The sequence below is a fragment of the Mus musculus genome, chromosome 15 (assembly GCF_000001635.26).
Source record: "Mus musculus strain C57BL/6J chromosome 15, GRCm38.p6 C57BL/6J".
Classification (NCBI taxonomy): Eukaryota; Metazoa; Chordata; class Mammalia; order Rodentia; family Muridae; genus Mus; species Mus musculus.
Genome location: NC_000081.6, coordinates 92,995,324 through 93,139,502, shown reverse-complemented (window position 1 = coordinate 93,139,502; position 144,179 = coordinate 92,995,324). Strand labels below are relative to the sequence as shown.

At 43.2% G+C, this 144,179-nt stretch overlaps 1 long non-coding RNA gene and 1 pseudogene across 1 annotated transcript; both read right to left on the bottom strand.

Annotated features, from left to right (window-relative positions):
* Gm18685 (predicted gene, 18685) lies at window positions 49,581-50,273 on the bottom strand (annotated as a pseudogene).
* Window positions 61,996-137,993, bottom strand: Gm30085. The gene is made up of 6 exons (XR_384349.4): window positions 137,552-137,993; window positions 137,039-137,331; window positions 132,403-132,550; window positions 72,595-72,666; window positions 67,771-67,827; window positions 61,996-62,636 (listed from the first exon to the last, which is right to left on the bottom strand). It is a non-coding gene; the product is annotated as a predicted gene, 30085 (long non-coding RNA).
* Window positions 137,994-144,179: the final 6,186 nt, after the last annotated feature.

Genomic DNA, 144,179 nt, shown 5'->3' with positions numbered 1-144,179 from the left:
ATATATATGACCATACAAGTAGATTTGTAGATATTTAACCAATATTATTTGGGAAATATATATTTGGTTGCATAAAACAGTGCTTACAAATTTAAAGGTATTTCAAAGGTTTCCCCTTCCGCAAGCTTGCAGAGCGGATCCACCAGGAAGCGGCGTCGGACTCATGCCAATCCCTCCCTGCTCCCTGGAGGTACAAGCGTCCTTGGAGAGGAAACAAGATGAGAGAGGACTCATGACTGCGTTTTCTAAAGGATATTTTATTCAACAAATTCATCATGTTTTATTAGCAGAGCACGGTGCTAACGATGCACTAATGATAGAGTCATGAATGTTTTATTGTGTGTCTAGTTCATCCCCTACAAGAAGCCCATTCCATGCCCCGTCTCATCCTGTCCTTCTTCAGGTCTGACTATGCATGGCTTCTTCTTAGGCATTATGTTGTTGTTGTTGTTATTATTAATAATAATAGCCATCATTATTACTATGTTACTTGCCATGCAAATTATGAAAGAGGGATAATGGAGTTTTGTGGCCACTCATTTTGGGAGCTGGAGAAGGGGATTCCACCAGAGGCGGCCTGACTCCAAGCCTAAATAAATCCTTGGTTATTCAGGCACATGCCAGTTGCTTCATGTCACCACACCAAGCGCTTGGTGACTGTGACGCTTTGGAAGGAAGTGGAGGAAGGCTTGGGGGCACGTGGGATGTTAGACAAATGCTGGCAGCTGTGAGTGCTGTTGCATCTTTTAAATAGCTTCCTTGGGGTTGGGGCCTGAGTCAAGCTGGCTGTCCTTTGGGTTGGAAGGTGGTGTGATCTGGTGCTCAGAAGAGCATTGATTGCCACAGTGCCCCATCTCCCAGCTTACCACTGTCAGGAAGTTCCAAAGGCACAAGTTTTACGACTTATGGTTTTAGAGGGTGTAGCAGGACTCTTAAAAAACCAAACCAAATCAAACCAAACCAAACCAAACAAACAAACAAACAAAAAAAAAAACCCTTACTGGCTGTATTGCAAAGTCTTCCATTTAGGGCTTCCATGAGAAATATCCCCAGGGTAACACAGTGTTTGTTTAAATCATTTATAGCTACACTTTAGAAGGCGTTGCCAAGTAGAGACTGTATCTACTTCAGCCACCATCAAGATTTATTCTTCTGTGAAATTGCAAATACGTATCGATTAGGATGAGGCCGAGATGCGCAATTCCTCTTAACATTTTAAGGGCTGTGCTTGCAAACCTATAGCAATCCCCTATTGAATACCGCATCGGATTGTTGCGTCTCTGTCTGACTTTCTAGACTGGCAATGCTTCCTGATGTTCACCCTTTCCTGTCTTCACTCACCCAGATACGCAGCACATTCTCCATCAGCGATCTCCTTGCCATCCCAACCTACCCACCCTTTTGGCTCGACGTGGCTCATTCTGAGTCTGCCCTCCCCAGGACAGCCAATTCCAGCTTAGTACCACTATTCTTGGGTCCTCTTGCTGGTGCTCTCTGGTTAAGAAGGCAGACCCCACATTTAGATACACCTGTGCTCACATCCTGTCTTAGCTATTGTCTGGCAATTTGTTCTTACCTTTTGTCGCGCCCGCTCTCGACCAGCAAGAACGACGCGACCACCAGTCCTTCTAACAGCAGTTTATTCAGTCCTGATTCTTCTTGTTTATATCTCCCCCAACCCTGGGCCTCTCACTCCTTTTATACTCTCTCTCATCCACGCACCGCAGGCCACGCCCCCTCGCCAGTCACGAGGCTTCAGCTAATCAGGGCAGCAGGGGCAAATCTCCACCAAATTGGATTCACCTGTATCCTGGTACACCTGCGCAGCACTCAAGATGTTTGTGTCTTATATGAGGAAGTCAGGTGCAAGTCATATGACTTAGCTGCAGTCCCTGGCGTCTTTGGGACTGCCGCCACACCTGCTCCCCACAACCTTTCATAGTTACTTTTGGCCTGTGAAGAGAGAGCAGCGAGGTAGGTGCCTGATTATGGTGTCCGTGTTTTAATGTCCCGGCAGAGTGCTTTAAAGGATATAGAACACACAGGATCTTGTATACATAGTGATGCCATGCACTCCTGTAGAATCTGATCTCCTAGAAAGCCATCTTCTTTGCTGGCTTGAAAAAACAAGCTGCCGTGTTGAGGACAAGCTGTCGTATGCAGAGGGCTATGTGACAAAACCATGAGAGTGACCAACAGCCAACGGAGTACCCCTAGGGACTCAGTGCTGCTAGCAGCTGTGAGATCTTGGAAGCTGAGCGCTCTAAACAGAGACTCCTAAACTCAGTCCTCACCCATACCTTGATTATAGCTCAGCAGAGGACCACGTCTCTCCTAGGCTCTGGCTATAGGATAGTATGTGTGCATTGTCTTAAACTTCAAGTTTCTGGAAATATCCTGCAGCCATAGATAACTAATATAGATAGCAGCTCCCTCATGATTATGGCATAGAGGTAAATAAAATAACGTATGCGAAGGCTGAGTACCAGCCTCAGAGCACAAGACACTCAGAAGCTAAGGCTTCGCCTTCCTTCTTGGTTTCTGCTTTTTATTGATTGAATCTCTGGGACACGTGCCCGTGTTAGAAGAGGATGGCTGAGTTCAACTTACCCAACAGTTGGTATTTTTTCCCTCACATTGCAGAGGGAATTGACTGGCAATTTGTTCTTACCTTTCATAGTTACTTTTTGCCAGTGAAGAGAGAGTAGTGAGGCCCTTCATGTTATTCAACTTCTATCCTGGTCAGCTGAGACCCTAGCCCCACCCAGAGTATGTCTGATAAAAGTCTGCTTTTACAGGAAGCCCAGTGAACATATCAACAGGGCCTAATGTCGCTGGCAATTAGGAAACTACAAATTGAGGAAACCTGCAAATTCTTTTCAGGTATGTTCAGGTGGTTCAGAAACCAACATAGCTACAATTAAAAGGCTATTATTACCAGTTACTGGCAAGTATTTATTGAGCACATCTCTTGTGGGGTACATAGTTTGGTAAAGCCACTTGAAGAACTGATAGTATCTGCTGAAACTATATATATAACACACACACACACACACACACACACACACACATGCTCCACAGAAATAGTCCTCCCATCCACAAAGAGACACACGTGTTCACATCAGCTTGCTCATGTTTGTTCAGACGGCAGATGATGTCACAGAGTAAAATAGAGGCTGGGGAGATGGCTCAGCAGTTAGAAACACTTGTCCTATTGTAGAGGCTTCAGATTTGATTCCCAGCACCCATAAGGGGCAGCTCTAGTTTTAGGAGATCTGATACCCTCTTCTGGAATATACACATACCTGCACACATGTGGTTCACACACACACATTCAAGCAGACACATACACATAAGCTTCAAAAAACTCTTTTAGGAGTGAAATACTGTTTGGTGTCATTTCAATGGAGTTAGTTAAGCTACAGCCAAAGATAACGTGTTATAGGAGACAGTAGAGAGGTGGCGGTGTGTGGGATAGTACTGAATGCGAGAACATTCTAGCGTTCTGGGACTGTTTTGACTGTATAGTGATTTCATGGGTATATATGGCCTGGATAAAAAATTTACTGGGCAGCATGATTAAAATTTGTTCGTGTTATAGTGTACATATGTTATATGTCAGTAAAAATATTAAGAAACAGAGCATCAGAAAATTTCTATTCACCAAACCTATGGAATAACAGATTGTTACCAACGGGAAAACCAGGTAGGTAGGATTTGCAAAATAAATGACTTAGTTTTAGATGCATAACATCAGTTTTTATTCATTTCTATTTTGGACACGACATCTGTCATAGTTAGCTTCAGATGTCAACTTGACACACCTGGGAAGAGGATCCTCAAATAAGGAATTCCACAGATCAAGTTGGCTAGTGGCGATGCCTGCGGGATGTTTTTCTTGCTAATTGCTAATTGTAGGGGTGGGGGCGCAGCCCACTGTGATGTGCTGTTTCCAGGCTAGTGAGTGTGAACTATATAAGAAAGTCTGATGAACAAGCCAGAGGAAGCCTGATCCTCTGTGGTCTCTGCTTCAGTTCCTACATCTGAGTTCCTGCCTTAACATCTCTTGGTGACAAACAGATCTATAACCTGCAAGCAGAGTGAGCCCTTTCTCCACCCAGGCTCTTTTTGATCATAGTGTTTATCACAACAATGAAATCCAGGCTAGGACAACATCAGTGGTATGTATGTATGTATGTATGTATGTATATATGTATGTATTTACATCCCAAATGCTGCCCCCTACTCATACCCCCTCCCAGAGACCCTTCCCTTTCTCTTCTGAGAGGGTGGTGTCCCCAGGTTTCCCCCACCCTAGCACATCAGGTCTCTGACAGAATAGGTGCATCCTCTCTCACTGAGGCCAGACAAGGCAGCCCTGTTGGGGAAAGGATACCACAGTCAAGAGGGACAGAGAGACTCTGGAACACTCCGTTCTAAAAGGGATGTCTCCATCATCTCCCTCCCCTCAGATCGCAGGAGGAGGAAAAAAAAGCCTAAGAGTCAGAGAAGATGGAGGACACCCAGGAAATAAGGCCTTCTCAACACAGAAGGAATGGCACGCAGACGCTCGCGGGGCCTGGGGCAGCACGCACAAGGCCTGCACGGGTCTGCACCTCATGGTCTCCTAGAGCTAAAGGGAGAAGTCATGTCCTGTTCCCTAACCCAGAAGCTATCTCCGACTGATACTCACTTGCAAATGGAAAATTAATTTTTCCCAAGGAAGTCTCACTGGAGAAAGAAACTGCTCTTAAAGGCAGGCTTCATGTCCAGCATTAGAGGGCCAACATAAAACAATCTCAAAGGTGTCTTTGGCTTGTAACATTGAGTCACAGAATATTTAAAACAAAACAAAACAAAACCAAACAAAACCAAACAAAACCAAAAAAAAAAAAAAAAAAAAAACAGTATAGATCCTTCATGTATGTTTTATGGCTTTCAGATTTGTGTTTTTAACGGAATTCTCGTGTGTGACTGTATGTCTCTGCATCTGTATTTCTTTGTGGTTTTTTTTCCCCTTTTGACTGTTTTTCTTCCATTTGCTTGTTTTGTCCTATTCTGATTTGTTGGTTTTAATTTATCTTCTTGTATTTTATTATCATCCCTTAGATGCATGTTTGTTTTTCTAATCAGAGACAGGAAGGGTGTAGATCCAGATGGGAGGGGAGGTGTCGGGGGATTGGGAGGAGTAAGAAAGAGGAAACCATAATCAGAATATATTGTAAGGGGAAAAATATCTATTTCCAATAAAAGAGAAAAAAATGACATACTTTGGAACCAGGTTCTATTTATTTAATCTCCAGACACCTTCCCCGAGCATCCGTCTGCTCATTTACATGAGCTGGAGACCAGGGACAAGCTCGGATTCCTTCGCAGCCATCTTGGACCGGGTTATTTTGGAAGCCCGTTCAAAAAACCACAGGTAGGACAAACTCCTGAACTAAATGCCAGGAAAAGCTGTGCTTAGATCTGTTCATTCCGCTTTAGTCCAGGATGCTCAAGCTTGTTGGTTCCTGAGTACTGGAGGTGTATGCATGAATATTAATAGCACCCAAAGCGTCCACGCGGTGGGGGACTGTGACAGCAGGAGCCCATCCCCACTCACTCCTTTAACAAGGGGAATTTTCACGTCTAGTCGCACTGAGAATATTTTAACAGAGAGACGAAAACACAACTGTTTCTCGGAGGCACAAGTCAGTTCACCAGGGACTGCTTTGGGAGAATCAGAGCCTCCGCGCATCTGCAACAGGACTGTCTAACGGGTAAAGCGGGCTTTCCTTTCAACTGAGAACTAAGTAAGGAGGCAGAGCTTTCTTTGCGCTCCTGAGGGATTGGAATCGCTTTGCCTGGCACTTCTGTGGGCTTTCTAATGCCCTGATTTACTGCAGCGTGGAAGCAGCCTTCTCGGGGCCCGGAGCCACTGTTCCATTAGCGTGTTCTGAGCATTATTGCTAAGCAACAATTAGCAGTGTGAATCCTGCCTTCTGTGATTTCAGTTCGGGTTCCGCACACAGGCTTTGCTTTCATCCCCGCCACTCCACAGCCTTCACTGCAGTTCAGTTCGAGCTGCCGTGGGTGGGAGAACCCGGGAGAAGAGACAGACGAGGCAGCAGCGGGTATTCCAGCTTTCAGGGGATGGTTTTGAAATGTTACTTAGGAAAGAACTGCCTCTAATTAGATCCCAACAATATGAAAGAAGTGCTAAAGGTTGGTGATAAGCTCAAAGTAATTCGATTTGGCCTTGAGGAGCGGCTGATAACTGTGGGATAATTGCAAAAATCCTGATAGAGAGAAAACCCAAGATCCACCCGAAGAGCGGGAAAAGAAAATCTTTTGCCGGAAAAATTTCTCATGATAATATTGAAAGGAAATGCTTTTCGGTTAATCTCATACGATGCAAAAAAATTCTTTCCTTTGAGTTATAGGCTATTGTGAAGACTTAATGGGACCAGTAGATCTGGAAGAAATAAGTAAACAAGCAGAGGAAAGCAAGAAAAATGGCAGGCAGAGACCACTAAAGGAGCATTGAGCAACCTGGGATGATCAGAGATGACGAATGACCACAGGCTAGTTTAATGCTGCTTTTCTGAAGATCATTTTCTTGAAATTTTCTGATTAGTGAAGTAAAGTCGTTAACGTTTAAGAACCTGGTAAACACAAAAGCAGAGTTAGTCTTTCATGTTTATAAGGACATGTCTTCAAACTTGACTGTGCCCTGTTGAAGAAGGAAGGAACAAATGAAGAAAGGATTCTATGTTCCAATACCACAAAGGAACTAGGACCTGGTTTCTAGCCTCTGCTTAGAATCTTGAAGGATGATCCGGGAGGCCCTCACTGAGAGGAGCCATAAGGAAGGGGGACAGTAGGTCTCTTTGGATTCCTTGTTACAGTTCTTAGAAGAACACACAGACGCGGGGCTGGAGTCCCGGCTCAGCAGTGTCAGTGCTTACAGCTTTTACAAAAGACCCAAGTCTGGTTCCAAGCATTCCCAAGCCACTCACAACCATCTGTAATTCTAGTTACAGAGGATGCGATAACTCTTCTAATCTCTAGGGGCTTCTGCATGCTCTGGTGCACATACATACATGCAGGCACATGCATATACACATAAGATCACAAACAAACAGACAAACGAGAAAAAAAACACACTCAGTAAAAAAAAAAAAAAAGTAGAACCAGAATTAAATTTTGGTATTAAATTTTAGCGTCAAGGGTTATCACTCATGGACAAACCAAATTTTCCTACAATGTAAGAAACTCTTTGGATGAAAACCGTTGGCCGAAACTTACCTTTAGCCATGGTTAATTCACTAGTACTTAGTTCTACTTTAAACAGCACTTTGTAAAGTTTTGACTTTAGTACCATTGAAGCAAACCTGATGCCCTATAACTTCCTTCCCCATACTTAGGCAAATGTGTTGAATTGTTGTGAGGTTTCTGCATGTATTTAGGTGACTAAAAGGCTTCTTGGCCTCACAGACCACTCAGTCTAATAAGCAGGACAAATAGTTAAACAGGTGAAGTTCTGGGTCATGTTTTAGGATGGAACAGAATGGTTCTGGAGAAGCTTATTGAGAGAGAGAGAGAGAGAGAGAGAGAGAGAGAGAGAGAGAGAGAGAGAGAGAACACTTGTGTAGACGTCAGATGACAGTATTTTGGAGTTGTTTTTTCCCTATGACCACTTGAGTTCTGGAATCAAACCCAAGTTGCCAGACTGGCACAGCAATTACCTTCATCTACAGACCCATCTTTCTGGTTTTAGGTAACTCATTTGAAACTTGATTATTATTTCTTCCTCCTCCTCCTCCTCCTCCTCCTCCTCCTCCTCCTCCTCCTCCTCCTCCTCCTCCTCTTCTTCTTCTTCTTCTTCTTCTTCTTCTTCTTCTTTCTTCTTCTTCTTTTTCTTCTTCTTCTTCCTCCTCCTCCTCCTCCTCTTCTTCTCCTCCTCTTCCTCCTCCTCCCCCTCCTCTTCTCCCCCTCCCTTCCTCCTCCTCCTCTCACCCCTCCTCTTCTCCCCCTCCCTTCCTCCTCCTCCTCTCCCCCCCTCTCCCCCTTCCCTCCTCCTTCTCTCCCCATTCCCTCCTCCTCTTCTCCCCCTCCCCCTCCTCCCTCTCTTCCTCCCCATCCTCCTCCCCCTCCTCCTTCATATATGTGTATGAACTGCTGCCCTTGGCACAGAATCTTTTGTAGAGTAAGTTATCATCTCAAAAGACTACCACACAGCAAGCAGAGTTGCCTGCTGAGCCACCCCCTCCCCAAGGTCATTCTCAGGTTAGAAAGTCTTGGAGGGATTTTAGGAGGTCATTGTGTAACAGGCACACCTTCCAGGTTATCTAGTCCTTGTGTCCAAGGAAACAGGATCTGAATTAGAAATAGAGACTCTCATTAAGAAAGGGAAAGTAATCTACAGGGTGGTGATGGGCTAGTGAGCTGAAGGAAAAAACCCCAAAGTACAGGGTCATATGTCACATGACCATTCATAGGACATTTACACTGTACTGACCTCTCCTACATTTGTATCTAAAGAGAATTTCTGGAGCCTTCTCCATTTGTTGAATGAATCTCGAGCTGGGGAAGGCTCTGTTTTTCTCTGCCAACTGGCCTTTTTCTTTTTTAATATGTTAGTCTTTCATTTACCTTTCTTCCGGTCTCTATTCTCCCACCGCAACTGTAAGTGAATTGCTTGCTGTTTACAGGAGGCTTTGAATACTGAGTCTATGGAAGGTGGCACCTGGGATTGTTAACGTGCATTCCTCTGAGGGGAAAGAAGAGATCTGAACAAAGACTGCCCTATGTTCTCAGAGTATGTTACAGTGAAAATATAGTTGTTCACAGTAACCCTATGTTCTCAGAGTATGTTACAGTGACAATATATTCATTCACTGTAGGATGTATGAGAGGAAGAAGAGAGTTCCTTCTCCCTTAGAATGACCTTTCAAAGGTTTGAAAGTGTTACCTCCTCTTAGGATTGAGCAGTGTTAGATACATGCAATACCCTACCAGGTGCTTCTCATAGGACCTAAACCATTTCTCTATCACCTTCTGTGATAGAAGAGGAATATGTGATCAGGGTTTCTGGGGCCTAAGCCTGGCCTAAGAAGTTCTAACAAGTTAAACTCAACCACCCACTCTGAACTAAAGAGAAGGCTGATAGTGAAAATCAAAGAGAGGAGAGTTATTTAACCACACAGTGCAGAGGAACAAATAAAGAGTTCCAGTGGTCTTCAAGTTCCATGGGCTCAGTAGCTAAGAGTGTTGGCTGCTCTTTCAGAAGACCTGAGTTTGGTTCGAAGCAACGTTATGGTGGCTTATAACTGTCTATAACTCGGGGACATGATACTCTTCTGACTTCTGTGTGTACCAGCTATGCAAGTGGTACACAGACATACATGCAAGTAAAACATCCAATTATATAAAATAATAAGTAGATAGATGATAGATAGATAGATAGGTAGATGGATAGATAGATAGATAGATAGACAGATAGACAGATAGATAGAGGCCAAGAGGCATATATAATAAATGTTCTTGGTCAAGGACTGGACCTGATCATTAGCACACTGGTCTGTCCTTCAAGCTGTCACAGTTGTAGCAAATCTCTTCTTGGGAGCCAAGTTCCTCTGGCTGGCACCAGCTTCAGCCTTTTCCTTCTCCCAACAGAAAATCCCTAGAGCAGCTCTTGTTCCCAGAGATCATTATTTCAACAGTCTGCTAACTCAAGGGAAGGCACACAGTGTCTTCTTTTCCTGCCAAGACCATTATAAGACCAACTGAGTTTCCTTCTTTGGTCAGAGTCACTTTAAAAATGGAACCTATTTCCTCTGGATGCCAACAAAACAGTTCAGATCACTGAGGAAGCCCAGTGATAGGGTTGGCCAAATTGAACAAAATAGAAGGCCTCTGTTGATGCACATTGCCCTTAGTGGGGTAGGCTACAACTGTTGAGAACCGAAAGACCATCCACCAGAATATCAATGAGTGCTCACTTCTCTTTCCTGTCACAGAGATGAGCATCTGGGTTGGTGGGTATTCTGTGCGGTGCTCAGTGGTCTAGTGGGCCTTTATGCCATTCTCTAGGATTTTGTAGTACTCATGGTCTGAGCTATGTAGCAGTAGCATTTGTATGTGGGAGTTTAGTTAGAGAGACAGGCAAGGACAGCAGCAATAAGGTGGAGCCATTGGGCCCTTGGAAGGGGTACCCCTCACTTCCATTAGTTTCACTGTCACGAGTGTAAGCATTTGTCTACATTGGCTACCGAGAAGGATGAGGTCACAGTGCACTTAGGAAGCTGTTTTGGTCAGGGTTCTCCAAAGGAACCAAAGTGATAAAATGAACACACACACACACACACACACACACACACACACACACTAAAAGGGAGTCTATTAGACTGGCTATAGTCTGGGTAATTCAACAGTGACTCTCTGAGGTAAAGGCAGAGAATCTTGAGGCTGTTGACTCCACAAGGCTGGATGTCTCAGAAGACCCACAGTCTGGCACTGGAGTCTGAGAGGATTCCTGGATCACTGCTGATCTTTGGTCTGTGTTGGAGTCCTGAGGAAGTAGATTCTCATACAGATGGAGGAGAACCTCAACAACAGGAAAGACAAACTTACTGCCAAGAGTGAGTGCCCAACAAACAAAAGCCCAAAGCTTCCTTCTTCCATGGCCTTTTATGTGGGCTGATATTAGAAGGTGTGGCCCAGATGTAGAGTGGACCTTTTGACTTCTTATCATCTGATTAGGGAAATCCTCCACATGGCATGTGCAGTAGTTGGGTTTTAGTTGATTTCAGATGTTGTCTAGCCAGCAACCAAGATTAGCTGTCACAGAAGCCTTGGAACTTGGTACAATTCAGTTGCAATAGAGGGAGGGAAGAATATATCTTATTAGACAGCTAGGAGCTCCTGCCATATTCCTCAACACAGTGTGAATATGGTTTACTCAAGACAGCGTCTCACAACCTCCCTAATGCTGTGACCCTTTAATACCCTTCATGTTGTGGTGACCCCAACCACAAAATTTCTTTCATTGCTACTTTGTAACTGTAATTTTGCTACTGTTACGAATCATAAGTATCTGTGTTGTCTTAGGCAACTCCCATGAAAGGGTCATTTGACCCCTCTACCCCAAAGGGGCCACGACCCACAGCTTGAGAACCGCTGATGTGAACATTTTTGACTCTGTCCAGGTTCCTTTCGTAAGCTAGAGAGGCTCACTCATAGATTGTTTACTGAGCTTTGGGTCTTCAACTCTTATGGAGTCCAAATACATCGGGTCTTGATGATTTTCACTCACCGTTTCCCTCGGTCTGAATGATGTGATCTGATTTTACCCCCTGAACCATTACCTGCCTCAGTGTCGTTAAGGATCGTTAATGTTACTGTGGTCATTGAAACAGTGTCTAGCAATGCTGAGCAGGTGGCTCGCCCCTCTGCCCTCCTCATCTTTAACACATTCCAATGATTTGCTCCTTTGTTTTGCTTCTTAGTTCATTTGAGTTTGCACACGTGAAGGCTTGTTCAGCCTATCATTTTTCTTCATTACGGATATTGTGACTGATGCTGCTTATATATTGATGACACACAGGTTTATCCATCATCCGCTAACACTGTGTCATGTGAATGTTTGTGTTGATGGCAGAAGAGGTGCTGTGATTGAGGGATGTACCAATGTAGCAGCAATGTCCAGAGGGCAAAATTTCCTCTCTTTGTGAGGTCCCCATAGTTCATGCGACCAGACATATACCTATTGTACGCTGTGGTTCAGCCCAGTGAAATCCGGCTTTGGTGGCGTTCTGATTGGGAAACACTTTGTCTATGGCATATTTTCCAAAATGTTCCAGCTTTGTGTTTATTTCTGCATCCACTCATTCAGTCTTTCTAAAATAGAAAGGTTACACATGGTAGATGGTCAGCGGACAGTAATGACTAAGGCACACAATGGACCATTTTCCCCACAGTCCTTGGTGTGTAGCGGCCAGACAGCATTGATATAGAGGAAAAACAGTACTCCTCAGAGCCCTGGGGGCTTTCTCACCGAGGTCAGAAATAGCTGGGGGAGAGTTCTGGAAATTCAGCAGCCTCCAAAAACAGGTCAGCGCCTTCCTGGTCCCTTGAACCAAAAACTCTGAGAATGAACTTCAGGGACCATGGGGAGGGTGAGTGAGTTTTGGCAAGTTCCTAGGCGAGAGCCAATGATTGGAAGTAGGAGAATGCGCAGGTCCCACAAGCAGGGTTACAACCGAGGGTCTCCGTACAATGAATTGGTTTTTCTAGGCTGGCCAGTCCAGGTGGCCCACCCACAGAGTGTCCCATATGCTTTAGTTTTGTTCACATCCTCATGTGTGGCTTCCAGGCATCTATGTAAAAGCAGAAGGAAGACAATAAGAAACCAGACCAGAAAGCAGAGCCCTCAAAAAAAAACTTCTGACACTTCTGTGTCCAGCTAATATAGAAACACAGACATTTTTGGCCCTTGACTGTAATAACAAGACCATTTTGATGCCCGAGTTCCTTAAAGTGCCCCAGTTTCTGTGTTCTCATGTGTATAGGCCAGGGGCACACATAAGGAATTGGCCTGCCACTCATCAGTTAGCAATCTTGGTCACGTTGTAGCCTTTGTACTCCTCAGTCAAAAAAGTCATTTATTGTGTGTGTATGGGCATTTTGCCTCCATGTATGTTTGTGTACCACTTACACACCTGGTGCCCATGGAAGCCAGAAGACAGCATTTCATTCCCTGGAACTGGCGTTACAGAGGCTGTGAGCTGCTCTGTGGGTTTTCAGAATTAAACTCAGGTCCTCTGGAAGGGAGCGGTCAGTACACTCTCTAGCCCTACTACTCAGTCTTTTAACCAAGTTATTACAGCAGGGGTAGTAAATGTGTGACACAGCACATGGAATGTGAAACTCATCGTGTTGTAGTGTTGTGGACAGAGACATAGCAAATCACACACACACACACACACACACATACACACACACACACACACACACAGTGTGTGTGGTGCAGTCACGGTGAGAGATATGATGCTGAGCAAAATATCAAAAGGTTATCAGAGATCCTAGATATGAGCCTGTCAGGAAAACATCCTTGAAGACCTGATGGATGAGTGCACGTGGGGCTTAGTTGTCAGAAAAACAACAACAACAACAGCAGCAACAACAACAACCACCCAAGAACATGATCAAGATCTCTTCTAAGAAGTTCTCTGTAGAAGACATGTAACTGACTAGGTCTGATTAATGGATAATTGGATTGAATACGCTTTGCTGATATTGGCTGCTTGTCCGGTGTTTATGCACAATAATTTCTGGTGGATAAGATGAAAGTTATGAAGAGGAGAACAGTAGTTGGTGGGGAGGGTAAGGGCAGAGTGAGAGCACCGGTCCCCTCTGCTGGTCACATGTGGTGTCCTTCCGGAAGGCCAGATAAAGCAGAGGTTGCAACATGATGCTCTCTGGTTTCTCAGAGTTCAAATCCCCACATCAGCATATTTAGCTGATGCCTCTGCATGTCAAGCTGGTTCTAGGCCATACTTATTTTGGGGTAGAGAGCTGCCTTACACTGCCTTACACTGTGTAGTCCAACAGTAAGAAAGCAAATGTAGTATTCTTTCATTGAGTACAACAGGATATTTGAAAAGTGCTTATGAAAGAAATCTGTTAAATTTGTAAACAGACTTATATACTGTTGGCATCTCCAACCCTTTTAATCTGTTGAAGGAGGGTTCATAATTTTAGACCATCTGTGCTCTAGGTCGTGTGATGTCCTGTGCTGAGGAAAGCCTGGTTAAGAGGACAGTGCACGGGGGAAATGTCTTATGGTGATCGGCGCTGAGTCTCAATTGCCTAAAGATGAATCAAGCTGTGGGACGGGAGATTGGAGGAGCTGGAAGGGCAGGGGATGTGTCTGACAGGAATGGTGAGGGGACAGGAAGGGGGCAGCAAAGGGAGAGATGGGAGAAGTGGACAGAGCAGGTGGGCACAGGGAGAAGGGAGGGAACCAAGGTCCCAGTTCTCAGATGCCATCTTTACAAAAGCGGATTGCTATGGAAGCAGGGGACTGCAATGCCACGGTCCATGAGGCCCCTGCATCCTGTTTCCAAGCAGGCTTTTGTAATAGAGTAAAACAAAGCTGGCATTTAGGGGAATGATGGACAGCCTAAACGTAAGCTTGCTTCCTTTTTCGTCCATTTGTCCAGGTTTGAAAAGCTAGCCAATCAAGATTTTTTCCCCCTGAGATTTTGAGCCTGCAGGTTTCAGACCCCCATTATTTGAAAACCAGGGCTTCCTGGCTTCTGACTTAGTGTTTATGAGCCCTTGGCAGTTCCTGGTACTGTTATCCCTTCATCACAATTCCCAGGCCTGGACTCTTGACCTAAATACCAGGTCTAAGCGATATACAATAGCCACGCATATCTCAGGTTCCTATTTTCTGATGTTTAAAGCAACAAACATTTGTTGGCAGAAATTTCATAGAAGCAGACCATTCAGGAAAAATACGAACCACCTCACCAATCGGTGGGAAACAGCAGCATTTGTCTCACGACCATCTGATATTTCTGCACCAACGCTATCTTTTCATAAGTCAAGATTGTTTGTGATTCAATTTTACATTCTGCTCCCCCCACTTAATCATACGTCATGAGTTTTTCATGCCATTAATGTGCTTCATACATATGACTCTCAGCGACCGCTGAATACGCTGAATATGGGAACTCGGTGGGCGATGGGCTTAGCGGTTCCCTTTTCTCTGTACAGCATTTATTCTCTTTGAGATCTCTCTGTCTTTCTTTTTGGTAGAGGCAGAAGCTGCCGAGGGTCCGTGGTCTCTCTTCTTCATAGATTACTATTCCGAGGTCTTTCTGGAGACATTTACGCCGTCTGTTTTCCTTGATTTCTTGGAGGAGGTTAACCTTTGTGTTGTCTTAGCATTTCCTCCTAAGCTTCTGCTCACCGTGCTATTTAACTTTCCCGTGCTAATCTTAAACATGCTACTCGGTTGCCCTTTTTCCTTTCGGTGGAATATGCCCTTTCAAAGCGTCAGCCTCTCAGGGGATTCCCTCTCTAGATGCTTTGGCTGGCTCCGGGTGGTCGTAAGAGACACACAGCCTTGGGAAGTGCTGCCTCACTGGCTGAAGCTGTTATCCTCTAGCTGGGTAAAACTCTTGCTTCCACCAAAAGTCTGAGCTGCAGGGTTTCAGGAATGAGTCGGTGTGTTCCTCTGGGTGAGGGAGGGGGTGGGAATGCACATGCTTGTCAGCAAAGATGGTTGCATCAGTCTGCATGGGCTGGTGCGACAAAATCCCATAGACTACATGACAGCTTAAATAAAAAAATATTTATTTTTCATATTTTGGGGAGCCAGAAGTCCAAAATCAAGGCTAGGAAAACCCAGTTTGGTGAGGTCTTTCCAGGTTGCAAATATTGACCTTTCATTGTGTCTTTATCTGGCATTGCACATACAGACACACACACACACACACACACACACACACACACAGGGGAGGGAAGAAGAGTAAAGACGTTATGTGTCCTCATTGACATGAGTCTTGCTGAATCAGGTCCCCATTTAATGGTTTCACCCCATTACTTCGGCACAGCAGGTTTGGGGACATGACTCAGTCCACAGCCACAGGCTGTATCATGCTGGGTGCTGTCTAGTTCTTGATTTTAGCTCTACGTAACAGGGAGTTTGGCTTGCTTGGTACTTGGAATACTAGCTCCCAAATGAAGAATGTTGTTGTAGTTGCCTGTTTGTACTGCCATTTATCAAATAAATAAACACATCAACAGATAAATAAACAAATGCCAAGACCTTAAGACGTCTAGAGAGCTTGACCATAGGCAAACCCCATATTCTCCACTCATTAACTGGGTCTCAGGATTTGGAAGTTTAGAGTTTGAATTTGTGAATTATTTCATAGATAAACATCATTAGTAGAAATCTGACGTGCCTGGAGAGATGGCTCAGAGGTTCACAGGAAGTGCTATTCAGTGATGAGGACCAGAATTCTGATCCCAGCACTCACATTTCCAGCTCCAAAGTTCTGATACCCTCTTGGTCCTCCATGGTCACTCAAAACCAAGTGCATGCATGCATGCATGCATGCATGCATGCACGTGCATGTGCTCAGATGTGTGTGCACACATAAGACACACACAAAATAAACCTTAAAACAAAAAGAAATCTGAGGAATTACATGGATGACCAGATATGGGGACCTACCCCGAGGTGCTAGAGGGCTACAGAAGTGAGCAAACCTTGAATCCTCAGGTTAGCACTCTCATGGGGGAAACCGGTCATAAACAGAGGGGCGACAGGAAGGTAGAAAGCAAAGCAAGTGGCTTTACAGTCCCGGGGGCTTCCTTGTTGGACAGCGAAAGTCCTCTCTTCAGTGCTAACATCTGGAGAGGGCCGAAGGAACAGCCTAGGCAGGAGCGTGAGGCGTAGGAGTATCTGGGCTGGTGAGTTTGCAGTTTGGATGCCGCTGTTGTTGGACCTTAGTGGACCTCACAACTTACTCCTTGCTTATGGACAGAACTTGCCACAGAGTTGGGTCAATATATGTCTGAGGTTGACATGTTCCTGAATTCCTAGCCTTTTCAGGAACTCTTAGAGCCATTTCCACAGAAAGTCCCCCACCCCATCCTCTTTAAAGGCTCTGCACAAGTATTGTGCAAATTACAATTGTGGAATCCCCATGCTAATGTGAAACTCCCTCAAAGGTGCCCTGTGGCAGATGCCCTGGGATCATCACAGCCAACAGTGGCACTGGAAAAATCTCACTGATAATGGGGAGTTTCAATTTCATGTATAGGGAAGGCCCTTCAACTACAGTTTAGAGATTGAATCCTGGAATGCTATAAAGCCGAGTAAAATTCTAAGTAAACTGTAGCCTCACTAGAAAATGTGGTTTCTAACTGGCTACTGGTGAGTTGGGTTTCAAAATAATTCTGACACTCCAGCCAGCATCGCAAACACTATCTGTTAGTGTTAGTGAGTCACACAAGACTGAGCTGAGCCTGGGAGACTCAGTGTGCAGGGCATAGGTGTCTTGGGACGCCCCAAAGGTGTTGTGGACCAACTGTTGAGAACCACTGCCACAGAGGGAAGAGGGATCACAGGGCAGATTGGTTACAAAGCTGTTAAAATACTCTTTACGTCTCAAGATGGGGAAAATGTATGTGTGTGGGGGTCTTGGAACCTCTGTAGTATGGGGCCCAACAGTTTGGCCCTTCTTCGTCTTTGTACTATCTTTGTTCCATTCCTAATAAATACTATACCAGTAGGAGCTGAAGCAAATGAGCAGAAAACCCGAATCTGCCACACACAGTCCTCGGAGTGATGTGACCTGACAATAGGTCAGGATGATAAGACCCTGTGAAACTTCACTATGACTTGGACACTGTTTTATAGGGTGGCTTTTGGGGGTGTGAAATGGACCCCTCAGCCATGCCTTCAGATGACTAGCTTTAAAACAGCCTTTTGTTTTTAAATCCGGTGTAGGATTCCCCTTTTATTCCTGCAGCCAGAAATCCTTTTAACAGATACAATCCCGCTTTTGTGTAGAATTTCTTTACCCTTCCCTTTGTTTTTGTTACTGTTTTTTATTGTTTCCTGCCTATCCTTTATTGTGCCATGTGCTATCGAGTAAATAATTGGATATTATTTATGACAGATGTTGTAATGGGATTTAGTGGAAAGGAGAGCCTTGGGCAAGACTGTCAAGGTGGTGAAGTGTTCGTCTTTTCCACTCTCATTCCCTCTGTCTTTTTTCAAGGGCTCACAGGCCCTTTCCCCAGACACCCATACCCTTCTCACAGAATCTCCCAGGCTCAGCACAGACCTGCAGGACTCACCAGTCCTGGCCGTTCCTTGACTAATCTACCCCACTGTTCACTGTCCCTTTTCCTCTTGACTCCACTCTTTGAAACATGGTGCAGGCAGAGTCATTTAGGACAGGTTAGTGGGCGGTGAGTTCTGAACTCTCAGTGAGTCGGAAGCTGCTCACAGATAAACTTGACCCTGTTGTTTTCTTTTTACTTTTGCAAAATGGATTATGCTTAATAGACTAGGGATACTGTGATGGTTTGCATATGCTTGGGCCAGGGAGTGACACTATTAGGAGGTGTGGCCTTGTTGGACTGGATGTGTCACTGTGGGCGTGGGCTTTAAGCCCCTTGTCACAGCTGCCTGGAAGCCAGCTTTCTGCTAGCAGCCTTCAGATGAAGATGTAGAACTCCCAGCTCTGCCTGCACCATGCTCCTGCCTTGATGATAATGGACTGAACCTCTGAGTCTGTAAGCCAGCCCCAATTAAATGTTGTCCTTATAAGCGTTGCCCTGGTCATGGTGTCTGTCCACAGCAGTAAAACCCTAACTAAGACAGATACATTCAAGTACGAGCAACACACAGCTGAAAATAATGACTTCAATGAAGACATGTGCTATTTCTCATCCAGGCAGAAGGACTCTAGAAGCAGTCCAGGGCTTGGAGATGTGGACTTCTTCTCTCTTTTCTGACAAGCACTGTTTCTGTTATTAGGAAAGATGCTCTGCCCTCACCGGTTTATGGCTTTTGTGTCAGTAGACCTGGTGTGTGACCATCTCAGTACTTTGTTAGCTGGCCAGTCATGTGTCATCTCAGTCACTGGTGTTCCTCTACGGAGTATGACTCTTTTCCCTTCAGAGTGCACACAGTTCTAGACTCCATCCTGATCCTTGATTTTGGGCTCACTCCAAAGTTCCGTCTGCTGGGATGGACAAAGGTCAGGTGCTACAACTCATTGTAGAGGTAAGAAGTTGAGAAGCAAGGACGAAGGGTCTTGGTATGGGTAGGATGACTCTTACTAAACATGCTTAAAATCTGTTCTTCTGACAAAGTCACAATACTTACGCAGGAGCACTAAGTTATGTTAGGTTTGGCTTAAATATCAGCTTCTCTGGAAAAGGTCCAATCCTCCCTCTGCAGTGCAGCCCAGGACAATGACAGATCAAAGCTGATAACATTTGAACATCGCTTTGAAAATACAGAATGAGAAAAAGAAGGGTACTTTTTTGTTTAGTAATAGTTTAAAGGTAAGACTAAAATGGGGCTTGGGAGAATAGCACTGCTGGTCCAGAGGACCTGAGTTTGGTTTCTAGAACCTGCATCAGGCAGTTTGCAACTCTGGAGAGTCCAGCTTTAGAGGATTTAGTGCCTTTAGCTTCCAGACACTCGCGCTAGCATGCACCACCCCCAACACATAGTTAAAATCTAGTAAAGAAGAAAAGACAAGAAAAACAACTGATCATCTTTGAGGTAGTGTGGGTAGATTATGATGGTCAACACAGCTACAGTCCTTCTCTTATAGAGCTTATTAAGCTGGAACCTAGCATTAATCAGACAACCACATTAATAAAACGGTGACTACAAACTCAAACACATCACCAGCCTTGGACGCTACAGAGGGGCATTAGAATTCTTCCCAGTGAGCGAGGGACAAGCAAGGGGCAGCCAATATATTTCCCCCAGAACTGGAGGTACAGTTTGTGAGGTACACCATGACATGGGAATGCCGAGCTCTCTCATTCAGAAATGAGGAAGTGTGTCAAGCTAGCCCTTGATCTTCCCCAGTGCAATCTGTACAGATAGACGCACAGGTCGCACACCTGTTGGCAGCTCCATTAATCATGTCCCTTGTCCCAAGGCCTGTTCTAGGTGACAGACTCATTTCATTATCCTGACAGCATTGTAGGAGAGATAGCATCAGTTACCGCCCCCCCCCCCCCGCCCCCATCCTCGGTTCCTTTTGATTGTGGGTTCCATTTTCTCAATGGTTCAAAAAGTACTTGCTAGGTCTTGGGTATGAAGTTTTGTATATTTTCAAAAATGATAACTGGACATTTGGGTGTGAATAGGGACCGAGGTAGGTGGCAGAGTTGTCCGGGAGAATGCTGGCTGCTCCTGCTCCCATGTCACCTCGGACAGGCTCCAGAGCTGAGGGAGGGGGGATGGGTGACAGGATTGGTCCATCGCAGTCCATGGCAGTTTCCAGAATGAGCTTCTTATGCCCCTCAGCCCCAGCCCCTAGCTTTAGGCGAGAGCTCTGACTGGCTGAAGGTCCCCGGGGTTCCCAGAATGCACCCACGGAGAAGACACACACACAATGACTTGGCTTCTTTTGGTCTCAGCTCAGAGAAGCTGTTCACAGTCTAGTCAGCTTTCTGTTACTGTCACCTGGTCCCCTACTCTCCTAGTTTGCTCTCTATTTGTGTGGCAAACACCGTGACCAAAAGCCAATTGAGGAGGAAATGGTTTATTTAGTCTTACAACGCACAGTCCACTGTGAAGGGACGTCAGGGGAGGAACTCAACACAGACACTCAGAGGAAGGACCTGAAGCAGAGGTCATGGAGGAGCACCGCTTACTGATGTGCCCCAATGCCCTGTTCAGCCTGCTTTGTAGGCACCTCGTACCCACGTGTTCAGGGGTAACACCATCTATAGACCCACCTTATAGGGACATCTTCTCAATTAAGGTTCCCTCTTTCCAGATGACCTTAGTTTGTGTCTAGTTGGCAGGAAGCAACCAGCACACCCTTCCATAGCATACAGAGCCTTGGCCTGTGTCTTAGGGTTGCCATTGCTGTGACAAAACCAACAAAGAAGTTGGGGAGGAAAGGGTTTACAGAGGTTACACTTCCCAGTATTGTTCATCATGGGAGGAAGTCAGGACAGGAACTCACATAGGGCAGACACCTGGAGGTAGGAGCTGATGCAGAGGCCATGAAGGAGTCCTGCGCACTGGCTTGTTCCCATGGCTTTTTCAACCTGCTTTCATATACAGCTTAGGACCACTAGGGATGGCCCCACCCACCATGAGCTGGTTCCTCTCCTGTCTATCCTAACTATACCGTGTTGTTCCTTGCTTGTCTCCCTTGAGTAATAAGGGTGTGAGTTACAAGGGTGTGTCTCAAAGGCAAGGACTATGTCTGATACATGGTTAGTAGATGTTCAATAAATATTTGTTGTCTGAAATAAGCTTCATGCCCCGTAGTCTTCTTTCATTATTCTTTCTCGTCATTAACTAATTAATTTACTCAGTACTTGAGTATCACAGAGCATCCCCTCCCTCAGGAGTTGGGGAGATTTGGAGTGACTCCCTTCCCAGAGAAAGGGTTCTTAAACTCAAGGGATCAGCTCTGCTATGTGCACATATGTTAGAGGACAATTTAACTGGACAGCACTAAGCAGATGGGGGATTTAGTACTGCAGGATGAAGGCTACAGAGACAGACACATAATAGATACACACACAGACACACAGACACACACACACACACACACACACACACACACACACACACACACACAGAGAGAGAGAGAGAGAGAGAGAGAGAGAGAGAGAGAGAGATGGCCAAAGACAGACACACACACACACATATATACACATGCATACGTATAGACACACTCAGACACAAAGCACATACACAGACACAGTTGCTATAGTTACCAGAGCTCTTGGCATGAAGCTGGGCTGTAGATCTGAATGGCTTACAGTGAGGATAGGTGAGTGAAGCAATAAGATCATGAGTTCCAGGCCAGTGTAGGTTACAGGACGGGACACTGTCTCAAAAGTCTCTCTGCCTCTGTCTCTGTCTCTGTCTCTGTCTCTGTCTCTGTCTCTCTCTCTCTCTCTCTCTCTCTCTCTCTCTCTCTCTATATATATATATATATATATATATAAATGTGTGTGTGTGTGTGTGTAAAGTACATTCTTTACAGATTTGACAAATTCTTAGTCTGTCTCCTTCCTTCTCCATCTTGCCCACAGTCGTTTTGCCAGCTGACAGGAGATGAAACAATACTAGAGCATCTGCCCTGGCTTGGGAGCAGCTTCTCCTACTGCAGAGCTCTCTGGCCAGCCTTTCACGACCCCACTGGAGCCCTGGCTAGACTACCTCTTGTTTTTTTTTGATGGTAATAGGTGAGAGATGATTTTGAGATATTTTATTATCTTATTTTATTTTTTGGTGTTTAGTAAGATGAAGCACCATTTTAAGCATCTGGCAGCCCTTTTTTGGGGGGGCAGGTGGGGGGGGGTAGGGTAGGTATGGTGTTGATTTGTCCTTTGGAAACCCACATTAAATTTTTCCCTCCTTTATTTTATGTGCGTGGGTATTTTGCTTGCATATGTCTGTGTACATCAGGTATGCAGTGCCCTCTGAGACCAGAGGAAGAGGCCATTGGATCACTTAGGAATGGAGTTATCATGAGAGACGGTGTGCAGAGTGGGAAGCAAACCCAACGCCTCTGCAAGAGGCCAGATCCTAACTACTAAGCCATCTCTCTTGCCTATTGAAGGCCATTTTAAAATTGGGGTTTCTACTGTTAAGGCCTTTCTTGATGACTAAGGCCCATGGTTTTCAGGTCTTTTTTTTTTTTTTTTTTTTTTGTAACCACTTTCCTGCCCCGTAAACCCAGAGAGAAGATAAGAGAGGAGGATGTAGAAAACAGATTTCTACTTAGACATTTTCTAAATTCAGTGCCCTAAGACAGCAATTCTTATCTTTTAGGTTGTGACCCATCTGAAGTCCAATGGCCCTGCCACAGGGGTCACCTAAGACCATGGGAAAAGGCATATATTTTATATCACGTTTCATAACAGTAGCAAAATTACAGTTTCAAGGTAGCAATGAAAATAGTTTTATGGTTGCGGGTCACCACAACAAGAGGAACTCTATTAAAGGGTCGCAGCACTAAGAAGGTTGAGAACAGCTGTTCTAAGGGAAGGGAGGTCGGTGGCAGATTTCTTTTCTGTGGAGATGAGGCCCCCAACACACATACAGTAGAGAACTTCCGAGTCTGTGTTCATTCAGAGATGATGCACCTAACCCTCAAGAGACTGGAGGCCCCAGGGAGTTTCGAGGTCAGGTGGGGTGGGGAGGAGGTGTGGCGCGTGGAAAAGTCGGAGGGTGGATTGGGGAGAGGGGCAGGAATGGAATATGGAGTGTAAAAAATAAATTAAAAATAAAATAAAAAAGAAACCTAGGAAAGCCAAGCACGGGCTCTCCTATTACCAGTCTTGAAGGCTGTTTCAGGGTTTTCTTGGGTGTTGGTGTGGGGCTCACTGGCTAGGTACAAGGCCAGCGGGGACTGCCCACCCGACTCCTCCCTGCTGAAGCCTCGAGATCCAGATGGATCTCTTCTCCCAGAACAAAAACAAAACAAAACAAAAAACAAACACAAAAACAAAAACGAAATTATTCTTTAGCTTTTTAAAAAATAATCAGAAAAGCGTACAGTTACAAATCAAACACAAGAATTAGTAAAGGAAGACATGAAGAAAAGCCGCATGCGAATTTGAAAATCAACTGTAGGCAGGTTACACCCTGCCCCGACCCCTCTTCCCCAGACACCAGAGGTGGAAACGTTCAGAGCTGTCCAGAAATCTGATCACGCCCCAAAACAGCAGGGTCCCTTCTGCCTGTGAGAGTCTTCGGGGCTGGAGCACAGAGCCGGGCAGCACAACTCACCGGCAGCCTGAGCTCAGCTGGCAGACTGGGCCCCGCTGGCAGAAGTGGCGCGGGATGCCATGCACGAGGTCGCCAACACTAGAGATGAATCCAGGAAGTGAGGCAGGCTAATTAAAAAGCACTTAGGCTTGGAAAGCAGAGAGCAGCGGCAGCAGCAGGAGGCAAAGGGTGGCTGGGAGGAAGGGGCTGCTGTGGGCTTCGCCTCCTGCGAGACTCCCTGCAACCAGGCGGTGGAGCACTCTGTACCAAACACCCACACCCTCAGCAGGGCATCATCGTGCAACCGGCATCCAGTACTTAGCATCTAGCACCAGGCATGGCGCCCCCCATGTCGTCCCTCCCCCCCGCCCCCCGCAGGCTCCCACACCTGGCTCTGCACACCCTGAGCCTCTACATGGTGAACTGGCCTTTTGCTCACCCTTCAGGTGCAAACAGGGGTCTGAGGAATGAAGTTGAGTCTCCAGCCACAGATCCTCGACTTTGGCTGTTATGCCCATACTGTGATTCCAGTTGCCAGAGATTTTGGCTGCCAGTGATGGGTTCTCAACTCGAAGCCTGGGGATGCTGCCTCCTGGTTGATTGGAGACCAGCTTGAGCTACAGGATACCCTGTTCCAGCAACAACAAACCCACACCAGGGGCTGGTGAACTGGCTAAGAAAGTAAAGAAAGATGCTTGCTACCAGGTTTGCTGGCCTGAGTTCCATCCCTGGAAACCAAAGGACTTGAGAGAATCTGTTATAGTTGTCCTCTGGCTTCATAACCTACGGAAAGAAGGGGAAAAACAAAGCAAGAACCCAATGAACAGAATACACAAAAGCAACAAAAAAAGCAGCCTGCAACTTCTCCAGAAGGGGAATTCCAGTACTTAGCATCTTAGGATAGTGAAAGTGACTGTCCCTTCTAAAGCGAGTGTCAGTGAGAATATACTCAAGGTGCCAAGCTGCAGACTGTAGTGACAATTCCGGAATTTTGGTTTCTTTAAAACACACAGAAATATTATAAGAAGCTGCTTTCGCTTTAATCCCAGGTGTAGACACGGGGGTGGGGGTGTGGGGGTGGGGGTGTGGGGGAGGGGCTGGGGGGTGGCTGCTTCGGACTGCTGGAAGCAGCTGACTATGATTTGCCTCGTGCTCTAGCAGAGGTGTGGTTTTGCCAGCTGCAGATAGTTTCTGCAATTGTGTGACATTTGGAATTCTGGGAACCTTTCAGAGGGTATATAAATGCTAGAGCTCTGAACAGTGAGGTTGGTGGTTGGTGGTCATTTGCGGTCGGGGGAAGGAGGGGTGGGGGAAGGAGGGGTCGGGGGAAGGAGGGGTCGGGGGAAGGAGGGGTCGGGGGAAGGAGGGGTCGGGGGAAGGAGGGGTCGGGGGAAGGAGGGGTCGGGGAGGGGTTGATTGTGGTTTGCTCCAAAGAAGAAACAAAAGCAAATACATTAGATTCAGGACTCTCCCTCTCCCCGTTTCCTCCTCCCTCTTCCCTCTCTCTCTCTCTCCTTTCTCTTCTGTCTAGTGATAGGGGGTGAAACTGGGGGAATAAAAGGTGGGAAAAAGGAGAACCCACAAAGTAACAAAGACCAAATACAGAAGACAGTGTGCCCCCATTATCCGTTGCATCTTTGTGCCTGGCCTTGTGATCTGGAGCAATGTATGTTACCCTGGAGGACGGGAGCCCACTCTAAAAGGGTGAACCCTGTGTGCCCATATCTCACAACAGCAGTTGAGGTGCCAGAGGCGCCCTCCCTCAACAGCCCAGTTGCTGTGCAAACTGGAACGTTCCGTCCGGACCTGCCTTTAAGGCTTGCCCTGTGCTTTTGCAGCCAGGCTTAAATTTCAGGGTGAAATCAATACATTCTGAGCGAGTGCGTTTACCTGTGCTGTTTATCAGTGCCGAACCAAATAACTTCCCAGTTCGTTCTCAAAGGCTGAATCCACCGTCCTGGAGGTTATTAAAAAAAAAAAAAAAGGGTGCCGTGGGCGCTGAAAGCGGACTCTCCCAGAAGGTGCCCGGATGTTTGTAATCACTGAGCCGCATTGGGAAAGTGTCTTGCTTTCTGGATGAATACCTGGGAGGAAATGGGCTCATCTGATTTATTCTTGTATATTTGCTAAAAAAAAAATCAATTCCATTATTCATATTTGCATTATACTCATGGAAGGGGCGTTAAGTACTTTGATAGAGTAAAATAAACAAACAAAACAAAACAAAACAAAACAAAAAAAGGGGCCTTCAGGTGGTTATTCTTCGCCCCCGTTGTCCCTGAGCTTGGGAACTACAGAGGAGAGGCTCTATGTTATTAAACTCCGTTTTGTCTGTTTCCATCCACTTCCACAAATGTCAGACTCTTCACCTCCCCTCTTTTTTTTTTTTTTAAATCTTTACTGATTTTTGTTAAAATAATAACAAAATTGAAACGGTTTGGAATTGCGGAGAATAAAATGCTATCATTTATTTAGAATTAAAATAGCAGATTTAACATATAGCCCAGCCCTAATTTCTGACGTAATGAAAATAGATTTCTCTCCTGCGAGCATTTCTGCGTTGGCAGTGCTCCTTAGGAAACAGGCTTAGGCATCCATGCAAACTTGAGTAAGTTGGTATAAGTCAACACCACGTAACTACCACCTAACTCAAGGATGTAAGCTCGGGCAGGATTTAGACCTTCTCCTGAATGCCCATTCTTGACAACCCCCTGGTCTTCTCCTTGCTCACATCTAAGATTCCCTCTCTCAACCAACTCCTGACACTACTAATGATCCTCGGCTACGCTTGCAGACAGGAACCTCGCATAACTGTCTTCTGAGAGGCTTCATCCTGAAGCTGATGGAAACAGATGCAGAGACCCACAGCCAAACAACAGGCGGAGCTCAGAGAGTCTTGTGGAAGAGTGGAAGGATTGAAAAAGCCAGATGGGTCAAGGACACTATAAGAAGACCTATTGAGTCAACTAACCAGTGCCCCTGGGGGCCCACAGAGACTGAACCACCAACCAAAGAGCATGCATGGGCTGGATCTAGGCCCCTACACATTTGTAGCAGACGTGCAGCTTGGTCTTCATGTGGCTTCTCTAACAACTGGAGCAGGGGCTGTCTTTGAGTGTTGCCTGACTTTGGATTCCTTTCCCCTAGCTGGGCTGCCTTGTCTGGCCTCAGTGGGAGAGGATGCACTTAGTCCTGATGTGACCTGGTTTGCCAGGACATGTTAGTACCCATAGGGTGTGTGTGGTGGCTCACCTTTTCTAAAGAGAAGGGTGTAACAAGGGGGGGGTTGGTTGTGAGGGTGGGACTGGGAGGAGAGGAGGGAGAGGATCTTTGATCTGGATGTAAAGTGAATAGATCAGTGAAAATTATTTTATTTTTTTAAAGATTTATTTATTTATTTTAAGTAATGACTATACTGTAGCTGTACAGATGGCTGTGAGCCATCATGTGGTTGCTCGGAATTGAACTCAAGACCTCTAGAAGAGCAGCCACTGTTCTTAACCACTGAGCCATCTTTCCAGCCCGAAAACGATTTTCTGTATATATGTGTGTGAATCACTTTTTTTTCTTATGCTTTCTTTTCTTCATCTAAACACGTATCTATAAAGCTCCACAGATTAGTTTTATATATTGTTAAAATCTACAGAATTGCACACGAGGTATGTGAGACGTTGTCGATCACCATGTAGTTTATGAGACTTACAGGTGCCACTCAACTTCATGGTGTAAAGTCCCCTGTATAAAGTTGCACTGCAGATGGGTATTTGGGTTTTCTACAGATTGGGGGTGTGACGACACATGCAGCTCTAAGCCGTCTGCTGTGTGCCTCTTGGTGTGATGTGCATGCCTTCCTATTGTTACTACAGTGGCAGTTGTTGTCTGAGCTCTGGACTAAGCACAGCCCAACCCTACCTGCTCTCAAGGCTTGGGGGGTGAAGTGGCACAGAGTCAAGGACACAGACTCTGGGAGCAGGTGAGAAATGCTGCAGCAAGCTCATCTGAACACTGCTGCAAGCTCCTTTAATACCCTCCACCCACGCCCCCATTGGCCCCAAGAAAGCATCTCTTCTAAACAGCAGTTCCTGATTGGCTGACATTGTCTGCACCAGCAATCCTTGCTCTCTCAGGCAGTCCTCAATTAGGTCCTCCTGCAGGAGATGAGGCTGCACGGACCCTGGCATTGCCTCTTGGTACAGGGGGCATGCATTCCTCTTGGTAGTACAAAGGGCAGCGACCTTGGTGGTACACCATTTGCAATTTAGAGTCCCCAGACCACCATTGCCCGAAGCAGGCATTTTTCAGTCTTTAACTTCATGTGTTTCAGTGGCTTATTCTGTTCTCCCAGCTGTTTCAGAGTACTTTGTATTTCTGTATGAATTTTAAACCTTCCGTGTTGAGTGGAGTGACAGAACTTTGCATGGTAATGTACTGACCTAGGGCCCACCATTGTTTTGAGTGAATCTTTCTTATGTATGTTTCAAATTCCACTATACATTGTTATTAGTTTTTCTTAACCCTTCCACAATCACATATGTATTGATATTAATGATTTATATGCCCAAACCTTCATTTAAAAGTGTGCAAGTCTCTGCTTCTTGGTTTATTTGCAAGGATGCACACCCATCATCATGCTCATCTTGATCCATTTTTGTTATCTTGATAGAAGCTCTATCCTGTAGGAGCCTATTTCCTTTAAAGGAGGAGAAAAAACGGCTGCATTTGTGGATGTCAGCTCTCTAGCACTGTTGTCTAGATGGTCTACAGGCCCATCCTGAGTTCTTTACTCCAGGAAGCAAAGCCTCCATTTCCTGGAGTGAGAGTCTGTTTAATTTTCTTCATCTCTTTGGCTGTAATTTTTGAAAGTGAGTTTTACTTCGTGCATGATTCTAGCTTACAGATTTTCTTAAAACCTTTTAGGCATCTCCTGGACATCACATAATTTCCTCTGTGAAATCTCCAGTTGTTCTTATCTTTGAACTTCCTATGTCAATGCCTCTTAAGAAAATTTGGGGCTGGTGAGATGGCTCAGTGGGTAAGAGCACCCGACTGCTCTTCCGAAGGTCCGAAGTTCAAATCCCAGCAACCACATGGTGGCTCACAACCATCCGTAATGAGATCTGACTCCCTCTTCTGGAGTGTCTGAAGACAGCTACAGTGTACTTATATATAATAAAAAATAAATAAATCTTTAAAAAAAAAAGAAAATTTGAGGGCTGATTAGATGGCCCAGTGAATAAAGTACCCTGCAAACCCAAGGACCCAAGTTTGGGTCCCCAGAACCCATGTAAATAAGGCTGGAAATGGACAGCATGCATGTGTAACCCCAGAGTGCTCACAGGAGGGATGGGAAGCAGAGACTGGAAAATGTCTGGAATCTCAAAGAGCAGCCATCCTGTCACAGGGAGGCAATTGAACAAAAGACCCTGTTTCAAACATGTCAGAAGGCAAGGACTGACACAGCGGTTGTCTTTTGGCTTCTACACACACGCACACACACACACACACACACACAGTGCACACACAGTACACACACAAACAGAATACATATACAGAGTACACACAGTACACACACACACACACAAGAAAAGGAAAATCTGGATGTTGGGGGCTGGAAAGATGGCCCAGTTGGTGAAGTCCTTGCAGAAGTACGAAGCCCTGGGTTTTGACCATCAGACTCTCCATAAAGCCTGGTAGCACAGGTCTGTAATCTCAGCTCTCCTATGACAAGATGGGAGGCAGAGACAGGTAAACCCCTGGACGACAGCTTGAGTTAAGTGAAAGTAGAGAACAAGAACTCTGTCTCAGACAGGTGGAAGGCAAGACTGACACTTAGGGCTGTCCTCTGGCCTCCACACCTGTCATGCTATGCAAATGCATTCATTCATGCAGAAACACACACACACACACACACACACACACACACACACACCATAAAATGATTAAAGAGATACAATCTGAATATTTTAAGGGTTATTTTTTCTGTCATTGATTTTAAGCAGTTTGGTTATGAGATTTTTGGCAAAGTTTTCTGCATCTTGTTATTTGAGTTTCTGAGACTTGTGTTCTTTGTGATGTCCATCAAGTCTACAAAGTACTCGCCATTACCTTTTCAAGTGTTCTCTCTCTCTCTCTCTTCTCTCTCTCTCTCTCTCTTCTCTTGTTAGCATTCTCTTAGAAACTCCAATTAAATTTTTAATTAGCTGCTTGGATTTTTCCCACAGCATATAGATGTTTTAAAATTCCGTCTCTCTGTGTGTTTTACTTTGTTCTGTATCTGCTCAAATCAACTCATCTTATTTTCCTATCTCCTCTAATCTGCCATTGGTCTTAGGTTATATATTTCCCTCTGACATATTTTCATCCCTGTAGTTCAGTTTGAGCCTTTTTTTAACATGTCCTGTGTCTGAACTTATTCTTTTTTCGGCACTTGGAATAATTCAAGTAACCACTTTAATGTCCTTGTCAGACATTAATGCCAACATTTCAGTCAATGTTGTGTTAAAGCTCCAGTGATATTCTCTTTCCGTCAGTGGTTGCTTCACGTACCTGGTTATTTGGCAGTCACAGCCATTGTGGTCTTTACTATGTTGAACGATGAGTATTTGTATAGTCTTACAAGCATTCTTAACTTTTGCTCTGGGATGCAATAAAAACACAGGAAGACGTCACTTCTTTCAAGCTCTTAGAATTTTCTGGGCAGGGACCGTGGTGATTTGAATAAAAAACAAACAAACAAACAACAACAACAACAACAAATCGGCGCCAGTAGGTCCCAAGGGAGAGGCACTGTTAGGAGGTGTGGCTTTATTGGAGTAGGTGTGGCTTTATCGGAGGAAGTGAGTCATTGGGGGGCAGGCTTTGAGGTTTCAGATACTCAAGTCCAGGCTCAGCGGTAACATTTCTTTTCCTGCTGCCTTCAGCTCAAGGTGTAGAAGTGTCAGCTCCTTCTCTAGCACCTGTCTGCCCGCATGCCACCACACTTCCTGCCGGGATGAAAATGGCCTAAATCTCTGAGCTGTAAGTCAGCCCCAGTGAAATGTTTTCCTTTATAAAGATTGGCTGTGACCATGGTTTCTCTTCACAGCAATATAAACCCGAAATATGACTCGGACACAGTAGAGTTTGGGATGGGATTTTTAGTTTCCCACAGAATCCACACGAGCACCCTACGCAATTCCTGTCATGATTTTCAGCTGGTGGGAACAGGACCAAGTACCATGGCTTTGGATTCTACCTGTTGTTTAAAAGAGCCCTTCCTTCCTTCCTTCCTTCCTTCCTTCCTTCCTTCCTTCCTTCCTTCCTTCCTTCCTTTCTTTCTTTCTTTCTTTCTTTCTTTCTTTCTTTCTTTCTTTCTTTCTTTTTTTCTAGACAGGGTTTCTCTGTATAGCCCTGGCTGTCCTGGAACTCACTTTGTAGACCAGGCTGGCCCCGAACTCAGAAATCTGCCTGCCTCTGCCTCCCAAGTGTTGGGATTAAAGGCGTGTGAAGAGTCTATTGACTAAGAGTCATGAACATTTTATTTTGAGCAATTCTATTTGATAGTTTAAGGTTGTGGGTGATAGTGGGTAATTAAAGCCATGAAAACGGAAGTCGCTGACGGGGCACATGGATATTATATTTCCTTCCCGAAATGACTTGCTCTTGGTCAGTATTGAAACAATTTATTTTGTGTGAGGGGGTGATTGAAGAGAAAAATTTAAAATTTCAGTTTCATTTAAAAAGATTTATAAGGCTACTTTGGTTTCCACTTCTTCTCGTTCCAGTTGTAACAAGGCAATTGTATTTTCCAGGACATTACTATGAAACTTGTTAAAATTGTTCTAATTTCCTTTTGCTATATATTCTTAATATCCCTGTGCCGTTCGTAGTGATGGATCTTTTTCAATCCCGATGTTACTTATTTACCCCTTAAGAAGAACGAACCAGTCTCACTGGGTCTTGCTGCTTCCTTAATCTTTCCGGAACCCACGTTTTGCTTTCTGGATCCTCTCACTGGCTATTTGGTTCCTGTTCCATCAGTTATCATTCTTGTACTTATTATTTATTTTATTTTCCTGTCTTTGTTTGAATCCGTTGTGATTTTAAGATTTTGTTGAACATTCTCACAGTGTTGCGGAGGTGCACCGCGGTGATTCTTACGTTTGTGCATTGTGTACGAATCAACTTGGCATATGGCTGTTACACGTCAAACATTAAATTAAAACTCTTCCTCCAGCTATCTTGAATTCCGTCTGTAGGAATGCTGACTGTAACCGTCACTCCCTGTACAATAAACACCCTCTGCACCCACTGCAATGCCTCTCATTCCTTCCCTGGCTTCCAGTGACCCTTCTTCTATGGGCTACAGTTTTGTAGGGATGGCACCATACAGCGTTTGGCCAGGTTTACTTCACTTAACATTATATCACTTGCACTTCCGTTTATTCTGCTGCAGGTAACAGGACTCTGCTTTTTAATGACAGAAGAGTGTTTCTTTGAATATAAAAATCAAGTCTTCTTTTCCATTCCTTCAAAGTTGAGCACCTCGGTAGATTGCACGTCTTAGTTGTTAGGAATTGGGTTGCATTGTGTTTGTGTTTTATTGCTTCAAAGAGACATAGTGTTTCTCTGTGTAGCCCTGGCTGTCCTGAAACATGCTCTGTAGTCTAGGCATTAAAATCTTACAGGAACCTTGGGATAGATAATTTATATTTTGAAGAGTTGTTGGGCTAAATTGTAGCATCTTAAGTGTGTGTGCCCTTCCCACTGGCTTACCTTGTATCTGTTCCCCTTTCTCTCTCCTTACCAGCTTTTAGGTGCACATTCTCCCTCTAGTTTGGAAGTTGCATACTTTCCTATGCTTTTAGACTTGTCCATTACAGCCCAGATACTTGATGATTATAGAATTGCAGTGTTGGGTGGTGTACTGGCTAGTTTTGTGTCAACTTAACACAGCTGGAGTTATCACAGAGAAACGAGCTTCAGTTGGGGAAATGCCTCCATGAGATCCAGCTGTGGGGCATTTTCTTAATTAGTGATCAAGGGGGAAAGGCTCCCTGTGGGTGGGGCCATCTCTGGGCTGGTAGTCTTGGTTCTATAAAAGAGAAGGCTGAGCAAGCCAGGGAAAGCCAGCCAGTAAGCAACATCCCTCCATGGCTTCTGCATCAGCTCCTGATTTCTGACCTGCTTGAGTTCCAGTCCTGACTTCCTTGGTGATGAACAGCAGTATGGAAGTGTAAGCCGAATAAACCCGTTCCTCCCTAATTTGCCTCTTGGTCATGATGTTTGTGCAGGAATAGAAACCCTGACTAAGACAGGTGGTGTGTGTAGCTTTATCCCAGGCTCTTTAATGACCTAATTTTAACCACATAATGTCTGCAAAGACTGAATTTCTAACTATGATCATATTCAATACTGTTACTGGTTTGAGTACTGGAGTTTGAGGTGGAGGGGAGAAAGGTTCAGCCTATCACAGTGATCCTCAGACAAGGTGCAGGTAGAAGCCCATTTGCAGTTGTGTAGGAGCAACATTGTCAAGGCCATTCAGCCCCCACAGAATTATGTAAGCATCCTTTGATAGTGGGAAAGGATAGAAGACAGTCATTGTTACTTGACTTTAGAATTTCTGGGCTGAGAGTCGTGATCTCAAATTAAATCCTTCACAATTTTCTATAGATTTAACGGGGCTATTCTGCCTTGGTTCTCACTCAGCATGACTTAAAGGGGCTATTCTGCCTTGGTTCTCACTCAGCTTGACTTAAAGGGGTTCTGAAGCAGCCTGTGTCTTGATGAATTTTCCCCACCCCTTTATGCTGCAGACCTGGAAAGCAAACAAGATCTCGGAGTGTACACACAGCCCTGTTTTTGGAACATGGTTCTTTGCCTTGAATGAGCCCGGCACGTTTTTTGATCTCAGGAAGGAAAAATACCATTTGCTCTCTTGGCCTTTGCAGATCACAAATTAGAGGTCAAGTAGAATTTATGAGCACAGGTTGAGCATGCGTCTCGTGTGATTTCAGTTCATCTAATGGAAATAAAGAAGGCAGGGAGTAAGCTCCGAAATGAGGGGCAGCATCCCCCCAGCGCCTCTCAGGATGCCCTTTTGGGCCATCGGACTGGTTAATCCCATGGTTAAGAAAGGATTTAGCAGGCTGGACTTTATGAGGAATTAGTTCCTCATTGCTTATGGAATAGGTCTAATCTGATTTTATTATTCGTTCAGAACAAATGTGCTGTGTCTTGAAAGGTGTGCTCAGATAAGGATGGATGAGCACTGTTCTTGGGGTTGAGTGCGTCTGCTGCTGCTGCTGCTGCTGCTTGGGAAAATGGTCCAGGTGATTAGCCTGACAACCAGCGACACTATCCAGCTGCCTGATGATTCTTTAGTTAAAAATAAGTCCATTGTTATTCCTACGTAGGAACTGTAAAAAGTGAGGGGCATCTCCAGCTCAAGGCATTATTCCTTCACGAAGGAAATCATGCCAGACAAAGCTTTATTTATCCTTCGGGTGATGCACCACAGTAGTGGCATGCTCTTACTGAGTTCTCGCTAGATGCTAGGTGCTTCCTCGGGGACTTGACATGCGATAGCTTAGTGAATCCTCTAAAATGAACCGCGGCTATTGGAAAAATATATATTACATTGGTGCATTGATCCAGTATGCAAATAAAATTTAAAAAAATCATACTGTGGCCACCACCATAAATGCATTGATGTCTCTTATTGTGTAGGTGGTTAGGCAGCGGCTTGAAAATCCACTTAAAAGTTGTTTGGGAAAGACAGCAAATGCTGGCAAGGAACCCTTATGTATGGCTGATGGGAAAGCGAATGGATACAGACAGCTGTTAAAATCAGTGTGGAGGTTCCTTTAAAAAAAACAAACAAACTAGAAACAGATGTATTGTAAAACAAACAAACTAGAAACAGATGTATCGAATGGCTCAGATACATGTCTGGCGTATACAGAGTGGACTCTCCTTTTTGCTACAGGGACACTTTCTCACCCTTGTTCACTGCTGCTCTGTTCCCCATAGTTCCCAACAGACACAGCCTAGATTCACATCTACTGATAAATGGGTACTGAAAACATGGTACCTGCACACTACAGAATTTTATTTGGCCGTGAAGAGAAGCGTAATTATGAAATCGAGTGAAGTGACTCAGCCGCCAAAGACAAAGTTAGTTACATGTTCCCCCTCATATGTGGACCCTAGCATCCAGATTTTGAACTTGTTTGTTAGTGTGTAAACACTGTAGCATGGCTCATGAGCCTCCCCCCTAGCTAAGAAGCCACTGCATTTGATCACATCAGGGCTGGAAGAGTCAGTTTTCTTTTGGGGCCTCTGGTAGTTCACCTAGTCTTTGGTGGTGGCCTTGTGATGGCAGTTCTTGGTTGTCAAGTTGACTATGTTTGGGATGAACTACAGTCCATAAATGGAGGACACACCTGTGGCCCAGATTTTGGGGCAGGAAGACAACACGACTTTGCTCCAGACCTTGAGGTGGGCTGACACTGTTCTTAACCCAGATTGATACATGTCTTCAATCCACATCTCGAGGCACACCTTTAATCTGGGCCATTCCTTCTGCTGGGGGCCTGAATAAGGACAATGGGAGAAGGAAGGGTTGTTCTCTCTTTGCCTGCTTGTGCTCACTTGGCCAGCACATCTATCAGAGCCTGCTTCTTCAGGATTCCAGCTTGTACAGAAGACCAGCAGAAACACCCAGCCTCCTGGGACTGAGCAATTTGGATTTTCCATTCACAGCTGGCCATTGTTGGGTTGTTTGGACTGCAGCCCTTGTAAGTCATTCCAGTGAATTCCATATATATATATATATATATATGGAATATATATTTACTCATTCCATAAGTCCTTGAGACCCTTGAGAACCCTAATACAGGCCTCACACCCATGAATACACGGGCAGAACAAATTGGATTTATAAAAAGAAAAACAATGACCCAGAGATGGAGAGTGGATCTGGGAGGAGTTAGGAGGAAGGAGCAGAAGCTGAACGTGATCAACATATATTGTGTGTAGGCTTGAATTTTCAAAGGAGTATTAATCATTATATTTAAAATCTGTGCAGTTGTAGCATGCTGTATCACAAAGGGGTTCTCATGCACATTAGTATGGATCAGTCCTGAATCCAAATTTAAGTGTCATTTTATATTTTGAGCAAAATTAGTTTATTATTATTATTATTATTATTATTATTATTATTATTATTGTTATTATGTGTCATTGTGGATTGAATGGAGGGCCTTGTGAATGTTTGGCAAGTGCTCAGCAACCCAGGCAGACCTCGAAATAGCAACTGTTCTGTTTCAGTTTCCCTATGCCACCGAGTGGCTAGATTTACAGACCTGTGGCACCATGCCAGACTCTCCAAATTCCTATCCCAGCTAACAAGCTCATACTCCTTGGTTTAAAGTCAGGAGGGGAATGGTACCTCTCAAGCAATACTGTGAGGATTAAATCAGATCGTAATTTTAAAACGATAAAAATAGACAATGCGTTCTGCAGCAAAATCCATTTTCTATTCCTTTTCTCAAATTCTCTTTCCCCTCCCTCCCTCCCTCCCTCCCTCCCTCCCTCCCTCCCTCCCTCCCTCCCTCCCTCTGTTGCATGATCATGGAATTTTATTTGTACTACTTAAAATTAACCACTACCCCCCTCATATGTTCACATATTGCAGCATTTGGTCCCTGGCTGTTGGCACTGTTTGGGGAGGTTATTGGACCTCTGGAGGTGGAGCCTTGTAGGAGGAAATACATCACTGGGAGGTGGGCCTTGAGATTTTATGACCCCGCCTCACTTCTAGTTCCCACTCTCTGCTTAATATATATAGTTTGGGATGTAATCTTTCTACCGCCCAATCCAGGTTCCTTCTTTTTTTGCCTCCATCACCATTTTGGGCCCTCACTCTGGAATTGTAAACCATAATAAACTCTTCATAAATTGCTTTGGCCATAGTACTTTATCACAGCATCAGAAAAGTAACAGATACATCTAGTGTCCGTCGGAAGAAAAGCTGGGGCTGTAACTCTCTTTTCCATTATTCTCTAGGAGATGGAACTGTCTGTCCAACCGCTTAGGTGAGCACTTTATGTAAATGCACCTCCTTGTAGGTTTGAAGACAGGTCACGTATTCTAAGAGCAAACTCTCAGCTGCAGAGTTGGGGGCTCCTGCAAGCATCACATCTAGGGTGGGATATTGTCTCCACGTTCTCTTTTCCCTTAACCTCTGTGTATTTCAGAATGTGTTTAATCGTCTCTTTTGTCTTTCACTATGTTAGAGAAATTAAGCCTGGCTTTGCTATTCAAGCTCGGGACATCCAAGATGGCAGGAAAAACAAGACAAGGTCTTTGCTTTAATTTTATGAAAATTTCCATTTTTGGCTAAGATGGTTAAATTGACAATGGAGGCTTCAGATAACTCTAGATTCTCCTAGTGTTCAAACTCATTATTGAAGTCATCATTTTAAAAATAATCTATCTATCTATATTTGTTTTTATTTGACTGGGTGAATTTTGCCTGTGCACCATGCACATGCATTGCTTATGGAGGCCAGAAGAGGGTGTTGGATCCACAGGAACTAAAGTTACATGGTTGTGAGCTGCCATGTGGTTGCTTGAAATCATATCCAGGTCCTCTGGAAGAGCAGCCTGTGTTTCTAACCATTGACCCATCTCTCCAGCCCCTGAAGCCATCAATCTTGAGAAAAAAAAAAAGTTAAAAGTCTCCAGCTTGAGGATGGGTTTAAAAGACTTAAGTTTTCTTGGGTTGCAGTTTATTTTTGTTGGCATCAGATGCATGGCTGTCTATGGCTGTGGCTCTCACACAGTACTCCGTGGAATTCCTCAGTGCTCATGCCCACTGGTGCCATCGTTTGGCTCAGAAATATCCAAGAGCTGTGGAAGCATTGCTGGGCGTTGTTAAGCATCTGTGAGCTCCTTCAGTTTTCTTTTCAAGAAACGGGATTGAGAAACCAGCAATTAATTGCTTAGCAACGTAGTGTTTTCAAGCAATCTTGGGTTTCCAGGATCAAGAGAAAACATATCCATCCGCTCCATCTCCGGTTGGTACCGGGTTTCCTCGCCATAGTTCTTAATAGCAATGGATGCCAGCCGCTTGATGACATTATCTCTAGAGTTACTGCTTTGAGAATTAATATTTGAATTGTAGCTACCTCCGTGAAATATCTGTAGGAAGACTCACTTTCACTTTGAAACATATAATGTCAGTGTACTATCCCTTCTTATGGCCGATAATATCAAGGACATATATCCTTTGATGATATCAAGGACAGTAGAAGCATAAATATGTCCGTGAAGATGTTCTACATTGAATTATTGAATGGAGACAGGGAGTCTGCTGGAAACCATACTAATGTCCCATGCTCAGACACTTTCTTGTATCTGGTCACTGCCAGGAAAAGCAGCTATTTGGGTTAATCTGCAATATCTTTGGGGTTGGTATTTCTCATCAGAAGATGGTATATGAGTCCCACCTTCCCTGAGTTGATAAGCTGTGAACAGTTTAGACTTGCAGGATAAAGAAGCCCTTTCTTGTCCTACATACTTCGCTTAAGAAGTGCATCTTAAGGAAAAGTGTGGTACAAATTGCCGCCTTGGTGTAGACATGTAAAAATAAGTATATCCGAATCAAAGCTTTCCTTTACTTAATGTGGGATAATTTTCAGTAAAGTCACCATCAGTAATTACCCTGTGATGTCTCTTAGGACGGCATCTCCTAGTCTGGCTATAGTGGTAAGCTTGCCCTGTGGAGATTCGGGCTGTTTTAGACACTTAGGGTTGCCCCTCTTCTTCTCAGGCTTGTCTGAAGAGGGCCTGGCTTCCTAATTGCTGGTGAGGCTACCATAAGAACACTCATGAGGTCCCATTTCTCCTTTCAAGGGGCTTTACAAAATATCAATTAATTGCTTTGAATGGGAAGCTAGCTCTGCAGCTGCCGGGAGAGAGAGAGAGAGCTCGCTCGCTCGCAGTGATTGGCCCATTATGGCTTACAGCTGTTGGAAATGTTCTTCAAAGCATAATTACAGATCTTCATATATATTTAAAGAAAAAGGAGCAGGAGGAAGGCCACCGAGGGTCCTCTATAACAAATGACTCTCATCTTCCATTCTTTTGGAAAGCAGCGGCTTCCTATAAACAGTTGTCCTCCCTGGACAGAGAGAATGAAAGTGTTACACTATCCCTGTCCCCAAGCAAGAAGACAGTTGAATCCCCTTGGAGAAGCCAAACCCAGTCTCTCACGTTCCAGCTTGGGTCTGTTTAAGATAATAATAATATTAATGATAATAATAACAGCAACAATAATAATTTGTTATCAATGGTGTGGTGGCTGCCAGACTCTTCTGGATGCAGCTTTTATTTGCTATTTGATCTAAGGTTGGCTTTGTTTTCTCTTGTTCTCTGTCTCTTTCTTCTTCCTGTCTTTCTTTCCTCCCTCTTGCCCCTGTCTCTCTTTCCTGCATATGTGACTCTCCGTGATACACAGATACATTGCTAATTCTATTAATTTTCTTATCAAATCCAGCAAGGTAATCAAAGCTTCCAATTTAGTGATTTATTATCTGCAGTGAGCTGCGCGGAGTGCACCTTTCATTCTGTGTAATTGGCCCGGGAGGGGAAGAGACTTTCTGGGGGGGATGTGCCTTCAACTAACCGTTTCCATTTCAATTGAATATTGAGCAAACAAATGGAGTGTCCTTTCATCGGCTTAAACCATTTAAAGTGATAAAGCTAGCGATTTTGCATTTGAATATCTGCCAGGGATATCTGTGGATGAGACTCTGACGCTGAAGATATTAAAATATGAGCATATTCACATCCCTCTATAAGATTTGCTCTCAATCAAACATCTGCGTATGATATGTTAATCAATGTGTAAAAGGCAACATTGATCAGACGTGCAGTGTGTCTCTTACTGTTGCACCATCCTGGAGACAAACAACTTCCCTTTTTCAACCAAGTGCTGGGTCCTGTGTAGATTGGAGTTGCCTGCATAATTGGTGGAGTCAGATACTGAAACATTAAATAGAATTTAGCACCAAAATGCAGGGACAAAGTATATCCTATTTATTCCATTTCTACCCAGCCCTTCCCTACTCTAACTTCTCCCATGTGGCCCTCACCTTGAATCCATGACCTTTTTTATAATTATTATTGCTATGCACATACATACATGCAGATATAAACTAGAGTCCACTTAATGTTATCCTTATGTGTACGTGCTTAGGGCCGACCACTTGAATAATGCACCGGGAGCCTCATTCCCGGAGAAGATGGGGTCTCCCTTTCTCAGCAGCAACTGGTTGCCTAACACTTTTCGTCTAGGGTTTGGGCCTTGTGATGTTTTCTCCACTCTGTGTTGGCATGTTAGCTGATATAATCATTGTCCGGGTCTTATGCACGTACAGACAAGCATATTGTTGAGATTCTGTGGCTATAGCTTCCCTATCATGGCTCGAAGATCCTGTCTCAAAGCAGGTGTTCTGATCTTCTGGCTTTAAAGTAACCATACTGTTCCCTTCTTCTGCCGTGTTCCATGAGTCATTCCTAAAGGTTCGGTGTATATGGTTTTTAGTGTGGTTTTATTTTTTTTCCCAGAGATAAACCTTACAATCTCACCAACAAAACTAAATTTTGTTTACAGTAAAAGCATCAGTTCTCAACTCCCTTCCAACCTAGTGTCTTGTTCTGGCATTAGAGCTTACCTCTATAGAATTATGATATATACTGAAGAACAACTGACATGTATTAAAAAAAAAACCAAATAGTCCAATTAACAATGAGGTACATATCTAAATAGATAAGAACACTTAAAGAAACGTTGAACATCCTTAGCCATCAGGGAGATGCAAATCAAAACTACCTTGAAATTCTATCTCACACCTGTCAGAATGGCTAAGATCAATAAATAATGCAAGTAGCTCATGTTGGCAAGGATGGGGAACAAGGGTGAACACTTATCCACTGCTGATGGAATGCAAGCTTGGACAGCTACTATAGAAATCAATTCTCCAGAAAGTTGGAAATCTAGCTACCTCAAGATCCAGCTATACCACTCTTGGGCATATGCCTAAAGGATACTCCATCCTACCATGAACACATGTGCTCAAACATGTTCATTGTGGCTTGATTCATAATAGTCAGAAACTGGGCACAACTTAGATGTATCTCAACAGAAGAACAGATAAAGAAAATATGGTATAATTTGCACAATGGAGTATTATTCAGCTGTTAAAAAAATTGAATCATGAAAATTTCAGGCACTTAGATGGAACTAGAAAAGAAATCATCCTGAGCAAGGTAACACAGACTCAGAAAGTATTTGCTGATAAGTGATATTAGTTATTAAGTAAATGACAACCGAGTTGCAACTTGTAGACCCACAGATGTTAAGTATAGAGGAAGGGTTAGGGGGTTATACATGGAGTGGGGAATACAATAGATCTTATGAGGAGACTAGAGGTGGGAAGGGATGGAAGCAGGAGGATCAGGTAGAGAGGGAGAGGAGAGAGAGGGTAGAGGGAGAGAATGCAGGGGTAGACAGCTGGAATTGGGGGCATTTGGGGGACGGTATGGAAACCTAATGCAATGGAAACTTTATAAAAGACATGAAGGGGATCCTAGTGAGCTCCCCTAATAATGGGGGATACGGATTCTCAACTGGTCATTTCTTGTTACCAAACAGGTCTTACAGTAGCAGGACTGGATTGGATTCAAGTGAATTATTGGTCAAGGCTATCCCTATGGGAATCCCCAAACAACCCAGGCTGTTGCTAAGACAGTGAGTTGCTCTTCACAAACTGACAGCAGGGTCCCATTGCCAAGCATCTAATTTGGAGCTTGCTTATAGTGCCAGAGGTTTAGTTCATCATTTTGGTGGGGAGCATGGCAGCAGACACAGCAGTAGAGCAGTAGCTGAAAGCTACATCCTGATGCACAGGCAGAGAGAGAGAGAGAGAGAGAGAGAGAGAGAGAGAGAGAGAGAGAGAGAGAGAGCGCTTGCTCCTGCTATGAGCATTCAAAACCCCTAAAGCCCACCCCTAGTGACATACTTCCTCCAACAAGGCCACACCTCCCAACCTACCTAATCCTTCTCAAATAGTACCACTCCCTAGTGACTAAGCATTCAAACAATGAACTGTGGGGCCATTATTATTCAAACTACCACATCTAGCACAATAAAGATTCTTTAGATACCTATGTCCTTTGATTTTACTTCAATCAGCCTGAAATCTTGACCAGTGACCTACCCTGTGATCTCGTAAAAATGAGAAAAATAGTGAAAAATTCCCTAAAAAATACCATTAAACAGTGTAACTTCAGAACTTACAAAAATTGTTTATATGACCGTTGTGAGGACACCACCTCACTGAAGGGTGACTCTCTTCAGAAGCCCCTACAAATGGACATATTATCCTTTTCCCGAGCTTCCAGCTGAGCTCCACCCTCTCATGTAATAATACCCGTGCTTTACTCCATGGTAAAACATTTTCTTAATCAATAAATCCATCTCCGCTTAATATTGACGCATCTTGAGAGATTCTCCTCTGTGAGGAAGTCAAGAGTCGCTGCTGCCCTCCGATAATGGAGGCAAGTTAACTTTCCTGCCTGGAAAATTAAGTTCAAGCTAGGTTTTTAATTTAGCTGGGAGATCAGAAACAGTTTTCTAACTAATGTGTTATTCTTCCTCTAGACTTGTATTTCTGAAAGAAATAATACCCTACTCCCTTAAATGTTAAATATAAATCATGCCATGAATTGCACCATACCCAAACCCTTGAATTAGTTTTTGGTACTTAAAACTTCAAAGAAAACTCTATTAAAAATGGAATCACTTTTCCCATGATGTATTTCTCCAGGATGATGATATTTTGACAATTTGGTACTTCCCTCCTGATTCGTGTCTCCCCCCCTCCCCCACTACTCGAGGTTCCTCTCAGGAACCAGCAAGGGAGCTGTCCCCCTTAGGAGTGCTGTCTACAGAGCCAGAGCCGTGCAACCCGGTGAGGAGTTTGCAAAAATGATTTAGACATTTGTTTGGGCTTTTAATCTTTTCTCATCTACACGCACCACCAAAATAAAACCCAGTGAAGTATGAGCGCTATAAATCTGTTCATTCTCTCTCTCCTCCAGAATATTTCAGAGAGCACTTGACACTTGTAATCAGGGTTTAGATGTTGCCTCCTGAGCTGGCCATCCCACCCCCTTTTCCCTTTCCAATTTCATGGCACGAAAGTGGGAGAGGCCAGAGGGCATGGACTCGGGGAACATTGCTGTCTCAGGGATGCAAAGTCTACTTAGGTGAGATGCATGGATCCACACCCCCTCCCCCCAATACCCTCAGCACAGTGTGCAGATCTGAGTTAGGACAAGGCAGTTAGTAAGCCATGTAAATTAGGTAGTGTCAGGGGAGGTTGTTAAACTCTCAGGGATATTGCAAAAGGCATGTGTGTGATGGTGGTAGCATAGAGCAAATGTTGTTTGAGGATGTCTCTGAGAAGACCATGGGAGATTATTCAGAAACAGGTGTGGCTTTTAAGTAACTCAGAAAACAGTTTAAAGGAAGATTGTTCGGGAAGTTGAGAAAAGAGGAAACCCAGACGATCAGGATGGAGTAACCGTTTAGTGGTAGGCAGGTCACGTGTGAGAGACCAAACAGTGTTGAGAGCTGGAGAGAGTTCAGTTGGTCAAGTGCTAGAGGTCTTTGAACTCGATTTCCAGAATTCACGTGAAAGAACAGAGGCACAGTTGAAATCCCCAGGCCAGGGAGCGGAGACAGGTGACTCTCTGGGGATGACTGACCAGCCTGTCTAGTCTCCGTGGTGTGTTCAGTATCTCAGAATGGATGGCTCCTAAGAGTGGTATCTGGTTGTCTTCTCATCTCCACATACAGGGGCACACATGGATGTGTTTGCTATTCACACATGTGTACCCCATACACAAAAGTGTAACCCACCACCACGGAGTCCAAATTATAGTAGATATATAGGAAACATGAGCCAAAGAAGGAGAAGAGACAGCGCCTGCCATCATTGCTATTGCTGTGGTCTCCAATCTCTGCTGTGCTCTCTGCTCTATTCTCTGAAGTACCATCTGCATTTTATGTGTGGGAAAATGGTCTGGGCAGTGGTTTAAATAATAAACCAAACCAATTCCCCCAATTGGATTAATATAATTTTAATTAACCCATAGAAATCTCCCAATTTAACATGGAACCAAATACCATGTATTGTTACTGCACATTAACAATAAACTATTTTGAAAGTCAATCAAAGTAGGCATTATCAGGCGAGCCTTGCCAAGAAGAAAGATGTTCACTAAAGCGAGTTCTACGGGCTTTCCAAGAGATCCATCAGTGTGCTCCTCAAGAAGTTAGCTGGGATCTAGCTAGAGGGATGCACTCTGTCTGCTTCCAAGTTTTCACCTCTGTCTTCAGACTTTGAAGGTGACCCTGACTTCAAAGGGCAATGGGAATTGGATCTGGTGAGAAAATGGGGGTGGAAAATATATGGGCCTTCAGGAAAAGGTCACTCTACACAGTACAGGAGCTCAACTTGTATTTTGATTAAATTCTTTTCAGTGGGACTTACTAGCTAATTACCTCCTCAGCGTCGTGGCTCAGCAATGCTTACTGACACGGAATGCCTGCTGAGGGCGTAGAAGCCTCGAGGTGTGTACGCTTGCATTTAAAATTATTAATATTGATAATAATTAACCATAAATGGTAACCAGGGTGGGCCAGATGGCCTTTCCTTCTTTCAGAAACTTCCTTATGGATTCAGTTATTCGAGAGGCAGACGCGATGCCACAGATACAAGTGACATTTGAGACTAAATGACTGATCTTGGAGTGAAATTTAAATAATTTACTCAACAAGGGCACCGCCTTTCACTCCTATCAGATTCTAAGCTTTAAATAGCATCTGCGACGTCAAGGAAAACTTTCTGCCTGTCTGAAGTCACGCCGACTTCGGGCTCCTCTTGGCCTCACTCCTAAGACCCTTGTCCATTAATCACGGGGGGCTCACTGCTATCGCTGGTAATTATTCTTGTAAGTTGCATCCAGATGGAAAGTATAAATTACTAGAAGTTTCCTGCCAGGCACAAGTGTAGATGATTCATGAGCCCATGGCATTTCCCTGTAGTCTATCCCTGATAAGCGGATCTGAAGAGCATGTGGTTCAGAAGACGAACTTCACACTTGACTGTAACAACCGCTGGCTCTCACTTCTGGGGTCTGGAAATACAGCAGGCTGAAGTCTTTAACGACTTGTGGACTTGTTTTAATCTCATCTCTGGGTTTCCCAGTGTACTCTCCTCTTTTATCAGCAGCATGTCACCCCAGCCACCTTCCTGTCTGCGGTGAAGCGTGTGGCCAACAGTCTCTTTGCTGTAGAAGGTATTAAATGAAAGGAGAGGAGGAAGGAGAGGAAGAGGAGGAGGAAGAACAGAAGGAAGCAGAGGAGGTGACTTGTGCACTGAATCTCTCTCGGTGGGGACTTTGAGTATGTGTGTCACATAACTGTCTTCACTGTTCTTAGAAAGTCAGCACTGGGCTTACACTCACTTCCTGTGTCTTTCCTCCTGTTCACTTGTCCCTAGATAAGCCCTTGTCACTACCTGTATCTCTCCACACCTGTATTCAAGCCGCTCACTATCTCTGCAGAAAGCACGATAAAATATTGATGGCACGCTATTGGTTGTGGTTGCTATGTGTATAAATGGGTAAGAAATCCCACACGTGCTAGCTTCAGTCGTAACGAAAATCATTCATCGACGTAAATTTATTTTATGAGTGGAAAGGCAGGGAGAGCTTTAGACCTGGCTTGGATCTAAGTGCTCACCTCTGTCATCTGGGCTCATCTTCACATTCCAGACTGATGACAAGATGGGATGTGTCCCTCTTAACTAGGCTTACGGCACCTAATGCTTTTACTAGCTGTGGAAGAGGAGAGGACATTTGTCGTGTTAATGAGAGTGAAGTTTTCAGCTCGGCAGGGCCAGGCTTATGTTCATAGGAAGGGTTGAAATCCAGGCTAGGTCTACTTATATCTCTTGGGCACTATCTGAGGGGACATTCCTGTCAATACTGAAACTCGGAAGTAGTCTCAAAACTGCTCACCACCTCTCCCACTCAATTTAGGTCCAAGCTGTATTTCCACTCTTAGCAACAGACTTTAAAAAAATATTATATTTTATTGTTATTTATTTATTTAACACCCCGATTGCAGCCCCTCTCTCTTCCCAGTTCTCTCCTCACAACAACTCCTTCAGTCCCTCCCTGCTTTTCTCCTTAGAGAAGGGGTGTTGGGTTATGGGGTGTCCCACGTCTGCTGGGGGCTCAGGATGCTGGGGAGGTGGGACATGGAAAGTTTTGACTGTGCTTACCCCACTCGGGGACCGGGCTGGCTATGAGAAGCTTAAAACTCTTTAATTAAGACCCAAGCTTCTGATTCCTGTAGAGACCTCCAGCCACACCTCACCCCTGCTCCAGTCACACCTCAGCCCTGCCCCGGCCACACCTCAGCCCTGCCCCAGCCACACCTCACCTCACCCCTGCTCCAGCCACACCTCACCCCTCCCCCAGCCACACCTCAACCCTGCTTTCATTTACCAGCACAGCCATTCTCTTTTAGTTTTTCCAATATATGTTATGTCGTATTCGCAGAAAGAGTGAATTGGTAAAATATAATTTAGGACTGAGCTGAGGCCGTGAGAGAGGCTGTCCATAATGGTGTGGGCTGGGTAGAATGAAGTCAGTAACAAAAGGAAGACCATAAGAGTTGTTACCAAGAATAAAAGTCATCGTGGGTGCAAGAAATGATGATACATTAAAAAAAAAAAATGCCAACACCCTGGGCTGTGGCTATGGGATAAAACTACCAAGTAGAACTATGCCTTCTTGAAGAAGACCATGGTTATTATAGTCAATCCAAGGTCCTCAGGGAGAAAGCTGGCAGAGCAACTGACCTAAAAACAATGGCTTATAAACAAAGAATTCTCAACTGAGGAATACCAAATGGCTGAGAATGTTCAATATCCTTAGTCATCAGGGAAATGCAAATCAAAACAACCCTGAAATTCCATCTCACACCAGTCAGAATGGCTAAGATCAAAAACTCAGGTGACAGCAGATACTGGCAAGGTTGTGGAGAAAGAGGAACACTCCTCCATTGCTAGTTGGGTTGTAAGCTGGTACAAGCACTCTGGATATCAGTTTGGTGGTTCCTCAGAAAATTGGACATAGTACTACCAGAGGATCCAGCAATACCACTCCTAGGCATATACCCCAAAGATGCTCCGACATGTAATAAGGACACATGCTCCACTATGTTCATAGCAGCCTTATTTATAATAGCTAGAAGCTGGAAAGAACCCAGATGTCCCTCAACAGAGGAATGGATACAGAAAATTTGGTACATTACACAATGGAGTACTACGCAGCTATTAAAAACAACAAATCCATGAAATTCCTAGGCAAATGGATGGATCTGGAGGATGTCATCCTGAGTGAGGTAACCCAATCACAAAAGAACACACATGATATGCACTCACTGGTAAGTGGATATTAGCCCAGAAGCTCGGAATACCCAAGATACAATTCTCAAAACACATGAAACTCAAGAAGAAGGAAGACCAAAGTGTAGATACTTCATTCTTTCTTAAAATGGGGAACAAAATACCCATGGAAGGAGTTACAGAGATAAAGTTCGGAGCAGAGCCTGAAGGAATGACCATCTAGAGACTGTCCTACTTGGGGATCCATCCCATATACAAACACCTAACCCAGACACTATTGTGGATGCCATCAAGAGCTTGCTGACAGGATCCTGATATAGCTGTCTCCTGAGAGTCTCTTCCAGTGCCTGACAAATACAGAAGTGGATGCTCACTGCCATCCATTGGGTGGAACACAGGGCCCCCAATGAAGGAGCTAGAGAAAGTTCCCAAGGAGCTGAAGGGGTTTGCAGCCCCATAGGAGGAACAACAATATGAACTAACCAGTACCCCCATAGCTCCCTGAGACTAAACCACCAACCAAAGAAAACACATGGCGGGACTTATGGCTCCAGGTACATGTGTAGCAGAGGATGGCCTAGTAATCAATGGGAGGAGAGGCCCTTGGTCCTGTGAAGGCTCTATGCCCCAGTGTAGGGGAATGCTAGGGCCAGGAAGTTGGAGTGAGTGGGTTGGGGAGCAGGGGGAGAGGGAAGGGGATGGGGGATTTTCAGAGGAGGAACTGGGGAAGGGGATAGCATTCAAAGTGTAAAGGAAGAAAATATCTTATAAAAAACAAAACAAAACCAATGGCTTAAAATGAGCAGAAGCTAAGAAGTTGGTGAGTCACTGTGGTAAGCTAGCCCCTGTAACTGCAGATCAGAGTCAGGAGGGTGAACAGGGAAGGGTGGTGACTGATAACTTCCTGCTCCTTCGCCCAAGGGATCTGGGCACCTCCTTTATTGCTAATCATTTTAACTAGTAAATTCTTTCCCACCGCATGCTTGATTTCCAGGGAATTGTTCTTCAGCTGGCTAATAGCTCTAAACTCTTCACTGTAAAGCTAGATTCTTCTCATGTCTAGGTTTTTAATTATTCTTTTATTGGTGTAATAATTTAATTCATGTCTATATGCGTCATAAGGCCCATATCTGGGGACCACGTCTGGTTTAATTCATGACAGAATCTCTGCATTAATCATGGGTCCTAGCACACAATCCTATAAAAAAGCAGGGGTTCATTAAATAACTTCTGAATCATAGACTAAAAAAAAATGTATGCTCTTGTTTAAATGTTTGGGTTCCACCTTCCAAATTCATGCTGAGATCCTAACCCTCAAAATGATAAGGTGTAGAGTAGTTTGGGAGGTAGTAAGTGATGAAGGGAAATCCCCCATTAATCCTTTATATACTTGATTTTAATCAAACAGTCATGAAATGATAAGATTTATGCTTTTGTAAAGGAAACCTGGAGTTGGATTTGGAGGTATATGCCTCAATCTCAGCTCCTGGGAGGATGACATGGGAGGGTCACTTGAATTTGTACGTTTGAAACCAGACTGGAGAACACAGCAAGATGCCTGTCAGTATCAGCAGAGGTAGTGGTTGTGATGGTGGTGGTGGTGGTGGTGGTGGTGGTAGTGGTAGTAATAATAATAATGATCAACAAGCTGGGCGGTGGTGGCGCATGCCTTTAATCCCAGCACTCGGGAGGCAGAGGCAGGTGGATTTCTGAGTTTGAGGCCAGCCTGGTCTACAAAGTGAGTTCCAGGACAGCCAGGGCTACACAGAGAAACCCTGTCTCAAAAACCAAAAATAAATAAATAAATAATAATAATAAACAATAATAACAATTTTAAAATTATCCAAGGGAGCTTGTCTACTCCTTTGACAAGTGAGGGCAAAGACTTCATCTGTGAAGAAGAAAGCCCTATTCTCACCAAACCCAGCACTACCTTGATCTTGGATTTTCCATCTCTCAAACTGTGAGATAGAACTATCGGTTGCTTAGTAGCCATCCAGTGTCTGATCTTTTGTTGCGGCAGCACAAAAAGTGCGCATGTAATAGAACTAGTGTTACTAGACATTTTGGAAAGCCCCACGCTGGATGGGCTATGCTACCTGTCAGAGTTCTTAAGTCTCATTATTAAAAGAATCTAAGAAAGGCTTCCAGAGAAAGTCAAGAACATTTTACCGGGGTCTTAAAGAAAAAGCCCAGGTAGGTAAGTTATAAATCTCGAAGACTGCCAAGAGGAGGAAGGTGGAGACGAGGAAGAGAGAAAGCCATGTCTTTTTGAGTTAGGTGTGGAGATTCAGCCAGTAGCCACCACACTAGATGGGAGGTAGCCCCAGAATAAAAGTACAAAAAAGCCTAAAGGGCCAGAAAGCATGGATAGGCTCTGGTAGAATTCGATAGAAAGAGACAGGAAGGAGGAGAAAGGGAAAGTCAGAGCTCAGAAAGGTAAGCAGACTGAACAGAACCTCATCCTACATGATTTTGGATCAGAATTTCAGGGGTAGCTAACTCCCAGAGTTCAGGGCTCTATCACCCAAGAGAGTTCTCTCGAGGGCTTTCCCAGAAACCTTTTCATATTTATGCGATGGCATATTTATGTAATGTTTCTGTGAAGGTCGGGATTGCTGGAAGCTGTCCTGTCAAGCTCTTCTCCTTAGACATAAGCACTGAGTACCTGCTGGACCACAGGCCAGAGATGCTGTGTATGTCCCAGGATATTTCAGGAGCGCTCACCACAGACATCAACATCACTGCCGAGTCAGCCTGTGGGAGGCTTTTCATGCCATGACAGAAACACTTCATTAGTGTTGGTCGACAGTTGGTGAAGCATCATTGCCGGGGCTGGAGAAGAGATCGTGTGTCTACAGTGAGTGAGGGAATCAACCAAGTGAAAATGTGTGAGCAGCTCGTGTGCCCTTCTCCTGAGCAGCGCCCCCTGCCGGCTTCAGGCTCCCGACAGCTCAAGTTCCAGAATCTTTAACAAGCACTCTCATCAAGGAGTTAGGAGTCATAGTGCTTTCTTTACTCACAGCAGAATCTGAGCCTTGCTGGGAACAGAACCCACCACTGCGGTAGGTCCGTCTGCCTCGGGGAGGGTCTTCTCATGCCCGCCCTGTTGCTCACTTCCCAGCATGCTCTGCACTCGGTTTCTGAAGGTACCGATCTTGAACCACACAGAACAGACTCACAGATTTCTGCAATTTCTGCAAGATTCGGTTCACTTCTTCCTCTTCACCAGCTGTCACTCTCCAGCCACCATAACTGGTTAATTGATTGATTAATTAATATGCAATCTGCTAAGTACTGTGGTTAGAAATAGATTTTCTATAAAGTTAATGAAGCTTAAACTTTAGAAATTTCACTCTCTGGACTTTTTCCAAAGCCCTAGCTGAGGGCTCACACGGTTCCATGTTTTTGTAAAAAGTTAACTACTATGCACTCTTGGGTAGAGTGGATTCTTTTGTACTCTGACTCCCAGCCATTTAATGCTGTGCATCAGACGTTCTGAGGTACAGACAAGTCAAGGATGCGTTTTGCTTGGGCTGAGGGTACATTTTTATGGCTTTTCAAAGCCATTTCCATGAGTATTTCAGACATTGCTACTCATCTTGGGTTACAGTGGGTTTGAGCCATGCCATATTGGGCCCTGTGTAAATATACCTGACGTGGTGACATGCAGGTGCATGGCTACTGTTGGTAAGGTGATGTGAATGTGTACTTGAATGAAAAGAATGTGGGCAGAGATAAAAACAAGCTGAAATGTATGGAGCACAACCGATTTATAAAAAATGCCCCGTTCACTACATAAGATTGTAAACAAAGGCTGTTTCTTATTGTTGTATATTTTAAACGAATATCTTTTATAATTATAAACACTATGTGGTGGTTTTGATGTGAACCATACACAATTCATCAGGAATTCTGTGTAGCCAATAGAGTTTGTCTGTAGATAATATAGAATGTTCCTTGAAAAGCATCTTGTTCTTAGTGTACATGTGTGTATTTATGTGTGTGTATGTGTGTATGTGTGTGTTTGTATGTGTATGTATGTGTCCGTGTTTGTGTGTATGTGTGTATATGTATGTGTGTATGTGTTTGTGTGTGTGTTTATGTGTGTATGTGTGTATGTATATATGTGTGTGTATATGTGATGTGTTTGTGTATGTGTGTGTATATATGTATGTGTGTATGTGTGTGTATGTGTTGGGGTGTGTGTGTGTATATGTATGTGTGTATGTGTGTGTGTATGTGTTGGGGTGTGTGTGTGTATATATATGTATGTGTGTATGTGTGTGTGTATGTATGTGTTGGGGTGTGTGTGTGTGTGTAGGCACACTCATGCCATAGCTCACAGGTAGAAATTAGAGGACAATGGGACTTTGATATATTTTTTTTTTCCACCTTGGGATGTAGGAATTGAACTAAGGTTCTCTGGCTTGCATGAGAAGTGCTTGTACCTACTTATCAATGTTGTTGGCTCCAGAATTTTTATGAAGCCCAGTTCTCAGTCTTTAAAAAAATTACACGTATATATTTATTTGCATGTGTGTGCTCACTTGCACATGCCAGGCAAGTAGATGCCAAGGGGCACCTGGAGCCTGCTGGAGTCAATCCTCTCCTACAATGTGAGCTCTGGAGACTGAATTCAGGTTGCTAGGCTCAGCAGCAAATGCCTTTGCCTTCTGGGCCCATCAGTTCTCAGCTCTCAGTAATAGGAACAAGTTTTACTCTATTGCAGCAGAGCGATGACTGAGTTTTTCTTCTGTTTGTAGAACACATTCTAACATCATTGTTATGTGTAGAGATGATAAAGACTGTGCATCCAACAAGTGAAGGACCAGGTGGTCAATTAATTAAGTGTATTGTTATTATTTTTTTTCTGTTTTTCAGATAGATGATAATTTGTACCTCAAATGTTGTTTTTCCTCTCTCTCCATTCTAAGTAATGCCACTTTCACCTTATAAATTCTTTTTTTTTAAGTGGGGGCTATGTAAACAGTGTCAGCTCCCAGACCCTATCCTAGAAGCTGCACAAAAAACGTCCCATTCACTACATAAGATTGTAAACAAAGGCTGTTTCTTATTGTTGTATATTTTAAATGAATATCTTTTATAATTATAGACACCATGTGGTGGTTTTGATGTGAACCATACACAATTCATCAGGAATTCTGTGTAGCCAATAGAGTTTGTCTGTAGATAATATAGAATGTTCCTTGAAAAGCATTTTGTTCTTAGTGTACATGTGTGTATTTATGTGTGCGTGTTTGTGTGTATGTGTGTGTGTATATGTGTGTGTTTGTATGTATGTGTCCATGTATGTGTCCATGTTTGTGTGTATGTGTGTGTGTATATGTGTGTGCGTATGTTTGTAGTTAAGGATGGAGTGGTGGAATGCCAAAGGGCGGTCCTGCTGAGATGATTCCTGAAAGAGGTCTGAGAAATCTGGAGTTCTCTCGACAAACTGCATGTTGTGGGGTGGCTTGCCTAGATTGAGGGGTTTCTTTCTAGTTTTGTACTCACACCAGGACTTATTGCTTCCTGGGTATTTCTTGCTACACACCATGTCTTCATGTTAAAACTCACTTTGTAGAGAGGAGCTTGGGTATGCAGTCCGCAGCAACCAGGTCATTGAATTCCTGACACAGCGAGAAGCAGCTCTAGACTGGAAGCCCAAGCCAAGGGTGTTTGTGGCCTAGGGGGCATCTCTGTGCATCTGTAGAAAGCCCAGCTTCTTTTGGGGGAACCTTCTCTTTGGCATGTACCATAGTGTGATTGTAGGTGATATCCAGGAGGTTTTTCTGTGTAGTTTGCAGCTGTAGAGGGGAGTAAGTGAGAGCCAGAGCCCAAGAGAAAGACCAGGGGACCACCTGCTAGGAGATTGCTTTTGATTTCAACTAATTCAGCAGTTGTTTATTGTGTAACTGCTATGGGCTGATCGGATTCTAAGACCATAGAAGAACATAAAACAAAACAAAACAAAACAAAAAACTCACAAGAAAAATAGCAAACTTTAACTTTATGGAAGAGAGAGATGTTTTCTTTGGAAACAACAAGAACAAAGGAAACTCTGGGAAAGGGGAGTGGACATGGGTGGGTGGAAGTAGTTCCCATGGGCCTATAGGCTCCATGGCAGTGAACTTATAGTTCCCAAGTGTCACCGTGAAGCACAGTAGAGACTCTGCATTACAGTGTGATGTGCAACTGGGCTCGATCTCGTATAACAAGGAAATTCACCCCATGGAACCTGAGACATACCGCACGTGTTCACTGTATGATATGCTCTATGGTTAACTGGAGAGAAACTCTTAAGGTTTTCAAAGGAGAGAATGGCAGGGTCAGGCTGGTAAATTGATCTGGGTCAATAGCTTCTCTCTGGGCCTGAAGCAGGGATGCAAGGAGGCCGTTGAAGGGTTTTAAGGTAGAACTAGGGAAGTCGGAAGTAAAGAGAAGGTTCCACATGGCTCTGCAAAGCTTGGAACCTACACAGACGAAGAGCAAGAGATGCAGGACAGTTACTGTGTAACCAGGTCACCAGTGAAGTGGGCTGTAAGGGTGAAGGATGCATCTGAATAAAAGAAAAAAATCAATACTGCTTGCACGTAGTTTCAGGTGACAGGAAGTTCTGATGGAAACGGCCTTTGGGGCATTTGATTTCTAAGTCTGCTGGGGAAGTTCTGGGGGGCTGGAAGTCTTTGCTGTTACTAGATATAGGTGTTTCTTGGGCATAGGGCATGTGTGAGCTTGCTGCAGAGAAGTGGGTTGCCTAAGGAAGATGGCAGTCCAAGGACAGACACCAATCACCATAGATCTGGATGTGGACAGAGAAGTGGGCCCTTAAAGGAAACCTGAGGAGGCCAGAGGACTGAACCAAGTTGTTCTGCATCAGTTTCCTGGAGGGAGGCAAATGTGGAACTTCTGAGACCATTTTATTAATATGAGAAATGTTTATTAAACACCCTTGGCTGTGCTTTGGCTTTCCCACTAATTACTTGGTGACTGGCATTAGGCGCCCAGATGGTTGTACTGTTGAAAACACATATGATTAACTCCACAACGTTAAGAAATGGCTGAGAGTGAGGTCCCCTGGCCCTCAGCAGGAAAACACAAGACTCTCCTCGTGCAGCGGGCAAAGCTATGTTGGAGACCACCAGATGGGAACCCGGCAGAGGCACGTGGTAAGCAGGTGGCCTGGGGACCTGAGCCCAAGGCCTGCTGTGTGGCTTCCATCCAGAGCCACCCCTGGCAAGCGCAGCCTCCCGTAGAAGCCTCAGAATCCTTCCTTAAGCCACGAGGAGGCTGTGCCTTACCCGTTTCTCCCCCAAAGCAGCCCGTGCAATCTGTTCTGATGCCGCTGAGCCAGCAGGGGGTTGGGGCAGGGGGCAGCACCAGAGCTGTGCTGCAGCAGCTGCGAGGGGGTGTTGAGGAAGGAATGTCCTACTTCAGGAAAAGCGAACAAAAGCCTCCCTGTTACACAGAAAGAGTTTAACTAACAGGTGCTAGATGAGAGGACATCTCGGCTCAGGCCATAAGCCTTAGCTTCATCTGCAAAATACATTCCTGGAGATCTGTGGCTGAAAACGTTGCCACACACAAAGGTAGACGAGCTAAGGAAAACAATGGCCTAAGCTATATATCCTCTATATGTATATTTCATCTATCTATTATCTGTCTATCTATCTATCTATCTATCTATCTATCTATCTATCTATCTATCTATCTATCTATCTATCTATCTATCTACCTACCTACCTATTACCTATCTATGATATCTCAGGAAAGGGATAGGTACTTTTGTTATGGAGAGACTCCTAAGACCACCAGGCTTTGTTTTTGCTTCTGGCCTGCTAGTGCACAGGAACAGTTGCTGATTCCAGGGGTAGGCGCACCCCCTGCCCCTTCCCCCCTTCTTGTTTTTTATTGAGGCCCCTTCTTAAATGCTTTGTAGAGCTATGTGTTAGCTGTTGTAAAATACTTTCACTTCAAACACTTGGGATACAGTGTATCTGGCACCTGTTTTGCCGAAGGAGAAACTAGTTGCCTAGTGCCCCGGGGATTTTGCTGTTAAAGCTGCCCGGTAGCAAGACTGGGGTGTGAACCAATACAGGGCTTGCTGGGGCCCCACTGCTTCCGGTCTCAGTGCTCAGCTTTCTGAGCTTCACACACAATGATTTTGGATTTGCATCCACTGCCTCCTAGGCAGTTCTACTTCTGAATCTAGAACTGGGTTTTGGAGAAGTCATGAGGTTGGGGTCTCAGAATGGTGCCTCTGTGTTCAAAGTTGGAAGAGACTATATGGGCTGTGGCTCAGCTGCCTTCCTGTCTGTATCTCCGGCATTAAAGATCTCTCTTCAGCCTCCAGGCTGGGAGTCAGATGGAGGGAAACAGGTTCTTCGGACTGCAGAGGAAGACCAAGTCAACACCGCGGAGTGTCATGAAGGTAGAAACAGAAGACAAACACTGAGTGTAGGATATGTATACTCCTTAGGATTTTTGATGTGGACTGGAGACTACATCAGAAAGTAAAAGCGCGCACATTCACGCCAGCAGTATGAGTGGAGCTGTTCCTTTCCGGAATAGTTTCGCTGACAACTGACAGCTTACTGCTAGTTAGAGGCCATTGCCTGCCTCGGCTATTCCTGACATCTTTGGGGGAGGGGTGGGGAGGGGATGGGGTGGGATGGTGTAGTAACACTGGCAGATTTCTTATTGCTGATTTATCGTTGAGCTTGTCTTGTCTCTTGTTTGCTTGGTGAGCAGTGGTTCTCAACTTTCCTAATGCTACAACCCCTTAATACAATTCCTCATGTCGTGGTGATCCCCAACCATAAAATTATTTCCGTTGCTACCTTCTAATTGTAACTTTGATGATATTGTGGATCATCATGTAAATATCTGTGTTTTCTGATGGTGTCGGGTGACCCCTGTGAAAGGGCTGTTTGACACCTGGAGAGGTGGCAATCCACAGATTCGGAACTGTTAGAACATTGTTTCAAAAGGCAAGTTGTCTTGTTATCTCAGTTCTTGATGGAAGTATATTAAGAAGCACAAGCAAAATTTTCAACTGTTTTTAAAAGAACATGTACTTTGTTATTTCTTCAAGGGTGTGTGAAGCCTGTTGCTTGCTAACTGTCCACTTGAGATTGCTACATCTTCAGATACAAAGTATTTGCTTTCCGGGTTGAGTTCACGGTACAGAAACCCAAAATCCTGATGGAAACTATCTTCCTAGTGGTGACTTGATTTGAGTCAGGATACTTTTTTTTTTTTTTTTTTTTGGGTTGGGTGGAAAAATATCTTAATTTACACCCCCTACTGCCTTTGAAACCCTATAGGGTCTTAACAAATATGGCCTGGTAATTTTTTTTTCCTGCTTCCATTTACAACTATGTGTAAAGTGACTTTGCAGATCTAATGGCTAGAGATTGGCCAGCTTCCACACTCATTTAAAAAACACCATTGGTACCTCTGCTGGAGGGGGTGTTCAAGTCATCATCTCTAAATCTGCCCTTCTGAAAGATTTAGTGACCAGATGTCCAGGATCAGTGAGGAAGATCTTGCCTGCCAGAGTCAATATTTTTTCCCTATCATCCTGCTGGCCCAGGGATTTGAAAATCCCCATTAAGTCTTGTGAGCTGTGAATGTCTCGGGTAGAATATTGCTAGCCAAATTCTGGGTTCCTAGGTCAACCCTGCTGCAATATTTTGACTGTTTTCTTTCTTTCTTTTTTTTTGTCTTTATTATATCTTTGTCATTTAAAATTGGCTTTAAAAAAACAAACAAACAACAACAACAAAAACGAAACAAAACTATCTTTGCTCTCCTTCTAGTTTGGGCCCAGTTACTTTTCTTCTTGTCCTTGGCTTAGTTTTTCCCGACAATAGAAATACTTCTACTGGACTCTATCCTGTTACTATCTTCTCTGCCTGAGGTATAGACAAGTGAGGGGCCTTGTATCTTGGTGTGGTCTTCAAATGACAGCCCAGTATCACCTGTGAGCCTTTTGGAAATACAGGCTTTCAGCCTTCATTCCAGACCTCCTGGTTTTCAGTTTCTCTTGGAGAGGGTGCAGGCAGCTTGTATGTGTAAAGTTGAGGAGTTCCTTTTTAAACCAGAGGTGTAAAGAACCCAGCTCTCTGTAGCGCCCTTGACATAGCAAAGATGATCTCCAATGGTTTTGTTGTCTTGTGTTGGGGACTGGGATGCCAGAGCTGGAGACGGTACCATGTTCCCAAGCATGTGATTCTGGGTAAGTGGCTTATTTTAGCAAATAATTACCTTTATTATCAATTTATTACCAATCCATGTCCTCCTTGCCCATGCTTCTTCAGCAGAAGAATGACGCTCTTATGCTATGAAGATAGATTTCAACTGATAATAAACCTGCATTACTCTGGAGGTTTGGATGTTATACCTCCATTGTCTAGGCTATTTGAATACCTAGTTCCAGTTGGTGGCGCTGACTGGGGAGGCTTAGGAGGTAGGAGAAGAGCATCACTGGGTGTGGACTTTGACGGTTTATACCGTTTCTACTTCAATCTCTGCTTCCTGCCTGTGGGTCAAGACCTGAGCCCTCAGCTTGTAGCGCCTGCCACCGGGCCTCTACTCTGCCATTACCCATCTGGAAGCACAAGTCAAATAAACCCTTCTCCTTGTAATTCGACTAGGTGTTTGATCACAGCGACAGGAAGTTAACTGGTCCTGTCCACTTTGACCGTGAGCAATGATCAACAGAATACTGGGGAGAGGAGCAGCTGTCCCGGATTTCAAGTGTGTATGGACACATCTCACCAGGCAACAGATGCCTCCGTTTCATCTGTGGAGAAGTCCCTACCCTAGATGGGGGAGGGGGGCCTGGTGAGCAAGCACCTTGACTCTGTGATTGGCAACTATCTCTCTAAATGACAACCTGCCCAGATAAGCAAGGGGTTCCCACTGGGTTTTCAAGTTAGCATAACCCTTCTGATTGTTACGCCTTCATTCTCACAGACCCCAAGAATTAGTAAAAAGTTACTGTGCTCATCTACCAAAAAGTTTAAAGGCAGAAAGGTCTTCTGGGGGTGGGGGGTCTAGTGACCAAGCAGATTCTAAAGTTCTGTATTTTTTTTTTAAAGGACACCCAGGTAACAAGGACAGTAGGAAAGTTCCTACCCAGAAACAGAATGGTGGTCTCCTCTTCCCCAAAGTGGGAATTCAAACTGAGAAACAATTAGTACTTCCAAATGCTTGCCACCAGGACCATTTTGCTATTTCAGAACTAGTTCAGAGAGTTTAAGATTGAGGAAAGAAATTGTAGTTATGCCTTTCTCCCCTCCCCCCCTCCACTCCCCTCCCCTCCACTCCCCTCCCCTCCCCTCCCCTCCTTTTCTTTTCTTTTCTTTTCTTTTCTTTTCTTTTCTTTTCTTTTCTTTTCTTTTCTTTTCTTTTCTTTTCTTTTCTTTTCTTTTCTTTTCAAAGCAAACTACATATCTCATGGTGTACTACATTCACCCAGAACAAGAAAGACAGAATACATAAGCCTTCAATCCCCTTTGCCTCCCATCCATCCGGCCACTGACACCAACATAATCTCGCTGAAACACTGCTCTACCGTGTCATTTCTCTGCCTGGGAATTTATAGTCATTTCCTATCAGGTCAAGTCTAAATTTATCTGCCAGGCTTTCAAGGACTCTCATACCTCGGCTCACTTGTGTTTATTCAATTTTAGTTTCTTCCACTTCCCAGGAAGAACTCTTGTCAGTCAGGCCCGCCTCTGGGCCGCTCCACCCCAGCGGGCTCACCTGAGTCTTGTTCCAAGTTCACTCTCCTAGGATGTTGCCTCTAACTTGTGGTCGGTTTTCTGCATTCCTTCACCAATCAACACAACAACAAATTTAAAATTAAAGTTGCTTCCTGTAGAAAGCTGAACAATGTGTGGACTGAATCTCCATCTCTGTATGAAATACACACGATAAACCAACTTGAAAGAAAGGCTCCACAGTCAGCTATTGGATGGATCACAGGGCTCCCAATGGAGGAGCTAGAGAAAGCACCCAAGGAGCTAAAGGGAACTGCAACCCTATAGGTGGAACAACAATATGAACTAACCAGTACCCCGGAGCTCTTGACTCTAGCTGCATATGTATCAAAAGATGGCCTAGTCGGCCATCACTGGAAAGAGAGGCCCATTGGACTTGCAAACTTTATATGCCCCAGTACAGGGGAATGCCAGGGCCAAAAAGGGGGAGTGGGTGGGTAGGGGATTGGGGGGGTGGGTATGGGGGACTTTTGGGATAGCATTGGAAATGTAAATGAGGAAGATACCTAATTAAAAAAAATTCTTGGGACAAAAAAGGAGAAGAAAAAAAAAAAAAAGGAAAGGCTCATTTGACTCGTGGTTTCAGAGGTGTCTGCTCATGATTGCTAGCCCTGTCAGTTGGTCTTGCTGTGACACAGCAGTCTTGGTGGGAGTGTATGAAAGAGGCTTGCTTAAGCCCATGCTAGCAGGAAAGCCAAGAAGAAGAAAGGAAGCGATTGAAGGTTTCAGTCATACCTTTGAGGTTAGGTGTCTCATGATTTAACTTCCTTCTCCTAGACTCTGTCTTTTCATCGTCCATCTTTCCCAGGGTACCATAGGATGGCGACTAAGCTTTTAATTCATGGGACTCTGTGAGTACTCTGAAGCCAAATAGTAACAAATACTATCCCCTCTAGATTTGTATAGTCCTGAAATCTTGGAATGTGATCTCCTTATAAACACAGTCTTAGCAGATATAACTGACATGACTCAGAGGCTAAATCCAGTAGCTAGTTTTATATAAGAAGATTCCTATATGAGGATTTACACTCTATGGCCCTGATCACTTTGTATTCTCTAATCCCCCATGGGCCAGCTCTGCTTCTGCCCTTAGGGTATTCAGCCTGGCGTGATTGCAGGATCTGAATCCCAGTCTAGCACACTGAGCAGAGGCTTGGGGGTTGTTGTTGGTGGTGGTGGTGGTGGTGGGGGTGGTGGTGGTGGGGGTGGGGGTGGTGGTGGTGGTGGTGTTAGGTGGGAGAGACCTTCTCTGGGCAATTTTTAAAAATGTTTCAGCTGTTCTCTATGGTGGGAAGTGCAACAACTCCTCTAGATAATATTCAGTGAAAGAGTTCTCTTTGTTCTGGGGTAACAAGAACTATAAAAAAAACCATGGGGAATGGGTAGGGGTTTTCAAGGGGAGTGTACATGATTGGCTAGGGCTAAGGTGTGCGGAATGCTTTATTTGCATGGAGAGGGATTCTAGGTACTTAAACCTGTAATTTGGCCAATGGGCCATGTGACTTCAAGAAGGACAGAGGTGAGGGTCATGTAGAACTACGTGCACTGGGGCATGCAGGCCTGAGACAGTGAAGGAGTGTCCCTTACTCCTGATGGTCTCAGGAAGGGATTTTGGGGGTTTTAGATATGTCTCTCTTGACCTTACCGTTGCTGCAAGCTAGATCCCTTGGTTGCACAACTTAAGTGCAACACCATCTCCCCAAGGAAACGCAGCATATACTATGCATGATGACATCACAGGATAATATTCAAGTTTAAAATGACGTCATCGTGCATGCTATAGATGATGCCATTATGTAAATACACTGTTTTTATTATACACTAATCGAATGGGCACATAGGTTGCTTCTGTGACCTGGCCATTGTGAATAAACCGATTTAGGCCCGAGTAGGTGAGGGTTCCCTTTCTACCGCATCCTTGGTAGCACCTGTCATCTTTCATTGTCTGATGAGAGCTCTTCTGTCATGGGTGAGAAAAAGATCTCACTGTGATTTCAACTTACATTTACTAAGGATTAACAATGTTAGTCAATCCCCCTCCCCCATATCTGTGGTGGCTGTCAGTAAACTTTGAAGATTATTCATGTCCCTGGGCCACTTTGAGATTGTTTTCTTTCCTTGACGTTGAGTTATTTTTGTCTTCTTTATGCATTTTGGATATTAATGACTCAGTCGCTATGAGCCAGTAGCTGCTCAGTCCAGGGTATTTTACCATTCCTAATCTAGTGCCAACATCCTGAAGGATTCCTGGAGAACTATTGGCCTTTAGTCCACACTGGAGGCTGGAGAAGCTGGCTTCTGATGCTAACAAAGGCTTTCAGTAGTAGTGGCAGCAGCCACGGAGTAGATCAGCTCACAGGTAAGGTATAAAGGCAATCAGGCAAAAAGCAAGGTCCCTGTGGACCTTTTCATACCTATGGGACTGTGAGAGAGGGTCTTCTGTTCATCTTTCTGGGAAATCCTCTTACAAGCTCATCCCAGAGGCAAGTCTCTAAATTGGTACCAGATCCAGTGAAGTTGATAACTAATATTAATCACCACAGTGGTTGACAGTAGTCAATGACATTTACTAGTAAGTGGACTGCACACTATTGGGGTCTCCTCCACTGACTTTACCCTGGTCTAATTTCTCCATACCAGGGTTTTTGTATGCTAGACAAGCATACTATCACTGGTCTATATCCTCAGCACTTTCTGAACTTATAATTTTTGAGGTAGGGTTTATTAAGCTGCCCATTCTGTCGTTGAACTTACTCTGTAGAGGAGGCAGATACTGAACTTATTATCTTCCTAAGTGAGCCTCCTGATTAGCTGAGGCTAATAGGCCTGTATATAGGTTTATTTAGGTTTGTGAAGTGTGCTGGTTTCATTATAATGCCTTTTCTAGCTTTGATACTGGCATTATACTGAGCTTATAAAATATGCCAGAAAGTTATGATATATATATAATATACAATATATTACATATTAGAATATATATCAATGGCAAAGCATTTTCTTAATTATAAAGGCCTCAGTTTGATTCTTAGCAGTGGACTAAAGAAAGAAATGAAGGAAGGGAGGAAAGAAGGAAGGAAGGGAGGAAGAGAGGAAGGAGGAAAGTATAAGGAAAGATTATTCCTGCTTTGTTTTCTGAAATACTTGGATTAATTTTCAAGTTAGATGAATATTATTAAATGACATGTTTGGTAGGTTTTACCACTGAAGTTACATATGCTTTGGAGGTAATTTTAAACAAACAAACAAACAAACAAACAAACAAACAAACAAACTCACGGACCAGAGATGGTCTCGCAATGCCTCCCCGTCGCTGAGGATCTACCCACAGTTGGTGGCTGCTCACAGAGGAAGTCACTTTTCTTTGTAGGTGCTGATAAGTTATGCTTCAGTGGATGGCTCCACACCCATGGTTACTTTGCCATCTAACCCCATGGTCTTCGCCTCATGATAGAATCCAGGCTGGCCTTGAACTCACAGATTACCAGGTCTTTGGTTTGTAGGACGTTTTTAAGCGACAGTTTTGTCGTCTCTCACCCCCCCCCCCCCAATCAGGCTAATTTGTTTTTATGTTTCTTCTTGGCTCATTTTAGGAAGGGTTCTTTCTGAAAGAATTTGAGCATTATTTGCTGATGTTGCATTTGCGTAGACAGCTTCGGATTGCCATGGTATTACTGAATCACAACAGGGCCTCCTTACTGTCTTTACGAGGGCGTGGGAAAGTCAGCGCTCACGCGTGGTAGTGGTGATTTTTAGTCTCTGACTCTGTTCTCTTCCTCTCTTTGTTGTGAATCATTTTCATTAAACCTAAGAAGAGGAAGGTGGTAAAAAAAAACTTGGATAGAGATTTGGAAACCTTCCAAAAATGTAATAAATGAAAGTTCTAGGATGACAAATACAATCTAAGGGTAATCACTGCATTGGATTAATGGTAGGTTGGGTACAGAAGAGGGGATTAATTTGGAAACAGATAAGTAAACAGATCAAAAATTTCAAAGTTAGGCTCATGTAGAATAAAACACTGAAAGCCTAAACAGCTTCCATGAACTCCGGGGAATCATCACGACACCTACTCTATTTCAAAATATTAAAGTGAAGAGAAAAGCTGTTACATATTTTTTAAAACATTGAATACTATATTTTCAAAATTTTACAGAAAACTGAGCTGACATGTCATGGAAATTCAGCAACCTCAAAACAACATATTTGAAAAGTCCTTCAAACTTAAGTATATAAAAATCCAACTACTGAGAGGGAGAGATACAGAACAGGAATGCTGCGGGGAACCAGAGAGAGAAGACACTTTACATAGAGAACGTGAAAGGCTGAGTGCTCACTGGAAACAGCAGAAGCAGAGAGGATGATGGGGACTGGCAGAATCGGGGAGGATGATGGGAACCGACAAAAAACGGAGAGGATGATGGGAAGTGGTGGAGATGGAAAGATGATGCAACCAGACTAAAGTGTCTAAGGCATTTTGCTTTGACACATATAAGGACAGATAGAACACGGTGAAAATAAGGCCGTTGTTATTTCACACCTGTCCTATGCCCCTAGATGTTCTGCGTATGCGCCTTCGTGAGGATTGTTTCCTGGGCCTATTGAATGGATATTTTCTCTTTCAGTATACTGGAGATCATGTGAAAAGACTGCACTTTTTTTTTTTTTGGCTTATTTACTCCACTAGTCTTGATACATTCACACTACATATGAAGCAAACTGTGCTCCCTGCATAAATAAATGGATAAGCAAATGTCCCTGTGTGATATTTCCTTATGGTCTTAGTTTTGGTTAACTTTTTCCTTTCTCTCCTCTATCTGCTAGCATCACCTTCCTGCTTAAACCTTCCCACCTACAGCATTCTTTCTTCTTCACGTTGCGCATTTAGATAAGGAGCAGCGATGTGCTCTTTGTGTCCTTTCTCCAGTAGTCAGCCAAGTCTGACTTGGGAGACATCGAGTTGATCGTAGTGCTTAGCATGTGAAAATATACAATAAGCATCTATGTATGGAAGGAATGATCAAAGTTAAAGAATTATCTATATCATACACACACATGCACACATGCACTCATGCATATACATGCACTCATTCTCGCACTTGTACACACATGCACACAAACAGTTGTGAAGAGATGAGGAATGAAACAGACTTGATGTTCTGTTAACTGAAAGCACGTTAGCACGTTAGCACGTTAGCAGAGTCATGCTCTTCCAGGCCTCAGACAGTTACTATTTCTATATGAATACACTCCCTTTACATTGGTCTTCAGTGTGACAGTGTGTAGACTAGTAGCCATGAAGAGGTGCTCCCACCTTGTATGCCTGGTAACAAAAGGATTAGAATACAAATGCTATAAATGAGGTAGCCCTTATTTCAACACAGCATACTATTTGTGCTTATTGCCATACATACACTCCCCCATTCCCCGGGAGGCAGTGTTCATGCCCAGAGTCTGTTGACTTCCTTGCTTTGCACATTGCTTGTAATTTCTAATATGGCATATATATGAACATTGAATATTACATTGGAGACTGTATTTTTCACTTATCTTGCATTCCTTGAGAATATTGTCATAAATCTCAAATTTGGGCATCTGAAACAAACAAGATATATACTATTATATATATATATATGTGTGTGTGTGTGTATGTATAGATATATGTGTATATGTGTGCATGCATATATATATATATATCTCCTACTGCTGGAGACCTTCTGAGAAGAGGGTCACTTCTTAAGCCAGAAGGTAGAGCTGGCAGAAGAAGACTCTCAGTTGTGAAGGCGTTGCTGCTGCTGCTGAACAGAAGAAAAAGGTTTCAGTTATGGATTGTGGAGAAGCAGTGACCACAGAATTGTGTGTCCAGAACAAAGAAGGATTAGTGAAACTTTAAAAAAACGATTTAGAAAACCATTAGAGAAGCCAGTCTTGAAAGAGAAGACAAAAGGTAGTGAGACCATATGAGTCTAACCAGCTACATGGAAGGTAGAGAATCTATGTGGTCCTGAGATAGGCATCGGATCCAGAAGGCCATGTGGAGGATGGAGACGAGCCCAGGGACCTCCAGGGTCCACACTGGCAGGTAAATCCCCCATTTTCTCAGTTTCCCTATTCTTATCTATTTCATCTGCACACTTACAGTGGATGCATGCTCCCACATGTAAGTGCTGCTTAGCATGGGCTAGACCCTAGTCTTCCCTCTCTGCCTCATTCTAACCTGTGGCTTCTAATGGGACCTTCGTTCAAAGCATGGTTTCAAACATGGTTGCAGTTCAACTCCTAATAGCAAAGCCAGATTTCCAACGGCCTGCCCTGGGTTTCTTTGCTTGTGTGTTTATTCCGTCCCATGCAGCCTTTCACTTGGACAAGTATTTCAAAATAATCTCCCCAAAACGCTCTCTGACGCCCTCTGCTGCCAATTCTATTCACTGTGATTCTTCAGTAGTGGGGTTCACCCTGTCCATTCTTACAGGCTCTTTCCTAATTCCTATCTAGTTCACAGGCCAGTGAAATACTTAAAGGGTTTTAATAGTCTCCTCATTCACTCGCTCAGTAGATCTTTATCAAATACCCAGAGTTCCCTGGGGCCACTCTAAGCTATAAACAAAACAAAAGGAAACCTCTTCTTAAAGAGCTTGTGCCATTATGGGCTAGAACAGCGACGGAGCACAAGTGGATTCCTTGGGGTGCTAGAAATAGACAATATGGACAAGAGTGTAGCAGGCTGGTGGGGAAGGAATGTTGGGGTGTGGGTTGTCGCCTTATTCATTCTCTGTGGGAACCGCATGATAAGGTAGTTCTGCACTGGGAACCGAAAGGTGGCGAGGCAATAAACTGCGTATTCCCATCAATAGAAGACATGGAATAGGCTTGGTGTGTTCATTGTTCAGCTGAGCATCCCAAGGTACACTGGCTAAATTTAGCTAGAATAGAATAGAATAGAATAGAATAGAATAGAATAGAATAGAATAGAATAGAATAGAATAGAACAGAACGAGAGATAAAATAAAATGACTGAAAGAGGCCACTGTTTTATCAGAGTCCAGCACCAGATCTTGCTCTATATGTTATTGAACACAGCCCAATTGAAATCTCATGGCAGTTTTGAGAAGTGTCTCTTACTACCAGCATATCCACGTTACAGATGAGAGATGGAGACACCATAAGAATCTGGGACCTGATCACAAGTTGACTATTCTCCTCATGATGGTTTAAATAAGAATGGCCCCCACAGGTTTGTTTATTCGAATATTTGGTCCCCTGTTGTTGGAGTTGTTTGAGAAGGATTTGGAGGTGGGTGGGGCTTTATGGAAGAAGGTGTATCACTGGGGGTGGGCTTTGTCTTTCTCTGAGGCTCAAAGGTAGTTTCTCAGCAACTGCTTTAGTGCCATGTCTGCTTGCCTGCTGCCATGCTCCCCACCATGGTGGTCATGAACTCCAACCCTTTGGAGCTGTGAGCCTCAAATTTGGATGTTTTCTTTTGTAAGTTGCTTTGGTCGTGGTGATATGTCATGGTAAGAGAAAAGTAACTAAGACACTAGGATTTTAGCCACAACTTCATCCCCCTGGAAATACTTTATGGAAGGAGTGGTGTGGACTGACTTTAGAGAAGTCACTCTGGATAGCCTGTTGAAAATAGATGATAAGGTACAAAGGTATGGAAAGAGGACAGATACTTAGGTCGGGAGTAAAGGAGGCTTGGGTGAAGGAGGTGTTGCAGGCGATGACTGGAAAAAGATCGATTCAGCACACACTTTGAAAGTTGACGTTGGCTAGATTTCTCAATAAATTCTGTGCAGGAAGCACGGGAGAATGAAAGACATAACAATTTCAAACTTTATATTTTATGCAGTGAAAAAGGAAGGCTGATATTTACTGAACTAAGGAAGTACAGGTGTAGGAAGGGAAGCATGTCTGGGCTAGGGCACGGTCATCGATTGTGCATTTGCCTTAAACATATTAAATCTGATATGTCTGTTGGCATTTGAATACACACACACACACACATCTATCTATATCTATCTATCTATCTATCTATCTATCTATCTATCTATCTATCTATCTATCTATCTTATGCTAGTATGACTATAGATAGAATGGGACTGTAGTTCTAGGGATCAGAGAGGATCCAGGGTGGAGTTGGAAGTCTGAGAGTATCAGTTATCACGTGAGACAATCCATACCCGGGAGTCCTGTGAGAGAAAAAGCAGAAGCTCGAAGATCAAGTTTCAAAGATAAAACATTTAGAAATTTGAAAGTTGAGGACAGTGGAAAGAGATCGAGGAAGACTGATAAGATAGTGTGTTGGCTGGTGGATAGAGGCGACAGTATTATCAAGAGGGAATCACCAATTCTGTCAAATACAGCTAGAGTGGTAAGGTGAGTACTGGACATGGGAACATAGGTTCAGATGTGGGGACTGCGTGTGACAAAGGAGCTGTCCCTCAGGGTAGACAAGATCTCATGGCATCATGTTCAGGAGTGGGAAGGGATTTAGATGATCAAGACAGCAAGTATTTAAAATTTTGTATATATATATGAGTATTTTGCCTGCATGTATATATGTGTATGATGTGTGTGCTTGTTGCCCACAGACACTGGAAGAGGGCATCAGATCTCCTGTAAGTGGAATTACAGATGGTTGTGAGTTGTCCTATGGTTATTAGGAATCACACCCAGGTCCTTTGGAAGAGCAGCCAGTGCTCTTAAGTGCTGAGCCATCTCTCTAGCTCCTGACTTCATCTCCCCAGACATTAAATTTAGATAAAAATAATTGGAGACATTTTGCTTCATAGAGAAATAGCACAGCTGCCAGATGGAGTGTTGGGCTGGGTCTTGTGGGAACAGAGCCTGAGAAGGACTTGACTCCCATGGTTTACAGAGGAAGCATGGTTTGAATAGAGGAGGAAAGGAAGGAGGGAGATAGAGGGAAGTTACTTACCAAGGGTGTGGCCTGGGATCCTCTGTTGTGTGACTTACTTCATAGACTTGGCACTACCTGGAAGCAAAGAGATGAGTTTATATCCTCTTGTATCAGTTAGCCTGGGTGATGAGCTAGGTGGGCCATGTTGGATGAGGAAACTCCTCCAAGGCCAGGGGCAAATCTCTGATCATCAATAACAATAAATAAACTAAATGTTTTTCTGAATATGAATAGCTTAAAGAAGAGAATCAAAGTCTTTTACAGGGGATTAGGAAGAAGGTACTGTTACTCTGTCAGTCTAAAGCAAGGGAAGGTGATTGGCAAGGAGCATAGGGGGACACGACCTGGGGTTAAAGAACTGGTTGCTATAGCTTTGACTGAGCTGAGTGCTAAGGGATGGATGGAGAAGGAAGGTAGGTCATTCCAGGAAGAGGAAAAAAGAAGACTGAAGCTGTGTTCTAAAATTCCATCTATTTGGTAGAACCTACATTTGATTTCACCAAAATCCCAAGCAAGAGCTAGAAAATGGGTAAGAAGGCTGGAAAATAATCATGAGTATACCTGAGAGTCTCAGGTGTTATGGCAATGAGTTAAGTCTTGAGCTATATAACTTAACTATGCTACTCCTGCAGAGGAGTCTAAGTCCTCATACCATAAACAATTGCACACCCATGTCTTGTGGCACCAGTCACAGTCCCGAAGATATAGAATCAGCATAGACACTTATATCTACATTATAGATGGAAACGTGATGGAATTATGATACGTATATACAATGGAATATCATTCAGTCATAAATAAAATGAAATTAAGACATTTGCAAAAAATTAGATGAAACTGGAGGTCATCAGATCAAGTATCTTAGGTAAGACTCACAAAAACAAATATGTTAAAACTATTTGGGATCTAGATTAATACATTTCATGACTATATTAATATATACTACATGAAAGCAGAGGGGAAATTATTTGAGAGAAGACAGGGAGGGGACTGGTGGGAGTCAGTACAACATCAGAGAGCATGAATATGAGTATACATGTTTACATACCATGATATCATAATAAAACCCATGATTATGTATGCTAATTAAGAAACAACAAAAGAGCAAACAGTTTGGTAGACTGCAGTGGGGATGGATGCAGTAGGGAGCCGAGCAGATTTAAGTAGCATCTGTTTCAATATAGGTTATAATGAAGGTAGATTTCAAACTCATGGGAAAGTGTAACCTAGGCAATAAATAATGCTAGGAAATAGGATTTTGATTTAGAAAAAGAAAAAGCCTACTCTTCCGTTCTACTCACCATACAAATAAACATCAAATGAGTTGAGTAGCTGAAGACCGAAGGAACTTAGAAGTGTTCGGGAGATGACCATGCAGTATATATTTATAACACTATAAGCAGAAAAGGCTGTCCTAATAGGACATAAGTGCCAGAAGCCATACAAGAAAATGATTGACACACAAATGCTCATAAAAATTAAAAATCATCTCTGCACAATAAAAATCGCGATAAATTTAAAAGACGTGTAACATGCTGCGAGAACTCTTCACAACACATTTAATGGTTGATTGATTATTGTGTAGAGCATATATGGGGTGTCTATAAATCATTCAAAAATGTGTGTAGAGGCTATATAAATAGGCAATTTACAGGAGAAATACCAAACGCCAATAAACACATGAAGAGACACTCATAAACTTGAAATTAGGTAACTATGAGTAAAATATAAACATTAGAAAACATTGGCGAGGGTATTGGGAAGCAGCTACTTTCACACATGGTTGGTGGTACTGTAAATTACACAGCCTTTCTGGAAGGTAATTTGATTTTGATCTATTGAAACGAATAACGCTCTTTGGTGGAGACTCATGCCAATAGTATGTTATTTCTGTTTGGCAATCAAAACTCTTCTGGTAGGGGGTCTCTATCACAGCTCCACAGGACTGTGTATGCCTGAAGTCAGTGAAGAGACTACCTCTCTGGGCATGGTGCTGATGATGCAGAAATGGACACACAGTCCAGACCAGTCAAATCAGAAAGAGTCTCGGATTCTGCCTTAGCAACCAGTGTGGAAGCAATGTCTGTTATTCCTGGTGTGGATGAGAGAACAGGATGCTCTCTGATCCCTTGGATGTGTTTAGTAAAGTGGACTAGCCTCAGGAGGAAAAAGTCTATTAGGGAAGGCTGAAGAAAAGGGGGAATAAAATGGGGTCCATTGAATTACGATTTCAGGGCTGTCCAACCTTTTGACATTGTAGCAGGACAATGCCATCTACATATGCGTTGGACCACTTCCATAACTCTCCTCTGATGCATAGGGTCATGGCTACATCTGGACATACTTGAGACTTGTCAACCAAAGTCCTCCCACGAGCTTGCATGAATTTGTTTAGCTCCTCAAATGCTTACTGCACTATTGTTTGAAGAAAGTGAGAAGCTAGGCATTAATATCTATTAATTATCAATAAACAGTCATAGATCCACACTTGGCACATGGCAATTATACAGAACAAGGTGATCTTTCTTTTTAGTATATGGTTATTATTTTAAATGACATAGTACGTATATACCAAAATAAACAGGATGCCCACCAAATATTGACATTCGATATCGACAGGGAGAGGAATGAAAGCTGACCTATAGAAGGGAACTTTCATTGTTAACTGTATATCTTTTATATTATAAATCATCCAAATTATTAATGTTATCTGAATAGTTATAGCTATGCATTTTCTCTCAAAACAAGGAATATTATATGGCATACTATATGGCATTAGTCTTTCGTTCTCACAGCTAGTTAGTGCATTTACAACTCCAGTCTGTGCAAAGGCCTTCCTTGGTTACTCTTAAAAATAAACTTTCCTGCTTTCTGTGAATCTGAAGCTGTGTTACCTGCTGTTTTCAAAGTTTGGCTTTAATGTTTGGTCATGGTGCATGGAGATTTGAGTGGGACAAAGCCAAGTTTGGAAATTAATTTGGAGGCACTATATCAGTTTAGAGAAAGGATTAGTGCATATATATATATATTACTAGTGGTAAGACAACACCCTCTAGCCAAGGAAATAACCTGTTTTCTGGCACAGAGAGGGCAATCAATAAATGTGCATCTGCAGCAGCGTCAGCAACAGCAGCACTGCCACAGCATCCCCTATGGCTTGCTCTAAAAATGCTCTATAGACACTTGAAGATAAACCTTAGCAAGTGAGAAAACAGGAGACTTTAATAAACTGGTAGGTGGACCAAATTGCTATCGACAAATTAACATCGATGCCAATGAACTTGTATTTTGTATCTACACATATCTGTAAGAGAATGTGTGTCACATGAATAAACAACATGTTTCATTTTCAACTGTCCTAGATCCAGTGTCAAAAACTGGCAAAAACCATCATGATGAACTAAACAGGTGGAGAAAGAAATATACAACACATGCATGGGCAGTGTGTGCATGTGCTTGCATATGTGTGTGTGTGTGTGTGTGTGTGTGTGTGTGTGTGTGAGAGAGAGAGAGAGAGAGAGAGAGAGAGAGAGATCTTTAATCACAATATAACTAAACTTGGAAAGTTTTAAGCAAAAGACAAAACAAACAAACAGAAAACAAAGGAAAAAAAACAGAACAAATAACCAAAGCCCTTTCCTTTTAGAAATTATAATATTGTATTCTAAATAACTCTTAGCTCAAAGGAAATACATGGATTAAAACTGTGGAATGTTTAAAAACAATAATGAAACCTCTGTGTATTAATATCTGAAAGGTTTAGGTAGGTGGCATCTTCAGAGATGCGGTCTTAAATATGTAAACAAAAATAGTATGAAATAGTTGAGCATATAACTCAAGAGGCTTTAAAGATAGCAGAATGAGTGAAATGTACACAGAAAAGCACATAGAGGCACAAGAATATATCACTGATTCAGAAAATGGACAAACAACGGATAAGTGCAGTCAAACTTATTCTTTGACATAAATAGAAATTAGATAAAGTAAAAGTGATTTGAAGAACTCCAGTAGCAGGGGAAAGTGCAAATATAAGAGCAAGAAAGGATTAAAGGGCAAATCATCCTGAAATCAGGGTACAATAAAAAGGCACAAGGGTATCCTGATCAACTCTCCACAAATTAGCAGACGAAATAACCAGAAAATGCTGTAAAAATGTAATGCACTCTTCAGAGCCCTGGATACTATTGTAACTTTTAATAGATTGATTTTTATAGAAAACAATACAATTCTCAAAAGTTGTTTCTTGCAAAAACACCCAGTTACAGCTACCTCGGTTTTCAAATGTGTGTAATTCCAAAGCCAGTTAGGCTGAACTAGTGTAATGGAAAATCAAAATATCAGTACAGACCATCCTGTCAATAATGTATCAACCCCTGACCTTTGGTTCAACGTCACTCATAAGTGTTGCCACACAATGCCACATTACATATCATCAAGGAGAGTTCCATAGCATATTAAAGAACTAATGAGCTAACATGACATTGTACAGCAACTTCCTCAGGACTGAAACATTCCCTCCGAGGGGACCTATGGCTTTAGGAAGCATTCGAAAGTTAAGAGGGACAGGACCCTCCCCAAAGTTGTATCTGCAAGTATCAATAGCTGGGGAGAAGAGAGTCTCCAACTGGCTGATTGCCTGAAAGGGATGGAACTTTCTCAACTCTACTCCTGCCAGCGTAGGCTTTTCAGCGATGTGGCTGCCTTTGAGTCCCCTGTGTTCCTAGAAGTAACTAGTAAACCCATAGGTTCACTCAGCTGGATTTTGGTGCAATGATTTCTTTGGCCTGTCTGTCACCAGTGCCCTGTCACCGGTGCATAGTCTCTGTAGGACAGGTCACATACCTCACAAAGAAACTTGAGTTTGTCTCAGGGCTGTGGTTCACCGAAGGAGAAAAATCATACAACCATCTTCACCTGTAATGAAAATACAACTGAAGAACATACGTGTTGTGTTATTTTAATCACATTTCATATGTGGGATGCCATTCCAGTTGGGCACCACCTCTATTTCTCCATGTTTGCCGATATAAGTAAGTTGCGGCGTCAGCGTTGGGGTCTCACCAGCAGGTTATGGAGAGCATCCAATAGCTTCGGCAATAGCCAAAATGTTTTGGGGAGTTTATGCAACCCTTTTAGCCAGCAACTCAATAAGATGCAATCCATTCCTAACACTGAAGGCTTTATTTGGTGCCATACGATGTCTAGTAAGGCATTGTCTCCCCCACAATATGGTGATTCCATTCTGTCATGCACGTGTGTGTTTCAGGATGCTTCTACATCAGTGGGTTTCCATATGACATCTCAGAAGACCTTTATCGCTCATGTCCCCTCCCATCCCTGCCTTACCATGACCTCCCCTCCCCCTCCCCACTTCATCCCCCTCTTCTAATTTACTCCTTTTCTTTGTATACCACTGTACTCGATTTCCACGTTCATTTCTTTTCTTCCCTCGAGGTCATTTAAAAGCTTCCTAACCCCTGTGGTTATTCAGATGGACACACACACACCCAAAGCTTAAAATAGAAGCTTGAGTTGATCCCTGTATAAGAGAACACATGCATTATTTGTATCCTGGGTCTGAGTTAAGTTACTCAGGGTGACTGTTTATAGCACTACCAATTTACCTGCAAATTTCATATGTTTTAACATTTGAGTCATATTCTGTTGTGCAGCTATACCACACTTTTCATCATCTATTCATCGGTTTTGGACATCTGGGCTGTTTCCATTTCTGACTACTATGGATAGAGCAGCCACGAACTTGTATAGGCAAGTGTCTGTGTGGTAGGCTGTAATGTCCCTTTGGGTAGATGCCCAAAAGTAGTATAGTTGGATCTTGTGGTAGGTCAATTTTTACTATGAAAGCATCATTTAAGGATATATATGAATCAGTACCTTACATTGTAATTGATGGCTTTGTGGGATTTGGGGGCAGGCTGGGAAAACAGAAGAAGAATAAGGAAGAAATAAGTGGTAAGGATCAGAAAGTCTAATTACAGAAAAGGGGAAGAGACGTGCATTTGGGGGAAGATCAGTAGAGGTTTTATTTTGAAGTGCTAGTGATTATGCCCCCGTCATGGCTGTGCTGGGCACGTGCTCTGTGACTGAGCTACAGTACCAGCCCCGATGTGCACGCTGTATATGTGGAATTTGGAGTAGGTAGAAAATCCAGATGGAGAAGAAGGTGCTGAAACACACTTGTAATAGTTACCAAAATTGGCACCTTAAACTTTATAATTTGAAATTGATGGAGCAGGCAACTCTGACATTTAGTGTCTATTGCTGTGTCAACTTTGACCCAAGCTAGTCACTTGGGAAGAGTAAACCTCAACTGAGAAAATGCAGTCACCAGACTGGCCTGTAGGCAAGCCTGTGGGACATTTTCTTGATGGATGGTTGATGTGGGAGGTCCCAGCCCACTGTGGGTATTGAAAGCAGCCTGAGCAAGCCATGGGGAGCAAGCCAGTAAGTAGCATTCCTCCATGGCTTCGGTTTCAGTTCCTGCTTCCAGGTCCCTGCCCTGTCTTCCCTCAGTGATGAAGGACTGTGACCTGAGAATTGTAAGTAGACATAGACATTAAACCATTGGCTCCCCAAGTTGCTTTTGTTTTATCATAGAAATTGAAACCCCAAACCAAGATAATTTCTTACCAACTGGAAAACCTTAAGTAATGCTGTGCTCAGGTTCATATGGCCCAGTTATAACTATGGGTGTCCACTCTTGTGGACAAGGTCTGCACCCATTGAGGGAAAATAAATGGCCCTCCTGTAGATTTGGAATTGCCACCTGTTGGGGTATGTGCCAGTCACTGGCTAACTCACATTTGACCATTGGGAAAGAGACTAAATAGCCATTGTATGTATATATCCTGATAGTTCTAGTTAATGCAGAGTGTCAAATTACAGATCCTTAAAAAGAACGTTGGTTTGAAATAATGGTCGATCTGTGAATTGGGGCTTTGTAGGCTTTCAAGGTTTCACTTAAAATGGTCCACAGGAGCTGGAGAGATGGGTCAGTAGTTTAAGAGCACTGGCTCTGGGCAGTGGTGGCGCACGGCTTTAATCCTAGCACTTGGGAGGCAGAGGCAGGTGGATTTCTGAGTTCGAGACCAGCCTGGTCTACAGAGTGAGCTCCAGGACAGCCAAGGCTACACAGAGAAACCCTGGTTCTTGAAAAAAAACAAAAACAAACAAACAAACAAACAAACAAACAGCACTGGCTACTCTTTTAGAAGACCAATGTCCAGTGGGTTCAATGTCCAGCATCCCCTGGCAGCTCACAGCGATCTGTAACTCTATTTCCAGGGATCCAATGTCCTTCCCTTGCCTCTTTTGGCACTATTTGCACGTGGTTCACAGACATATATACAGGCAAAGCAAATATGCACAGAGAATTTAAAATAAACAAGAAGAAATTAAAAATAAATGGGAGCAACCATATTTTCCTTGACGAGCTACAGATTTGTTCTGCGGCAACAGAGGAATGGCATTTGCGAAACCAGGGGCCACACACAGAGAAGGAGGGGCTGCTGAGCCAGAAGTTTCATGGCGGCCATTTTGAATATATTCTACACAATGGACTGTTGCTGGAGCTTCCATGACAAAGGGGCAAAGGTGGGCTTTACTTTTTGTGTCACTCTCCTCGTAAGCCAGCTGGGTTTATTGACACGCACTAGGCTTCTGGCAAAGCTTTCCTTTGTACCCACCTGCCTGACCACCATTACAACTGGGAGCCCTGAATGATATCATCTGGATTTTGTGTTGAGCGACCCTGGGCTCCCAGGGGAAACCTGTTATTGGGAAATGGTCTTATGAGAAGAGTGAAAGGCATGGGGCAGTTTGTCCAACACCTGTATGCTATTACTGTGTAAACACATGGAGAAATGGGGAACGAGAGAGTGACCTTTGTGTCCACGTTGTCTCTCCGGAGCATGGTCTGAACTGACGTCAAACAGATCCTTGACTCTCCACACTATTGGGAATTTAAGTCCAATAGAAGTCAACGTGTTAAAGCTAGTTAATCGTGATTTTAGAACCTTAGTCTCCTTGGGTGACACTTTACCATGTGCAGAATGTTCCTCATGTGGTCTAAAGCAGAGTCTAGCCTTACCACACCACACGTCTCTTACCTGTTCTCCCTCCTCTAAACTTGATCCACAGTCTCCTGCTTCCTTTGTAACCATGGCACAGAGGGAAAGAGGAGAAGCCTCTGGGGAGTGGGGAGCAGGGGGTGGGAGGTGGGAAGGAAAGATAGAGTGAGAATGAGAGAGAATAGGGAATTATATAGAATTATTTTGCTCCTTACCACATGGTTATTAGTCAGACACAGATATAGAAAACAATCCAAGAAAGAGAGGTATCAAAATAAAGAGGCTTGTTTTTTCTTCCTCTCTGGGAGACAGTACCACACAAGCATCTTATAGCCCTAAAGCAAGACAGACAAAGGAGCCTACTATTTTTGTCTTTAGAGACAATTCTTAAATACCCCTGTACAGGCCACCAAATATGGCACCAGAATTTTAGGGAGTCCCTTTGTGACTACCAGACAATAAAGGGGGAAATCAGATCCTCTTGGTGTTCTTAGTCTCATTAATAACGTAGTTTAAGAACAGACCCAAACAGAAGCTCAAGGGCAGTTTCTTAGAGTAAAAAAACAAAACAAACCATGCCAGGGCAGACAAGCTATAAATCTCACCAGCTGCCCAGAAGAGGAGAATGGAGCAGAGAAGAAGAAACCCCGATGCTGTTCAAGCGGAGGTCAGACATATGGAGGGCAGGCAGCCACATGGTGAGCTGGCAGCTGGAGAGAAAGAGCAAGAAGCCCAAAGTATTAGGAAAAGCACATTTTGGTTCTGGCCAGCGCCCAAAAGAGACAGAAAAGAGACAAAGGGAAGGTCGTACAAGGTTCAGAGAGAGAAGCAGACCCAGCTGAACCAGGGATGCTTCTAAGATGACCGGGATACTTTGCTCCTAAAGAAGGCTGTAAATCTCACCAGAAAAGTAAAAAGATGGCCTGCTGACTTAAAAGTCTCAGCATCTCTAACTTTCAAATCAACAGTGCACTTAACAAGAAAAAAAAATCACGGTCCCCTTGTTAACTACATCACCCTGCCAAAGCAGAGTGAATTTTCCTCACAACACTAAGTGTAAAAATCTAGGCTCTAGGCAGGATCATTAGACAGCAATAAGTCAGGGAAGAAATGAGGCAGCCTATTTCACTGAGATTCTTTTATTTATTTGGAGGACAAAAGTTTCTGTCCCTGACAATTTCCTTTTATGGCAGCACTGATTCGCTGGACATTTTATGCTAAAACCCACTCATGAGCCTGCATTAAAGTAGTGCCTGCTTTAGTGATTTAATGCCGTCAGATACCGATACATGCATACAATTTGTCAATTTGAAAGCACCATGCTGTCTTTTCAGGGCGACATTGCCACTCTCTTGTTAAAGTACAGCTAGCAAAAATTGGACTTTGAGCTGTGTGAACAAAACCAGAGAATCCAGATGGGTGAATCTCTCTCTCTCTCTCTCTCTCTCTCTCTCTCTCTCTCTCTCTAAATCTTTAATCTCTGCTTAATAAGCACGAAGCTGTATATGAGCCTGTTTAAGATTCCCCATTCTGTGTAGATTTTGGAAAGATATTTTTTGTTTGTTTGTTTGTTTTAACCATTGCTGTCAGAAGCCTTTCTTTCTTGAACGGGTTCTTTGGATCAGCTGTCTCTTTGGCATGAGTTATGATCCTGGCCTCTGAAATCCCTTGACCATACAAACGGTCAAGTGGCCCACAAATGAGAGTTTTTCATAGAAGACAGAGGGCTCTCATTAACGCCTCCAAGCCCCTTCCCAGACCCGATAAAGATCTGCATGAGCACATAAACATGCTAGGAGCTGTGGTGATGACGCTGACAACGCAGTGGCGATAAAGCGGATGATTATAAAGTGAAGCAGGTTCCGGGACTCAGCAGAACTTAGGAAATTAGTCTGAACAGGTTAGAGGGTGCGCCAGAGAACTGGACAGCTTCTGGGACGGGCAGAAGCACAGAGCCGCTGAGGCAGCACCCTTGGCGGGCCGCAGACAGCCGGCCACCGTCCAGACCAGAGGACAGGTGTCCGCCTGGCTTAGGAGGCGGCCTCAGCCTCAGCAGCAGCGGTCGCCATCTGGGTTCCGGGACTCCGTGGGACCTAGGAAATTAGTCTGAACAGGTTAGAGGGTGCGCCAGAGAACCGGACAGCTTCTGGGACAGGCGGAAGCACAGAGCCGCTGAGGCAGTACCCTTTGCAGGCTGCAGACAGCCGGCCACCGTCCAGACCAGAGGACAGGTGTCTGCCTGGCTCAGGAGGCGGCCTCAGCCTCAGGAGCAGCGGTCGCCATCTTGGTTCCAGGACTCCCTGGAACTTAGGAATTTAGTCTGCACAGGTGACAGTCTGCACCACAGAAGCTGACAGCTTCTGGGAACTGCCAAAGCAACACAGCTTCTGAGAGAGGCCCTGTTTTGGGCCTTCTTCTTCGACCAGGAGGAGGTCCAAAAACAAGATATCTGCGCACCTTCCCTGTAAGAGAGCTTGCCAGCAGAGAGTGCTCTGAGCACTGAAACTCAGAGGAGAGAATCTGTCTCCCAGGTCTGCTGAGAGACGGTAACAGAATCACCAGAAGAACAATCTCTAAACAGAGTCAACTATAACTACTAACTCCAGAGATTACCAGATGGCGAAAGGTAAACGTAGGAATCCTACTAACAGGAACCAAGACCACTCACCATCATCAGAACCCCGCACTCCCACTTCGCCCAGTCCAGGGCACCCCAACACACCCGAAAACCTAGACCTAGATTTAAAAGCATATCTCATGATGATGGTAGAGGACATCAAGAATGACTTTAATAAATCACTTAAAGAAATACAGGAGAACACTGCTAAAGAGTTACAAGTCCTTAAAGAAAAACAGGAAAACAAAATCAAACAGGTAGAAGTCCTTACAGAAAAAGAGGAAAAAACATACAAACAGGTGATGGAAATGAACAAAACCATACTAGACCTAAAAAGGGAAGTAGACACAATAAAGAAAACTCAAAGTGAGGCAACACTGGAGATAGAAACCCTAGGAAAGAAATCTGGAACCATAGATTTGAGCATCAGCAACAGAATACAAGAGATGGAAGAGAGAATCTCAGGTGCAGAAGATTCCATAGAGAACATCGGCACAACAATCAAAGAAAATGGAAAATGCAAAAAGATCCTAACTCAAAATATCCAGGAAATCCAGGACACAATGAGAAGACCAAACCTACGGATAATAGGAGTGGATGAGAATGAAGATTTTCAACTCAAAGGACCAGCAAACATCTTCAACAAAATTATTGAAGAAAACTTCCCAAATATAAAGAAAGAGATACCTATGAACATACAAGAAGCCTACAGAACTCCAAATAGACTGGACCAGAAAAGAAATTCCTCCCGACACATAATAATCAGAACAACAAATGCACTAAATAAAGATAGAATACTAAAAGCAGTAAGGGAAAAAGGTCAAGTAACATACAAAGGCAAGCCTATCAGAATTACACCAGATTTTTCACCAGAGACTATGAAAGCCAGAAGAGCCTGGACAGATGTTATACAGACACTAAGAGAACACAAATTCCAGCCCAGGCTACTATACCCAGCCAAACTCTCAATTACCATAGATGTAGAAACCAAAGTATTCCACGACAAAACCAAATTCACACATTATCTCTCCACGAATCCAGCCCTTCAAAGGTTAATAACAGAAAAAAAACCAATACAAGAACGGGAACAATGCCCTAGAAAAAACAAGAAGGTAATCCCTCAACAAACCTAAAAGAAGACAGCCACAAGAACAGAATGCCAACTTTAACAACAAAAATAACAGGAAGCAACAATTACTTTTCCTTAATATCTCTTAACATCAATGGTCTCAACTCCCCAATAAAAAGACATAGACTAACAAACTGGCTACACAAACAAGACCCAACATTTTGCTGTTTACAGGAGACACATCTCAGAGAAAAAGATAGACACTACCTCAGAATAAAAGGCTGGAAAACAATTTTCCAAGCAAATGGTATGAAGAAACAAGCTGGAGTAGCCATCCTAATATCTGATAAGATTGACTTCCAACCCAAAGTCATCAAAAAAGACAAGGAGGGGCACTTCGTTCTCATCAAAGGTAAAATCCTCCAAGAGGAACTCTCAATTCTGAATATCTATGCTCCAAATACAAGGGCAGCCACATTCATTAAAGAAACTTTAGTAAAGCTCAAAGCACACATTGCACCTCACACAATAATAGTGGGAGACTTCAACACACCACTTTCACCAATGGACAGATCATGGAAACAGAAACTAAACAGGGACACACTGAAACTAACAGAAGTGATGAAACAAATGGATCTGACAGATATCTACAGAACATTTTATCCTAAAACAAAAGGATATACCTTCTTCTCAGCACCTCATGGTACCTTCTCCAAAATTGACCACATAATAGGTCACAAAACAGGCCTCAACAGATTCAAAAATATTGAAATTGTCCCATGTATCCTATCAGATCACCATGCACTAAGGCTGATCTTCAATAACAAAAAAAATAACAGAAAGCCAACACTCACGTGGAAACTGAACAACACTCTTCTCAATGATACCTTGGTCAAGGAAGGAATAAAGAAAGAAATTAAAGACTTTTTAGAGTTTAATGAAAATGAAGCCACAACGTACCCAAACCTTTGGGACACAATGAAAGCATTTCTAAGAGGGAAACTCATAGCTCTGAGTGCCTCCATGAAGAAACGGGAGAGAGCACATACTAGCAGCTTGACAACACATCTAAAAGCTCTAGAAAAAAAGGAAGCAAATTCACCCAAGAGGAGTAGACGGCAGGAAATAATCAAACTCAGGGGTGAAATCAACCAAGTGGAAACAAGAAGAACTATTCAAAGAATTAACCAAACGAGGAGTTGGTTCTTTGAGAAAATCAACAAGATAGATAAACCCTTAGCTAGACTCACTAGAGGGCACAGAGACAAAATCCTAATTAACAAAATCAGAACTGAAAAGGGAGACATAACAACAGATCCTGAAGAAATCCAAAACACCATCAGATCGTTCTACAAAAGGCTATACTCAACAAAACTGGAAAACCTGGATGAAATGGACAAATTTCTGGACAGATACCAGGTACCAAAGTTGAATCAGGATCAAGTTGACCTTCTAAACAGTCCCATATCCCCTAAAGAAACAGAAGCAGTTATAAATAGTCTCCCAGCCAAAAAAAGCCCAGGACCAGACGGGTTTAGTGCAGAGTTCTATCAGACCTTCAAAGAAGATCTAATTCCAGTTCTGCACAAACTATTTCACAAGATAGAAGTAGAAAGTACTCTACCCAACTCATTTTATGAAGCCACTATTACTCTGTTACCTAAACCACAGAAAGATCCAACAAAGATAGAGAACTTCAGACCAATTTCTCTTATGAATATCGATGCAAAAATCCTCAATAAAATTCTCGCTAACCGAATCCAAGAACACATTAAAGCAATCATCCATCCTTACCAAGTAGGTTTTATTCCAGGGATGCAGGGATGGTTTAATATACGAAAATCCATCAATGTAATCCACTATATAAACAAACTCAAAGACAAAAACCACATGATCATCTCGTTAGATGCAGAAAAAGCATTTGACAAGATCCAACACCTATTCATGATAAAAGTTCTGGAAAGATCAGGAATTCAAGGCCCATACCTAAACATGATAAAAGCAATCTACAGCAAACCAGGAGCCACCATCAAAGTAAATGGAGAGAAGCTGGAAGCAATCCCACTAAAATCAGGGACTAGACAAGGCTGCCCACTTTCTCCCTACCTTTTCAACATAGTACTTGAAGTATTAGCCAGAGCAATTCGACAACAAAAGGAGATCAAGGGGATACAAATTGGAAAGGAGGAAGTCAAAATATCACTTTTTGAAGATGATATGATAGTATATATAAGTGACCCTAAAAATTCCACCAGAGAACTCCTAAACCTGATAAACAGCTTCGGTGAAGTAGCTGGATATAAAATTAACTCAAACAAGTCAATGGCCTTTCTCTACACAAAGAATAAACAGGCTGAGAAAGAAATTAGGGAAACAACACCCTTCTCAATAGTCACAAATAATATAAAATATCTCGGAGTGACTCTAACTAAGGAAGTGAAAGATCTGTATGATAAAAACTTCAAGTCTCTGAAGAAAGAAATTAAAGAAGATCTCAGAAGATGGAAAGATCTCCCATGCTCATGGAATGGCAGGATCAACATTGTAAAAATGGCTATCTTGCCAAAAGCAATCTACAGATTCAATGCAATCCCCATCAAAATTCCAACTCAATTCTTCAACGAATTAGAAGGAGCAATTTGCAAATTCATCTGGAATAACAAAAAACCTAGGATAGCAAAAACTCTTCTCAAGGATAAAAGAACCTCTGGTGGAATCACCATGCCTGACCTAAAGCTTTACTACAGAGCAATTGTGGTAAAAACTGCATGGTACTGGTATAGAGACAGAGAAGTAGACCAATGGAATAGAATTGAAGACCCAGAAATGAACCCACACACCTATGGTCACTTGATCTTCGACAAGGGAGCTAAAACCATCCAGTGGAAGAAAGACAGCATTTTCAACAATTGGTGCTGGCACAACTGGTTGTTATCATGTAGAAGAATGCGAATCGATCCATACTTATCTCCTTGTACTAAGGTCAAATCTAAATGGATCAAAGAACTTCACATAAAACCAGAGACACTGAAACTTATAGAGGAGAAAGTGGGGAAAAGCCTTGAAGATATGGGCACAGGGGGAAAATTCCTGAACAGAACAGCAATGGCTTGTGCTGTAAGATCGAGAATTGACAAATGGGACCTAATGAAACTCCAAAGTTTCTGCAAGGCAAAAGACACCGTCAATAAGACAAAGAGACCACCAACAGATTGGGAAAGGATCTTTACCTATCCTAAATCAGATAGGGGACTAATATCCAACATATATAAAGAACTCAAGAAGGTGGACTTCAGAAAATCAAATAACCCCATTAAAAAATGGGGCTCAGAACTGAACAAAGAATTCTCACCCGAGGAATACCGAGTGGCAGAGAAGCACCTGAAAAAATGTTCAACATCCTTAATCATCAGAGAAATGCAAATCAAAACAACCCTGAGATTCCACCTCACACCAGTCAGAATGTCTAAGATCAAAAATTCAGGTGACAGCAGATGCTGGCGAGGATGTGGAGAAAGAGGAACACTCCTCCATTGTTGGTGGGATTGCAGGCTTGTACAACCACTCTGGAAATCCGTCTGGCGGTTCCTCAGAAAATTGGACATAGTACTACCGGAGGATCCAGCAATACCTCTCCTGGGCATATATCCAGAAGATGCCCCAACTGGTAAGAAGGACACATGCTCCACTATGTTCATAGCAGCCTTATTTATAATAGCCAGAAGCTGGAAAGAACCCAGATGCCCCTCGACAGAGGAATGGATACAAAAAATGTGGTACATCTACACAATGGAGTACTACTCAGCTATTAAAAAGAATGAATTTATGAAATTCCTAGCCAAATGGATGGACCTGGAGGGCATCATCCTGAGTGAGGTAACACATTCACAAAGGAACTCACACAATATGTACTCACTGATAAGTGGATATTAGCCCAAAACCTAGGATACCCAAGATATAAGATACAATTTCCTAAACACATGAAACTCAAGAAAAATGAAGACTGAAGTGTGGACACTATACCCCTCCTTAGAACTGGGAACAAAACACCCTTGGAAGGAGTTACAGAGACAAAGGTTGGAGCTGAGATGAAAGGATGGACCATGTAGAGACTGCCTTATCCAGGGATCCACCCCATAATCAGCATCCAAACGCTGACACCATTGCATACACTAGCAAGATTTTATCGAAAGGACCCAGATGTAGCTGTCTCTTGTGAGACTATGCCGGGGCCTAGCAAACACAGAAGTGGATGCCCACAGTCAGCTAATGGATGGATCACAGGGCTCCCAATGGAGGAGCTAGAGAAAGTACCCAAGGAGCTAAAGGGATCTGCAACCCTATAGGTGGAACAACATTATGAACTAACCAGTACCCCGGAGCTCTTGACTCTAGCTGCATATGTATCAAAGGATGGCCTAGTCGGCCATCACTGGAAAGAGAGGCCCATTGGACACACAAACTTTATATGCCCCAGTACAGGGGAACGCCAGGGCCAAAAAGGGGGAGTGGGCGGGTAGGGGAGTGGGGGTGGGTGGGTATGGGGGACTTTTGGTATAGCATTGGAAATGTAAATGAGCTAAATACCTAATAAAAAATGGAAAAAAAAAATAAAGTGAAGCAGCCCAGAGCCCTCAGCGATAGGGAGCAGAGCTCTTAAACCTCTGGTCACATACATATTTGTTTCGAGACTTTAAGGTTGAAAGTCATTCTTGGATGGATAGTGGTGGCTACTTGGATTAGCTTTGTTCAGAGGCACTGGGTCTGGTGCTACGGGCTACAATCATTGTCTTTAGTGTTTATGATGTTGTCATACTTCAGTTGCTTAGAGAACTTTGAAAATCGGCCTTGCGAGGCAGGGAACGTCTGCCTCCTCATGGCTAGATTCTGTGTGGAAAAGAACAAAAGTTCCACTGGGATCTCTGACGTAGCCCTGTTCCTGAGCCCCAAGGGGCACTGGGTCCTGATCTAATAAATGCTCAGAGGTACCAGGTCCCTGGCTTACTCTCATTTTCTTGGTGCCAACACATCTGCTTCTGCCCTCCACCTGTGATTATTGTGGTTTGGATAATGAAGCATCCCTTCATAGTTACTTGTGTGATGAAGACGTCTAGTTTGATTCTATAATTTGCTTGTTGGTGGTTGTGCTCTGATAAACACTGGGTGCCGTTACCTCTGGAACATATGGAGTTAGAATCTATTTGGCACGTAGTCAGGGGAGATACTTTTCATCTCATTGCTGTTGGTGCAACAGCTATTGAGCTGGTGCATTCTCAGAACCACGCACTGATGACTGGTGAGGCAGAAGGAGGCGTGTTTACCATCCTGAAGCTGGTATTTTCTTTTATGGAGAAGTTAAAGAGACCCCAAGCCTTGGAATCAGGTTACATTGAATGGTATTTATTTGAGCTTGGCTAGTCCTCTCAAATTTGCCTATGTTAATAGCGATAGTTTAGACTATAAAAAAATTACCTATGGACCTTTGACTTTTAAACAGTAGGCCACATAAATTAAGAAGCAATAGACATGTGGTGGTAGGAGGTAGAATAAATATCCCTTTAGGTTTGTTTTTCCCTCACATTGATGTTGACCAAAGATGATTACTATCTCCACTAAACACGAGACAGAGGGCACTTACAAGGTCATTTCCCAAACATATACATTTATACACCCATCACATCATCCTCACTGTCTTTAAGTCCTAGGGCTGGGTTGGAAGATAGGGCAGAGACTTTAGAAAGGCTATATACAATCTGCAAGAATATTCCCCAGATGAAAGAAGTCATTGCCAGCACAGCTGAAAACCCTCTGTTATAGCTTTGGCTCAGAAAACAACCCCAAACACAAGAGGGTGGAAAGACTTTGCTCACCCATTTGCCTTATGACCTTGTGTTTCAACACAAATGTGTAGAAGAACCGCCTAAATCTGCCCTGATAGAGAGAAGAGCACACCGGTGAGTACTTGAGAGAGTTTCTTGAAGATGAGGGAAGGAAGTGTCCCCTTCTACACCTTATCCCTTCCCAGGGGGTGTTTGCATTTTTTTTTTTTTAAATTCTGGCATGGTCTCTGTCTTAGTTAGGGTTTTACCACTGTGAACAGACACCATGACCAAGTCAACTCTTATAAAAACACCATTTCATTGGGGCTGGCTTACAGATTCAGATATTCAGTCCATTATCATCAAGGCAGGAGCACGGCAGCATCCAGGCAGGCATGGTACAGGAGTTGCTGAGAGTTCTACAGCTTCATCCAAGTGCAAACAGGAAAAGACTAGTTTCCAGGCAGCTAGGAAGAGGGTCTTAAAGGCCACGCCCATAGTGACACACCTACTCCAAGGCTATACCTCCAAATAGTGCCACTCCCTGAGCCAAACGTATTCAAACCACTACAGCCTCTTAGCACATTTTTCTTGCCAGAATGTCTTATTGCCACATCCTGGACTCATATCAATTGCTCTTGGAGAAGATGGGTGTGGGTTAAGAAAGCAAGGGCCTTCCCTTATAGGCCAGTGGGTAAAAACAATGAATGAAATGGTAGTCGTTTCTAAAAGTTTCTCACACGCTCTCTTCCAGTAACTTCGAAAAATGCAGGGTGCAGACTATGCAAACCATTTATGGGGGTTACAAAAAATCAATTTAGTGGGTCACTGCCTGCATTCATAAATAAAATGGAAAATATATGGGGGCAAGATATGAACTAAGTCTCTCCTTATTGGCATGTAAAAAAAAGCTACACGTTGAAAAGAACCATTTTGATATCTCTGGGCACCTGGAAATGGCAATAGACATGAAATGCTGAGAGTAACTGGCCCAGGAGCCCTTCCCTCATCTCTTTAAATATAAACACTCTTCCTCAATTTAGAGCGCCTGACAGAGGGGAAGAGGGATCTTTCTGAAGCTGTTCGACTGGAACCAATATTTCCATCACACAGGATCATTTCCATCTGACTTTCTTCATTAAAGTGATAGGCTCGAAGAACATTCCCACCAGCCATGGTCAATTACCTTGTGTTGAAGCCCTGGAAGACCACGGGCGTGACAAAGGAGCTGGGGCTTTGCCACCGACTGCCACACAGACACAGTTAAAATCCAAAGCACAAGTGAACGGGCATGGGACCCCATGCCACTGACTGTGTGCCAGCAATTTTAACTATCGGTGTTCTAGGAGTTATTAGGGTTAGAGCCTGGATCCTGGTGGCCCTAGCCAGCAAGGCTCAGCTAGCTTTCCTTAGTGAGCCAGTTGACGAAACCAGTAACAGTGAGACACAGAGAAAAGTGACACACTCAATATGGACACACGGTGAAGAGGAACGAGGAGGTCCGAGGGCCACTTAAGTTACTCTTTGGGGCCCTGTAGTGGAGTTTAGGCTCCAGCAGGAGGCGAGAGGTCTGGATAACTGAGCAACCTCTCTGGCTCCATTCTCTCTAGCGAAATGATTCAACAAATGATCAGAACAGTATGGAATCTCTTCCAGGGAAACAGGCTTGCCTTCTGGCATCACCCGTCAACCTCCACCTCCTCTAAGCATGAGACTTTTGATTCTGAGGACAGTTTATTTTACTTGGTCCCAGGAATAGTTCTTTCCCGCCTTGATTCCTTTTATGATCTGATGGCTATTCTTCTGGGAGTTATTGAGTCCCTGGACTCTGCCTAGTCCATAGTTTTTTGTGCTGTTCATTTCCAGTTTTATTACAAATCAGATCAAGTCCAAAAAAAAATGACCTCAACTTTCCTATACGTTGCAAGACTTGCCTTATGTCCTAGTGTATGATCTGCTTTTCCTGTCGACACCACTGGACCTTACTTAGTGGTTCTGATTCAAAGTTTCTTCCTCACTTTTTAAAAATAATTTTGTTTGTCAGGTTCTCCTGGCCCACCCTATATTCTTAGAGTGTTTTTAGACAGTAGCTAGTATAAAATTGCTTCTATGACTTATGGGATTTGCATATTTTCCTCCATAGCAGGGTTTTAAAGGGAAGATACCTGTATGAACAGGAAATCAGCGTGGTTCTAGTAGTTATTTGACTGTGACTCATAGACGTCAATTCTGGATTTTTTTTTTTTTTTTAAAGCAAAACTGCCGTCACTAAAGCTACTGTGATGTGCAAGCCCTAGTGCTTTCCAGTCGGTCTCAGCAGGGCCTGTTTAATGGTTTTCTTCTCGGATGTCAAAGAGAATCAGCTCTAGAAGTTTCTTTGGTGGCCTTCTGCCAATTCAGACTTCTGGGGTTGACCGAGGTGAACTTTGCTCATAGCCGTCCTGACTATCATGAAAGGAGAACTTTTGCTGGAAGAACGTCCAGGAGCTCTTGGCTCTGCAGTGGGAGGCACATATGGTTAGAAAGGGGGGAGATGAAGTTTGGGATGCACAGCATGTGCCAGGAACTTTCTCAAATGAGCAATGGGTGGGATAGGAAACATTGGCTTGCGTTAGGCTCCATGTTTGAGGCAGCGTCTTGTAGAAGAAACAGCTGCCAGCATAATGACCTGAAGGCAACGAAAGACAAAGGGGCTAGAGTCATCAAAATGAGGTGAAAGCCTCATTTATCCACGGTAAGTCACATGACCTGAAGCAAGTAGTTTAGCCCACCCGCATTCCAGCTTCAGTTTGTAAGGATAGAGATGAGCAGAGTATATCTGCTTCATGGATTTGTGCCCCAAATTCAGTGAGAAGAAGAATATGTATGAAGTATCTATCCAAGCTCCTGATGGACTCCCCATAGGTGCCAGCCATTCTTATTAAAACTTAGTTGATGAATCTGCTGTCATCTTTCATGGTCTGTTATCTGTACAGTTTTCAGGGCGAAGGCAGCTTCCTAAGCTGTTGTACCATGGACATCACCCACTTAAAAAAAAATGCTTCCTAATGACTCCCCCGTGGATGCACGCACAAGCATCCCGTGGCTTCTGGACCACTTTAGGAAGCTCCAATTACTACACAGCAGCCCTCCAATGAGTGCCCCAAGGCCTTTCTGAGGAGCTCACAATCCGTTGCCATGGAATAGGTTTTTTTGGAAGTTGTGAAGCTTAAGTGACACATGTCCCATGGTGGGACTGAAGACAGGGCTTCGGGATAAACCACAGCTCTGTGCAGAAGGAAATGATACTGAACGTGATTGTAATTAACCTCCTGCCTAAGAGTAAGAGGACTTGGCTTGTTACTTCACGCTATGGCAAGCCTCCATTTAAATCATATCCCTGGACATCCAGTAACACCATGTAGTGAAACCTTGCCAGACGTTGATATCCTTGCCTCCGGTCTATTGTAAGGAATTGCAATCATAGATCCTGGATTCTTTTCGTCTTTATTGAAAATACTGTTGCCCTTCCGCTCGACTCGAGACTCGAGCCCCGGGCTACCTTGCCAGCAGAGTCTTGCCCAACACCCGCAAGGGTCCACACGGGACTCCCCACGGGACCCTAAGACCTCTGGTGAGTGGACCACAGTGCCTGCCCCAATCCAATCGCGCGGAACTTGAGACTGCCGTACATAGGGAAGCAGGCTACCCGGGCCTGATCTGGGGCACAAGTCCCTTCCGCTCGACTCGAGACTCGAGCCCCGGGCTACCTTGCCAGCAGAGTCTTGCCCAACACCCGCAAGGGTCCACACAGGACTCCCCACGGGACCCTAAGACCTCTGGTGAGTGGATCACAGTGCCTGCCCCAATCCAATCGCGCGGAACTCGAGACTGCGGTACATAGGGAAGCAGGCTACCCGGGCCTGATCTGGGGCACAAGTCCCTTCCGCTCGACTCGAGACTCGAGCCCCGGGCTACCTTGCCAGCAGAGTCTTGCCCAACACCCGCAAGGGCCCACACGGGACTCCCCACGGGACCCTAAGACCTCTGGTGAGTGGAACACAGCGCCTACCCCAATCCAATCGCGTGGAACTTGAGACTGCGGTACATAGGGAAGCAGGCTACCCGGGCTTGATCTGGGGCACAAACCCCTTCCACTCCACTCGAGCCCCGGCTACCTTGCCAGCTGAGTCGCCTGACACCCGCAAGGGCCCACACAGGATTCCACACGTGATCCTAAGACCTCTAGTGAGTGGAACACAACTTCTGCCAGGAGTCTGGTTCGAACACCAGATATCTGGGTACCTGCCTTGCAAGAAGAGAGCTTGCCTGCAGAGAATACTCTGCCCACTGAAACTAAGGAGAGTGCTACCCTCCAGGTCTGCTCATAGAGGCTAACAGAGTCACCTGAAGAACAAGCTCTTAACAGTGACAACTAAAACAGCTAGCTTCAGAGATTACCAGATGGCGAAAGGCAAACGTAAGAATCCTACTAACAGAAATCAAGACCACTCACCATCATCAGAACGCAGCACTCCCACCCCACCTAGTCCTGGGCACCCCAACACAACCGAAAATCTAGACCCAGATTTAAAAACATTTCTCATGATGATGATAGAGGACATCAAGAAGGACTTTCATAAGTCACTTAAAGATTTACAGGAGAGCACTGCTAAAGAGTTACAGGCTCTTAAAGAAAAGCAGGAAAACACAGCCAAACAGGTGATGGAAATGAACAAAACCATACTAGAACTAAAAGGGGAAGTAGACACAATAAAGAAAACCCAAAGCGAGGCAACGCTGGAGATAGAAACCCTAGGAAAGAGATCTGGAACCATAGATGCGAGCATCAGCAACAGAATACAAGAGATGGAAGAGAGAATCTCAGGTGCAGAAGATTCCATAGAGAACATCGACACAACAGTCAAAGAAAATACAAAATGCAAAAGGATCCTAACTCAAAACATCCAGGTAATCCAGGACACAATGAGAAGACCAAACCTACGGATAATAGGAATTGATGAGAATGAAGATTTTCAACTTAAAGGGCCAGCTAATATCTTCAACAAAATAATAGAAGAAAACTTCCCAAACATAAAAAAAGAGATGCCCATGATCATACAAGAAGCATACAGAACTCCAAATAGACTGGACCAGAAAAGAAATTCCTCCCGACACATAATAATCAGAACAACAAATGCACTAAATAAAGATAGAATATTAAAAGCAGTAAGGGAGAAAGGTCAAGTAACATATAAAGGAAGGCCTATCAGAATTACACCAGACTTTTCACCAGAGACTATGAAAGCCAGAAGAGCCTGGACAGATGTTATACAGACACTAAGAGAACACAAATGCCAGCCCAGGCTACTATACCCGGCCAAACTCTCAATTACCATAGATGGAGAAACCAAAGTATTCCACGACAAAACCAAGTTCACACAATATCTTTCCACGAATCCAGCCCTTCAAAGGATAATAACAGAAAAGAAGCAATACAAGGACGGAAATCACGCCCTAGAACAACCAAGAAAGTAATCATTCAACAAACCAAAAAGAAGACAGCCACAAGAACAGAATGCCAACTCTAACAACAAAAATAAAAGGGAGCAACAATTACTTTTCCTTAATATCTCTTAATATCAATGGACTCAATTCCCCAATAAAAAGACATAGACTAACAGACTGGCTACACAAACAGGACCCAACATTCTGCTGCTTACAGGAAACCCATCTCAGGGAAAAAGACAGACACTACCTCAGAGTGAAAGGCTGGAAAACAATTTTCCAAGCAAATGGACTGAAGAAACAAGCTGGAGTAGCCATTTTAATATCGGATAAAATCGACTTCCAACCCAAAGTTATCAAAAAAGACAAGGAGGGACACTTCATACTCATCAAAGGTAAAATCCTCCAAGAGGAACTCTCAATTCTGAATATCTACGCACCAAATGCAAGGGCAGCCACATTCATTAGAGACACTTTAGTAAAGCTCAAAGCATACATTGCACCTCACACAATAATAGTGGGAGACTTCAACACACCACTTTCTTCAAAGGACAGATCGTGGAAACAGAAACTAAACAGGGACACAGTGAAACTAACAGAAGTTGTGAAACAAATGGACCTGACAGATATCTACAGAACATTTTATCCTAAAACAAAAGGATATACCTTCTTCTCAGCACCTCACGGGACCTTCTCCAAAATTGACCATATAATTGGTCACAAAACAGGCCTCAATAGATACAAAAATATTGAAATTGTCCCATGTATCCTATCAGACCACCATGGCCTAAGACTGATCTTCAATAACAACATAAATAATGGAAAGCCAACATTCACGTGGAAACTGAATAACACTCTTCTCAATGATACCTTGGTCAAGGAAGGAATAAAGAAAGAAATTAAAGACTTTTTAAGAGTTTAATGAAAATGAAGCCACAACGTACCCAAACCTATGGGACACAATGAAAGCATTTCTAAGAGGGAAACTCATAGCGCTGAGTGCCTCCAAGAAGAAACGGGAGACAGCACATACTAGCAGCTTGACAACACATCTAAAAGCCCTAGAAAAAAAGGAAGCAAATTCACCCAAGAGGAGTAGACGGCAGGAAATAATCAAACTCAGGGGTGAAATCAACCAAGTGGAAACAAGAAGAACTATTCAAAGAATTAACCAAACGAGGAGTTGGTTCTTTGAGAAAATCAACAAGATAGATCAACCCTTAGCTAGACTCACTAAAGGGCACAGGGACAAAATCCTAATTAACAAAATCAGAAATGAAAAGGGAGACATAACAACAGATCCTGAAGAAATCCAAAACACCATCAGATCCTTCTACAAAAGGCTATACTCAACAAAACTGGAAAACCTGGACGAAATGGACAAATTTCTGGACAGATACCAGGTACCAAAGTTGAATCAGGATCAAGTTGACCATCTAAACAGTCCCATATCACCTAAAGAAATAGAAGCAGTTATTAATAGTCTCCCAACCAAAAAAAGCCCAGGACCAGATGGGTTTAGTGCAGAGTTCTATCAGACCTTCAAAGAAGATCTAATTCCAATTCTGCACAAACTATTTCACAAAATAGAAGTAGAAGGTACTCTACCCAACTCATTTTATGAAGCCACTATTACTCTGATACCTAAACCACAGAAAGATCCAACAAAGATAGAGAACTTCAGACCAATTTCTCTTATGAATATCGATGCAAAAATCCTCAATAAAATTCTCGCTAACCGAATCCAAGAACACATTAAAGCAATCATCCATCCTGACCAAGTAGGTTTTATTCCAGGGATGCAGGGATGGTTTAATATACGAAAATCCATCAATGTAATCCATTATATAAACAAACTCAAAGACAAAAACCACATGATCATCTCGTTAGATGCAGAAAAAGCATTTGACAAGATCCAACACCCATTCATGATAAAAGTTTTGGAAAGATCAGGAATTCAAGGCCCATACCTAAACATGATAAAAGCAATCTACAGCAAACCAGTAGCCAACATCAAAGTAAATGGAGAGAAGCTGGAAGCAATCCCACTAAAATCAGGGACTAGACAAGGCTGCCCACTTTCTCCCTACCTTTTCAACATAGTACTTGAAGTATTAGCCAGAGCAATTCGACAACAAAAGGAGATCAAGGGGATACAAATTGGAAAAGAGGAAGTCAAAATATCACTTTTTGCAGATGATATGATAGTATATATAAGTGACCCTAAAAATTCTACCAGAGAACTCCTAAACCTGATAAACAGCTTCGGTGAAGTAGCTGGATATAAAATAAACTTAAACAAGTCAATGGCCTTTCTCTATACAAAGAATAAACAGGCTGAGAAAGAAATTAGGGAAACAACACCCTTCTCAATAGTCACAAATAATATAAAATATCTTGGCGTGACTCTAACTAAGGAGGTGAAAGATCTGTATGATAAAAACTTCAAATCTCTGAAGAAAGAAATTAAAGAAGATCTCAGAAGATGGAAAGATCTCCCATGCTCATGGATTGGCAGGATCAACATTGTAAAAATGGCTATCTTGCCAAAAGCAATCTACAGATTCAATGCAATCCCCATCAAAATTCCAACTCAATTCTTCAACGAATTGGAAGGAGCAATTTGCAAATTTGTCTGGAATAACAAAAAACCTAGGATAGCAAAAACTCTTCTCAAGGATAAAAGAACCTCTGGTGGAATCACCATGCCTGACCTAAAGCTTTACTACAGAGCAATTGTGGTAAAAACTGCATGGTACTGGTATAGAGACAGAGAAGTAGACCAATGGAATAGAATTGAAGACCCAGAAATGAACCCACACACCTATGGTCACTTGATCTTCGACAAGGGAGCGAAAACCATCCAGTGGAAGAAAGACAGCATTTTCAACAATTGGTGCTGGCACAACTGGTTGTTATCGTGTAGAAGAATGCGAATCGATCCATACTTATCTCCTTGTACTAAGGTCAAATCTAGTGGATCAAGGAACTTCACATAAAACCAGAGACACTGAAACTTATAGAGGAGAAAGTGGGGAAAAGCCTTGAAGATATGGGCACAGGGGAAAAATTCCTGAACAGAACAGCAATGGCTTGTGCTGTAAGATCGAGAATCGACAAATGGGACCTAATGAAACTCCAAAGTTTCTGCAAGGCAAAAGACACCGTCAATAAGACAAAAAGACCACCAACAGATTGGGAAAGGATCTTTACCTATCCTAAATCAGATAGGGGACTAATATCCAACATATATAAAGAACTCAAGAAGGTGGACTTCAGAAAATCAAATAACCCCATTAAAAAATGGGGCTCAGAACTGAACAAAGAATTCTCACCTGAGGAATACCGAATGGCAGAGAAGCACTTGAAAAAATGTTCAACATCCTTAATCATCAGGGAAATGCAAATCAAAACAACCCTGAGATTCCACCTCACACCAGTCAGAATGGCTAAGATCAAAAATTCAGGTGACAGCAGATGCTGGCGAGGATGTGGAGAAAGAGGAACACTCCTCCATTGTTGGTGGGAGTGCAGGCTTGTACAACCACTCTGGAAATCAGTCTGGCGGTTCCTCAGAAAACTGGACATAGTACTACCGGAGGATCCAGCAATACCTCTCCTGGGCATATATCCAGAAGATGCCCCAACAGGTAAGAAGGACACATGCTCCACTATGTTCATAGCAGCCTTATTTATAATAGCCAGAAGCTGGAAAGAACCTAGATGCCCCTCAACAGAGGAATGGATACAGAAAATGTGGTACATCTACACAATGGAGTACTACTCAGCTATTAAAAAGAATGAATTTATGAAATTCCTAGCCAAATGGATGGACCTGGAGGGCATCATCCTGAGTGAGGTAACACATTCACAAAGAAACTCACACAATATGTATTCACTGATAAGTGGATATTAGCCCCAAACCTAGGATACCCAAGATATAAGATATAATTTGCTAAACACATGAAACTCAAGGAGAATGAAGACTGAAGTGTGGACACTATGCCCCTCCTTAGATTTGGGAACAAAACACCCATGGAAGGAGTTACAGAGACGGAGTTTGGAGCTGAGATGAAAGGATGGACCATGTAGAGACTGCCATAGCCAGGGATCCACCCCATAATCAGCATCCAAACGCTGACACCATTGCATACACTAGCAAGATTTTATTGAAAGGACGCAGATGTAGCTGTCTCTTGTGAGACTATGCCGGGGCCCAGCAAACACAGAAGTGGATGCTCACAGTCAGCTAATGGATGGATCATAGGGCTCCCAATGGAGGAGCTAGAGAAAGTAGCCAAGGAGCTAAAGGGATCTGCAACCCTATAGGTGGAACAACATTATGAGCTAACCAGTACCCCGGAGCTCTTGACTCTAGCTGCATATATATCAAAAGATGGCCTAGTCGGCCATCACTGGAAAGAGAGGCCCATTGGACTTGCAAACTTTATATGCCCCAGTACAGGGGAATACCAGGGCCAAAAAGGGGGAGTGGGTGGGCAGGGGAGTGGGGGTGGGTGGATATGGGGGACTTTTGGTATAGCATTGGAAATGTAAATGAGTTAAATACCTAATAAAAAAGGAAAAAAAAAAAAAAAAGAAAATACTGTTGCTCACAGTTGCTTACGGGAAAAATTCTGTTGATCCATTTATGCAGTCATCATTTATGAAAGTGCATTCTTCTTCAGAGTACATGGATAACTTGCACACCCCTCTCCTTCCAGGAGTTCAGATTGGAAAACATACCTGGGAAAATGGCCAGGCATTGCACGGGCATTCTAGTAGAGCAGTGTCATATTGGAGCAGAGAAGAGGAAGAGAGAGGAAACTTGTTAGTATAGACTAAACAGAGAAGAGCAAAGCAAAGCGGAACAAAACAGCAGCCAGCCATGACCACCACTACCACCAAAACAGCCAACCTGCCACCACTATCAAGACAGGCGAGCAGCCATCAACAACCAACAAAGCAGCCAACTAGCCACTATGACCAAACCCAGCCAATCAAACAAAGAATTGTAAATTTCTGAAGTTACTCTACCTTTTTCCCAAAGCAAGAAAAACCTTAGCTTGCTGTTTTAATTATCTTCTCATCTAAATGAGAATACTAAGTCAACATGATTTCACTTACTACTTCTATGTTGGGGAGCGTTTGGGTCTCTGGGTTACTTCCGAGTGTGGAACTCCAAAAGGGCGCGTCTCGGTGGATGTCCTACCTGTGCCTTCTCTCTCATTGCTCTTGCCATTTGCTAGACTTCATGCCTGAAACATTTACGTTTTTTCCTTGACCAATAAGGGCTTTTTCTCTTTCTCTGCTTTCTATATTTGTCTAGAACTCCCATGTTGAATATCTTCTTTCCAAGCTGTTGGTCAGTAGGATCCCATAGGACATCTCCTCCAAACATTGCAGACTATTACTACTGATCTTGGTCACTTTCCGGAACTTAATGGCATGGCCCTTTAGATGAAGACGCCTGTGCTTGAGTCACAGAACGTGAGGAATTTAGTCATACCTGGCACTGTGCTTCTGTCATTGCTATGGCTGTCCCTCCCCCTCCTCCCCCCTTCCCTCCTCCTCCTCCTCCTCCTCCCCTTCTCCACTCCCTCCCCTTCCCCTTCTCCACTCCCACCCCTTCCCCCTCCCTCCCTCCCTCCCTCCCTCCCTCCTCCTCCTCCTCCTCCTCCTCCTCCTTCTCCTCTTCCTTTTCCTTCTCCTTTCTCTTCTTGATATCACCTAGTGTTTTGGAGAGGCCTTGTTCTTCCATCCCCTGCTATATGGTTACTTAAACTCTTTTAATGTACATCTCTATTTTAGGAAATATCTACTGTAGTAGGTTTCCACATGATATTATCAAAGGTCTTTAGTTTTAGTTACCTCTCCACAGTCCTTCCTCTACCCTGTCCTCCCATTGCCCACCCCACTTAACCCTTCTTTCTCCCCTACTATTCTTTCTTCCTTCATATGCTGTGTTCTAGCCCCCATTCCTTAAAATCCCCCTGTGATTTTTTAAAATGTAAACACTCCTAGAGATAAAGCTTGTGATTAGTATTGCCTTAGCAGTATGCCAAAGGTTCTTGTAGGCTGTATGCAGTCATTTGATTCTAGGAACTCTTTCATTTCTTCCCTAATTTCTTCGATGACACACTGGCCATTTAAGAGAGTGTTGTTCAGCCTTGATGTATCTATTTGTAGTGTCTGTAACTTTTCTTGCTATTGGTGTCTAGTTGTAACACAGTATGGTCTCATAAGACCCATGCTTATTTAAAGTACTTTGTATTTGCTAAAGCACAATTTGTTGGCCTAGAATGTGATGTACTTTAGAAATGGTTCCATGGGCCATTGATATAAATATGTATTCAGTTTCTATTCCGTAGATATCTATTAAATCCATGTGCTCTGTGGTATAGTTTAACTCTGAGATTTCCTTGTTGATTTTTAGTTTGGGTGGCCTATCCAGAGACAGCTGTGTACTGAAACCACTCAATGTTATTAAAATAAGATGTCTATTGATGCTTGCCTTGTTAAACTAAGGGTCCTGACATTTGGTGTATATATTTATAATTATTATATCTCCTTCATTAATTGTTCTCTTTATTGACATGTAGTGGCTTTATCTCTTCTAACTAACATGGGGTTAAAGCCTGTTCTATCTGATTGCAGAACAGATATTCTGTCTTGTCTTTGATTTGCATTTGCTCAGTCAATTGTTTTCCATCCTTTGAGTCTCCATTTGGTAGTGTCCTTACCAGCAAGGCATGTTCCTTAGAGACAACAGAAGGTTGGGTGATCTTTTAGTTCAGTCAGATGGTCTATGCTTCCTTGTAGTAAATTGAAGCTATTTGCCTTTAAGATTATTATGGAGAGAGGCGTACCAATACCTGTGAGGTTTTCCTGACTGGTTGGATTGTTAGTCTTTACTTCTTTCCCATTCATATCAGGGTTTTTTTTTTTTTTCTTATTTTCTGTGTTGAATGTGATGGATTCTTTCTTAACTCTCCTTTGTTCTGCCATTCCTCTCATGAAACTTATTCTTTCCTGTGCCCTAATGATTAAAACTGTCTTTATTCCTGCTCTGTGAATAGTATTTCTTTCCAGCTCCTTCTGCAGCGCTTGCTGCCCAGGACCACCTATAATTAGTGCTTATCTTGAAATACCCTTATTTGTCTGTCAGTACTAACTGACATCATTGCTACTGAAGCACGGTTGATTGGCAGTTATTTACTCTTGCCCTTGAAATATGTCCTTCCATGCTTTGATAGCCTTTAGGATCGTCGATGAGAGTTCTGTTGAGTTTCTGGAGTTTTATCTCTGTAAGAGATCTAGACTTCCCCACTGCATGTTGTTTATTTGCTTTGTATCTTTGACATCTTGACTATGTGTCATGGAGAAGTTTTTGTCTGGCTATGCCTATTTAGGATTCTAAGTGTTTCTTGTATTTGGATGTCTGTTTCTTTCTAGATTTGGAGGGTTTTTCTTTCTTTGTTTGTTTGTTTGCCATAATTTCATTGAATGGATTCTCTGTTGTTTATTCTGAATCCCCAAGACTTTTGGCTTCTTGATTGTATTCTGAGCTCTTGGATGTCTCCAGCATACCCTTCTTTTTCCTCATTCATATTTAAATGAAACATTTCATCCTCTTGCCCTCTTTCCCTGCTGTTCTTTCTTTTGATTGGTTGAGTTTACTGGCGATGCTTTCCACTGGGTTTTTTATTTTATATATTTATGTTTTCACTTCTGACTATGTTTTTCATGATCATATTTTATTTGCTGGATTCTCTCTCTCTCTCTCTCTCTCTCTCTCTCTCTCTCTCTCTCTCTCTCTCTGTGGGTGTGTGGGGTGTGCTGATGACTTTTAAATTTTTCATTGCTAGTTTCTTGCCCCTTTGCTAGGCTTTTCTTCAATATTGCCAATTTTCTAGTTTCTGGATAGAGTTTTTATCACTTTGAATCTGTTTTAAGTCATTCATAATTTTTTTATCAGAAAAAATGGAGATCTTCATCCAATATTTTACCCGTTTCAGTGTCTTTGATTTTGATAGTTGAGAAGTAAGGAATTTGCAAGAGTCATGCTCTGTGCTTGTCCATATTTCTTGCAATTTTGGACTGTGATTTGAACATGTGTTGGTTCAGATTTCTCTGCTCGGTTTTTAGAATGATAGTTACAAAACAGCCTACTTACTTTGAAGGCTCAATGCCCAGTACTCTTCAGTAAGAGGAAACCAACAGTCTAGTCATGACACCACCAAACTATACAAGATAAAAAAAAAACACACACACACACACAAAATTTGTTACAGCCCACAAACGCACAACCGATTACCACAGAACAGGAAGTAGAAACACTAAGAATACAACAGTAGGGAGTTCAAAGCATCAGCAAGACCAAGAACTTGTTCTTTGAGAAAATCAGCAAGATAAACAAACTCTTAGTGAAACTAACCAAAAGACAGAGCGACAGTATCCAAATAAACAAAACCAGAAATGAAAATGAGAGACATAAAGAAAAGAAAGAAATTCAAAGAGTTAGGTCTTACTTCAAAAGTCTGTACGCCACAAAACTGGAGAATCTTAATGAAATGGATGATTTTCTAGACGGATACCAAAGTTAAATCAAGATCAGGTAAAACTATTTAAACAGCTCTATAATCCCTAAGGAAAGAGAAGCAGTTATTAAAAGTCTCCTAACAACAACAACAACAACAACACAAACAAAGAAAACAAAAACTAGGGCCAGGCGGTTTTAGTGCAGAATTCTACCTGACAGTCAAAGAAGAGCTAATACCAATAATCTTCAAACTATTCCAGAAAATAGAAACAGAAGGAACACTGACAAACTCATTCTATGAAGCCACAGTCAGCTTGATACCTAAACCACACGAATACTCAACAAAGAAAGAGAATTTCAGAGCAGTTTCTCTTATGAACATTGATATAAAAATACTCAATAAAACACTTGCAAACCAAATCCGGGAATACAACAAAAACATCATCTACCTTGATCAACTAGGCTTCATCTCAGGGATGCGGGGATGGTTCAGTATCTGAAAACCCATCAATCTAATCTACCATGTAAACAAACTGAAAGAAAAAACATCACATGATCACTTCACTGGAGGTTGAAAAAGCGTTTGACAAAATTTAATACCCCTTCATGTTAAAAGTCTTAGAGAGTTCAGGGGTACAAGGCACATACCTAAACATAAAGCAATATACAGCAAGCCAATAGCTAACATCAAATTAAATGAAGAGAAACTTAAAGCAATTCCACTAAAATCAGGGAGCAATAAGACAACTAAAGGAGATCAACAGAATATAAATTGGAAAGGAAGAAGTCAAAGTACCACTATTTGCAGAAGATATGATAGTATACATAAGCAAATCCAAAAAGTTCTACCATGGGCAGTGGTGGCGCATGCCTTTAATCCCAGCACTTGGGAGGCAGAGGCAGGCGGATTTTTGAGTTCGAGGCCAGCCTGGTCTACAGAGTGAGTTCCAGGACAGCCAGGGCTGTACAGAGAAACTCTACCTGGAAAAAACAAAAACGAAAATTCTACCAGAGAACTCCTACAGCTTATAAACAGCTTCAGCAAAGTGGCTAGATACAAAATTAACTGAAAACAACAACAACAACAACAACAGTAGTCTTTCTTTATAGAAATGATAAACGAGCCCAGAAAGAAATTAAGAAAATAACACCCTTTACAATAGTCACAAATAATATAAAATATCTTGGTGTAACTCCAACCAAGCAAGCGAAAGACCTCCATGACAAGAACTTCTAGTTGATAAAGAAATTGAGGAAGGTGTCAAAATATGGAAAGATCTTCCACGTTCATGAATCAGTAGGATTAACATAGTGACAATGACCATCTTACCAAAAGCACAATTCTCAACTTCATATGGAAAAACACAAAACCCAGGATAGCTAAAACAGTCCTGAACAATAAAAGAACATCTGGGGGTATCATCATCCCTGACCTCAAACTATACTACCGAGCAATAGTAACAAAAACTGCATGGTATTTGTGATGGCTTGTATATGCTTGGACCAGGGAGTGGCACCATTTGGAGGTGTGGACTTGTTGAATAGGTGTAACCTGGTTGGAGCAGGTGTGTCACTATGGGTGTGGGCTTAAGATCCTCACCCTAGTTGCCTGGAAGTCAGTCTTCCACTAGCAGCCTTTGGATGAAGACATAGAACTCTCACCTTCTCCTGCGCCATGACAGCCTGGATACTGCCATGCTCCCACCTTGATGATAATGGACTGAACCTCTGAACCTGTAAGCCAGCCCCAATTAAATGTTGTTTTTTATAAGACTTGCCTTGGTCATGATGTCTGTTCACAGCAGTAAAACCCTAACTAAGACAGTATTAGTATATGTATAGACAGGTTGATCAATGGAATTGAGTCATATACCCTGAAATAATCCCATATACCTATGGACACTTGAAAGATATCTTCAAAAAATGGTGCTGGTCTAACTGGATGTCTACATGTAGAAGAATGCAAGTAGATCTATATCACCCTTAGACAAAACTCTAGTCTAAGTGGATCAAAGACTTCAACATAAAACCTGACACAATAAATTAGAATAGAAGGTGGGGAATATATTGGTACAGGAGACAACTTCCTGAATAGAACACTGATGGCTCAGGTTCTAAGATTAACACCTGATAAATAGGACCTTATGAAACTCAAAAGTTCTGTAAAGCAAAGGACACTGTTAATAAGACAAAAGGGCAACCTACAGATCAAGAAAGGATCTTCACCAATCATACATCTGACAGAGGGCTAATATCCAAAATGTATAAAGAACTCAAGAAGTTAGACACCAATAAACCAAATAACCTAATTTAAAAAACAGTACAGAGCTAAACAGATAATTCTCAACAGAGGACTCTCGAATGGCTGAGAAGCACTTAACGAAATGTACAGGGTCCTTAGTCATTAGGGAAATGCAAGTCAAAACGACTCTGAGATTCTATCTTACACCTATCAGAATGGTTAAGATCAAAACCTCAAGTGATACACATAATAGCAAGGATGTGGAGCAAAAGAAACGCTCCTCATTGCTATTGGGAATCAATGTGGCAGTTTCTCAGAAAGCTGGCAATATTTCTACCTCAAGACCCAGCTATATTACTCCTGGGCATATATCCAAAAGATGCTGTACTATACCACAGGGACACTTGCTCACATATGTTCATAGCAGCTTTATTTGCAATAGCCAGAAACTGGAAACCACCTAGATGTCCCTCACCTGAGGAATGGATAAAGAAAATGTGCAACATCTATACAATGGAATACTATTCAGCTATTAAAAACAAAGGCATCATGGATTTTGCAGGCAAATGGATGGAACTTGCGAATATCATCCTGAGTGAGGTAACCCAGACCCAGAAGGATTGAGGACCCCAAAGGGGATAGGAACTCCACAGGAAGACCAACAGAGTTAACTAACCTGAACCCCTGGGGCCTCTCAGAAACTGAACAGCCAATCAAAGATCATACACAGACTGGACCTAGGCCCCCCACACATATGCAGCTGATGTGCAGCTCAGTCTTCCTGTGGGCCCCAAACCACTGGAGCAGGGCGATCCCTAAAGTTGCTGCCTGTCTGTGGAATATGTTCTAGCTGGGCTGCCTTGTCTGGCCTCAGTGGGAGAAGATGCACCCAGTTTCACAGAGACTTAATGTGCTAGGGTTGGGGAATACTCAGGGAGGCCCCACTCTCTCAGAGGAGAAGGGATGGGGGCATGGGGGAGGGGTGGACTGGAAGGATATAAAGTGAATTTAAAAATGCACACAAAATCTATTACAGCCCACAAATCCACAACCAGTGGTCACAGAACCAAGAGTAGCAATCCTACTGAAGAGAGTTCTATAAAGTCAAAACTCACACGAGCACACACATAACTTAAGATGAAGTAGAATTTAAAAAAATGGAAAACCACGAAACTTTAGGCCAAAATATGCAGACAAATCAAAAGATAGCAACATTAACAATTAAAAGCCACAGTATCACAGACTCATAGTGATGGCCTCTAAGAATCAATTACACGGAAATAAAGGAAAGAAAGAGGTGTGGTTTCTGGGTCTTCAAAACAGGGCGCTGTTAAACTAGTTACATATCTGGGCGAGGCTCTGTTGACTTCAGACTCTCGCCTCACCTTTGGCTTATGCCAGCTTTGACTTTGGGGTATCCAAACGTCTGCTGTCAGCCAGAGCTCTTTTCATAGCTCACTCTTCCCTTCTTTGTGTATTAGGAACCTCTCTGGCTTCACTTGATTTTTGCCTTCTGTGGGCCTGTAAGATTCCCCCTCACCCTCCCAAGAATGCCTCTCTTTTAGCAGAGGTGTGTTCCCCAGGTGTGTCTTGAAGATGTGACCCAACCATCGCCCTAAGATGGGTTTGGGTAGAGAATTCTTGGCATTTCAAGGCCACGTGAGCATCACCAGGCTGGAGGGATGCTGTTTCGGGAGTAATCAATTGTACTACTGGGCCTTTGAGCTTTCTGGTTCTCAGATGGGAACAACAGATAGGGGGCTCCAGAATTTGCTGCATGGGCTGGCCTCAGGTTCGGAGTTCTCAAACTCAAGGGTAAATTCTTGTTGATGTATTGAGTGTGGGACTGACGACTCTCCTTGGCACTTAAATGCTTGAGCCAGCTTCCTGCTGTCCCAGTTCACCAGTCTTACTATCTTTCCCAACTGCTTTTTTTTTGGGGGGGGGGACCTTCATCATCCAGGGACTATGGCAGGACTAATTTAAACTGTAATTCCCTATAGGATCAAAAATAAAAAAGCAGATCATATACTTCCACCATCACAAGATATACATTATCATTCCAAAATGTCAGAGTGAGGAAATACTGGGTCAAAGCAAGACAGAAAACTAGCCTGGCAAACACTAAACTGCGTCTTTGATGTAAAAGTGCTCTTCAGATCTCCAACTTGGTTCATCTTTGTTGACTGCAACAAATTTCATTCTCTTCGGCTGCTTCCACTCCCTGTTAGCAGCATTCCTCTGCAGGTTTCCCATGGCTCTTGCATCTCTAACATCTTGGGGTCTCCAAGGCACCTTTGACTTCACAGTTTCTGGTTCTAATGTCTGGAATCCACACATGATCTTGTGTGCTCCTCCAAAGGGCTTAGGTCACTTCTCCAGCTCTGCCCTCTATAGCATGCTAGGCTCTGATTATTCCATTCCACTGGTGCTGCTGTTCTTGGTGGTCAACCCATTGAATTGGCATTTTCAATATGTTGGGTTCTTCTGCTGTAGCTGGGCTTCACCAGTAGCCTCTCATAAGCTCTCTTCATGTTGCCAAGCCTCAACTTCTGGCATTTCTTTGCCATGTCCTAATTATTCTTACTTGGAATGAGAATGTTTGTTTTGTGTCATTGTATTCTGAAAGCATGCTTTTTTGTTTTGTTTTTGGAGCTTCACAATTAAGAGAGACTTTGGATTAGTGAACAGTCTTGGAACTGTTATGGACTATGGAGACTTCTAGAGGTGAACTAAATGTGTTTTATATTATGAAGTGGAAATGAGATTGAAGGGGACAGGGATGTAATGTTATGATTCAAAGTGGCATCAACATTTGCAAGGGGTAGGGTTTTGATGCTTAATCATTATTATCAGTCTGACTATATTTAGAATCACCTAAGAACCACACATCTGGGCGTGTATATCAAGGCTTAATTGAAGGGGAAGCACTATCTTGAAAGTGGGTGGCACCGTGTCTTTGGAGAAAGGGGTGGGGGAGGAGAAAGGGAGCTGGGCACTAGAATTACTTTCCCTGCTTCCTTATTGTGAACAATAGGAAGGTCACGATGTGACCAGTCACCTCACATTGCGAAGAAGTCACATCCCTATGCCTTCTTCACAATGATATACCCCTTTGTAAGCTCAAATAAACCTTTTCTGTCTTCAGTTGCTTTTTCGAGGTAAATTGTTGAACAATGAGGAAAGTAGCTAATACAACAGCATATTGAAAGACTGAAGTGGAAGCTTCTGGTTGTGTCATGTGATACAGACTCACGTGATCTTTGGCTGAGGCAAGACCCATAGAAGCACATGTGATACTTGGGGAGAAAATAAGTAGGTCTACTACTCAGCTATTAAAAAGAATGAATTTATGAAATTACTAGGCAAATGGATGGACCTGGAGGGTATCATCCTGAGTGAGGTAACCCAATCACAAAAGAACTCACATGATATGTACTCACTGATAAGTGGATATTAGCCCAGAAACTTAGAATACCCAAGATACAAGATACAATTGCGAAACACATGAAACTCAAGAAGAATGAAGACCAAAGTGTGGACACTTTGCCCCTTCTTAGAATTGGGAACAAAACACCCATGGAAGGAGTTACAGAGACAAAGGTTGGAGCTGAGACGAAAGGATGGACCATCTAGAGACTGTCATATCCAGGGATCCATCCCATAATCAGCCTCCAAACGCTGACACCATTGCACACACTAGCAAGATTTTGCTGAAAGGACCCTGATATAGCTGTCTCTTGTGAGACTATGCCGGGGCCTAGCAAACACAGAAGTGGATACTCACAGTTAGCTATTGGATGGATCACAGGGCCCCCAATGGAGGAGCTAGAGAAAGTACCCAAGGAGCTAAAGGGATATGCTACCCTATAGGTGGAACAACAATATGAACTAACCAGTACCCCGGAGCTCGTGTCTCTAGCTGCATATGTATCAGAAGATGGCCTAGTCAGCCATCATTAGGAAGGGAGGCCCCTTGGTCTTGCAAACTTTATATGCCTCAGTACAGGGGAACCCCAGGGCCAAGAAGTGGGAGTGGGTGGGTAGGTGGGGTGGGGGAGGAGGGTATGGAGGACTTTTGGGATAGCATTTGAAATGTAAATGAAGAAAATACCTAATTAAAAAAAGATATAAAAAAATAAGTATGTCTCAATGGACAGTGGTGGGGCGCTTGAATAGCTACCCTTGCAACAGTTCATGTTCATTCATTAAGAGAGGCACGGCAGAGAATTCCTGCTGTCCTGGCTGGTTCTGGTCACTCCTGCTGACTGATGCTGATTCAGCAGAGGCCTGGTGGTTTCTGCTGCATCGTGCCACTGCTGCTGATTCATTCGTGTTTGGTGTTCTGGCACTACAGAACTGGACTGCTGGTATCCTGACGATGGAGGTTGGAGTGGCCCCAAAGAACTACTTCTATATAGATCCATGTCCCTTTGTCCTATTTACCATCTTTTCTACTCTATCTTTGGATGGTGGGCTAGAACAGGCAGGGATCAAAGTGTTTGATAACCCTTATTAAAGTAGATTTTGAAAAATCTAAGCCTCCAAAAAACTGTTCTATGAGGAAAAATAAAGTAGTTTTGGGTTTGGTGAGTTGTCTTTTTAAATGAAATGATGGGAAAAATTCTCATCAAAAATATGATTTGCATGAAAAATTTAAAGGCCATAAAGGAGCAAACTAGATGTGTGTGTTTATGTGTGTGTGTGTTTATGTGTGTGTGTGTGTGTGTTTGTGTGTGTGTGTGTGTGTGTGTGTGTATGTGTGTGTGTGTGTGTGTGTGTGTGTGTGTGTGTGTGTGAGAGAGAGAGAGAGAGAGAGAGAGAGAGAGAGAGAGAGAGAGAGAGAGGCAGTACATGACTCATTATTTTGGAGTGAGCATAAATAAGGGGCAGAAGGTGAGGTCAGTATGAGGTGATGTTCCCCGTGCACAGCCTTTGTTCTTATGTCTTTTCTGTCACTGTGATAGAAAACCCTAAGAAAAAGCAACTTAGAGGGTGTATTCTGTTTACAGTACCTGGTTATAGTCCGTCTTTGTGAGAAAGTAACAGTGGCAGGACTCCAAAGCAGCTGTTTACGCCATAGTCACAGTCAGTGGCACGGAGAAGAGGATACAGACAGCCACTTGCTTGCTCTCAGCTGGCATTGTCCTCTCTGACATATTCAAAACTCTTCTCTAGGGACCTGTGCTCCTAACAGTGGGCTGGGCCTTCCTCCATAACTAAAAACCAAGACAGTCTCCTCATAGGGATGGCTATAGGCCAACTGATCTAACTAATTCTCCACTGAAACTCTCTTTCCCAGTTGTGTCAAATTGACAGTTAAAGCTTACCTGCACAGCCTTCAAGGGGACACTGGGGCCATGGTCATCTCTTTCCTATCTTGACTTTGAGGTGAATGATTTTGCTCTTCCACGGGCTCTCTGCTGGAGTACGCTACATCCTTCCAGGATCAAAGGGGAATAATTGGTCATGGGTTGGAGGCTCTCAAACTGTGAGGCAAAGTGCATTTTTCCCTTATTAAATTTGTCATCTCAGCTATTCATTACAGTAAGGTAATGGAGAGTTGGATAACATCATTCTAAGTCATGGAATCTCTTGTAGTTGGTCTTTGGCTACTTGGTTGTTTTTTTTTCTTTCTTTCACTCTCCTCCTCTCCTTTTCTTCCACCCTTTCAACCCCTTAACACTAGATAAGAGAGAAAAAAGGATAGGTAGGAAAGAAATGGGGGCAGGGTTATCATTAGACTACTCCTTGCTGATTAAGGGCACCGAGTTCCTTGGGCAATTTTGATCTTTGACATCAGAATATCTAATTTCTCCTTCATCTTGTTTCTTCCTTACGCTCAACTCCTTAACAAACCATGACCAACACCAACCAAAACTGACTAACAACCAACCAACAACCCACCTCACCTCTCAGGGCCCTAGCATTTATATACCCTCTGAAAAGTCCCCAGAATTCAAGACATCACACAATCACAGAAACTACCTTCAGCTGGCCCACCCCTGCTAGAGCAAGAGGCAAATTATAGTCACCTGCTGTGAAGCTGCCCATATCCCTGCACCTGGGGTTAAAACAAACAAAAATGTTCTCATGATATTTCTGTGTTTTTAAAAGAAACAAAATTTCCAGAATTCTCACTACCCTCTCTGTCCATAGCATGCTATATATAAATATGGTGGACACCTACAAATATATGTAACAGTTGAATGAACTTTTGCAAAGTAAAACCTCTGCATAATTAGAATCCAGTTCTGGAAACAGCATCACCAGCTCCTAAATGCTCTGTGTTTCCTTTACAGACCCCAACCTTGCGTTCTCTACAAGGGTAACCGTAATCTGACTCCTAGCATTGCAGCCTAGATCTGAGACTCAGTACCATGAGATTCCAGTACTCTGCAGCATTTTTGCTGTCACTGCTACGTAGTATTTGGTTGTGTGAGTTCCCTACTCAAAGTGAATGTCACAGCACTTTTTTTCTGCATTTCACTACTAAGCAGAGTGTGTTTTGATACTGGGTGATCTTTCAGGTGGGTGCATATATGCATTTGGTTAGATATGGCCTTGGCGGTGGGATTGTGGGGCTACCGCATGGGTTCACCCTTAGAAGATGTTAATGCTATAGTTGGAAACTGGAATGTCCCCCCCAGACCCATGCCTTGAATGATTAGTATCTAGCTCTGTAGTGCCGTTTCGAGGCCACTCGAGGAAAGTAGGTAAGTAGAGGAGGTGACTTGAAGATGATACTTGTTTGTGGTTTCTGCTTCCTGGACTATGGCCACAGGGTGAACAACTGCTGTCATGTGTAACCTTTGCCACTGGCCTTAACCCCAACTATGAAAGGAAATACCATGAAACTAAGAACTGCAATAAATCTTTCCTCCCATAAATTATTCCTGTCAGAAATTTTGTTACAATAATGAGAAAAAAACCCCACAATTGTTAAATACTTCTCCAATGTGATTGTACCCACCTTTATGTAAGTGTTCCAGTTGCCCCCCTATGCTTGAAGTCCTTGGTATTGAATTTTTTTTTTATCTGAAACAATCTCATGATGGTTGTGTAGTGGTATTCACTATGATTTTGTCTTGGACTTCTTTGTTGAGTAATTGAGTCAGCCAGCCTTTGTACACATACGGATCCTTCATGTATAGTTTGATGTGATATATGGTATATTTGTATTGAAAGGATATTCTACTGGGGCATGTGTAAAAATAGGAGGCTGTTCTAGCAGTCCAGGTGAGATGTGACGACTTGGTTTAGGCTAGCAATAAGAGTCAGTAAACACAGTTGATAGAGTTTGAAGGTGGACCATACCACTAGCCTTAATGACAACCATGGTCTCCTGTGGTCTTGGAATGAGTGTTAAGATAATGGTACTGCTACAATAGGACAATAGATTTAAGCTTATTCTTTATTTATTTATTTATTTATTTTGATTTAAGCTTACTCTTGGCATGGACTTGAGCAAGCAATCTCTTCTGCTTTTGTTTATACACTTACAAATGGAGAGTCATTTTCTCACAGTGCATGAAGAGACTTATGAGGTAGTGGACTTTAGAACAGCACTTAGCATCTTGTAAGCTGTTAGTAATCGTTAGCTGTCCTAGAACTTGACTAAGTTTTGTCTAAATGCCTAGTCCTGCTGGTGGGCATCCATAGATAACTACCACTTAACTAGCTTTCTCAGTCTTCTTGCACACAAATGCTACAAGCCTGGGTCCCCAAATACTCCCCTCTCTGGGCTCTTTTCTTTGTTCCTTTGTTCCTTTCTTTTAAATTAGATTTTATTGTAGCCTTAAGGATATTTTGGCATGCCTAAGTTTAAAAAGTGTGTGTTAGGCTATTTTAAAGGCCTTGTGAAAGATCTTTTGTCTGTTTGTTTGTTTTTGTTTTTCCAAGACAGGGTTTCTCTGTGTAGCCCTGGCTGTCCTGGAACTCACTTTGTAGACCAGGCTGACCTTGAACTCAGAAATTTGCCTGCCTCTGCCTCCCAAGTGCTGGGATTAAAGGCGTGTGCCACCACACCCGGTGAAATATCTTAAAATGCTGTCATATAAACTTTGGCACTTTTCTAGTCTACTGAGATGGTGATTTTTAATTTATCATATGTTTTATAAAATGCTACTTGTTTTTTGTTTTTGTTTTTGGATTATTTTCTTATCCATGCATTTCCCTGTGCCTTCTCATGGCTTGCACACAGCCAGCATCTTTTCTGCCCTGCTGTCTCTGAGTGTGGAAATTGGTGTTCTTCCTCACAACACCTTAGGAATTTTATCACTACTACTTACTTCTGTGCCCTCATGATGGTCTGAAAGAAAATGGCCCCCAAAGGCTCATAGGGAGTGGTACTATCAGGAGGTGTGGCCTTGTTGGAGGAAGTGTGTCTTATGTCACTTCCTGATGCCTGCCAATCTCACTGTAGAACTCTCAGTTTTTTCTCCAGTGTGATGTCTGCCTTCATGCCACCATGCTTCCTGTCATGATGATAATGGGCTAAACCTGTGAAACTCTAACCCAGCTTCAATTTAATGTTTCTTTTGTAAGAGTTGCCTTGGTCATAGTGTCTCCTCACAGCAATAAAACCCTAAGACAACCTTCCTGTTTTGGACTCCGTTGCTGTGACAAAGTATTTGAGGATGTGCAGGGATTGGTTTATGCTTTTAGGTGTTTCCATCCACGGTGACAAGACTGTATTGTTTTTGCATTGTGGTGACACCAAGCATCCTCCAAGAGGGGGCATGGCACAGCAAAGCTTTTCACTTCATGCCATCAAAAGAAGAGAGAGGGAGATGGAGAGGAAGGGAAGAGAGAGATGAGGAGAAGGAGGGGAGGGGAGGAGAGAGAAGGGAAAGGGAGCGAGGGTGGAATGTTTGTTTAGAAGATCTTCAAACCCATGCTCCCAATCACTTACTTCCTCTCACTGAGCTATACCAAATAGAGTGTAAAGTTTCACATATGTAATCTCTATATGAACTCAGGAATGATTCCCAAGCATACCCTCTAGGCCTGAAGAACCTAATGAACTCCGGTAAACTGAGTGCTGAACATGTATGAACATGTATGAACATGTATGAACATGTATGAACATGTATGAACATGTATGGACCACACCTCGGTGGACTGATGGATCTTCTCCTGAGCTTACTCATCCCCAGGTCAGCCTTTTGAAAATCTGTCTGGCAGGTCCTCCTTCTCCTTCATCTCCCTCCCACTGCTACCCCTTCCCCCCTTTCTTTTTCTCTTCTCAGGGTATCAATTAAAACACAGTGACATCACTTTCTGCCACAGGCTGTTTCAGGACAACTCCAGCATTGATGTTTTCCATGAACTTAATTTACACAGGTTGCCAGAGAGCACAGAGCACCCACTGTCTGCCAGAAAGGTTTTGGAGTAAAAGAGATACAATGCTAAAGGTAACTAAATATTGTGCGTTTCCCCCCTCTTATTAAAACTAAGTTTTTCAAGGGCAGTGTTCTTTGTGCTACTGTCTCTCATAATCTAATGTCTTACGTAGTAGGAATTCAAATAAATATTGCTATCGATGACCTTCTATAGCTTTGAAATCGGGATTATAGTTTAATACAAAGTCAGTATATTTATAAGCTTTCCGATTGAATAGAACACTAGAGCTTAAAAAAAATACCTTCCTAATTTTAAGGGTTTTAAGAGTTTTTGCAATATTGTGAGATAATAAAATATTCACTATCCTGTATGTTAGTTTCCTGTTGCTATAAGCAGTTAGGATAAATCTAGTAGTTTAAAACAATACAGATGCTCTCAAAGTTTGGAGATATGGCATCCCTTGACTGGGTTAAAGTAAAAGTGTTGGTGGGCTTGTTCTTTCTGGAAAACATGATGGAACGACACCCAGGCTCAGTCTCCAGAGGTGGATGCTGCTGTTCTCTGCCACCTCCTGTTTGGGGGGTGCTTCTTCCTCTGCTTTTGTTCTGTAAGAGTCCTGTGGTTACAGGGTTTGACCCAACTGTATCATCAAGGATGCTGTAAGTCTCGTACTCACACCTGCAAATGTTTTCCCAAGTGAGGAAAACATTAGCTTTGCTGAACTTGGGGGTTTAGCAACAACACATCCTGAGGGAGGCAGCGTGTTTAATTGATCATTCCTGGTTAACTTATTTTAAACAGACAGACAGATAGCAAAATAAGTCTGGCGTGATGGTGCTCTCTTGTAATCCCAGTACTAAAGAGAGAGAAAGGATTGAGAGTAGGAGGCTAGCCCGTAAGACCACAGGACACATGTGTTATATTGTGAGACACTCTTACAAACAAAAAGAAAACAAACAAACAAAAAAAAAGAAAAAAGAGAAAGAAAACGGAAAGAAAAGGAAACTTGAAGCAAGAGTTGCTGAGCTGCAGTTTGCTGAAGAAGTAGTCTTGGAGAGGAACAAGTGTGGAAGACCACTGGGCTGTGGTGTCACATCTCTGAGGGAGAGGTAGAGAGCTTCCTGATGTGTGGCGACCAACCACAATCTGCCTAGGCCAACCCAGGCGTTCCATTCCCAGAGTCATGGGGCAATGACAATGATCTATTGTTTCTGCGAAGGGAGAGTTCTTAAAGGGATGCAGCCTAATTGTCCGTTTTCCATGCCTATTATTCACTTCTAAGTTTAGCAAACTTCTGCTTGTGCGTTATTTTCTCTAGGAGCTATGTGTGCATACATTTTAAAAAAGTACCTTTACTTAAATGAATTCGTTAATGTGGTCCTCTAATGAGGATTGTAAATCAACTCTTCCATAAACTGAATTATTAAGGTTGCTTAAAGAGAGCTCTGACATACGCTCTGTGTAAACAGCAAAGTAGGAAAGTCTTCCGTCCTTTCTTCCCCATGAACTAGGGTTTTGTAAGCAGGGACTCTCCAGCATCCGGTGGCTGTGGCATCAAGCTTCTTGGAGTCAGACAGGCAGGTGCCCGAGAAGGCAGTACCACAATCGTTCTTGATAAGGAAGTGAGGTCCTCTCCCATTTTGATGACAAATGCCTTAAAGGGAAAGCATCCAGTCCGGCCTTGGAGGAAGGGGGACTGAGGTTGCTGCTTTCTGAGTCTGGAGGGGTTGGAGCACTGAAGAGGATGTGAGCCCCCACCAGAGGAAGACTGCTGCTGAAGAGAGAAGTGGATTAGTAAGGTGGAGGCCGGAGGACGCACTGAGCAGGAAGCCCATCGCTGCCCAGGCCCAGGGCAGACGGCACCTTATGCTGCAGCTGAGAGTGGCAGGTGCTGGGAATGGCATAAAGCCAGTTTTACCTCAGGATTTTGGTGCAATACTCCTCCAGAATACTATACTTGTTTCTTCCCAGGCTGGTGGAGCTGACTAAAGAGCAATCTCTCTTTATAGCAATCCCTTGAACTGGTTTCTGGTGTTTCCCATGGACGACTGAGCCATGTAGCTCTTTCTTCCCCTCTCCTCCCGATCGCTCTGTCAAAAAAGCTTATTAATGTATGTAGATTTCTAGCCCTATCCAGCTATCTGAATGATTCAGAAACAAATTGAAATGTCAAGTTCTTTACCGCTTTCTGGTAATATTAAAATCTACCAGGTCCTATTAAATTTCCATCAAACAGTATCATTCAGAGATAGATCACTTCATCTCTGTTCTCCTTCTAAAACTCACTGATCACACAAGACCCAGCTATATGAGTCTTTAAATCATCGTTGTCAATGGAGAACCAGGGCAAAAAGGACAGAACGGGGCCCTCCTTATCAATTCTATAAATAGGATGCAAGGGATGCAGAGGGAATTGATAGCCACTCAAATACATCATTGCAGGAGAAAGAAGTTACTCGGAGATTTAAGAGCTCTGGGAAAGATCCATTCCTTTATTTTTGGTGGCACAGGCTTCCTATGTAGAAAGAGGAAGCAGCCGGCAGAGCGAACGCAGAGGCAGAAGGCTTGTACATCGTCACTTACAACTCCTCCCTTGGCACTTTTACAGGGAGAGCTGGGCAGTAATTGTTTCCATCTCAAGACAAACGTAAGGAAGTATCAATAAAAAAGTAATTATCATACTAATAATTATAATAACCCGAATGATAACAATGCAAGTAATAATCATAAAAACATTATTACGTCTTCCTCCTTCCTTCCCTCATCCACTGAATCTTTTTAATGTGCAGAGGCTGGGGGTTTCCATCCATTCTGCCTTAAGCAGTAATTGCATTTGATTCGGCCGGCACAATTTTAACCATAATATTAGAAAGAGAGGCGAGTCTCGTGGTGTATGTATTGTTGGTTATTATTAAAGGTGGGGACCCGTACCTTATCGAGAGGCACTGTCAGACTGTCAACAAACAACTTCCTTTCACTTAGGCTGCTCTGATATTCAAACCAACTGTGATTTAAACTTAATATCTGCTTATTTTTAACAAAACAAAACCCAAACCAAAAAATGCTCTTTGGTCTACCCTTTTGAATTTTTATTTCAGCTTCTCTTATCATTCACTTCTTTTATTTTTATCCTATGAATTCAGTAAATGTCATGATCGGAACAAAGCTCTGTGTATGTAACATACTAGTAGCATCTCCTTTGGATTTGACTCAGGATTTTTGGCTGGCTGTTGTTTGTGGCTCTTGCTGTTGACCCATGCGTTCTTTGGACTTTTGTCTGGTGACCATGGGGAAGCCTTTCCTGTTCTGAGAGCCATAGGACCTCTGAGTAGCCATGTTCTCTACAATGTGGAAGAAGCCAGGTTCTAGAAGAAGGTGGAAACAGCTATGAAAAATCAGGATGTGGAGTCCAGACAGCTTCTAAGTTCTCTCTGAAGTCCAGTACCACTCTACTTTCCTGTGCTCTTGATATTATCCCTCTTCTTCTTCTCCTCCCTTCTCTATTTGTCTTTTCCTCTCCTCCTTTCTGAAACAAAGTCTCAGGCTGGACCACATCCCGGCTGTATAGATCAGACTGGCCTCAAACTTGCCTAGGGCTCCCACGTGCTGGAATCACAGGCAGATGCTGCCATGGTTGAGTCCTCCATGGACTTTTTAGTACAGTTTCTTTTCTTCCCAAGTTAGTTGTGTTTACGTTTCCTAGGCTGATGGATTTGAACGAGTTGTTCTTCTCTGCCATTGAATGGATACACGGGGGAACAGGAACTAACATTGAACATTTCACTACTTCAGTGGACGGAGGCACAGTGAAGCTTCCGTCTGTAATTACACATCGCTCGTCCTGGACAGCTGGCTGTCTCTTCTAGAGTGAAAGAGAAGTGTGGCATTGCAGGGGTTGCCTGGGGCTTGGTGAACTCTTAGAATGTGTCGTGCACCAGGAAGGCATGGGTACAGAATGGAAGGTTAGTAATGGTTTCTGAGTAAACCTGTTCAGCCCCACAATCTTCAGCCCACCTGCCTATGGAACTCAGCTGCTGCAGGCATCTTTATCTAAGGCTATGTGACATGGTGGTCTATGGCTCTGAGTGTTACAAATCTAGTAGATTACAATGGAATGTGGGAGTGCGGTTTCTCTTTCAGTAAAAACACATTCCGGGGACTGGGAGAGGCAGACCTAGGTATGTCATGTGGACAGGAGTATGCTCGCACCAGGGGAGGTGAGAATGCTATGGAAAGGAACGCGACATGCTGGGCTCGAAGGAATGTCAGAATCTGAGAGGCTGTTTGTTTTGTTTTTTGCATGAAAGCCTAAGAGTAAATCATTTGCTTACTCTTTATCATAAAATTATCATAGAATTATCACAAAAATGTTAACTTTAAACAAAATATATGATAAAGGACGAGGGAGAGAGAAAGACAGAGACAGCAACAGAGACAGTGAGAAGGACAGAGAGAAAGACACACACACACACTCAGAGACAGAGAGAGACAGAGACAGAGAGAGACATCGGTGGAAGACAGGAAAGGACATACTAGTATAAGACATGACTATGGCCCAAGGGACAGGGGCAGCTGTACAACACACATGGTTTTCTTTCTAACCATGTAATCCTTTTTGAGATGGGGTCTTGTAGCTTAAGATGAGTTTATGGTCTCTGGTACTGAGAACAATGGCGGGCAGTGAGATAAGACATTTCACAGGTGCCACTAGGTTTCCTTTACCTCTGAATTTCTCTCAGATATGTTACTTTCTAGAAGGTTCTTCTAACTTTCATTAGGCTTCCATGACTGTTCAGATAACAGTTTTTGCCCCTCCATTTTTAGTACCTTTAGCAGTCACTCCAGTGTTGGTGGTTGCTGATATGACTCAGTCACCTAATTCAAGACAACAAATGGGTCCATAATTTAAAACTAATGGCAGAGCTATGAGCAATACTGCATGCTAGCACTTGCTTTCACCAGGGCTGCCAAACACACAACTGAATGAAGATCTTTCTTGGTTGTTTTCTCTTTTCTAGAGCTGCCTGCCTGCCTGCCTGCCTGCCTGCCTGCCTGCCTGCCTGCCTGCCTTCCTCCCTCCCTCCCTCCCTCCCTCTCTCTCTCTCTCTCTCTCTCTCTCTCCCTCCATCCCTCCCCCTCCCTTCCTTCCTTCCTTTCTTTCTGATATGTGGGATCATCTTTAAGATTACAATTTTTCTCCCTTACCTTTCCTCCATACAAACCCTCCAACATACCCCTCACTTCTCCCCTTTTATTAACTACTATTGCATGCATATACATATTTGTATGTGTTATGTATGTATGTGTATGTATATATATGTATATGTATGTATGTATATATATATATATATATATATATATATATATATATGTAACTTGTTGAGTCCATATAATGTTTTATGTTACTAAACATAACCTGTGGAGTCTATATAATGTATATGTGTGCATGTTTTCAGGGCTGACTGTTTGGCACTGGACAAACTATTGGTGTGCCCTTCCCAGAGTTACCCAGTTGCCTGTAGTTCTTTGTGTCAGCCTGAGGCCCCATGTGTCAGTCCCCATCCAGTTTGGCATGTTTGTTGGTGTCATCTTTGTTCAGCTCACCTTTGTGTGGTCATGTTGGTGGGATATTATGTATACAGCTTCTGATGTTATTAGGAGACATGGTTTCACATCAAAGTTCTTTGTCCTCTGGCTCTTAAAATTGTTCCTTGCCCTCTTCTGCAATGTTCCCTGGGCCTTAGGTGAGGGAGGGTTTTCCAGATGTATCCACTGGCACTGGGCTCCACAACTCTGCATTTTGATTGGCTGTAGTTTTTTGCAATGCAGAAATGCCTCTGTTGCAAAGACAGATTATCTGTGGGTATAAGGATAGATGCTTACAGACCGTTGTTTGGGTCTATGCTGGTTTACTAAGTTAATGGTTATAGATTTTCCTCCAATAAACATGATTTCACTAGCACTGAATAGTTGGTAATATTTCCATTATGAGGCATGGTATTCCTCTTGATGGAGGGGTCTGAAGTCCAATTAGAGAGTTGTTGGTTACCCCAAGGTATGTGTACCATTACTGCAGACACAGCGTTATCCTGCCATGTTGGTTGTGATGTGATTCATATTCATCATAGCTGGATAGTTGGCTCCCATCCTCCCCTGGAAGCTTGGCATCTTCTGGTCCATCAAAGCTAGTCCTCAGGAAGGAAGCATTTAGGTCAGTTCCAGCTCAGGCGTCTCTGGGTCCCGTATCCGAGGTACTTGATGTCTTCAGCAATGGTCTTCTATCTATGGGAGGTGGGCAAGAGCAGTAGGCTACATGTTTTTGGATTCTCTTGGATAGCTCTGGCTATCAACTCAAAAGGGGACTTCTCATGTTTGGTATTAGGGATTTGTTAGGTAGTCTGTGGTTTTTGAAGACAGCACCATGAAACTAGATGAGAAAAGTTTGTTAAAATTATATATGCATATTTATACTTTAAATTATGTGCATTGTAGTTTTTTTTAGGTTAATGGTTAATATGAGTCCTTGTGGCTTTTTAAAAGCTGTTCATATTGTTATTTTACCTCTCTCTCTTTCTCCTGTTTTTATCTCTCTTGTTCATCCCTAAGGAGCCCCCACCTTCTCCTGTTTCTCCTATCAGATCATTTGCATCCTGCTATTTATTTCCCTTTACTGCCAGTCTCACCCTCTTCTGTGTTTACTTCTGCCATCCTTCCCTAAGGTGTCCTCCCCTCGCCCCACTGCCTTAATCAGATTTTATGTACCTCGATTTCCCCCTCTTTATTGCTTCCCAACTTTCCTGCCTCAGAAATGGTCTTACTTTCCTTTCCTGGCTTCTGCAGTTTGCACAGGCTGAGCACACACATCTGAAGATTTGGGGCAAGAGCTCTACATGTGACGTTTGTCTTCCTGAGTCTGAGTCACCTCACTAACTATGATCTTTGCTAGTTTCATCTTTTACCTGCCAAGTTCATAATTCCATTTTTCCTCACTGCCGAGTAGTATTCCATAGTGTCCATATGCCACACTCTCCTTATTGATTCATCATATTTAGGTTGCTTCTGTTTCCTAGCTATTGTGACTAGAACAGGTATAGACATAGATGAGCGAGTATCTGTGGAGTAGGATGTAGAGTTCCTTAGGCATATGCCAAGGAGTGGTATAGTTAGGTCATATACTGGATTTATTTTTAGTTTTTTTTTTTTTTTTGAGGATTTTCCACACTGCTTTCCATAGTAGCTGGACCAGTTTGCCATCCCAGCAACAGTGCATCTATTGACATGATTGTGTGGGTTTTTTTCGCTCTCTCTTTTGGTTAGTTTTAGGTTGAAGTTGCTTTTGACAAATATTAGGATAGGATTGTCTATTTGCTTCCTGGTTCCTTTGATTGGAGTCCATTTGTCCATCCTTTTACTCCATACTTTTACAGGTGGCGCTGATCTTCAAAGCTAGGGTGTCATTCCTGTAGGCAGCAGATTTGTTTGATCGATCTGTTCAGTCAGTGTCTTTGGATCGGAGAATTGAGGTCGCTGATGCTGAGGGTTATTTTTGCAATGTCTGTGTTACTGGTGGTCGTCGCATTGTTGATTATTGGTGTTGCTTGTGTTCTCAGTGGTATTTTGTGTTTTAGTAATTATGGCTTCATATTTTTTTTCCACGGTCTCTGCTATTTTCAGACCTTTCTTCAGCCTGATAGAAAGGTCCCTTTTCTTTAGGTTTGGTTTGTTGGAGATTCAGTTTTTAAAGGCTTGTTTTTGTTATGGAAAGTTTTTCTTTCTCTTGGATCATGGTGGTTAGTTTTACTGTATATATTATTTTATGTTGATTTCATAGTCTTTTAGGATTCGGAGTGCACTGATTCAGGCTTTTCTGGCTTTCACAGATTCCACTTAGAAGTCGGCTGTTCTTCTGATGGGTTTTCCTTGGCATGTGCCTTGCACTTTTCTCTTGCAGCTCTCAATATACTTTCTTTATTACCTACACTTAGCGTCTTAACTATGATATAAGGTGGGGGTTTTCTAATCTAGTCTATTTGGAATTCTGTATGCTTTTGTATTTATATTGGGTTGTCTTTCCTTAGTTTGGGGAAGTTTTCTTCAATGATCCTGTTGAAGAATGGTCTATGCTTGACTTGGGGGGCTTTCTCCTTCATCCATGCCTGTTATTCAAGAGAGAGAGAGTGTGTGTGTGTGTTTCACAGTATTTCGTACTTCTTGTGATCCCTTTCCTGTCTTCTTTAAATGTTATTTTCCCTCATGTTCTTGCTTATTTAGTCTAGATCCTCTATTTCACCTTTAAGCCCCGATATTATGCTTTCTGCTTGACTCACTCGACTTGCAAGAGTTTTCTCTATCTCCTGATTGAATTCCATTCTCACATCTTGGATTGTCTTTTTTACTTTCACCAGCGTTATATTTGTGTTTTCTTGGGCATCCTCAGACATTCGTCTCCATAAACTCTTTCTCCTTGAACTCAGCAACCTGTTTCTTTGTTTCTCCTTTAAACTTACTGAAGTCTTTGGAGAGGTTTGTGATTGTTCTTTTAAGTCATGGATCCTGGAGGTTATGCATCTAATACTCATTGGCAAGCGTTTCTGCAGGACTGATCAGTTTGGTCTTTCATATTGTTGGTATTCTTGCGATGATATCTGGGCTACCTGGACTTCTTTGTTAGTTCTGAGTTTGTTATGGACAACCAGGTTGAGGAAGATGAGGAGAAGTGTGGGCAAGTAGAGTCTCGAGTTGAAAATGTCTTGGGTGGGATATAGCCAAGTGGGCGGAGGGGACAGGACTGGCATATAGGATGTACATGCTTTTTGTTCAAAGCAAAGAGTGTAGGTTGGAGAGGAAAACTATGGAGTATGACATGGTAGAGTCCTTTGGTTAGCAGCATAGGTTGGAAGGAATCTGGCTCAAGCCTAGAGATCTCTATAGTGAAGGCTATTCCAGGGCTTTTGTGGACCCATTTGTGGTTTAAATAAGACAAGAGGCTTCTATATAGCTTAAAGCCATTGACCTTTAGTCTGGGGCAGCCTCTCAGCTAGCTATCTAAATTATCCTTGGCTTTCCACCATCCCATCTCCCCATGTGGTTCTCACTACTTGCTTACAGCTCTGTTCTGTCCCTGCTGTTCTCTGCCCAGTCTCCATCAATACTCTTACCTCTGCTTGCCTGTGTCCATGGCTGCCCCCAAATTCCGCCCCCCTTACTTCCTGCCTCAGTTATTGGCTGGCAGATTTTTGTTATAACCAATCAGCAGTAAGATAATGCCTGGATGATCTCATTGGTTGTCTAAGGCATGGAGGGCCACCTGAACTTCATCTTTTGGGCAAGTGTGCAAGATCAAGCATTTACAAATGGAAAAACAAACAAACAAACAAACAAACAAACAAACAAACAAACAAACAAACCTGGTGATGAGCCATAGACATGACAATACCAAAATCCTGCGAGCACTTAGCTGTTAATTCTGCTGGTACAGAATTAACAATTGAAAATACAGAGAAACACCTTTATACAGCGGGAAGAAAGATCACCCCAACAGAAGGCAAGTACAATATCAGGGTTCTTTAGAGGAACAGAACTGATGGGATAATAATTCACATCATTCAACTAAGGAATATTCCTCACAGATGAACCCAAATGCTTGGGTTTTAGTTTATCCTAAATGTCATTGACAACCAAAAATAGCATCACAGCAGGGAAGGACAGACTAGGCCGGTGAACTATGTGGGACCCAGGCTAAATCTGGTAGCTTGAGAAAAGGCATAGATAAGTATGTCATGGGTACTCACTAGGCTAGATCCTGGAGGAAGATTTGGGAAGCCTGGGGATGGAGTATGGTTTTGTAGGTGGTGCAAAGATTCCTGCACCATAAGATTGCATGGATGCAATCCTTTCTTGGTGATTTTTCTTGGTGAATATCATGGTGATATTCTTGGAATGTAATTCTAGGGACTACTTGCAGATAAGAGGTACAGAGATAGTCATTAGAGAGAATTTTAAGAACGAGATATTTCTGTTTAATATTAGATGACAGTTAAGTAATCCTAAATGTCCAAAGACCTGATTCTTTTTTTTTTTCAATGCAGTGTTGGTTTTAAATTTCTAAGAAGCCTTGTATTGAACAGTAGCCTCAACTAGACTTTTTAAAAAAGCCCTACAGCTCAGAAAGCAAGATTTTATTACTATTCCTTAAATAGATGGAGGTAATATAATAGTGCGTGTTTAGGAAGGATGCACTCAGGAATATTGTTTAATAAAGTAATTTTTCTATCACTTAGTTCAAACGGAGGACAAATTTCTATTTAAAGGTTTATTTAGCTTCATCTTTAAAACATGCAAGGACATAAAAACATGAGAGTCTCTCTTTTAGTAATGAGATCCTGTTTAGAAATCTGATTCTGAATATTTGAACATCTTCATAAAGACAGGGAAAATGTATCTTAATTTTCAGGGGGTAAGCAGGATGCTTTTGTAAATCATACTGAACTGTTAAATTGAAGAGGGAAACTTATCCTTTGGAGGCATTAGAACTGGTGCAGTATCCAGGTGCAGAATGCTTGGTGATGAATCACCTGTCCCTCGTCCTTCTTCTACGGAGTCTTACTTGAAATCAATGCTTCAGGGACACATCAGAATTGCAGGACATTATTTCTGGAGGGCTGATGTGGGCAAGGCTGTCCCTCCTGGGTGCAGGCTCTTTGTGTTCTGGACTATCTGTGGAATTTGTTGGACGAGATTACTCCTTTGGTTCTAATGTGAAATGAAAGAGTTGGTAAGTTTTCTTGGGAAGTTTGCAGGGCTCCCTCCATCACTGCTATTTGCTCAAATCTCCAATGAGTTCAAGAGAGTCTTTCCCACTAACAATATATTGCTGTATTTCTTTTTCATTGTTTCCTCTTTCCTTCATTTCTTTGTTATTTGAGGCAGGTTCTCACTGTGTTGGCTTGGCTGGGCTGGAACTCACAGTGTAGATCGGGCTGGTTTAAACTCACAGAAATCTGCCTGTCTCTGCTGGGATTATAAGGATATATCACATCCTCTGATCTTGAACCAACAAGAAGTAAACTCAGTTTCCCTTGCTAATAAGGGCTTATTGTCCAGATCAGTAGAGCCGCCTCTCTTAGCCCCATGACTGACAGTAGTGCTAACTTGTAATTCAATGGGAACAATTGCATTAACAATCTTGGGAAACAAAGTCTAAGTCAACACCACTGGAGGTAGAGATGGTAAAGAGGCACTTAGGTGATAGATCTTAAGGTCTGAGAAGTCTAGTGAAGAAGAGCATCTCTTCTCTCCTTGAGTCCACTGATAACTGGCTATGAAGGCTCATGCTTGCCTGGTGAGACTAAAGTAGCTGAGGTTGTAGCTGCACCACAGCTTTTCATGAAGATCCTTCGCTTCCATGTTATATTGGTCACAGAGATCATAAGCTATTCTTCAGGTTCAAGGGCAATGAATATGTAATCCATGATTCCAAGGGAGATGTGTAAATTCCATTGTAGTACAGAGATTTTAGATTTTCAAAGTATGCGCCTCTATTGCCGTATTGGCAAATGAAAATAAAGTGGCTCTTTAATGTCCTCCAACAGAACACAAGAGCTCTGGACTTTTTCTTTTTGTTCTTAGTACACAGACTTTCCAGGTTTTCTCAGTTTGATAGTGAGAATAATTTATATATCTTAGCACTACTGATGGGAGTTATTGCTTTACATGTTGCTCACCTTTCTGAGTTGTTCATTGCTCATTCAGCTAAGGGAGGTAGCCTTAAAACCTCTGTTTTCTACAGGCTCCTTAAAACCATGACAGTATTCTGGCAAATGTTTTCCCATTTATTAAAAAAAATGTATGATGTTTGAACTGATGTAAGAACTTTTGAATTTTTATAAGGGTTATCTGTTGGTTTTAATTTGAAATGTTCAAGTTTATCTTCTAATTCATTTGCTCTTGTTTCTGCCCTGTTGAAATTACTTCTCACTTCTTGTGTTGTGGCTGGAGACCAGCAGGCATTCCTTAGCTCGAGTTATTCTCGCTTATCTGTCCATTTCCCAGAGGAAGCACTTTCTTGAATGTAAGACAATATTATGCACACATTTCATAAAATATTCTTATGCCTTAATGCCCTTTCTGAGACGAAAAGCCACCCCACCGTGATGCATTTGAAGGGAGTTGCTCTCTTCTCCCCACTTGTCCCTGTTGCCTTCCCTGGCATTAGGGTCTTTTCATGTATTTCATGATTTCATTGTCTGCCTTATTCATTTAGAGGTTATTTTAGAAAAATTTCAAATGTTAATCTATCATCTGTGAGGTTATCTAAGAGTCAAGATGTACCTATTGATCAGCAAAGGTATCAGAGTGGTGTGTGCTCTGGGTTCCAAGACAGTGAAGGTAAATTGAGACAAGCTATGAGGACATCACAATAGGCGTTGCTGTACATGTCCCCATTTAGATCATGTGTCCTCTCCTACTTCCCTCTTGGGTGCTTCCCCAACCCCACAATGGTCTAATTTTGTTTTCCTGTTCACTGAAGTTCCTCCAGGTATGTATTCACACCTGAAGATTTGGTGCTAGGAGTCTCAGATGAGAGAGAATATGTGTCATCTTCCCGGGACTGGGTGACTCACTCTGTGTGATCCTCTCTAGTTACATCCATCTGTTTACCTGAAAATTTCATGGTTTCATTTTTCTATACCTCGGAATAGTACACACACACACACACACACACACACACACATATATGTGTGTGTGCAATATATACATATGTATATGATATATATACATACACACACACACATACATACACACACACACACACACACACACACACACACACACACACATATATCACCTTCACTATCCATCTCTCTGATGAAGACCATTTAGATTGTTCCCACTTTGTAGCTATTGGGGTCAGGGTATCAGTGAACATGGCTGAGCAAGTGTCTGTAGAGTAAGATGTGGAGTCCTCCTTTGGAAACATGCCAAGGAGTGGTACAGCTGGCTCATATTGCAGATTTATTTTTGAGGATTCTCCACACTGATTTTCACAGTGGCTGCACAAGTTTGCAACTCCCACCAGCAATAATTAGGAGAGAAGAGGAAAATAAATACAGAAGGGTGTGTGTGTGTGTGTAAAATAACACAGGAAGGATGTCAGAGAGAGTAATGAGGAATCGTGGTATCTATCTACCTAAAAATACCCATAATAAGATTTCATTCGGGGCTGGAGAGATGGCTCAGTGATTAAGAGCACCAACTGCTCTTCCGAAGGTCCTGAGTTCAAATCCCAGCAACCACATGGTGGCTCACAACCATCAGTAATGAGATCTTACGCCCTCTTCTGGTGCATCTGAAGACAGCTACAGTGTACTTAGATATAATAATAAATAAATCTTAAGAAAAAAAAACAGAAGTGGAGAAATGTAGTGACATTTAAAAAAAAGATTTCATTCATATGTATGTGTGTGCAGATAGATATAGATATAGATATAGATATAGATATAGATATAGATATAGATATAGATATAGATATAGGTATAATGATACAGTCTCTAAGAGCCAAAGACCTTTTGACAAAGTCTACAACATCAGGCATATGAAGCCTTCTTTTGAGTTGTTGGTCAGGGTTGTCCAAGAGAATCTCAAAATATTATAGAATATTGCTATTGCCTTAGGCTGCCCTCCTCTCCAGAGACTGAAGCTAAGTCCTTATTGCTGAAGATACCATGCACTTAAGACACATGGCCCAGAGGCCCCTAAGCTAGAAATGACCTGAAAGCCTCCTTCCTGAGGACTAGATTTCATGGTACAAGAAGGCACCATACAAGTCTCCAAAGGATAGAAATAACCAAGAGTTCTAACCAGCCGTGAGGTCTATGAACCATAATGACCACTATGGCACAGTAACCCCAAGGGTGTAGTTGTGATACACATATCTTGGTGGTGACTGTATTAGTCAGGGTTCTCTAGAGTCACAGAACTTATGGATAGTCTCTAGATAGTAAAGGAATTTATTGATGACTTACAGTCGGCAGCCCAATTCCCAACAATTGTTCAGTCGCAGCTGTGAATGGAAGTCCAAGAATCTAGCAGTTACTCAGTCTCACGCAGCAAGCAGGTGAAGGAGCAAGAGCAAGAGCTAGACTCCCTTCTTCCAATGTCCTTATATTGTCTCCAGCAGAAGGTGTAGCCCAGATTAAAGGTGTGTTCCACCACACCTTTAATCCCAGATGAAAGGCGTAGTCCAGATTAAAGGTGTGTTCCTTAAACTCGGAGATTCAATCTTCTGGAATCCATAGCCACTATGGCTCAAGATCTTCAAACCAAGATCCAGATAAGGATCTCCAAGCCTCCAGATAAGGGTCACTGGTGAGCCTTCCAATTCCGGATTGTAGTTCATTCCAAATATTGTCAAGTTGACAACCAGGAATAGCCACTACAGTGACCAACAGCTCTATAATTGTATTTAAAACCCTCTCAACAAGAGGTAAATCTTGCCTAGAACTAGAAACCTACCCAACTACCCAGGACTAGTGACGCCATGGATGGTAGAGAACCTATAACCGCCAATTTCCTAGATTTATAGAATACATGACTAAGTTATAATTTTATAATCACAGATAAGTATAATCTGTGTCTCTCCTCAAAGAAACTTCTATTTGCAACAGATGTGTACCATTACAGGAAAATGCAACCAATCCAAGGGCAGAGTTGTGGAGCCCAGTCCCTATGGATACATCTACAGTACACTATTCTACTGCATCTAAGGCTCAAGGATAATTGTGGAAGAAGGGCCAGAAAGATTGCAAGAGCCAGAGGAACAGGGAGTTTGCTGTGAGACTGTGAGTAATGTAAGAAACTATACTCATAGTGTCTCACCAACATGACTGTCTAAACATGAGTAACAGACATGGAGGAAAGCCCAGGAGGCCTCCGTACTACACAAAGAGCTAAGGAACACTGAGGGCAAGGTATTTCCCTAGGGAAGACCACACTAATACATTATCCATCAGCAAATGGCCAGCCCTGAAAACACACAGATGGAGAACTTTATACAGTCTGAGCAGGATATACTTATGTGTTTAGGAGTGTGTGTGTGTGTGTGTGTGTGTGTGTGTGTGTGTGTGTGTGTAAAACAGCTATTAACAACAACAACAACAACAACAACAAAAACACTCCATGGATTTGATAAAGAGCAAGAGGGGTATATGAAAGATTTGGAGAGAGATCAGGGACATGGGGGGATGCAATTATAATCTCAGAAAATTGAAAGAAATAATTTTTAGGAGCTTCTATCCAAATTTCTGTTGGAGCATTCAGGGTGCAAGGGAGCAAGGTATAGCTAGCCCAATAGTCAGTGGTCAGGATGTTTCCACTGCCTCCTCCAGTTGAATCTGTTCCCATATTGGCTGTTGTTTTTGTACCTACAGCACATTACATCATCATCATCATCATCAATATATACATATATATGTACATATATATGTATACATATATGATTAGTGCAAAATTTCTGTAGTGCAAAAAATAGTCATGCAGTGACATTGGACAGAAATGGATTCTAAGTGAGCTTGCATTTTATAGATGAAGTGAACACTAATGCCTAGCCTTAGGAACAAAGACAGTGCAGACAATGCTAATGTATAGGTCTGTATGTCAAAGGGTGGGACATCCCTCTGTATTCCCGCAGTGTGCGGAACCCCATTCTCAAGTGCTCAGACAAGTTAGGCCAAGGCATGGGAACAGACAAAGGGAGGAGGGCAATGTTTATGTTTTTAAAATGAGCCAGACAATTCTGCCTGAACTCACTTATGATTCAAAGGTTAACATAAAAGTATGAAATCTTTTGGAGTTTAAAATTATTATATATAGTTTATCCAACCAGCAGTCCCCTCAGAATTGGTTATTACCACTATTAATGACTTGCTAGTTAGAGTGTTAATGGCCCATAGCAAAAAACTGCTGGTAATGACTGATTTCAAAGGGATTATTGCTTAATTAATGGCATTCCACCTATCCTTAGTCATTTTTTGTAAGTATCAGTTTTATTGCCTATTTCAAGACCCTGAGCCCCAGTTTATTATATTTGAGAGAATATCATCAAGACAGATAAAATAGATAATAATTTCAATTGTGGCTAACTTTGCAACTTATAAGAACATTACAAAATTATTTCAACATCTTTTTCCCATATTAGTAAAATGTCATCTCTGACTTTGGTTTAAAATATAGTTTAAAAATCGACATTGCATGACAAAATGTCTAACTTTTTTTTTTTTCCTGAATCCATGGACACAATTTTACGTTTTTTTCAATTGGGATTGGGTGATGAAAGAGAAATTAGAAGTGAGCTAAAATATTCTAGTTTGTGAGCACTCAGTTTATGTAGATAAACTATATATAATAATTACATAACCCATACGATATCTAAAACATCCTTTTACCAGAGACTTTGGACTATGGCTTAAAACAATTGGGCCTCATTGGGATAAAACACATCTTTCTTTTGTTTGCTGGCCAGGAAGCCGTGTGATCGAGTTTCAGGCAGCCCAGTCTCAGTGTGCTCACCAGTCTAGCTTTTCTCCTTTCACTATCTTCATGAGATCCAATGAGGTCACTGGAGTTTGTGATTCACCTGTGTTAAACTCTGTCCCCACAAGTCACACTTCCAGAGGAAAGATGGAATGGAATGTTTGCATCAGTGCAGTAGAAAATCCCTGTTCAGTGGAACCCATACGATATCTAAAACATCCTTTTACCAAACACAGACTTTGGAATATGGCTTAAAGCAATTGGGCCTCACTGGGATAAAACACATCTTTCTTTTGTTTGATGGTGTTAAGTTTTGTGGCTTTTGACACAACCCAGCTTCTCATAAGCTGTCTGATCGAAGGCAGTCTCAATGCTTACAGTAGGTCATCTTCATGAATTGTCTTAATTGACTTCAAAAGATGAAGCTTGGTACTGACTAAAATATTTGACATCAAAAGACAGAAACTTATCTTCCCACAAAGACATTTTAGCTCCTGAAATGACTTTTTTTTTTTTTTTTAAGTAGAAGACAGACTGGGTTTTGATGCAGCAAAATACGAGAAGTTTGTTGGTCTTGCTTCAAATTCTACTTTGCTGGGAACTACCAAGAAACCATCATTTGTTGAACTTTGGCACAGTATCAAAGAAGGCTACTGTGGCCTGGAAAGACTTTAAAACAATCCCCCCTTTCACTTACAAATCAGCAAAAGACCAGCCTTTCTTTATGTGCTCAGTTAAAAAGATATTGCAGTAGGTCCTGAGTGGAACTGCATAGAAACGCAGTTGTTCTGTTAGCCTGACAGCACAACGGCTTAAAAAACGATATAAAATAACATCGTCCCTCCCACAGAAGCCTCTTTTGTTTTGGAGAAATTTCATAAAAATATTAATATAAACGTTAACAAAGTGGTAATGTAATATATTTGTTATTGTTCTAAGGTAATAACTAATAAGGTGATAACTAATTTAAATTTTCTATGCTGTTTCCTGACATGGTTAATAACAGCATTCAGGTCACATGAAAAAAGCCCTTTGAAGTCATAATAAATTTTACCTGAGTAAAAGGACCCCCGAGGACAAAAATTATGAGGGCAGGAACTTTAAGTCAGTTGCAGTCCTGAAGAATTGCTTGCTACCACTGTGCACTTCACAACAGCCAGGAAACCAAAAGCAACGTCTGAGAAAGAATTCTGAAAATTTCCTGTGCTGTGTATGGCAAGCCCTGGAAGAAATACCAACTTCCAAATGCCATGGGCCAGATGGGTTGAGTGTCTCCCAAGGCTTCCTGGGTTGAAATTTGATCTGTATCACAAGCTGTTAGAGGGTTAAAGCTAAAGGACCTATGAGCTTTATGGTTGGGTTTCTGGGAAGGGATTAGATAATGTCCGTGGCTGGATCCTCCTGAGTTTCTAGAGGAGGAAGAGACCAGCGATGCTCCCCGTCTCTTGGCGTTTGACACCCTCTGTGTTTGTGGTTTTAGGACGGTGCTGGCAAGAAGCCATCACCAGGCACAGCCCTTTCTACCTTTGTGCCTCCAGAATTTAACTCCAGACAAACAACAGCTTCATTTTCCAATTTTTCTTCCTCCTCCTCTTCCTTATTCTCTTAAGAAACTATTCTACCTTGAGCATTTCATTTTGGTAACAGAACAGATTAATACAGCAGGTGTAAGAATTTAAGGGAAAAAAATACCTTATTTGTGTAACATGACAGGGTTAATTAACAAAATCGTCCTCATACTATTTAGATCCACATGTTGCAATCAAATTGGCTCACCTAAAATTAGATGAAACAGACAATGAAAGGCAATGTAACTTTGTTACTTTCAGAATTTGTATTGTATGTCCTGACACCCGATCTTGTTTCTGTGTCTTGAGTCAGTAGCCTTGAGGCTGGGTTGTAAGTTGGTGGGAGAGATATCCCTAGTCCTCCTTGCAGCAGGGAAGTGATTGGCGAGCTCAGTCTCTCCTAGCAGCATCTCCAGTGTCCTGTCACTCTCTCCTCCTCCAGAGAGGAGCGTGGGATTGGAGGGCATCCACAGGACCTACACGTGGCATTCACCTTTCCCTCCTACCCTTTAAAGAACGGAGTTGGCACTGAGTGTAAATATTTGAGATTGTCTCCAGATTTAGTTCATACAAACATAAGGCAAATTCTGCAATGACCTTCACTGCCTTGATATTAAAATTCAGTTGCTGGGGAGAAAGGCAGATTTGTGAGCGCCACCTTAGCTTTCAGCTTGTATGCAATGACAAACAATTAAAGAGAAGATTAAATTCATCTCCTTCCCGGCCCATCAAAACACTGATTGATAGAATTCTGTATCTCTGTGTTCTTCCTTCCCTGCACATTGGTGCATCTTTTGCTGACAAGACAGCAGAGAATCTCCCTCTACTCTGAGGAGGTGGGTCCAACCATATTTTAATTGCCCAGCCTTGTCCCTCCACCAAACGTCAAGTGTGAAGAGAATCTCTGCAAATTCAAGACCATTGCCGCTGCCCCCCACCCCGCCCGACTACATCTGTGAATGGACCCGTGGATGGCTGTGGCTGACCAGTGAGTGGACTGAAGACAGACTTCTGCACTCAAGCCTTGGAGGAATGTCCCAGTGTCTTCGGAAGCAGATCTGGTGAATGCATTCCTGGTTGAAGCCTGGTTCTCTGTGTTGCAGAGTGAGCCATGGACATGAAGGAGTACTGAGGTGATTAACAGTGACTCCAGAGGTTCTTGTTAAAATGTTGATTATGTAGGGTAATCACCCTCGATAGAGTACATTTAAAAGGGGTCTGAATTGAGCATCCGACTAGAGACCTCCACCTAGAAAGTATAATAAAAGACCAGAAAGTTTAAAGCGTTATAGAAAAAAAGAAAGTTGTAACAGACAAGGCACCCATGGATGGAGGAGCCCATTAACCCAGAAAGGAAGTGCTACAGTTTGGCTTTTCCAGAGAGTCCTTGCCATATGCTAACCATGTCTGCCTGCTCTCCATCCATAGCTTTCCTTGCTGTCTGTGGACTCTGTCCCAGGAGGCTGTGGTTCCTGCTCTTCTGCAATGGCTCCTGGGACCCCACCTCTCCAATTTTGATCAGTTATTCAGCTGTTTAGTGGTTTTATTATCTGCTTTTGCAACTTGGGCCTCCATTTACTTGTCAACCTGAGCAACACCTGGAGCCTGGGTGCATTGCCCAAACTCACCATCCTTGGGTGTGTGTACAGTAAGCTGCACAAATCTCTTTGAGGGAAGTGTCGGTTCCTTGGAGGTATTCACAGACTGAGCTCACGAGGTTGTCATGGTCATGGATGGGAAAGCTCTGACTGAGTCTTCTTCTCTCTAGAACCCATTTAGGTCAACTCGTTCTTCAAAACAGTGTTGCTTCAAATATCTGCACCTTCACAGTTCACAGATGTGCAACCGAGTTCTGCAGTCGGAACATGCTTTTCTTCAAACCAATACATTGGAAATACATATTGATGTAGAGAGTCCTCCTGAGCCCAGGTGGTCTTGTGGTCTCGTGCAAGTGAGGTACAATGGATAAGGAGTGCTCTGGACAGTTGGAAATTAGCAAGTTGCTCACTTAAGTAGACATATCGTCAGTCAGTGTGATGCTCTGTATATGCTTAGCCTAGGAAGTGGCACTATTTGGAAGTACAGCCTTGTTGGAGTAGGGGTGGCCTTGGAGTAGGTGTGGCCTTGGAGTAGGAGTGGCCTTTTCGGTGTAGGTGTGTCATTGTGGGTATGGGCTTTAATATCCTCATCCTAGCTGCCTGGAAGCCAGTATTCTGCTAGCAGCCTTCAGAAGAAGATGTAGAACTCTCAACTCCACCTGTACCATGCCTGCATGGATGCTGCCATGTTCCCACCTTGATGATAATGGACTGAACCTCTGAACCTGCAAGCAAGCCCCAATTAAGTGTTGTCCTTATAAGACTTGCCTTTAGTCATGGTGTCTGTTCACAGCAGTAAAACTCTAACTAAGACAGTCAGAGATTTTTGCTTTTCTTTTTTAAAAGACAGGGTTTCTCAAACTCACAGAGATCTGTCTGGCTCTGCCTCCGGAGTGCTGGGACCAAAGGTGTGTCCCACTATGCCTGTTGGATTTTGGTCTTAAGTACAGAGGGATTCTTGATTTTGAGAAGAGAATAAAGTTGTCAAAAGGGCTTGGAGCAGTGTGGCCCATCCCAGGAAGGCTGGAGTAGGATACTGAGGGCTGGGCTGGGGCCACAGCATCACATGGCAGGCTGAATATTACACCATGCTTCATGGGCACCTGCAGACATCTGGCCTTCCTTAGCCCCAGCCTTATCATACTGCCACCAGTTAGTACCTGTTACTGACTGCAGCTGCCATCCAGAGACCCCTCTAGGTCTGACTTGTTCGCCTCCCTAGTGCTATCCTTAATGTGGTCAGGTGTGTCTAGTTAGCTGTGCCAAGTCCTCTACTGCACCCAGCTGTAACAAGGACTGGGAAGGCAAATGCAGCCAGCCTTCCACATCTGTGAGTTCAACCAAACGTGGGTGGAAAAACAATTTTTTTTAAAAAATGTGCATCTGTAGACTTCTTTCTTTTCATTATTCTGAAAGAGTACACTATAACATCGGTTTGCACCGCATTTACATCACACCAAGCATTTAATTATAAGAAATCTGGAGATTATTTTAATTAAAAGGGATATTTGCAGGGTATATGCAAATTCTAGACCACCTGATATAAAACAGCTGCATGTCCTCTGATTTTGGTGTGTTTGAGATGGAGATGGAGAACACCTTGGTACCAATTCTGGGAGCCAAAGGAGGACTGTGGAGCTCTTCCTCTGGACATTCCCCGAAGTGTAAGTCTCAGCAGAGGATTGCTTGATAACCCACAGTGGCATTCAGGGAGCCTGAACCCAGAAGGTCCTGGGTACTTACCACCTTCACCTTAGCTCCTACTCGAAGCATCTGGAAATAGGGACAGCATCCTCTCTTGTCTGAGTATATCACTCACGTGGCATCTAGTTGGCATGTACATTCAGTGTGTAGGTTGGTTGAGGAAGGGTGGGATTGCACATGTGTTTCTCTGAAAATATATAAAGGGTTTGTCAGGAAAAGGTCGCGTCTTACTCAGAAGGTATGTAATATTGTCAGGGCAGCGGAAATTTATTTCAATGGGTTTGGAGGGTTGAAGCTCATTATGGTTCTGTTAGATGTGGTCGTTTCTGAGGCTCCCCTCTGTTGTCTTACAGATGGCCACCTCCTCTTTGTGTCTCACATGGTCCCTTTTCTGTAGTGTATGCGTGCGTTTGTATGTGTGTGTATGTGTAGTGTAGGTCCATCTACACTTCCTGACTACCAGAATCAGTCAGATCAGACATGGACCCACTCATAGGACCCCACTCAACCTTTGTTCTCTTAGGTCCTGTTTCTAAGTCACATTCGGGAGATAGTAGGAGCTTCAGCATATGAGGTTTAAGAGTCTTGGGATCAGTACTGCAAAGGGCCATTCAGATTGTTCTAGTCTGAACTTTTCATTAGCATAGGCCAACAGGTAGCATAGGCCAACAGGCTTTTTTGGTTGTTTGTTTAATAACAGCCTTCTGCCTTTTTTTATTTTTCTGTGTAAGGAGCCCACTCTCTTCAGGAGAGCTGTTGTTACCAGTGGCTTTGCACATGCATATTACATCCCCTAGACTTGCCCCCAGCACACCCGCCTCCTTTCAGAGGAAGGCACAGAGGAAACAAGCAGGTGCTCTTTCCGATGAAACTGTGAGCATCAAGGACATGTGTTGGGCCCTATGTGGCCCTGGTTTGGGCCTTGAGGACAAACCCGAGCCTGGCTCAGTCACTTCCGTACTGGAGTGACTCAGCACGACCTGCTTGAGCCTGCCTTTGCCTAGCTACTGCTGACAGAATAACTTTGTTGGCTTTGTCAGTCACCCCACACCCTTCATCACCATTCCCCTCCCCCTACATCATCTCACCTCAGCAAAAAACCCCACCTCCTCTCTCAGCCCTTTATAAACAAAAGATTGATACAATTAAACAAAAGCAGGGGGTTCCTGCTTTGACAGACTCCGGGCTGGCTGTTTTAGGGTGGTGGTTCTCCAGAAGGCAGGAGATCCGGCTGCGACATTCACCATCTTGCTTCAGCCCCTGGCTGGACTGGGCTCTCTCCTCTCAGCCTGCCGGCAGACATGTGAGCCAGGCCAGGGCCTCTCAAGGACATGATAAGGGAGCCAGTGCAGTGATAGTGTATTTTGTTGATAGGGTTCAAGTTGGAGGGGAAAACCCTGACAGAATGAAGCCCAGATTTCTCAGGCATGGATTTCCTGTACTCTTAGGGGCTGAATTGGTATTCTGTCTAAAGTGTGTATGTTCTCTTAATCTACAACCATTTCCCTTCCGGTAAAAATGAAATATGCAAAGACCCACACTGGAGGGCCCTGGACTTGGGTAGCTTGCCCTTTTGACATTTTAAAAAAAGATTTATTTATTATTATTGTATGTATATGAGTACACTGTAGCTGTACAGATGGTTGTGAACCTTCATGTGGTTGATGGGAATTGAATTTTAGGACCTCTGCTCTCTTTGGTCCGCTTGCTCGCTCAGTCCCTGCTCGATCTACCCTAAAGATTTATATATTGTATGTAAACACACTGTAGCTGTCTTCAGACGTACCAGAAGGGGGCGTCAGATCTCAATATGGATGGTTGTGAGCCACCATGTGGTTGCTAGGATTTGAACTCAGGACTTTTGGAAGAGCAGTCAGTGCTCTTATCTGCTGAGCCATCTCACCAGCTCCCTTCTGACTCTTTTTAAATACCTCATAACACCATTCCCTGCCCACTGTGGCTCAGTGTCCTTAACTGACGCAGAATGTATGACTGCAGAGATAGTCCTTGCCATGAGGCCTGATGACCTGAGTTAACATCCACGAAACCCACCAAAAAGTGGAAGGAGAGAATTAATTCCTGTTCACAGACAGATAGACAGACAGACACTCACACACACACACTACATTTTAAAAATGGGTGCATTTGAGACTACATTTAAATATTCTATTTTGGCTCTCTTAAAGAAATAGCAAATATGATTATACAATGGACAAGATTATGTTCCTAACATTGCAGAAAATGATCGCAGTGTGGTCCTTCTAAGGATAGGTTAAGCTAATTTTAATGCTGGGTAGGCCGATTCTGCATCCATCGCAGGGAGATGGTTTAATCAGGCTGGGCCAGGCTGTTTACTCTGTGTACTCAATGCAAATCACCTACAGTACCCACGCCTTCTCTAGTCGGTTCCACATCCCCAAAGCACGCGCCTCCTATCTCCCAGCTCCCACCTTGCACTTGTACAGATGATTAACTACAAAGAAAGCTCATTTCTCCCAAGTGGGGTGGTAATACTGTTTTTCAGGAAGAAAATATGTGGTGAACCAGCACTTACCAATGTGAATGTATCTAAATTTTAAATATCTCTTTTACATATTTATTCACTAATAAAAAATGAAGTGGATGCTGGCTTTAAAAACTTTTTTTTTCTTTTAAAGTCAACCATCATTGCAAATGAGGAAGAATTGGGAAGGATTGTTGTATTTATGCAAAACTTATTTTTTCTGGGGGGAAAAAAGACGACACAGAGAGATTAAAGATATCCACAAGTCATCAATATGTCGGCTGTTTTAATTTAGCCTTCTGAATAAGTCTTAAAATGCACTGTCTTGCATAGGGCTTTATCAGTTCACCTTCCTCCAAGGAGATAAAATAAATGAAATCAGCATTCTTTTCCACTCCCTTGGCATAAATTATTACTTACCCTAAGCAAGATGACTGATGCTTTCTAAAGCTCTTCTAATTACGTGCTAAACAGATTAGCGGCTGAAAGAAAGTCCATACAGAGCCCTGAATGGAGAGGATTCTCTGACTACCTGCACATGGGTGGGAGAACTGTACCCTGCCAACTGTTATCATGGCAAAGGTCTATGCTGTTTGTTGTAGACTTTGAAACTGGGGATTTCCAAGAATTTCAACAAAGTAATATTTTTTTCCCTTCACCACCATTAGAGGACATCAGAAGGACCAAAGCTAGTGATTCAGATATTTGGTCCATTACCCCCACTCTTGCTTCTTCCCTATTCTGAGCTAGAGTGGAAGATTTACAAACAGCAGCAATCATCTCTCCCTCCCCAATAGGATGACTTAGATATATACCAGTAACGATACAGTGTGCTTGATGGAGAGGTTTAGGTGAGCAAGATCTCCAAATGGGGTCTGGAGAGAAGGCTGGGAAGCAAAGAGCACTTATTGTTCTTCCAGGAGATCCAAATTCGGTTCCCAGCACCCAAGTCACGTGGTTAAAAGTTCTGCAATTGTGGGCTCTTCCTTCCTTCCATCCTTCCTTCTTTCCTTCCTTCCTTCCTTCCTTCCTTCCTTCCTTTTTTCCTTCCTTCTCTTCCTGCACCCCCCCCCCCATTAAAAAAAAAAAGCTTTAGGCTAGTGAGACAGCTCAGCAGTTAAGGGTAGTGATACTTTTACAGAGGACCCAGCACAACATGGCTGACATTCCGTTCTAGTTGTAGGTTATCTGACACCCTCTTCTGGTCTCCAGGGATAGTGCACACATGTGACGCCCTCCTGTAAGGGCAGGCAAAAAGTTCAAAAATGTAAAGTAAAATAAGAACTTAAAAAGATCTCTAAATAATAGTCTGAGGATTAAGGTAGAAGCTATTTTTAAAATTAGCTTATGTTTGCTACACTTATTTATTTGGGTATGTGTGCACATGCGTGTGTGACAGTGAATGTGTAGACAATTTGCTTGCCAGTTCTTTCCTTCTATCTTGTGGGTCCTGGGGATCAGATTCGAGTCATGAGGCACGATGGCAGGATTCTTTACCCACCTAGCTATCTTGCCAGCCTATATTCGAAAAAGATAATACTTTAATGAATTCTTTGATAATTTTGCACATGTATACAATGTATTTTGATCATACTCACCCTTACCCTCTAACTCCTCTTGGATGTATTCTCCCCCAATCTCACGTCAATTTAGTCCAATCTGGGTCTGGGGACCAGGTGCTGGAGCATGGGTGACCTATCAGGGGCCATAGCATTAAAGACCACCCCCCCCCCAACCGCCATCAACTATCTGTCAATTACAAACGCCACTGTCTTTTAATATTTATTTTAAAAATTATTTTTATGGTTCGTGTGTGTGTGTGTCTGCATAAGTTCATGTAGACTGAATGGATGCAGGAGCCCTGGAACCCAGAAGAAAGTGTCAGGTCCTTTGGAACTAGAGTTCCAGGTGGTTGTGAGCCTGCCTCTGCCTCGGCCTGGCCTGTAGGGCATAGGGGAGTAGGGGGTGGGAACGGGGGGGGGGGGCGGGAAATTACGTTTTCTGATCTGTTATAACCCTTGGCAATGTAGTTTTCAGGGACTGTACCTGTGAGCTCATGAACTCCTGCACCAGAAATGTCCAAGTGTGGAGGCAACCAACCAACCCAGACCCAGACAGACCCAGACCCCAGACCCCAGACCCCAGACCCAGACCCAAGTGATCCATCCGCACCGGGCAGGCAGCCAACTCCACAAGGTTCCGAACCGGCTGCACCAGGAGAGATCTGTGAAGTCCAATGGGCCTGGTTTTGCTGGTTGTCTGATGCGTCTCCGGGGTGCGCACAGGCACTGGCAGCAGTGGGCATTCGCTGGATGGGGTTTCCTGTAAGAAACAGCCTGGCTTTCCTGTGCCGGGATTTGGTTCAGGGCCAGGGGGCTTCAGTTCCCTGACAGTTCCGGCTTTGGCTGTGCAGCGGCTGCATTTTAACCAGCTACCTCAGAGGCCCTCTTAGATATTTCACCGCCCTGTGGGGGAGGGAGATAAAAAAACGATGGGATTAACCTTACTAACCCCTCCCTCGGGAGCTTTAGAATTACAGATTGCACAGTGTTTCCGAAACAGCCCTCCCCCCCACCCCCACCCCCCAGCTTTTTGCTCTAACCGGTTCCGTTTCTAGGGCGTTTCTTTCAACACCCAGTCGTTTCTTGAAGTGCCAGTGTTTCCTGACATGTTGTGTTATCTTACCGTCTCCGGATCCTAAGGAGTCTCTCCAACACCTTCTGTTTGTGCTGATGTTTGGCGTTCGGCTGCTCTCTTTCCCGCGGGAAACGGTCATTCTTGGAGTCTTAATGTGAAGAAGCACTGGCATGGAGGTGTTGAGGGACAGCTTTGCTAAGGGATCCTTCACTGCAGATGGCTTTCAAAGCCACCCGCTGCTCTTTTTCTTCTTTTAATGTGAGTGCCTGGTATTTGCTGTAATGAATTACCATAAACTCGGTGACTCAAAAAGCACAGATTTATTTTTATACAGGCAAAGAGGCCAGGAATCTAAATCATCTTCACTGGGCTGAAGTCAAGAGGGTCACAAGTCCTTTGAAGCTGACAGGGAGACACTGTGTCTGATTTCTAGCTGCTGGGAGCCCACTGGGGTGGCATCACCAGGTCCCTGCCGCTTGTCAGGACACACCCTTCTCTTTTATTTGTAGGCAAGTGTACTGGCTGGTTTTGTGTGTGACCTTGACACAAGCTGGAGTTATCACAGAGAAAGGAGCCTCCCTTGAGGAAATGCCTCCATGAGATACAGCTGTAAGGCATTTTCTCAATTAATGGTCAAGGGTAGGAGGGCCCATCGTGGGTGGTGCCATCCCTGGGCTGGTGGTCCTGGGTTCTATGAGAAAGCAAGCTGAGCAAGCCAAGGGAAGCAATGCAATAAGCAGCACCCTCCATGGACTCTGCATCAGCTCCTGCCTCCCAGTTCCTGCCCGGTGTGAGTTCCAGTCCTGACTTCCTTTGGTGATGAACTGCAATATGGAAGTGTAAGCTGAATAAACCCTTTCCTCCCCAACTTGCTTCTTGGTCATGATGCTTTGTGCAGGAATAGAAACCCTGACTAAGACAGCAAGACTCTCCTCTAAGAACATATGCCGTAGCACTTAGGGCTTAACTGGGTGGTCCAGGGCAATCCCATCTCAGGCCTTTGGTTTAATGACATCTAAAGTGATGTCCCCCTTCCTCTTCAATATAGGGACTGCTCTTTGGTCATAAGAGTTAAGGCCTAGAAATTTAGATGGACCAGCAATGTATGTTAACCACCCAGAGGTTAAAAACATCCCAGCACGTGGCTGTTAGGTTTATCGAAGGCCTGACAACAGCTTTCTTGGTTGTTCTCCGAATTCATATTATTCACTCATACACAGAAATCTTTAATGGAAAGGCCATTAATTACATGGCGAAAGCAGATAGAAAAACTGTACCTGCTTTACATGAGGCAGAGCTGTGAGATATACTTGTGACCACCCTCCCTCTTCTCTGTTCTGTTAGCTCCTGCCTGCCTTCCTTTTTCCTTCCTTCCTTCCTTCCTTCCTTCCTTCCTTCCTTCCTTCCTTCCTTCCTTCTTTCTTTTCTTCCTATTTCTGTCTAGTGTATAAGACAGATGGAGAGAATAAAGTAGACCTGCTTGCTACTAGTCTCTCTCACAGCTAATTTAGATTATTGGCATACTCCACTTGGGAAATGTAAATAAACCAGGAGGTCACACAACTGAACTATGAGAGCGCAGGTGGCCATCAGAAGTGCCAACTTTTGGCGGCGTGTCTGTGTACTGAAGATGTCTCGGGACAGTACTTTTGTAAGGGTGTTTGTCCAATAGCTTTCGGTTTGCCCTTGCGAGCTTGCCATTGAGAGATGATGAATAGAACCATTTCTGGAACTCAAATTAAAAGTAAACAGAGCCGGGGCCTCTCGTGTGTGACCGATAAGTTGTGTCCAATTATGACATCAGGGCAGCCCTGTCCTTCAGAGTCGTTAGGTGCGGTGTCAGATGGCTGGGAGTCAGGAAGCAGCAGCGCAGCCAGGCTATTAAGTGTTAAATGTTACAGATTTAAATGCAGTATACTATAGCTCTCAATTAACCATGCTAATGAGAGACAGGAGGCATGGAGGAATGCTGACAGTAATCATGAAATATACATCCAACACAGTGCTTTAAATATCCTCTACCATTTAATCAGGGATAAAAGAGGGGCAGAACGGACACAATTTTGCTTTTTTTTTTTTTTTTTTCTGTGAAAGCTCTCCGAAGAATTTACAAGCACAGCGCGGGCTGCCATCAAGAGAAAAAGCCCTCTGAGCCCGTGACCTTTGGAGCTCCTCACCAACTGTCTCTGTTCCCTGAAATGTAGAGTTCCCCCAATTTCTAACCCCACCTCCTCACCTGCCAGAATGGGGGCTTGAGTTTGCATTCCACCAGAAGCTTCCATTAGGTAAGAGTAAGCAGAGTCTTTGGTCTTCCAAGCCAGACAGTGCCATTTTAAATACAAGTCTTAGGACTGGCTGCCCACATTCCTTTGCGGGCCCCTGAATGTGTCATTATCCTCAGTTGCCACAAATCTCCTTCGGAGTCCTTATTTGGTTCTCAGTGTCTGTAAGCAGCTTCAAGGGTCCCTGGTTGAGTTAGGATGTTTCCAGGTCTGTATTTCTGTGAGTGAGCTGGTGTTGCACCTCACTCTCTGCTCTCTGCTCACATGCTCCTGGAAGCCTGATGAAGCATTCCATCATCCCAGAGGAGAGCTCTCTTTGGTCTTGTATTTCAATAGGAGTTAGTGTAAGAGACCATCTTGGAACAGCTCTTATTTGAATATGATAAACTTGTGTATCATTTTTTTTGTTGTTGTTGTTGTTTAGTGTTGGGTATCTGGGTTGTAGCCTGTCTTAGCAGAAGTTCATCTGAAACAAAGAAAGATAGCGTGTTGCCTGACATCATGCTGGCCAGCTTGTTCCTAGAACTTTGCATTCTGCTTTAGGGTCTTTCTGGGTTGTGTAGAAAGGGTCAAGGAAAAAAAAAAGTCCTGGAAATCATAGTGTATGGATCACTGTTAAAAAGAGTAGAGACCATGCAGCCCAGAGCACACCATATACAAAGTGTGTTCTCTCTTAACTCGTCCACATATTGTACTAGACTTTTAGCTTTGAAATTTCAAAATCACTTCTGCTTTATCCAGTGAATATTTCTAATACCTGATACAAGGTATGAGCACAACGGGACTTTTTGAATGAATGAATGAACAGGTACCCTTTCTAGTGGAATTCCCATCTGTGTGATGTCAGGGGCGAGAAACAGAGAAATCCAATGTCCGTGCCCAACAGCGTAGCTTTTCTCATAGAGTCATCATTTAGTAAAACAGAACCTTCAAGGTTGGATTAGAATCTGCTGTGTTTTCTCTCACTTAGTTTTATTTGTTTCTCCCAGGCAGGGCCAGGTTGGCCTCCAACTCACAATCCTGCTTCTGTCTCCCAAGCACCCAAGCTTTGCGGGCAGGTGCTCCGCAGACTCCTTCCCCAGCACAGTGTGCTAGACGTCCTCAGTGTCTTTCACTGAGGGATTCTACATCGCTCGATTTCCATACTTGAAGCAACACAGGACAATGGTGTCAGTGGAAGGGTGACAAAGGATTTGACAGGGAACATGAAATACGGGAAGAGCTGCTATTTGTAGAGAAAGATGCCAAAGGGGCCAGGGGAAAGGATCGCAGGAGTGCATTTTCCCTTTCTGTCAGTGCGTGTTGATTGCACACAGCAATGGCTCCCACTTCACACAAATGCATGTACTTCAACAGTGGTCACTCCTCCTTGCTCTCTTTTCTGGTTTCCCTCTCATCCCTCCATCTTTTCCTCGGGTCCCTGTCTTTTCTGTAAGGGTGCATTTTTCTTTTTTTCTTTTTTTTTTTGGACACAACATAAAGATCTTGCTAAAACTCAAAGCAGCACAGAGAACAGGAAACAAGTCAACAGATGGTGTTGGTGACTTCTCAGGTCCACTCTGAAGTTGTTCTAGCCTGTTTCTTATCTCTCGTTTGCAACGTCTTGGCCAAGAGGCTGCATCCTTAGCACCCATATCCACCCACCCAAGTCTTTGTGTGGTGGTGTTTTTCTATTGCTTGATTCATCTGAATGTTGTCAGAGAATTGAAATGCAGACGCCCTGCCTGAGACACGGAGAATTCATACATGCAAGCTCATTTTCTTCTTATTAGAAAAGGGCTATGCTAATAGCGAGACTTCCTTATGGACATACAGAGAGATGTGCAATTTTAGAGTCCAGCGTAATTGCTGATGCTATCTCGCTACGCTTCTTCCCCCACCACCTCGCATCCAGCCTCCACACGATCTTACAGGGAAGCCTTGACGTGTAACAGAATGAGTTATAATTGCTTTCATGGTTTTGTTGTGACACGTGAAAGCATCCCGAATGGCTGCAACATCATAAGCTAATTATGTGCAACTGTTAGGTTGAATTTAGAAGGATATTCTTTTATCTGGCTGTTGCTGTTTATGGTTTTTTTGTCATTCAGCTGGCCATCTGGCCAAACAATAACATGCCACGAAGTTAGGAAGCATGCATCCAGAGGTTTTGTCCTTTCCGGCCAAAGGGAGGCTGGAGTTGTGGTCTTCAGATTTATTTATTTATTTATTTTTGTGACAGAGTCTCACTCTGTAGCCTCGCTGGCCTGGAACTTATTATGAAGCATCAGCTGGCCTTGAATTCACATAAATTCTCTTGCCCTAGACTTCCAGGGCCGGTATTACAAGTGACCCACAATGCCCAGCTTCTTCAGGATCCTCCATGCTACAGTCTTTGCTCTAGGTCTCTGTTGATATCCTTTTGCTATCCATGTGTATCACACAGTTGGCTTTCTTGAAACTGTTGGGAGTTGATTTATCCATGCTACCACATAAACTCAGACAGTGTTGGAGGGAGGAGCCTGGACATAGGGACCATGACTGATAGGAGCCTCAGGCACTGCTACGAAGTAGAAGTACAACCCTCACGTGCCATTTTAAAATTTTTAGTAAGCTACGAAAAGTAAGATGTAGGACTATATGCACTCGAGTGCAGTGGATACTAAATAGCCTAGTTCCAACTACAAGTTATGATAAAGAAATTGCATTTTGAATTATTATACCCTATCTTGATTAGCATCTTGGTAATGTCTCATCATAAAGAGCTCATCTATGGTTGGATTCATAAAACTTACAACAGTGACTCCATCTGTCCAGAAGTTCAGCAGACAATGGCTCCTACCACCAAGCACAGACACCTGAGTCTGGTCTGGGAGACTCACCTGGTGGGAGGAAAGAAGTGACTTCTGAAAGTCACCCTCTGACCTCCAGACACATGCCATGGTACACACATGTACACTCAGACACACAGATAAAATACATATAATAAAAACTGGATTTGGCTACTTAAGTCATTCCAAATATAGAAGTCTGTCAACCCTTAGGCTGAGTGTCAAAACATAACTCACACTCAGCCCCTCACCCATTATAGCCATATTTTAAAGGCTACCCATGGGTCACTGTGTGTCTAGATCCAGTTTCCCGCTGATCCCTTCACAAGGGTGCCAGGCCTCACTAGAAAGTGTGATTCTGTTGTTGCTTGGTTCCTCCCAGCTTCCAAATGCTCACTTTCTGTCAGGCTTTCCTCTGGAAGGCAGGTCAGGCAGGCATGATCCCGGTACAATATATGGCAAAGAATTGGGGTTAACAGTGAGAATCTGTTACATGGGTATTGGTAAGTTTGTAAAAGTGAAAAGGGAACGCTGAAACAATAGTAAAGTAGTTATCATTGGCATTTTGTCTAGGCTCTGCCCCACAGTTACCTGGCAACAGCCAGGTGTGCCTGACCCACTATAAAAGGGGCTGCTCGCCCCCTCCTTTCTCTCTTGCCTTCTTGCTCTTGCTCTGTCCTCTTGCCCCTCCCCCCTCCATCTGCTCATGGCCGGCCTCTACTCCTCTACTCTCTCTCTCTCTCTCTCTCTCTCTCTCTCTCTCTCTCTCTGCCTTTCTGTCTCTTCTCCCTCAACTCCTCTCCCCATGCCCTGAATAAACTCTATTTGTGTGGCTGGTCCCTCAAGGAGAAGGGATGCCTCAGCATGGGCCCTGGGAGGCACTCCTTCCCCCCAACCCCCTGACTGCACACCCACCAAGCATACTCTTCTTATATTTTTATAAAACACAATAGTTATGTATTACTTTTATATAGTTTCTGCGACCAAACACTTGGCCCAAAGAACTTACAGGAAACATTATCTGCTTTGGCTTACAGTCTCTTGTGTTCCAGTTCAACGGTGAGTTTAGCCTAGGCACTTGGGCAGCAGGAAAATGAAGTTTATTTTTCATTAGCCTATGAGATGCAGAGAGGTGGCAGGCAGAGGTGAGGGACAGATACCCTCTGGAGTTTCCACTCCTTCCTCCAACTAAGTCCTCACTTCTGAACACCCCAGAAGAGCCTCCCCTGCCCCCCAAATCAGCTCCACCAAATGTTACAGTATAGAAGCCTGTGAGGACATTTCTAATTAAAACATAACAGCTATTGCTCTTGGTATTAGTGTATATCAATGGAGTGACAGAGCGTCATCTGGAATTAGCTGCTAGGAGCCTATTCAGGTTGTTGAGGTTATAAATATTCCTGTCACCATTGCTGAAAGATCTGAGGGCCCCATAGGAAGCCTCATGCTGGTACCCAAGTCCACAGATGCTCAGGTGACAGACATGACTGGACAAGTGGAAAAGAAATTCCTTTGCCCTCCTCCCACCAAGAGTTTGGCGGTGTCTTGAACTGTTTGGACTTTAAAAGAATCTATCTTCAGTGC